The sequence below is a fragment of the Perissodus microlepis genome, chromosome 20 (assembly GCF_051167445.1).
Source record: "Perissodus microlepis isolate ML-2025 ecotype Zambia chromosome 20, ASM5116744v1, whole genome shotgun sequence".
In the NCBI taxonomy this organism is placed as follows: Eukaryota; Metazoa; Chordata; class Actinopteri; order Cichliformes; family Cichlidae; genus Perissodus; species Perissodus microlepis.
This window is the reverse complement of record NC_140480.1, coordinates 3845595-3989773: the sequence shown is the minus strand read 5'-3', so window position 1 is coordinate 3989773 and position 144179 is coordinate 3845595. Positions and strand designations below refer to the sequence as shown.

Here is a 144179-nt window from a genome sequence, read left to right as displayed (position 1 = left end):
CTTATAGTGCAGTTTAATTTTTTATGAGGATGTATTTCAGTGTGCAGCTTTATGCTTTAGTGGAGTCTTGCAGGATGCAGCAATCACAGCTATATTACTGACATGATGTTTAAGTTTCATCACCCTTTTCATTCGCAATGATTTTGTTGCTTATTTAGACATAAAATTATTTTGTGCTTACCCAAAGTGTGCTTTATCCAAACCAAAACTGCTTTTTTAAAATACAGGTTAAGTACAGGTTAAGTGTCTTTACCTCAGCTTAAGTGCCATTTGCATCACATATAGTTCTCATGCACAGTTTTTACAGGAGGCCCTGTCAGCTGCATTTTAGCAAAGTTAAGTTGCATCTACAGATGTTAATACTACTCTTTTGTAACTTGTATCTTTTTTTATCCCCTATATCATGTTTCCTTTAATGCAGACTTTCACTCATTAAACTCTTTCATTTTCATCATGGACAGAGGTTTCTATGAATGAAAGACGAAGCATCATTTGAGAGACAGGGCAATAGATTTGAGCTGTATTGTCTTAATACCAGTCGGTCCCAAGCAATGCATCACAGCCATTGTAGGTCATCAACTAAAAGCAAGAGCCATGCTGTAGGGGGTACTGGCCATCGTATCATAGGGATTGCTTAGCAAAATAGGATGCAGGGTAATAAGACCTCTCTGCTACTGGCTACCACAAAGGGATGACAGGGCAAAATTTTACATAGTACTTTTGACAAGATGCCAGATGATGAGATTTAAAATACTATCATTTTGCACTCAAAGATAAATGTCTTTTAGAAGATACAGCGGACTAGATGTTTTTGCCTTGTCATGCATTTCTTTTGAGCCTTGTCATCTTAAACTATTTGGCCCCTATATTTACTTTGCTCTCTTTTCTTTTTTACATGTGTGCTTAACAAACAACTCCAGGGTCTCCCCCTAATTAAAGTGCAAATTAATATGATGGAACATTGGTGAAAACTCTACATAATAAAATAATAAAATAATCAAGGGGAAAAAACCCCCCATAAAGCCTAAGGCAAACAGACAACACAGAATCTGTTCAGGCACCGAACAATGTGGCTGACTGTGCTTCACACTACATCTGTTCAGTCTCAAGTACTGGTGTTGTTTCAGGGAGGGGCCACAGGACAGTGTCATTGGCTCCTCTGGTGGCCAGCAGAGTCACCCAGTGGTGAAAACCATGTATTACCACTCACTGCAAACATTTATATCAGAGTACATATCCACATTATAATTCTAAAAATGTGCTATGATTTGAGATTACACAATAAAATAAATAAAAAAAGGTTTCACTCTCACACCTCAGATCACAGAAAAAGACATCGAGGTGTAGTTTGTGGTGCTTGTGAAATTATATCTCTATGGAGTGGTCACAATTCGAGGAATGTACAATTCAGTTGGAACATAAAATACCATCCACTCAGGGATGACATATGATTAATCCACAGCACAGCATGGCAGTGAACCTGTTATTCAATGTACAGGTATAACATCAGAAACATATTCTTGAAGGGCATCAACCGTAAAATGTCTCGTCTGTTCAACCGAGCAAACAGCCGTGCAGGTGGAGCAGACAGAGCGAGGTGTCTGCTCTCCTCTTCCTCCTCCACATCACAAGAGGATCTGTATCTATGGTGTGTTGCCACGGCTTCCCCTGGGCAACGCAGCTCTATTTTTAAACAGGCAGGGTCACCAGCAGCTCTCATTCAGTGGTAGACAACACATTTGTGCATGCACAATTACACATGCGCATCTGGACGTGCACACGAAGACGAAACTCACATTTCCAATTCCTCCTCTGCATTCGCTTTTCTGACAATGAGACAGACAAGCATGAAGCTGCCCTCTGATCAAACACACGTCGCCGTGCTTATTCTTGCTCGTGCATTGCCGCTGCTGCCCTTCTAAGGCTTTAATTAAAACAGCATGATTAAAACAGTTGATTAAAATGGAAAAGCTTTGTCTTTGCCATCTAGGTCTGGAGCTGCACAGAGACAGTGGGAAGTGCTTGCTGAGGAGAAGGATCCTTTGAAAGGAAAGTGCTGCTCTGTGTTAAGGCTCAGAGATGCTCTAACGATAGCAGGCGCCTGTGCTTCTGTGTTCATGGCATGAGGAGGCAAAACGCCGCCCCTTGACTTGCACTATTGCAGTGTATATGCACAATTTACGGTGACATCTCAAACTATTGCACGACATATATGTACAGTATTCTACATCAGTGGGGGAAAAACAAGATAGAAGGAGATCCACATTTGAATGAAGACACTATTGTGACTGGTTATTATTGCTGATGTGTGATAGGCACAATAAACTTAAAGATATAATGTGCTTGTAACACTGTTACGCTATTGGAATCAATTGTTAGATACTGTTTTGTTATTGACACATTTTCTAGATAAGAAATCTTCTCATACTGTGATGCAGATCAGGACAAGATGAGTGCTTTTCTTCCATCTCCTTCCATCCTATCCCCACAAATAACAATCCTTTCCAGGTGAACTAAAAGAAGCATGAACTGATGAACACACATTACAGTTCACTACAATGTAAATTATGTTAGCATTACAAAAAACCTTAACCTCAACCAGAGCTCGTTACCCGACAAAGCCTTTGGACTCTTCTATATTTCATTTGGCTCTTTTTCCGCCCCATCTCCTGGCAGATGGAGATGGTTGTCATATCTGTTTGGTCTCACGTTCTCATGAGCTCTTCATCATGGCTGAGACTGACATGCAATTAGCAGCACAAGACGATGAGAAACATAGGTGAAGGGTAATGGAGCAGAATGAGGGGAATAGAGGGATTTTGCTCTGGGGGTTAAGGTGTGATGAATGCTGCAAGTGAATTTTCTCTCCCTTTTTCACTCCCACTGCCTCCCTCTCTGTAAGCAGGGCCGGGGTTTAATGGAGGGACTTTTTACGTCAGTGGATCATAGCTCAGACTCGGGCGAGCCGATGTTTTGGTAGCCCGTCTTGGTGCTGGTGCCGTAGTTGGTGTTGGTCATCTCTTGGGTGCCACCGGGGCCCAGGTAAGCGCGGTGGGCAGGCATGGGAGAGGGAGCCTCGCTGGGGTTCTTGCTGAGGATGAAACGCTGTTCGTCCTGCTCTTCCAGGTTGGAGATGTCCTTCATCATACCTTTACGGTAGGAGACGGAGAGCTTGTTGGAGCCATCTGAGATTAGGCTGAAGTGGCGGGCGATGAAGACGATGGGTAAAGGCAGCATGGCAACGACAATGAGGGCATAGGCCATGGCTAAAGCCCAGGGAGGATAACTTTGGAAACGGTCCGAGCCCTGAAACCAAAAGAATTCAATGAGGATGGCCGACAAAATCAAATGAAACGAAGAGAGAGATGAGAAGAGGTGAGGAGAGAAAATTGCAAGAAGGGAGGATTTGGTCAAATGTTTCTCAGTCAAGAAACTTCAGTGCTTCTGATTACTGACCTCAGCTTCTACCCAGGCATTGTATCCTGCAGGACTAACGGCCATCTCGATAACAGTGGCACAGATGAGCAACACCAAGACAGCAGGGGACACAAACTTCCACATGTAGAAGTAGAAGGAGTATGGCCTGAACCCAAGCATGTCCTCCAGGTCCTGCATAAACCTGTAACAAGGTAGAAAAGATGTCTCAACAAATATACCCTGAGTAAAACGGGGAAAATATTGAGTTTTTTGGTGAATGTTTTCTTGTGAATGAAAGAATGACTGTGCTGTAGTATGAGGGTCTAGTCTTCATTTTGCATATCTGCGCAAATTACCTCTTAGTTCCATAGATCCAGGCTACAGAGATGTTCTCCAGGATCACCACCACAATGAGGGGCAAACCAGCAGAGTAGTCATCAAACATTGCCACAAAGTAATTCCCTGAACGCAGCACGAACAGTAACCCCAACAGGAAGGCTATGATACAACAAACCACTGAGGGAGGCAAGAGGAAATATTGAGTTAGAATCATCAAAGGATAGAAGAAGAATATAAGCAGAATCAGCACCTACCACACAGAATCTCTTTGCGGATCTTGAAGGCATCCAGTATGGGTGTGGTGATGCCGGTCATGGTGCCGATCATGCTTCCCAGGCCCAAGTTGATCAGCATGAAAAAGAACATGACGGACCAAAAGGGACTGGCAGGGAAGTGAGTCATGGCCTCTGTGAAGGCGATGAACGCCAGACCGGTGCCCTGAACTGCCTAGAAGATGGAGAGATATCGCCCACTTAACATTATTTATGCAGTGTAGCCATGAAGGCGATTTATAAAGAGTTCATAAAGATGCACTTTGAGCGGGATAGTGCATTATGCTTAAAATTACAACATAACAGAGACCAACAATCAAATTATGCAAGGCAATTGCTCTTGAAAATATTTCCAGGGGCCACTCAGTGATCTTAACTAGTAAGAGGCACACTGGAAAGCTTTAACAACATTAGAGACTACACAGGGGTAGCCAGGCAGGTTATGAGCATATTAGCATAACACAGAGATGAGTTATCGTCTCTCTGAGAAAGTTATAGCCTCTGGACTCAATCTAACAAGGTCATTTTCAAGCTAGCGTGGAAATCATCTGTAAAGTAAGGAGTAGCAAGATGAATTTGAGGGTTTAAATTAAACCGGTGCAGCTGGGGAGGCAAGGTAACATACTGGTTTGAGCTCAGGGGATCAGGCTAAACATGCTCAAAACCAGTGATTCACAGGTAACCATGTAGTGGCATCAGGGTACTCTCCAGAGTGCAACTCATAGCCTAAACTAACTGCAAAGCAATATTTATTTGTATCCACTTACACCAAATGAATGCCTGTAGAGACCTGAAAACCCACAATGATCCAACAAAACTAAATAATCTGCTGTATTCTGTACGCTTTATCACCCAAGTATCACACAGACTGCCTGGACTTATTTTGTCATTTTTGGCTGTAAAATTACAAAACAATTCTCATATTTAGGGAACCATTTGAAGACAGCAGTACCTTGTGAATGCTTTGAGCTACGATGATACATTGAATATTGCTGCATTTTGTCTCTAGCACAAATGGCAATGGAGTTATGGTCACTTTAAAAGTGCTTGTAAAATGGGTTTGGCACCAAAAAGAGAGTTAATCACAACAGTCACTGATCATGAAATAAAATCACAACCTGAAGGTTATTAAGCAGCTCATAACAACCCAGCTACTTTATACTCATTATATAATAACATAATAAAGTACATTTACTCTCAATGGTAACGCTAACCCAAATTTGTCTCTGGCTAACAACATAAAAGGATTATTTGGTCTCCTTAATAATAATTTACCTTTACCTGCAGCCACCTTTCTCTAATCTCTAAACTATCCTTCGTGTATTTCATTCAGATATACAATCAGATGATCATCTCTGCCTCGAAGATTTATTCCCGCTGACCTTGTTCAGTTCATCCTCCAGGATACAGGGATCCAGGCCCAGCTGGGCAAAGTTCTCCTCCTTCACTGTCTTTATAACTGCGTACATTTCTGCGTAGTCCTGGGAAGACAGGTGGGAGAAGTTGATGTGAGGAGGGATGAGCTCTCTGCTCAGCACACCTGTGTTTAAGTAGCCCAGGATCTTCTCTGCATTCCTGCACATGGGTTGGAGATGTAAAGAAGAAAAACATGTTAGTTTTCTATCTGAGATTGCTGAGGTTGCATTTGCTTCAGTGCGACGCACTTACTCGACGACACACTTCTCGTTCATGACATTGGCCTTGAACCCCAGCACAGCGAACACTACCAAAGTGGCCAGGATGGAGGTAAGAAAGTTGATGATGGAAACCAGTGCTGCATCAAAGTGGCAGTTATTGTCTCGCTTGTTGTAACTAGAGAAAGCGATGACGCCGCCAAAGCCCAGTCCGAGGGCAAAGAAGACCTGCGTAGCTGCTTCTCTCCACACCTGTGGTTCCAACATCTTCTCCAGCTGGAGAGAGAAAAAGAGGAAAAGATTGTAAAGTTTAGATAATATTTTATATTTATTCTAAAAATCTCCAGAATATTATTATTTCATATATTTAACATATCACGTGTTTTCATTGGATGATTTAAATGAACATGTCCAGCTCCATAAGATAAATACATGAACTGACTACACTATCTTTTCCCGGTGCATGTGGTTACCCTGTAATGATGAATATGAAGTCTGCTTGGAATTTTTTATCCCAGATTTTTGACCATGTTATGTGGGATAAAGTCTAAATTGGCCATTCAAAAAGTTAACACAGCAGCCACACTGTACTTGAACACTATGAAACCTCTACAGAGAGTTTTCTTAAATCAGTTGTACGTATCTGTTGCCATAGTTTGAGAAAAGTGGATGTGCTTATGTATGAGGCGGCTATAAGTCAGAAGCAGGTCATCTACTAATTGAAGGTTAGTGGTTTGATCCCTGCTGCATGTCCTCCAGTGAACGAATAAGTGTCCTTGGGAATGATACTTATTTGTTGATTGGAGTATGAACGTGTGTGAATGTCAGATAGAAAGCAGTGAATGTACGTGTATGAATGGGTGAATGCTGCATACATCTCAGCTCTAATGAAGCGTATTCTCTACTACTCTCCTATAATATTCATTTTGGAGCTAATCAGTCCCCAAATTAATGCACATTACGTGATCATACAAAGGACATAATAATGTAAATGCATTTTCTTCCACAATAAGTAAGGATGCTGATCATACTTTTCACTTTTCCTTTTCCACTACCTATTCTGGCTATTTTTGAATAATTTTATCAACACCGAACTGGCGGTACTACAAAGCACTTTGCTGTCATAAACTTTCACCACTAGAGGGAGCCATCAACCCAACACAGAACAAGTGATGGGCATTCGTGACATTTTCCTGTGAGAGGATCTGAGTACGTGATGCTAAAACCATCAGCCACACATGGCTGAACAGCCTGGTGAACCAAATGTCACTTAGAGTGTCACTTGTCAGCAGCTTGAGAGGAGAAAGCTTCAGATTTTAGTCTGTAGTTCAACATAAATACATTCTGAAAATGTTCCCTTTTTTTATGTGGTCAAATGAACTCTGACTGTCCCTCACCTTAGGGGTGAACATGTGAGCGATGCCATCCACTGCTCCCTTCAGCATCAAACCTCGCACCAGAAAACAGAACAGCACCACATATGGGAAAAGAGAGCTGAAGTACATCACCTAAGAGAGAAAGTCAAGTACATTAACACTGTGTTTCCATGGATATGCATTAAGAGGTCTTACACATAGAGGAAGATGTGCAAAGACACACACACACACACACACACACACACACACACACACACACACACACACACACACACACACACACACACACACACACACACACACACACAGTGTTTTGTGTTTGCTTGGCACTGAATCTGTGGACTGAAACATGAAGATGAATTCCTAAAGTAAAATATTTCTCCCTGCAGCATTTCAGGGAATCGCTACAGAACTGGCTATGATAATTAGATCACCAAGTTTAGGGTTTAAAATAGTGTGTCAGAACTTGGCGATCAGCTCTTTGTTGTGCTTTTTCCTACTGAGACGCTGGGCTGGATGCTGCTGTTGCGTATGACTCATTCCCTGGATCAAGATTACAGGATGTTGTTGCAGTTGTTGCCAAACTAAGAATTTTCCATCTGCATCCTGAAACACTTTCTGTTTGGTTCAGTTTAACTTTATTAATGTTGCATGTTCCTTTCTTCCATAATATGGATGAGATCCCAAAATAGACAAGTGCCGACAAGAGGCTTAGCATCTTACCTTCGCCTAAAAAACAACCCCAAACATTCTCTGATGAGGATGAATCACTGAATAAAAATAGAAATTTCAAGTTGTTGTTTTTTTCAAATTATTTGTGGGCTTTATTCTGGGTCTGTGTTGTGTATGACTGAAATCAGAATCCTAATTTCAATAGTTAGCAGGTTTAAGCCTTGTTTTGTTAACTCAGTGGAACCCTGTACCTTTCCAGAGGACTGGATGCCCTTAATGACAGCCAGGCAGACCATGATCCAGGCCACCAGCAGGGACAGGGTCATTTTCCAATTCAGACCTCCAGTGTCGTCGATGCTACTGGTGATGTTAAGAGCCTGGCGGTACCAGAAGTAAGTGGTGGCTGAGCTCTTCTCACATTCTGGCTCCACAACTGTAACAGCAACAAACGGGAAGACGGGGAGGGAGAAGCACACCGATAATTAAATGCATCCAGTGTACTTTTAGAATAGAAAACCTGACAGATTCTTTAATGTTTTATCTTAAATAAAATCATTTGCAAAAGGCCAGAAATGGAAATTTAGTAGCAGTAGCTACAAAAAATAACAGTTATTTCATGGTAAAACTCTTTTAATGAATGAAAACAACTCAAAAAAATAAATTGAAGATGCCGATAACCTGATGGTTTATGTGCACACGCCACATAACTGTGGTGTCTGCAGTTTGATTCCTGGCCAGCTGACCTTTGTTTCATCCCCCCACCCCCAAACCACACAAACACACACACATTCATGCAAAAAGTGACAAAAAGTGTTTTAAAATGGCCTGTTAATTAGGAACAGAAGTGAAAAAAAAAACCTGTAAGGTAATGATTAGTCAGCTGGCATAAATTAATTAGCAACTGCTTAAAGAACAGAAAACATTTACGGGTTCCAGCTGTTCAAAACTATGAAATCCTATTAAAACCTCTTTCTTCACACTTTGAGAACAAAATGGGTCATTTAGAAAATAATAATCAGGAGATTATTTGACAGTGAAAATCATCACTATATGTTTATAATTTTCCTTTTTTACAAAATATTTAAAAAAAAACATACAAATATAGCTATGTTGATACTCTGTTGCAGTAAAATGGAAAATAAAGTAGAAATAAGTTAAATCGCATTTATTTATGTAAACCTGCTTAGTTACAATGCTTTCCACCTTTGGAAATAGTTAACATCACTACATGCCCACTGATTTTACAACCATGAGCAGAGTCAGGATCCTGCCCTCTCATGCTAATGAAAGTTGATGCCTTTTCTTCTGCCAGAACCTGCGTGTGCCCCAAAGACTACCAGCTGCCAGCCATTAGAACTACTGACCCTCAGACGGGTCATGCGGTCTGACAAGTGCCGCAACAGAGCTGCCATGTAGCATTAAGCGCAGGGCCGGCCCAGCAATAGAGACAGCGCAAACACTTATTTGCTAGATGCCTGCCGAAACACTCCTGCTTGACCACAGAGCCACAGCAGAAAGCTGCTTCAATGCAAAGGCATCCTGCTATGTGCAGCGTTTGCATCTCCTGCTATAATTACTGAATATGAAATTACCTCGTTGGAAACTGTAGTATTTATTTATTTTTCTGTACTCTGTGTCATGGGGCATAAAACAAAATAGCATTCATGTGGACATTTGTTTTCTGCTGTGCGTTTATGTTCAACCTTTTGCAGCTGTTTAGTGATTTAGTGGACTGTGCTGTTCACTCACCGGCTTGAGTTCCATTTCTGTGGATGGGGCATTCAGCCCAAGGCAGTGGATACTGAAAAGACTGGAAGAAGTAGAAGATACTCCAGCCAATAATCACGTTATAATAGAGGCCCACAAAACCGCAAACCTGAAGAAAAATAAGAGGAAAACAGCAACACTTAACATTGTGAAAAACAAATCACACAAATCCAGATTGTTTATGCCATGACTCTTTTTCTTGAGTCATGGCGTAGATGCAAAGCACACAGCTTAAATTAGAGTGCATATAAATTATTGAGCTGTTTGCTCTCAGCAGCTAAAGCTCGGGTCCTCTATGAGGAGGTATTTATAGCTCCTGATCTCCCTCTGCCATATCCGAGCTGCCACACGCCTCATTGCCTCGGGCCAGGTCTTTCCATCTCCGCCTTTGCACTGGATGGATGAAATCACTATCAGGAAGAGAGTCAAACAGAAAGACCGACAGACTCATTTGCTGACTGGCTATATTTTAAGCTGGTAGTACTGATGGGTCACTACTTCTGCTGCTGCTGCTGGGAATAGTTTGTGACAGCGATCGGCGCTGATCTTTGCATGTAATATGAGCAGGCAGAGGGAGTCCGGCACAGCATGTCTGTAGTCTTAGAGAACAATGAGCATTTAAAGTGATGAAAATCATTCTTCAACACAGTTGTATAAAGTGGATCTTGGTCTTAAACGCATTTGTATGTCTTCACAGGCTGTTTCAATCATGATGCAAAAGCAGCACAATACTCAATTGCATTTAAATAAAGCAGCCATAAATAAGGCTCACTGCCTTTATTAATCATTGGTTTTTTATGGATGTATAATTGAGTAAAATGAATAATAATTAAAAAAAAAAAAAAAGATCAACTCAGATATCATAAAATGACCATTAGATTGGAATATCATCTGTTATTTATTGTTTTACAGTCTGGTGAGTCACTACGAGGTGAAAAAAATATGTCACCAAATTTTCCACTAACAGTAAAACATCAAATCTTAGTTGCTCATAAATAAATTTGCATTGGTCCAGTGGTTAGGCAGTGAAATGTTTATTTAATTGGGTTAATTTAGAGAGAGAAGCACAAGTATTATCTATTTATATTTATTCATTTTAATAGAGTGGACTTCATGTTGGATACAAGTGTAAGTCTTTCATGGCAGAAAAACTGAGAAAATCATGACCTTGTGAATTTAATAAAAATGAATAATTCATGAAATTTCATACAGGCATTCATGAACTCACCAGAACGGCCCCTCTGATTTTTCTTTTATTGCCACCGTGACAGAGACATTTGTGGCTTGACCTGAAATGTCCACATAATTACTGGATGGATTACCACTGAGTCCCGATTTTGACTTCTGCGGGGTATCTTTGTAAAGCCTACAACGTAACCGATTTCAGTGGCCGACGTCATTGCCCCTGTGCATTATATGTTAATTAGTCTGTGGTCATGTTTTATTTGCAGTGCCAGACATGAAACAAATAAAACGCTGGAATGTTTTTCCACACATCCATTCTGTTTCAGCAACCTTTCTCCAGGAATCTGCTGACATTTCTGAGCCTTTATTTTGCTACTATGATTATTAATCTTTGTAATGAGGCTTTGGTTGTTAGTCTCTCACTGATAAATTCAAAAACTGCAGTGAAAGGGTAAAAGCACAGAAGGAATCGCCAACACACCAATCACAATATTTGTGGCCTGCGTCAACCCTACATGCAGTAACATTTCTAGGGAGGTGTTGTTGACGTCAATATGTCCTCACAGAGCCACTAACATGGTTGCAAGTTAAAAGTGACAGGCATCAGTGAAGTCATTACTTATCACATGTAAACTGAGTGTGAATCGGAGGTCATGTTAAGCAACATAACCCACTTACCATCAGGCTGGAAACCCCGATGCCGCCCAGCCTTGGGTAGACGTAGTTCCACACACCAATGCTGCCACGCCTGATCCTCTGACCCACCGCCAGCTCAAGGAAGAACAGTGGGATGCCAATGAGGATGAGAAGAATCAAGTATGGCACCAGGTATGCACCTGAGAGAGACAGAGAAAGAGCAGGGGGAGGATAATTGACTGCAACATCACAGATTCTTTTGTGTGTTTTTTAAATCTATGCACAGCGAAGGACAAAAGCTCAAAGCAGCAGAGGGGATGTTGTTAAATTTTTCTCTCTTCTTTTCTTGGATCCTATTTTTGGAATCTATTCTTTTCATCTTCAATGCCCCTCACAATTTCTTTTTCTTCCTCTCACTCCTCATTTTTAACTTCCATTCATTCTGTCTGATATCACCATTTCCATTTTCACAAAGGGGGAGCGATGCGGGGAGAGCAGCAGGCACTCACAGAAAACAAGTCACGTCCAGTCATGCTTACGTCAAGAAATAAAGGGGCACCATGGTGACAAAACCATTCAAAGCTGTAGAGGATGGGCAGCGATGGAAAGCTAGAGAGAGCAGCCTGTTTTCAGACTAAAAACAAACGCCGGTGACGTTTGACTCAAATAAAATTTCTGATAACATCAGAAGTGGCTATTAGAGGTAGCAGCAGACAAAGGGAACAAAGACAAGAACACAGTGTCGTGTTACACAGTGGCGTGGAGAAGTGGCTAATGTGCTGAGCTCTTTTTGATGTCTATGTCGGGCAGCAGACACACGGAACAAGGAAAATGTGGCGAGATAAAAAAAAAAAAACAGCCGAGATGACTGCTTTAGCTTTTGTTTTTCCTTACATACATTTCACCTGAGCCAAACCAGTGATAATCCACACTATTTATATGCTTTTGACAAGATATCAAACCACTATATATGAAGAACACACTAGAAACCCCATATTTAGGGATATGGGTCTTCATGAGCAGGTTCTTGGTGCAGGTAATATGGTACCGATTTCTTTCTTAATATAAAAAGAGAAACTGTTTGAAGTAAAAGCTAAATATAAACATCCACAAACACAATGAATGTAAATGCTTCCACACAGTTAAACACTTAACATTCATTCATGCTGGTTTTGTATGACCACCTGTGGGAGACTTTAAACCAACTTGCCAGCCAGCACTTTGCTCCACATCATCACAATGCCAAAGGAGGAAATGTCTTTCGGAAGTGTTTCACGCCTCCTGTAGAGTTCAAGAGACTCTGAGAATCAGTGCCAAGGTACACTAAAGCATAAGTTTTAATACTTTAGTAGTAAAACTTATGCTTTACTGTACCTTTTTTAAATTTGTTACAAATGTATTTTCCTGTATCTCGTATATATTTAAGTGTGTTGGCAAATGGTAGTCCCTATTTGCAAATTTAAAGAACTGAGTGATATTTGCTGAACACTGCGGTGATGATATGAGTTTATCCTGCATTTGATTATAAGAGAAAACAGTTAAATTGTGTTGAAATGAATCCAAGTATGACTACATTCAAAACATTATTTAAAACTTGAGTTGTTTTATTATTTTTTTCTGCAAAGACAAACTCAAGCATATTGCAAATAGTAGGTTTCACCATGAGGCATGAGCTCAACAACACAAATTAATTATGAATATTATTTAGTTCTAGGTGAAATACGTAAGCCTAAAATGTGTCTTTGTCATGAAAGGCTTGACTCAAAATATTAAGAAAGTGATGGAAAACTTGATAAAGGAAAAGAATTAGAGACAGCTTGTCATTATCATGGGGACAAGCCCAGACAAGACAATGCAGCACCTCCCACCAAGTCAAGCGTCAGCGGGGACAGATACTTATTAATGTGCACAAATATGCACACACTCTGATTAATATGAGCAAATGCACGCATACTCAGATTTCGCTTTGTTATCACACGTTTCAAATACCCTCTCTACACACACCTCCCACACAAAGCACTCACGATGTCTGAAAGCCAAGGAAATTAATATTTACTCTTCGACTTCCTCCATTTCAGTCATCGCCACCATCTCATCTCATCATAATACCAGTAAATCACGCTACCTGAGAGACAAGGCTGAGAAATCTGCTACAAAAGCAAACAAAGCCTAAAGTGGAGGATCTCGCAACATTATGCCAGACCTCTCGGAGCTCCCTCGTCTCGGTGAGGAGACGACCTCGTCTTGTAGCTGCTGACAGCACGGATTGGCTAAATCTGAGAAACACTGAAGAGACTGTCCCTCTGACTACAGCAGAGGAACTGGGTTAATGTCGTCTGTGTGTGTGTCAGATGCAACAGGAAACACTGCTGCTGTCTTGTCTGTCCCAAGTCCTGGAAGCTAACCTATAATAAGATAATAGGATGTATCAGTCAGAGCAGCAAAGCTTTACACAATAACTGTTACAACTGCTGCTGTTCACAAGATGAAAAGCAACAATCGTCACAGCAAACGGCTCATTAAAATCACATTTGTCTGTGTGTTCAAACTCTTGCTGCTAATTGTTTTTAATCACTTCCCCAGATGACTTATATGGTGTCCCTCAAAGCTCAATATTAGGCACACTATTTACTCTGTGCAGCAATATTTTTACTGTCCAGCTCAGCTCGACATTACAAGCACATCCTGACCAATAAACGTCTATCCTTCATTTAGTCAATACTTTTTAGGCTGGACTATTACAATTGTTGTCATTAAAGTCTTCTGTTGATCCAGAACACTGCAGCGAGAGTAGTAACTGGGACCAGAGAGAGTGAGTGTATTTCTCCCAATCCAGACTGTCTTTTAAAATCCATCTCCTCACATACAAACTTTTGAATAATCAGGCATCATCATATGTTAAAGACCTCACAATACCATAATTATCCTAATAGAGCACCTTGTTCTTACACTGTAGGTTTTTCCTCGAGTTTCTAAAAGAAGAATGGGAAACAGAGCATTTGACTTTCAGGCCCCTCTTCTTATGAACCATCTCCCAGTTTGGATTCAAGAGACAGACACCCTCTCTACTTTTAAGCTTACTTTCCTTTTTGATAAAGTTTATAGTTTTGACTGTATCAGGTGACCCTGAACCTTCCCCTAGTTATGCTGTGATAGGCTTAGGCTGCCCAGGATGCACTGAGCATGTCTTCTTCACCTTTTCACTCTCTGTGTGCATATGCACCCCCACCACATCCAACCACTAGTTTTCTTTTACATTTTGGCTTTTTAGGGTCTTAACCCTACAACATAAAATGTCATACGGTGACTGTTGTTGTGAATCAGTGCTATAGAAATAACATTGAATTCAATTAAATTCAATAATGATTATATATATATATAAAAATCTGTAAATAATATAAAAATATGATGTTACAAGACCTATCCATGTGCTAAGTTGTCACTCAGCATTAAAATCTTAAAATCTGCTGAAGAGCTGTGGCTTGACCTACATCACTTTATGCTGAATATCTTGCTCAGCAATGATAATTTCTAACTAGGCAGTTAAACCAAAACAAGGCAACCACAACAAATGACTCTGACACCTTCTGCTCTGGACTGAATTCTTGTACTTGTACTATTTCTTGTACCTTATTGCAGGCCTGAGCTGCAGCAAACCTTGAAGTTAGAGACACTCGCTACTCAGAGACACATTAAAGCATTAATAACATTTATAACAGTTTTAATTATTGTGGTTATGTGGATGAATTTTATTGCTGTGATCTTGTGTAATTTTTCTCAGTGCTCTTTATCTTAGACTCAATGATATTTATTGAATGAACAAACTCAACCAATTAAGTGAAAAAACAGGAGATAAATTAGTTGAAATTACACGCATATTTCGTTCTGTGATGTGATGGAAATGAGGGATTTATGACAGCAAATAATGTAGAATTATTATTTATGTCAATCATCAAACGTGAGCATATTTGAGCAAATAGTTTCCAGGCACACACAGGGTTATGGACAGGAGTGAGGAGAGCAAACAAATGCTTAAAGGTTAAAAGAAAATCAGTGAGTGCTGTTAAGTTAACTACTCCCATCTGGCCACTTATTTAATGAAATATTTTACAGAACTAATAAAAAAAATCACTTTAACTGCCTTGGCTTGGCACCTCCTGTTAACATTACTCAGCACCCTGAAGGATAAATGTTCACCATGGGTGGCCTGTTTATAGGAAGTGAAACCCTAACCCAGCAAATATTATTTACTCCAACTTTGGTCACAAAAAATGTTCAGGTTTTTCTGCTTCTATCAGACAGCCAAACCAAATTCATGCACCCATATCCATCCACCTACCCACACTTTTTTCTAGTGCTGAGTACGCAGGATTAAGCTACAACACACCTGAAAGATAGATAGGGACTTCAAAGCTTCAACAATATTTACGAGAGTTTTGATTGTTGTGTTCGTGCGTCTGAATGTGGAGACTGTTTTGAGTGACGGGATTTATTACTGTGATCTTGTGTACATGTAATTTATTCTTAGCTCTCTTGTAATAGAGAGCTTAACCTTAATGAGACTTCTTGAATAAATAAACTTACCTAACTAGGTGGGACTTAAATTAGCTGAAATCACTCACATTTTTCTGTCTGTGATGTGATGGAAATTAACTTTTATGGCAATCACTAAATGTGAACCTTGTTACTCAACTCATATTTGAGCAAATAGTTTCCAGGCAGGACTGTGGAGAGGAAACAAATACCATGCTTAAGGAAAGGACAAAATATAAAAACAGTGAGTGCTGTTAACTGCTCCCATCTGGCCACTTATTCCAGTTCTATGAGACAGCAAACTACAGGGTGGGCCATTTATATGGATACACCATAATAACATGGGAATGGTTGGTGATATTAAAGTCCTGTTTGTGGCACATTAGTATATGTAAGGGGGCAAACTCCTCAAGATGGGTGGTGACCATGGTGGCCATTTAGAAGTCGGCCATCTTGGATACAACTTTTGTTTTTTCAATAGGAAGAGGGCCATGTGACACATCAAACTTATTGGTAATGTCACAGGAAAAACAATGGTGTGCTTGGTTTCAATGTAACTTTATTCTTTCATGAGTTATTTACAAGTTTCTCTTTGTTCACAGCCATTGACATGTCGAAGAGGTTAACACGTGAGGAGCGGATCGAAATTGTGTGGATATCTGGTGAACGCAGTAACCGGGTCATTGCAGCAGATTTCAATGCAAGACACCCTACGAGACCACCCATCTCCCATGCTACAGTTAGCAAACTGCTCGCTAAGTTTCGTGAAACTGGTTCAGTGTTGGATTTGCCAAAATGTGGACGCAAGAAAACTGTCACTAATGAAGAAACATCAGTGGCTGTCCTAGCTTCATTCAGCAAGAGCCCACAGCGTAGCACTCGCCGTATGTCACTGGAGAGTGGCATTAGTCGAACATCCCTTCGGCGGATATTAGCTACTCACAAATGGCACCCTTACAAACTCCAGCTACTGCAGCATCTCAACGAGGATGACCCAGATCGGCACACAGAATTTGCAGAATGGGCAAAACAAAAATTGGAACAGGACCCTCAGTTCACGCAGAAGATTTTGTTCAGTGATGAGGCAAACTTTTATGTGAATGGTGAAGTTAACAAACAAAACCACCGCTATTGGTCTGACACTAACCCACATTGGATGGATCCCTCCAAGACTGTTGGAACAACAAAAGTGATGGTTTGGTGTGGTATATGGGGCACAACGATAGTGGGTCCATTCTTCATCAATGGAAACATCAAGGCCACTGGATATTTGAAATTGCTACATGATGATGTGTTTCCCTCTTTATGCACTGAAGCTGGCACGTTCAATGAGTTTTTCCAGCAAGATGGTGCACCACCACATTATGGGTGCCAGGTCCGAGCATTCCTAGATGAACAGTTTCCTGGAAAGTGGATTGGTCGTTGTGGGTCAGTTGAATGGCCCCCAATGTCTCCCAATCTGACCCCCTTAGACTTTTATCTTTGGGGTCATCTGAAGGCAATTGTCTATGGTGTGAAGAGACGAGATGTGCAGCACCTGAAACTACGGATGTACTGTGCTGGCGAAGGAGAAATTCCTGTAGTGTTGCTATCAGTGTGTGAAGAGTGGGAGAATAATAATAATAATGGATTGGATTTATATAGCGCTTTTAAAGGCACCCAAAGTGCTTTACAACGCCACACTCCACACACAACATTCACACACTGGTGGAGGTTGTAGCCACAGCTGCCCTGCGGCAGACTGACAGAAGCGAGGCTGCCATATCGCGCCATCGGCCCCTCTGGCCAACAATCTGGCCAGTAGGGTAAAGTGTCTTGCCCAAGGACACAACGACCAGGACAGACAGCCCGGGGATCGAACCGGCGACCTTCCGGTTACAGATACGCTTCCCAACCCCCTGAGCCACGGTCGCCCACCAAGAAGAGGGTTGCATTGACAATCCAACACAATGGGCAGCACATTGAACACATTTTATAAGTGGTCAGAAACTTGTAAATAACTCATGAAAGACTAAAGTTACATTGAAACCAAGCACACCATTGTTTTTCTTGTGACATTACCAATAAGTTTGATGTGTCACATGGCCCTCTTCCTATTGAAAAAACAAAAGTTGTATCCAAGATGGCCGACTTCTAAATGGCCACCATGGTCACCGCCCATCTTGAGGAGTTTGCCCCCTTACATATACTAATGTGCCACAAACAGGACTTTAATATCACCAACCATTCCCATGTTATTACGGTGTATCCATATAAATGGCCCACCCTGTAGTTACACAAACCAAATTCATGTATTCATCCACTTACCTCCACCATTTTTCTGGCACAAGTAGGGAAACCTCCAGACGTTCCCCAGACCCACAGAGAAGCCCACCTGGGCCAGGATGTACTCCAACTTGTTGTTCCATGCTGGTCGGCCATCCTCTGCATCTGGGTCAGGAGAAGGCAGCAGGGCCTTTACTGGCGCAGTAGAGCCAGGACTTAGACCCATACTCATCTGACTGCTCTTATAGTCCATGGGGTGCTCCAGAGACAGCAGGTCAGCCACTGACTCAGTGACCGGCTCATTGCTGTGCTCCCGCTGAGTCACCTTGGTATTCTTTGGCATGGCTGCGAGACCGGGGCGTTGACAGAGGCAAGAAGATGAGAGCCAGGAGAGAGAATGGATGGAGGCTGGCAAGTTTCCAGGGGATGAACTTTGTGGTTTAGTAGGTCTGCAAAGAGAAAAAAACCCCAAAGTTTTAATCTAACCTTTCATTATGATTGATATAATGATATTTTATGTACAAAAATCCTTCTGGTAATTGTTCATCCATCATTATTTCTTCTTTTTTTTTAAAGCAATGTTTTTTGTGAATTTTGCACAATGAAGATTTTACAGAAGGAAAATCATACAGTACAGAACTGCAGCCAGAATCAAGCTAAAACTGGCACCATGGTTTTCTTAAAAAAAAAAATGCAATTAATTCAAGAATATAAAGAAGAAAAATTACTGTTAAAAAATAGCTAGTTTCAGGCCTATAAAGCATCACAAGCCCAATTCAGGAGCCACACTAATGGAACGTGACATAAAGCATGTTGCTTCAACTAGTTTCCAGAACTCAAAACGTTTCTAAAAACAGCAGCACTTCAGAGCCATGAGGCATTTCAGTAATCCAATTCATTATGGTGAATGAGGTACAAAGATTGAAACACAATCCATTTCACAGCAGGGCCCATTTTACTAAAGTTGGGTCATGTGAATAGGATGACCAGCAGCATAAAGCCTGTCTGTGTGACTACTGGTTTCAAGAAAAAGCAGTAAAACTAAGGCCTCTGAGCAGATTTCATCAGTTATTAGTGTCTGTATACTTTTCTTCTTATTGCACTACTTCAAAATCTTGTCTACATGTTATTTTAACATTTTTGATGCTGATCGAGCACAGTAATAACTTCTTGTGTTAATTTTTCAGAGGCCCGTTACTTTTTTTCCAGAAGATGTGAGTCTCTTGGAATTGTGCTAATATTAGCCTATCCATCCATTCATACAAGGGTCCTAGCCTATCCCAGCTGTCATATTATTATAAATATTAAGTAATTTAATAACAAACCCAAATTTAGCATTACACTCTCATATGCAACGATGGACATTTATGCACTAAACATCCTGTTTACTTCGTGTTTTGGTTTTCTATGGAAGCAGAAGCAGTATAGAAACACAGCACAGGATCATTAACACTTCAGACACATCCACCAAACAAGAGCACGAATACTTGCCCACTGTTACATATTCCTGCAACACCTTTGCTTGCAGCAGAACTAGTCTGAAATCTAGTGGGGTCATCTTTCCACAGTTAGCCCCACAAAGACACGGTGTAACAGGGCAAGCACTTGTTTTACTGTAATTATGTCCTGAGCTTTTTTGACAATGAAAAACTCAGCTCAAGCAACTCAGCTACATTTGTAATCAACTGAGGGCGAAAGTAAAAAACAAACAAACAAAAAAAACAGCTTGTATGTATGTTATAATAAGTCACTGATGATTCAAGCATCTGAGTATTAGTGGTATGGTACCGGTGTTAGTCTGGTCTTTCCCACAAAAATTTGTTTACCTTCACCTCCGTTCCTAAATTGACCGCAGTTTAGTCAGATATTCAATCAGAAAAATATAAAAATCATGAAAATTAAAAAAAGGGAGTAAAATAAGTGAAGATCTGCCTTAAACTATACCGAATGTGTTGAGTGAAATAGCTGCACTGCACATGACGAGGGGTGGTCTTTGTGTCTGTGATCTACTCCTGCTATAAAACACAGTGGGAAACCCAGTAAACACCAGCAACCTAATTCTTTTAAAATTAAAATGTAAATTTGTGGTTGCAAGCATGAAAGCTCAAACTGACATGCTTGACCTTCAAAGACTGGTGTGAAAATCACGTGAAGACACTGAGAAAGTTACTCTTTGCTGTAAATGTCAAAAGAGCTGCTAAAGGAGTAGTGGATGAATGAAAACAGACCTTGAACGCAAACCCCCTCAACCCGCCCTGTCTCCTACCCCCTCTTTTGCTGTTGTTTCGCTGTGTGGGATGAGTTTTATCTGACTTTTCACTCTGGCAGTTCAAGAACAGAGAATAGAAGCCAGAGGTATTTGATCTGAAGACAAAACTTCTAATCTTAAAAAACAGATGCACTCGACTGAAATCAGAGCCGGTCCTGTACTCACAGCGACTTCTCAAAGAATAGTTGCCAGCCAGACTCTTAAGCCCATCCAAAGTCTGAACCAGTAGCACGCACATCAAATTCCTCAACTGCAGTCACGACACGCAGCAGCTCGGAAGCTGAGTGCTCGAAACAGATCCCAGAACAGCGGTGACCTTTCCCACAGCGGTCTACAACTGCACAATACTGACTCATCATCACACACTCTCTGAATGAGGTGTGAAACAACAGTGTGCATGTTTGCAAAACAAAATTATTTTTTGACTCAGCTGCAGTTTTGGCACTTGCAACCTGGAGCCCTGCAAGAATGTCCACATGATGTTTTTGCCCTATTTTCCAAACGAATGGAAATTTTGGTATAGTTAGTAACAAACTGGCCTAATTTCTACTTATGGGTTGGGATGATGGTGGTCTGTTAGACACAAATGGCAGATAGGATTGCCACTGTGACCTACTAATAGCGTGTGGTGAAAGTTTTCGATGTTGTTGTAGCAGTACACAGCAATTTTCTGGGTTTCACAGTATGTGCTGACACAGATGGTGCATTACAGAGACAGCAGGACTTCACATACAGTGCAAGACACTGTTACAGATTATGACTCAGTTGTCAATCACCATCTGAGGGAAACAAAGTGACAAGAACTGTTTTTGTTTCTTTCAGAATACTTTGAAAAATGATTGTGCTTGCAGAGAAAACAGAACATTCATGCAAAGGATAATGTGCTGCAGACTTTAAAAATGATTGTGTTCCAAAGGAGTGATGGCAATAGACCCCTGTGGTTCGTGTGTGTGGCTGCCTCCTCAGAGGCAGATGCTTGTTCCTGCTTCTTCTTCCTGGAACTGTATTCCCAACTCTCCTCAGACAGTTTTGTGTTGATGATGTAACAGCGCAGGTTCTCTACAAAGATATGCTCCACTTTTATCTAGTGTGGTTGCTAAGCAATGGCTCTTCCTGCAAAATTGAAATCCCATCCCTGCAACATCAGTGGTCGCCTGCCTCTCCTCTCACCATCTCAAATGGACAGACATAATATGCCCTGAAGGACGGCTGCAAATAACACAGAGCTACTGTGACAGAACAGTGGGAAGGAGAGAGTGGGAATACTGAAGGTGACAGTTTGTTGTGGGATCTGTTGCACTGTCAATCAGGCAGCAATCACAAACTGTCTCACTTGCAGATCTTAGATTTGAGTCATTTCTGGATAGAAGATGGTGCCACTGTTGCATTTGGTTAGATGGCACGATGCCATGCAGGGACCACGAAACTGATTCGCTCCTGAACAACAAAGAGGCAGAAGGTGGGATCAGAACATCACCTGTGTGGCCATGTTCAAGCATCCTTCAGGCACGTTTTACACAGGCCCGTGGTCATAAGCACGAGAAGTAACTCTATACGTGGGTATAACCTCTGATACCTTGTCAAGGTCAAACCAATCACCTTATAATAAAAATGCGGAATTGCAAAAGGCACCGATGTAAGTCAGCAGATGATCCGCCTCCCCGCAGAATTTGTTACATTTGAGTCAAATTTGGACACACATGGCGCGACAGCGTCAAGCGCAGGGGATTAATAAACGACGCACACCGTGAATGGCGCGGCGAAGCCACCATTTGTCAGGTGATGTGTTGAAAGCTGTCGCTCTTCTCTGTTAAATGACTTCAAGTAGGATGTTTTTGCAACTGTGCAAGTGCATCGCGACAATACAAAACCATTTACTCGTCTCAGAGCTACACCATGAATGCATTAATAAATAACACAAAAATGGTTACCGGACTGCGTTTCTTACCTTTTGCTGTGTGTAGAATCGGTTAGAACGACTCACTGTGATAATATACATCCAACGTACGATAAACTAGCTTCATTCAGGCACGGTCTCCGTATGCACCATCTCTGCGCGTAAAGAGATGCAAAATCACAGCTTCCAGTCACATAGGGCGCATGGTGCGTAAAGTCTGACGCAGGAGCTCGGCGCCTGCCACAAGTTTGGGCTCCTATAATCACATTAACTTGAGCAGGTAACAATTTATTGCAACCGTTTGTCTCTCTATGTAATGTTCTCTAGATCTGAAAAACACACCCGCTCACGCTTCTGGTTTCCACGTGGTTATGGCTGTGTTGTGGAATAAATCACCCCCCAATAGGATGGAGAAATTACTATGGTAAGTCACGACGGTGTCTGACGCAGGTTTGACTCATCCGCTCGTGCGCACGTCAGCAGTTGATCCGAACATCTGCAGTGGTCCCGGGATGTTAAGATAATAGGGGCGTCACACAGGTAGCCTTTAATCAGATGGATCAAAGGAACTGACTGAATATGCTAATGTGCAAATTGCCTTCGTCTTCGTATTATTATTATTATTATTATTATTATTATTAATGCATAGGGCCAGATTTTTCCCCACACTCTTTAAAGTTAACTGGCACAGTTCACTGCTCAGTTGTCTTTGGTCCTTACCTAACAGGCGTGTCAATGTGTACCCACAATTAAAATAGGTGTGAAACGATGGCAGAGTCATTTTTCTCTCTGACACGAGTAATTTATTCTGCGTGTGGCTCTCCTGCCTCACTGGGTGGCTCGCCCCCCACCACCACATATACAGTAGACAGATCTGCTGCACAACCTTCTAGTTTTCATTCCAGTAGTTTGCTGGATGATGACAACATGGTCGGGTAGATGCTCTTGGTAACATCGTCTGCCTGTGTCTGGGAGTTGTGAGTTAAACAAGGATACAGTCACAGTTTATTAACTATCACAAACCCAAAATATGCCCATAGAGCCAGATATATGTTGGATCTTCACAGTTCAGGTGTTTATTCTCAGCTGCTACTACTTTGCACCATAGTCCACCCTATGATTAGAAACCTTAAAAGGAATAAATGTGGAGGACAGTCTAACCCTTCTGTACGTGCTAACCTCGGGATAATCTCTGCTCCATCACAAGACTCACACAAAACACCCACTTCCCTCTCCTCCCTCTCTCACTCGCAAGTATACCGCATCTAACTGGCAACATGTATGCACAGTATGCTTCCTGTCTCCTTCAATTCACTCATGTGACTCACTTTCCAAGGGCTGGCTGCTGGGATCAGTTGCCATAGCAACAACTGATCATATGATGGTTACTCACCCTGTGAGCATTTTCATTTCTTTTCTCTTTTTTTTCCAGCCTCCTCCTCCTCCTCTCGAGTACCTACTGGCATTCTGCACCACGGCAGTGAATGACCCGCTAAAGTATAGTATAACATCCCTCCACTTTACAAAATAAAAACTTATTGCAGGACTGATTTTCCTGCTTGTGGTTCATTGCTTCTGGTGTGTGACTCGACTCGTAAATATAGAGTTTATCACACCTTTAAATTATACAACAGAAGACACAGTGTCCTCCCGCATCCTGTCGTAGCTGCAATTCTAGTGCAGCATTAATCACCTAAAGCTTCATGAATAACCACAAGCTATAATTCTCAGTGATGGCTTTAAATAACTAGATGAAAATCACATTTCATATGTGACAAATAGTGGCAAAGGAGAAATTTATGTTATGGGCATGAACATGACTTGCCATCACTACAGCTCTGATCTCAAACATCTCAACCCTGTGCCGGGTTATTTTTATGTACAGCACAGACAGTAGGTGAGGGACAAGCTGCGACGAGACCGATGGATACGGCCTTAATATTTCACATGTTGTTAAGTTAGAGCACAGAACAGAGGGGTAATGAGCCACTTGATTGGACTGTGATTTACTGAGCCTTTTAAGATCATTTATAAGGGTTTAGTTCTGTGGAGATGAACTGCTAAACACCCAGAAAATTGAGACACACTGAAGCGGAGACCGACTGCAATTTCATCTCAGTGCTCTTGTACTAAATTACAAAGAGCGCCCCATCAAATATTGATTTTATTCTGAATGTGAATATAGGATTGAGCAAGTGATAGATAACCCGCTTACCCACTTCACTGCTCAATTAGGTGTACTGGTTTTGTTCAGCTTGAACGATAATTGTGAATGAAGGTGATGTTTATATAATAGATAGTATTGTGAGTGGAGCACCAGCCCTTTCCTTTCTTCCACCCTCAGGAGAACCAAGTTGCCAGGTCACAAATTAAACATGCTGACGAGCACCAGCGGGTAAAATGTGATCCACGTCTCCGGGGGTGTTTCTGTGTAGCTCAGCCTCGTCGGGACTTACGATTGAATTTTGTCTCTTTGCTCTCCCCCCTTTTTTTTTGCTATTGATGGTGCAGTCTCAACTCTGCTAGTGTGCTGACACCTTTCCTACTCCCCTTTGGGTGTGAGAGTGCAGACACTGGAAAGAGGTGAGCAAATGAGGAGGGATGGATAATTCAGCCAGTCTGACTGAACTGCTGCCTTTCTGTCTGTGAATAAGGGGAAAGAAGTGTACTGCAGGGCAACTGTACTCTGCAGTAAAGCCTTTTTCGTGCAACATCACCAAGAGGGCAGTACACTGTTGTTGAGGAGAAATAACTCATTTGTATTCCTCACCTGCCTCTGCCTATTTCCCTTTAATCACCTGTCCGTGTTATTCAGGTGACAAGAGGCTCATTAGCACTCTGCTAAAGCTTCACTGCTCTTCCAGAGATAAAGAAAAATACACCAAAGTCATGACCACAAGAGGACAGGCATGAGTATTGATACTTGTGATGAATGTGGGGAGGTAAAATCAATTGCAGTGATTTAGCTGTGAGACAGATTCATTCTGATGTTTCATGATGGTGCATGATCATTTGACAATTTAAGTTTGCTTAAATAGAAGCTTGGATTTGAGGCTCTTTTTCTTTCGCGTATATGAAGAAGCCTCGCTGCTTCCCAGAAGAATACATGATATAAATAGACAATGAAAACAACCTCTTGTCAAGAGAAACCTTCAGCTGTATGGAAAAATCACGCCTGTTCATTTTTCCACTGCTTCATGCTGTTGATGATTGCAGGTCCTTATGTGCTGCCCTTTGCTTGTTTAAAATGCAGCGATAGTTTCATATTTCTTGAATTCTTTCTTTTTTCCCTTCTATCATAAGAACTGCACTCGCTCACAACAGTTACTTCATAGATTATGGCTCTAGTGCATCTACCATGCATGCCTTATTCTCTGTGGTATCCTATAACATAGCATGTCTGTGGGTGTGTGGAAAGCAGGGGTTGCTGAAAATAGATCAAACAGCTTATCATGTCAGCAGGATTACTGCATCAACCCTTGTATTCTCTGTCGAATATGTTATGCAAGTTGTGTGTAGGGTGTTTGAGCCAATCAGCAGTATAGTATTATGGCCTAGGAGCCAAGCAGTGAAGCTGTATGGGCATCTAATGTTTCTACCTTTTCATAGATCACTTTAGTCTTCTATTGGTGCCAATGGCTATACCAAGAACAGTAATACAAAAAAAAAACAAAACGCAGAACATGGCACACCGACTGAGACAAGTCCCCTAAGTCTTTTCACAAGTTTCACGTAAGCTGCTTCAGCATTTAAGCTCCACCAGTGGGCCAAACTTGTTCTTCATTGATGCACTAAACTTTTACAACATACATGTAATTTTGAAAAATGATGTTCCAGTGGATTCCATAAATGAAGTGGAACTCAACCTTTTTAATATAGATTTCATATTTTTTACACCATACAAACTTCCACCAAAGGTGATCTTTAGACCTACTGAGATCACTGGCAAAGCTGTCAAACAGAAAGCAACATCACAGCTCAACAATTGCTTCAAGCACGAAAAAAAGCCCAAGGATCTGAATGAGTTTTGCAAGGGCCTGACTGTGACAGCTAGATGACTCAGAGCATCTCCAAAGATGCAGCTTTCACCTACGTTCACCTGGGACACTAACAGCAACATCCAGGTGGATATTACTTTGCAATGTACCACCAAGCTAAGCATTGTTGCAAACCATGTACACCCTTTAATGGAAACAGTATTCTCTGATAGCTGTAGCCTCTTTCAGCAGCATAACGCGCTCACAGCAACAATTTTATGTAAACACTTATCCTCCTTGTTTGGTTCTCCAATAGACAGTTAGCCTCACTGTTTCAGGCCTTACGCTAAAAGAAATATAAAAACAGGGAAAACATCCAACTTGTACACTGAGCCTTGTCATCAGGAAACCTATTGGCCCTTGTTGATTTTAATACGCATGAGCTTGTTGCCTGGATAGAAACAACAAAACTTTAGGTCCAGGGTTGTTCCTCCTAAGTTTTTAAAAAAACACTACAAACAGAACAGTCTTACTAAAAGGCAAAATATTAACCCATGTTACTTTTGTGATGGTTGCCTATTGCTTTATTATGCAACATCACATAATACAGAACCATTACTACAGCTGCAGCACTATTATATTAACCATTTTAACCAGAGGATCACTGTAAACAGGGACTATGATACGAAAACCATCTTGACCCAGTCAGTGGCCTGTGAAAAGTCCACCTCTGACTGTACTGACACTTCTATGCCACCTCACAACGATTAATCCATGGTGATGTGTGCCAGGAGGGCACTGCAGTACTTAAAGAAGCAGAAAATGCATCGTTTTTGTTTTTTTGTAACAAAAAAGACTGGAGAAAATGTTGGCACCATGTCCACTGCATTCATGTCAAAAAACTATACTCCCTGGGGAGACTGTGAGTGTATGTACATGCACTGTGTTGTGGGTGTGCAGTGTGTCTGGATACTGTTGGAGATGCTTTGTACAGCTGTATTAACTAAACTCCCCATGCTGCTAATGTCTGTCTTGGTTAACCAGCCTAAACCACAGTAAATGCTGTAGGACAATTAAGAATGTAAGCTGCAGGAAGCTCTTTTTTTGTCATTTTTTCAGTGATATACCCAAATGGATTCATGTCATACCAACTGTTTATTCTATCAAGGTTTCATAATCAACTTCCTGTGCTGTCAATATGTCACATCAGTAATATGAATTCAGCTTTTCATGGCATTAATTTACTCAATTCTAGCGTCAAAACCTATGGCTTATTTTGTTCATGAATGAACACCTAATGGACCTGTTTTAAAGGTCACTGCTCACAAACAGATCACCGGGTGATTCATGATTCTCTGCCTCTGGTCTGCATGGCCGACAGTGCTTTAAATGAGCTGTCAAGTAAAGATGTCACAAAAACAGGAAGTTGTTTTACTATTATTACAGATAATAGTGTGTTTCTTTTAAATTCATCAGACATTATTCTTCACGGTGGCACGGTGGTTAGCACTGTTGCCGCACAGCAAGAAGGTCCTGAGTTCAATTCCACCATCAGGCCGGGGTCTTTCTGTGTGGAGTTTGCATGTTCTCCCCGTGTTTGCGTGGGTTCCCTCCGGTACTCCGGCTTCCTCCCACCCTTCCAAAGACATGCAGCTTGTGGGGATTAATTGGGTAATCCAAATTGCCACTAGGTGTGAATGTGAGCGCGAATGGTTGTCTGTCCCTGTGTGTTGGCCCTGCGACAGACTGGCGACCTGTCCAGGGTGTACCCCGCCTCTCGCCCTATGACAGCTGGGATAGGCTCCAGCGCCCCCCGCGACCCTGAAAAGGATAAGCGGAAGCGAATGGATGGATGGATTATTCTTCAAAGTCCTAAAGGATTTTTGGATTGGGTCAATATAAGAAATCCTTATTTTTCTCCTCAGCTTCACAGTCCAGGCTCTTATTTGCGTCAACTGTGGTGGGTAATACTCTAAGCTTATGTAAAGCCAGTGCTGTTTCAGAGTAATGCTTAAAAAAATGCACATTTGTCAGATGATATGTAAATCTCCATTCCATCACATCCCAAACACACTCTGTTGGACTGAGATCTGGTCCTGTGGAGGCAATGGAGGTGATTGTGGGAGGGAAGGGAGGATATCGCACAGTGGCTGCAACACAACATCCGTGGATTCGGCACCCCCACTGACAGAGGAACTGAACTACTGTTTTAGACACTGAGAGAATCACAGCAGCACCCAGTCTCGTTCCTTCAGCCCCTTCCACACTCCAGAGCCCAGACTCTCTATACAATTACAACATTAAATGAGCCAGGTCCTCAGGTTAGGGAACACAAAGAAGACTGGTCCTGACAGGATTACCGAGAAGGTGCTAAAAGTGTGTGCTGACCAACTATCACGTCTTCACCAACAAAAGACTGCAAAAATCATTTCTGTAAAATAAAAAAAAATGACAATGTCAGTGACTAAACCCCAATAGCACTTACATCTCTGGTGATGAAGTGCTTTGAAAGGCTGTATCACTTCTACCTCTTCTTAAAGTCAATAAAGAGTTCTTTTACTGATGGCATGAAGTTGGCTTTAATGTTAGTTGTAAGGTCTTGGGGTTGTTACAGCTTCACCTTGATCACAAACTACGCCACCGTCGAACTAAAACATAACATAAAATCCAATGAAATAGTAAGACGAGTGAAATAAAGACATAAAATGATCTATATAACATACAAACATACCTCGCTGGCTGACCCATGCTTTGAGGCAGAAATGAGCACTTTACAGATACTTTTAAGAAACAACTTTCTCTGAATTAAATTGACTTCTCTTGCTTCAACTTGCCATGCTCACACATCAACATGGGCGTGCATCTCCCTCAGGTGCACCAGTGGAACCAACATGCAGTACAATAGTTCCTACATGACATATAAAATATGCATAGTGCAAAACAAAATACATTAACTGAAAGTAAGGCAGTAAAAGGCTGGTTTCACATCATATCAAACCTCCTATCTTCAACATGCACATTCAACACATATTCCTGAGGATGCCATTGCCATAACTCTCCAATGCACTGAGTGACTTAGAATGCGAGATTGCTCACAGAGATCCTAAAATTGTCAGCTTGGTGTTCAGAGAACAACCTGACACTGAACATCAGGAAAGCAAAGTTAAGGAAGAACGCTGCAGACTGGGACCCAACCAACAAATTCGGGGCTATCTTCATCTCTGCTGGCATATGCTGGACTGCAAACACCTCAGCAGTAACTGAAAAAGCTCAGCAGTGACTTCACTTCCTGAGAGCTCAGGAAGAATAACCTGAGCGAAAAGCTGCTGGTCACCTTTTTCCACTCCTCCATAGAAAGCATGGCTCTCACCTGCTCAACTTGCTGCCCCCTTGTTGCACTACAGGCTCCTAAAATAAAGGACAGCAGACTCAAGTGCCATAACAACAATGAAACCCTCACTTCTTCCTCCTCATCACCACTACCTCCACTTCCTCTTTCTGCAATAATTTCTCTCCGTTGTAATGTTCCAGCCAAGTGCAATATTTACTCAATGGGCAATACCTTAAATTATTAAAATACATTGTGCAGTATTGTCTCTTATCAATTAAGTCATAGTTTTTGTGCCATCATTCTGCTCTCCTTGATTTTAGTTGTGTAATGATAATTTTGAGCTTTGTTACATGGTGCACTATCCTTTTGGAAGCATCAGATGGGTACACTCTGGTCACAAAGGAATAGATATGGTTAGTAAAAATACTAAGCTAGGATGTGACATATAAATGATACTATGATTAGCTGATTCTATGCCCTGAAAATATCATCCACACAGTACAGGATGGAGCCATACTTTCATGTTCTTTACATCAACATTTTACTTGTTACCTGAATGTTGCTGCAGAATTCAAGGGTCATTAACCCATCTAATGTTTTTCCAGACTTCCGTCAAAAGATTGTTGAGCCTTGGTAAATTGGAGCCTCAGTTTTCTGTTCTTAGCTGACAAAAGTTGCACCAGGTGTAATCTTCCCCTGTTGTAGCCCATCTACTTCAAGATTTGACATGTTGTGTATTGAGATATGTTCTTGTGTTGACTTCATATCAGCTCGAAGCAGTTTGATCATACTCCTCCTGACACCTGACATCAACAAGGATTTTCATTTTTGCCACTCACTGGATATTTTCTTCCTTTCATCCTCTGTAAATTCTTGAGATTGCTGTGCGTGAACAATCCCAGTAGAGCAGATCAGCAGTTTCTGAAATACTCCAACCAGCACATCTGGCACCAACAAACAAGCCACCAAAATCACCTTTCTCCCCAACTCGGTTTGAACTTTGGCTATCTGTCTTGACAATGTCTACATACCTAAATGCACTGAATTGCTGCCATGTGATTGGCTGATTAGATATTTGCCTTAACACACAGTTGAGACGTTTTGCTTAATTAAGTGACCAGTGACCAGTGTGTTCTCTATGATTCTGGGAGATCCACTGTGATATTGTTGTGCCCTCTGTTGGTTAAAATTGTGAAAGCACCATGCAATGTGAAAAGATAAACTAGGTAATTAGATAACTACAATACAGCTAGTGTCCTGTTATGTCTGCATTGTTGAATAAATGGGAGGGTGAATTGAGAAATTATTACACATATTAATGCAATATCATCAAGAGATGATTTTAACACTGTTTGATTTAAAGTGGTTTATTGAGTCTGCTGTTCAACAACATCAGAAATGTTCAAATATTGATTGGTGTTTTTCCACAGGTTTGCGCAATTCTCCTCATGTCTCAGAACGATTACCATCGTAATCCTCGCTCCTCCCTCCATCTCCTCTCCGGCTGTCGAGGCAGGCTGGTGAGACCTCTGCTGTGGAGGGAGGGCTTCACTGCCATCTGGGCTGCAGCAGGGAGTGGCAACCAAGACAGCACCAGCAAATGTACCCCAGATATGGGTGAATAAAAGCCTGTTTTTCCAAGTCTGCAGAGCTTAGAACTGAGGATAATCGGATAGGACAAAGAAAAAAACCTAAAGCCATCAAAATAACCAAGATGGCATGTAGGTATGGCCATAGCATAAATCAAAGACATCATCTCTAAAACCATTTGCAGTTACAACAAAACCAGTACTTTAAAAGAAAGCTCTAGATGCCAGGCTTTGCAGAGTATCCAGCTTCAAGGCCTTTTTGCAAACTGTTCTGGGATTATAGCATGTTACAGCTCAAATCAGGGATGTGTTTACTGCCGGAATAGTGACCAAAAAGAGTGCATCTGAAAAAGCTTGGATTAGAGGGGAATTAATATGGTAATATAATCAGAAAACAAGAACCAAAACCAATGATTCTCAAATAGGAGAGAAGGCTACAGCAGAGCGTTGTTCCATGATCTGCTATGACACTAGTGAGCAAATCTGTGTGCACATTGTGCCACACAAATGAGGCATATACAGTTGCAATAGGAAATGAACAAATGTTTTTTGGGTTGTTTTTTTTTACTGGGTGCTTCATCTGAATATTTAGCCAAGAATATGTCTGATGTACCCGCCTCTTCGGCTTGATTCGCTGTCCTTGTTCAGATGCATGTCTTCATCAGTAACAAGGCCAACAGTCACTGTGACAAATACCGCAGTTGTTCAGATGCCCTCATACAAAGCTTGGCCAGCTGCCAGCTCTCTCAGCAGACAGGTTTGTCTATTAGCCGCCTCCTTCTCTCTCTCCCTCTCACAAAGATAAACGACCTCATCGCTGTCATCCCACCGCGGCTGCCATCGATTATGACCGCTCCCGTCTCACTCTCCCTTCACCCCACCCTCTTCTTATACCTCATTTAATTTGTTTTCTTCACCCCTTGTTGCCTTATTGATTGGAATGCAGGGTGGCAAAATCTTGATGTCTCTACTGCAGTCTGGTGTTTCTTTTGTTGTTGGACCTTAAAGTCATTGCAAAGGTTAAAAGCAAAGATAATGGAGCAATGAGAAGTCAATGAGCTCACAGACCACACACACAAGTCTGTGCCAGGTTAAGATGCTTCACATGAAGAGTTACAAGTTACAAATGAGGACATAATTATTAGGCAGACATGAAATTTTCATTTTTAAAAAGTATTTTCAAATTCCAAACATCTGAGTTTGTTTGTTTGTTTGTTTGTTTTATGCTTACATTATTTTATTTTGCACAAAAGCCAGAAACTGCCAGGTTCAGAATATATTAGCCACCCTGACCCTAATCACCAATTGTGTACCCTTTTTCCTGATAACAGGCTACACTTGTAGCAGTTGTACTTTCTTATGAAGTCTTTCACACATCCTGGGCAGTTCAGGTGCATTCTTCTTCAGTCTCTCGAGCTGCTCCAGATCTGAGGGTCTTCTGGCATGAACTTTGGTCTGCAGTTCACACCACAGATTTTTAATGTGATTCAAGTCAGGGCTTTATGCAGGCTGGTCAACAATGTTCACTTTGGTCCTCCGCAGGTAGTTCTTGACCAGAAGCAAAGTATGTTTTGGGTCAAAGGGATAATCCAGACCCAGTTTTGCTGTTGCCTGCTTGAAGTTTTCTTTCAAAATCTTCACCTACCTTTTTTCTTCATCATTCCTTCCACACTGATGAGATTCCCAGTTTCAGCCCCATAGTATAATACTCTTACACCGTAAAAAAAAAAAAATCCTAAAAAAACAGCTGGGGCGCCAAAGTAATACCATAAAATAACAGAAAATAACTTTCCCATGAAAATACGGTTATTTTCAGTAATGACACTACAGTTTGTTGCCCTAATTTTACATGGGATTTTGGCTTTTTCAAGTGCTTTTAAATATTAAATTAGGAACATATTAATGTGATTAAACAATAAAATTACCTATAAACAAGGTCAATGAATGCGGCAATATGAATAATAATACTTAAATGTACAGAAATATACAGTTAACAGTTGGTTTAAATAATAATGGATTGCATTCATATAGCGCTTTACAATTCCACTTTATAATTCCCCTCTGGCCGTCACCAGTAGGTGAAGTGTCTTGCCCAAGGACACAATGACCGAAAGTGTCCAAGCCGGGGCTCGAACCGGCAACCTTCTGATTACAAGGCGACCTGCCAACTCTTGAGCCACGATCGCCCTAAACAACAATAACAATAATAATTATTTGATGTAAAAAAAGTTTATAAGAACAGTTCAATCTTTCAAATAATGGAAAAATATTTGTGAAATTATGATACATTTGTGAATGTATTTTAACAATCTAAATGTGCATATGTACAGACAAATACATTTAAAAAACAAGAAAATTATGTTTTATTACATTTACAGTGATTTTACGTTAATTTACATTTGAAATGTAAAATCACAGTCTATTTATGTAAATTTAATGATATGCTAGAAGAACAGTACAAAACTGTAAAATACACAGTAAAATACTTTTATATTACATTACATTACAGTGTACCACTGTTCTTCACGGTGGGGACGCTGTTGTATGCCTCTCCCATTCTTTTTCTAAACACAAGCAATGTTTCTGTGGCAAAAGAGCTCGAGTTTTAGTTTAGTTTACTCACCAAAGGACATGCTCCCAGTATGCATAATCTTTCTCTATAATCTTAGCATGCTTCAGCTTGGTTATAAGGTGTCTCTTCAGCAGAACTGTTTTTCTTCGTTTGTCATTCATGAGTGTCTTAGCAGTTGTTCCGGGGTCTTTAGATATATCTCTCACCAGTTTTCTTTACAGAGTCTATAAACGTAATCTATGCTTTTTAAAGAAAGCTGGTGTGCTGAGAATTTCACAAGGTGGGGGTGAGTTCACTTTAACGTTCACTCCTTGAAACTCAGTCTTTATTGTGATCTCAACTACAGACCTGAAAATCATTGTGACTGTTGCTGCTGATGCTACATGGTTGCTGCACCATGAAATTGACAAAGTCACACACGCACACACACACACACACACACACACACACACACACACACACACACACACATTAACACCTGACAAATTAATTAAAACCATATTTGCAGTAATTTTCTGCCACAGTAGGTGTCTCTAGAAGCCCATTTTGACATGAAGATACACACACACACACACACACACACACACACACACACACACACACACACACACACACAAGCACACACACACACAAGCACACACATACTGTTATAAAGTGAAGACAAATAGTGCCCTCAATACCAAATGTTAAATAACATAATGGATATGATCGTAAAGAAGAAATAGATTAGAATACCAGTACTCACTGATAAGTGTTCCTCCTATTTAGCATCTTGACCAACAATAAACAAGAAGGTGGATGTGGCTCAGTCAGTAGAGCAGCTTGTCTACCAATCAGATAGTCAGTGGATCGTTCTCCAGTTCCTCCTTTCATCCTTGAGCAAGAACCTGAACCCCATGTTGCCCCTGATGCATGTGTGAATGCTCGATAAAAGTGCTTAGATAAAGATAAAAGCACTGTATGAATGTGTTTGATTGGGTAAATGAGATTTGTGTGAGCTTTGAGTGCTCAAATTGAGTAGAAAGGCACCAAATAAGTACCAGTTCATTTACCAAGCTGAATGCTGGTTATAACTCTGTTATATCCACAAGCTGCTGCTTTGACAGAATGATTCAAGTGATTAAGCAAGAGTGTCATTCCTGCTGTAAAGATGCTTAACTTTGGGGTCAGCAGCACTTTGCCTTTGAGTTAAAATCACCCACTGCAGCCATGAAAGCTGGCAACAGTCTGCCATTAAAACCATAAACAACAGAGTAAAGGGAGAAATGACCTGGCCATAAAATCCTGCTGGTCTCTGAGTTTGATGTACAGTTCTGGGTTCTGTAAGAAAAAAAAAATACTGCCTTTGCTTTGAGCTGCACGACCATTAGTGGGAATGATTATGGCCATATATTTCAACCTGTAGTCGCCTACTGAAGCTTTAGGTAATAGCAACTCCAAGGTCCTGCTTGTGACAGTAGGGAAAACAAATGATTATTATAAGAGAGTAAAGGTAATTGGCCATAATTCACAAAGCCCACGAAAGACTTTCTGGCTATAATCAAAGCTGGTTTCCATACAGTGAAGGTGCCTGTTTGACAGGCCATTTGTCTGGCTGCATGCTTGTTACACTCTCAGCTCTCGATGTATGAGCCAACCTTAAGAGCAAAATAATTTGGAGTTGCAGAATTTTGATGATATAATTTCATCGTTACTTAAGTGTGTAAAGGCACATTCTGTGTTTAACATTTAACACAACTATGTTATACATATTTACTGGATACGAATGTGTAAAAGACACAAAATAAAGATACAGTAGAGTGATTTAAAAAAAAATCACTTCATTACTAGTAACAGGGCTGATCTGAAAACGTAATAAAACAGTATTACCAGTGAAACTAAACATATTTCAGAAAAGAGTCCTTGTGAAGCATTAAGCCATGTAACCTCTTAATATGTAATGTAATGTCTAAGTAAAGCTCCTGAATCAATGCAATAAACTCAAAAGTCCAATGTTTATATTTTAAACTAAGGTAAAGTGCAGTACCTTATGTTAGCCCTCAAGCACAGAATGAATGGTGAAATGAAAAGACATTAAATTATAGTTGACATAACTGTTGATTGCCACTAGATGGTATCATTAATGTCACTGTGGATGATGATCTGATGTAATGAAATTGAAGCTTGAGAGTCCACCCATTTTAAAGTGTCAGCATGTTGCTGCAGGCTCCCAACAGTTGGAGACACAAGCTGTATGCTGCTCCGTGAGATGGACTACCGTGATCCCGCAGTATTTCCATGCACATAAACCCTGTTTTACTTTACTGTGACGTGGCTCTTAATGCTCAGGCTGACTGCGAAGGCTCATTTTGTGTTTCAGAGCATGATGATTAAAATCCACAGCAATATCTAATATCTACAATAGCGCTGAAGCTAGCCAAACAAAACAAACAACACTCCTAGGCTGTCTCTATAGATAGCATAAAATTAATTTAACTAAAAAAAAGTCAAATGGCTTTCATGTGCAAGAAATATTTTCTGACACCATAGTTAAAGAGCGAGGAACTCGACAGAACAAGTAGCAAATTTATACATGAAGTCCTAAAAGTAAGGCAATAAGAATTAATAGTGTCCTAAAAATGTAATGGTTTGTTAAAGCTCGTGGACACACACAGACTTCAGTAAGCACAGTGGCCTGTTTGACTCTCAAAAGCTGGTTCTCTGTAGTCTTTTCCTTAGGGTCAAAGGTAAAGCCCTGACCTGAGACCAACATGCCCTTATTAATAAAACAATAAGCAGCAGTCTTTTCTCAACAAACCTCACCAGCAGGGCTCAAACCAAGGCTTGAATCTCATTACTTTTACCTCAGTTCACAACTAACTATGCAAATGTATACAGTCAGGCACACTTTCACCAACTACAACAATTAAGGAATCCTACTCAAGATACATGCGAAATCCTGTTTGCACGAGTGCTAAAATTGATTTTAATAAGACTTTATTTACTCTTTGCCCACCATATGTGATGTTCCTGAGTGTTTGAAATCTAAGATCAGTCGCAGAAGGGGGCCCTGTGGCTCCCAGGACACCTAATACTCTGCGTGCTCCAGGGCCGGTGAGAAGAAAAAGAGCACAATTGGATTAGATAGCAAAATAGGGTCAGTGTTTGTTTTAATCAGTCTGGTGACACAGGGAGCTCTTGAAAGGACTAAGTGAAGAGAGCCTGGAGAGAGAGAAAATGAGAGAAAGAGGGACTGCAAGAGTGAGAGTGAGGGAGACAGATAGCGAACAAGAAGGAAAAGGGGGAAAGAGAGACAGAGAGGGCAGCCGGGGTGATTGGTCCCCAGGCAATGACTGGATAGTGGAGACTGGAGGCCAGAGGGGAAGCAGTCTGGGGGGTGGTTGACCTTTCCGAGTTCATTGTCAGGTCTCCAAACCGAGAGCATAGTGGCCATTTCCACTAGCCTAGCATTCGTCAAATGACCTTTGACAAATATGTAGTGTAGCGGGTTTGTTTTCCACACTACACCAACAAACCATCAGACTAAAAGTACCACTGAAGACACTGAGGATTAACCAGTCCAAAGTGCAACAACTGTTGCTTTGAGGAGTGAAATTTTTTGAACATTTGAAATTTGAGACTAAATGATGACTGTACATGTCTTTTTGGGGATTATCTGATCAACAAACTTATAAACCTCAGCACATCGGATAATAAATTTAGTGTCGGTGATACATAATTATTCTTGGAGAACAACACTGTCAAACGTAGAAAGGTCTATTGTAAGATTACACTCTCACAGAGGCAGTGACCGGTGGTTCTTGGGGAACAAATTATGGTCACAGCTGACTAGACTTTCCATGGCAGGGCTTAAAATCCTTACTGTGATACACCATTGATTTTTTTTCTGTGCACAGAGTCAATATTTTATGGACTGGACTAAAAAGTACTCATACCTATAATCAGCACTGTCAAATTCCCCTGAATAATGAATGGAGGAAGGGAAAAAGGTCAGATTCTTCACCAAATAGCACTAAACAGTGATAGTTTTTAGTATGTTTCAGACTTCAAAGTCAGTCTTCAATTTATAGACATTAGGGTAGCCCCAGAACACAGATCTAAGTGTTACTAAGTCTTTCTAGGTTTACTTAGTTCTAAATTACTCAGTGAGACACGTTGCATATAAATATGTGCTATTTCCTTTTCAGTGCCACCCACTTACTGAGAATTTAGTTACACATAGTGGGGAAAGTAAGAGCAAGGATATTTAATGGGAAAAATTCAAATCAAATCAAGAGCACACAATATGTTGAGGTGTCATAACCTTTAGACAAGCATGCACTTTTGTGAGCACATATCTGCTTGAGTGAACGTCTCTGTAAATATACAGTGTATTTGTGTGTCAGAAAAAGGCAAAATAACAAGACCAAGACTCCTACGCCCTGCATATCCATCAGCCTTCTCCGTGGTGTTTGGTAATAGTATCCCCTGGTCGGAAGTGCAAATCCAGCTGCTGCGAAGTGGCCATAAATTAGATTTTCTGAAACTTGGTGCAAGCGTAGCCTCCAGTGTGTCATTCACTGGACTGCTCGAGCACCACTCACCCACGGCAGCTTTCATTATCATTACCTAAACCCCTTAAACTTTGCTGCTCCATTGTCACGTAACTCAACTTATCTGAGTTTGCAACCAGCTAGTTTTATTTTATTTTTGTCTGTAGCAGGGCTGTTTCCCTACATTTCAATACAAAAAAACCCCTATTTGAGCATACCTCGGAACACCAGCAGCACAATTTATATGCTTTAAGAATGTGGAGAACATGTTGAAAACATTACGATTCATGCTTTTGCACTTTAAGCCTAGAGGTTAGTGTAATATGCCTGCTGAAAGCTTTTCCAAATCACTGAGAAATCAAGTGAGTAAGTTCAGATTTTTGCAGCTGCTTTCTATTCCTCAATGTGCAGAGTAATTCCAAACAGTTTATTTTCTATCCAGCCACTTCAGCCCCCAAGGTCATTTGCTTTTTCTCTTTATAAACAGGCAGAATTCTCAGATGTCCTTTTTGGTGGAACTCCACTCAGTCTAATTTGCCACGCTGGTCTGTTCTTCCCCAGCAGAGCTGTGACAGTCTTATTCAGATGTGTCACAGTTCTTTTCATTTACGGACTCATCCTTCTCTGGAAGCCATCTGTTGAGAAAAAAACAGGACCACTTTCACCTGCATGAAGCCTTTCGCTCAGGTCACACAGTGATGACTTTGTGCATTGATGGAAAAAGATCCCTTCTTAAGTAATCTTTTCCAGGTTGGAGAAGGGAAAATGTAAAAGTGTGAATCTCTGTGTCCACTGCATGTCATGTATGTTGATCTGCAGCATCTTCTGACACACAATAAAAGCAAATGTGAAGTGTTTGAGTCAGAGCTGATACAAAAAGCTAGAGCCACCATGTTGGCTTCAATGAACTCAGTAGTTGAATGGTGTGTCTGGGTGGCTGTCTTGGGGGTTGTGCACTGTGCCCAGGCCCTCGGGGCACCAGTAGCAGGATGGGCCAGAGCATCCGCTGGGAGGTTGACCTCCGCTATCCCTGTGGAGTTTGACTTGTACAGCTGTATCTGATTGGACAGGAACAAAGGGCTGTGCTGCACCAGGGGGTTTGGAATTCAGCAGATAGGAACTGATTGTTTTCTGATTTGAATCAGAACTATATTTTCATCAATATTTTATCAGTATAATATATATATTTCATCAAGGCAGCAATCTCTGCTCTCTAATCTGATTATTATGAATTGATTAAAAAAAAGGTTACATGGAAAAATTGATAAAAAAATTCTTTTTTTTAAATTTTTCATCAATTTGAATTGTTCACTTGAATGTTTATTATCAGGCAACATTTCCTATCTATCTATCTATCTATCTATCTATCTATCTATCTATCTATCTATCTATCTATCTATCTATCTATCTATCTATCTATCTATCTATCACCTCTTTAAGTATGCTATTATAGTCTATCACAGCAACAGAGAAATATTATCACGTTTAATTGGTTATCATTTTTGCAGCTGTCAACCCTTCCCTTCCCTGAACTCCCCAAACAGGCTGATTTATTGCGAGACACTCCGTGAAAAAAAGTACAAATCAAAAAAAAATCGTGTTCTTCTTCTGGAGACTTTTACAAGTATTTGTCCAGAATATATAGCTGAAAGATTTTGGGCTACCGGAGACCTCCTGTGCGTCAGGAGTTCTCATTTGATGCGTTGGAGACGGAAGCCGCTGCCAAACCCGCAGGTCCTGTCTGGAGCCTCAGGATTACAGACCTGTGTGCGTCTGTTTATCTGTGCCAGTGCCAGACAAAATCATACAGACTGTCACACGGTAAAATGGAAGCTGCGATCTTGAAAAAGAAGAAGATGAGACGAGGAACATTAACTCAACAACACAGCTATTTGACGTTCTCCGTCAAATAGAGCTGCAAATCTGTTATATTGATTTAAATTACAAAAATGATGTAATAAATAATAAGACATGTTTTCGATGTTTTAATCTGCACAGACTTGACCATCAAGTGGTTGCAGAATAACTTCTATTTTCTTTTCGTGCAGTTCATAATTAATGTCACTAAATTTCAGCGTCACTCCAGTGTAAATATCTCCTTTCGTTCGTTGAAATGTATTTGGCATTTTTTACATATATATTATTCTACTTCTTTACAAAAATCGAACTCAATAAACAATTGTATTTGTTTGATTATGTTACAATTCATTATTGCGCAACGAAAATGTGTTTTTTAAAAAGGAAAAAAAAATAAACCCTTTTCTTCTTTCTATTACCGATTTTCTTTTAAAAATACAACTTACCATAAATATTTTTTTAAATATCTAAAGCAGACGTTCGTACACGTGAGAAAATACGTTTTAATGGCTCCTTCAAAGAAATGATGAATATAAAAAACGTCTCTAAAAATCTATTTTGGAGTTCTGTATTAAAGCAGCGATTTTATTTCAATGTCACAGAAGTGGCGATAAACCAATCGGCTTTATGCTTCCGTTTGTCATCGTCAGGTTTTGCATATGCATTTTAAAAACTATTTTATTTAGACCTACATATTTTTGAAACTCATGTTAGAGCCTACTTGACATTGCTTTCTGCGTGCTGTTTATCCATTTCCAGACACCGGTTATCTGGACCTTTTTATTAATCATCTCACCGGAAACCCGCAGTGTCTACAGGACAGGAGAACCTGGGGAGGTTCCTGTTTTCTAGCACTGGATAATGAAAATCCCATGATCTCCGGTCCGTGCGGTTCATTGCTGGTCACCACATCTAATTCAATTCCGAGACTCTGGTCGTGGGTAGATTTAAACCAGCATCAATCAAATTTGGGCTACTCACCTCAAGAGCCAGCGCTTAGGAGCAATTTGTCCAATGTTGGGCCTATATTATATATTTCCCCCAGAAATAAACCATTACCTAAAAAAAAATGCTAACCCAAAAAAACGTGTCCAGTGGTCAAAGCAAACAAATATCAGACGCAAATCTCCTACAGAAAAAATCCATCGACATCAAGGAAACAGCCTTATTGACCATTTCTAATCCAATGCTTATTTAAACCTGCGACGTTGATTGTCTGCTAGTTTATGTTTGACTTCATTCGGGGGAAATGGACCAGCTGAGAGTAGCAAAGTATCCATTTAAATCATAAAAATTGACATGGCTACATAAATTGACACTTGACAAACGACCCAGATTTGTTTTACGGGAAATTGCAGGCTATTTTTCAGTCTCCGTTACGCATGCGTCACCGCCTATCAGAGCCGCTTTGCCAACAGTCCCCAGCCTGCTTTTAAACGCATTTAGGGATTATTTATTTTTGGCTCTGGCGTGTGTCCGCTGTATCGAGGCCTTGCCGATACATCCAGATGGTTTTGCTGAGGTGCATGTTTACGGATTCCTGGAGATTGTGCGGAGTGAGGCTGCACCGGTCTGTCCTTCATTAAGCCACTCAGAGCATGGAGGCTTTTATCACGACAGACTGCGCTTTCATAACGACATGTTGCCGGACACACAGCGTTTCTGTGTCTGCGCTACTGTGCAGAGCGAGCTTCCTCATTCATGGCCGATAGAGAGGATGTTAAATGCTCCTTTTAAAGTGCTGAGACGTTAGAGTTGAAGCTAACGCCTGCAAGGGGCCTTTAGCTTGTTGTATGACTGCACCCTTCAGCTGCAAATGTTTCAGATAACATCAATGATTTTTGGTTAAACTAGGCCTGTTAGAGACTGGTTCCTTTGTGCATTTGCGCCAAAAAGCTAAAAATGTATAACATAAAAGTTCTCATTGTGATTATTATTATTTTAAACTGACAGAACTGACAATTTTCATAAACTTTAGTATTGCTGTGGCCTATATACACCTTTATGGTAGTTCTGCCTTGAATTTTAATCAAGAAATCCCTCATTTCTAAAACACAGAGAGAACTACACTGAGCAGATATTGCAACAAGTCTTTTTATTTTGTTTATTTATGTATTGATTGATTGATAAACTAGTCATATTAATGCCAATTTCCATTCTAATTAGTTCTGAAATGTTGCACTATTTGTCAGTGCAGACTGTCACACGGTGTCTTCTGGTTTGAAAATCATCAGGGGGCTGACTGAGCAGTTTAGTATGAGGTGATCTTTGTAGCGGAGAAGTATGGAAAAATGTTTCTGTTCAGCGATTTATGCTCCTGCAAAGTTCTATGGAAAATAGTTTTGTTTCATGCAATCAAATTTATCAGAAAAACAAAAAACAAAACATCTATAGTTTATTTGTCTGCGTAAGTCTGTGTCCCTTCATCACTGATGTGGACAGGTCTTCTACTGTGTGTTGTGGCTGTGGGTCCTTTTTGCTGCTAACACTCACTGGGTTCCAGTGTGCACTATGACGCCTCGTATGAGGTCAGAGAGAGGACAGCAGTCCTACTTCCCATTTTCCTTCACCCCCCCACTCCCCAAACAAGCACCACTACAGCAGACCAACTTAAGCTTTAGCTTCCCATAATGCACCTCTCTAGCCAACTGACCCCAAGGTCGGCAGCTGTCAATCTTAGCCTCAGCTGGCTCTACAGCTTCTGGACATAGACTGGAGGATGTGAGGGAGGCCTCTGAGAGGAGCCCCGGCTCTGCATATGGGATCATCTCTGTGCATTCATGGTGCCTAATTAAATTAGCAATCCTTCTCCTATTCTAATGCAAACCTCAGGTTGAATCGCCACCCTGAACGTGAGAGGAAAGGCCCCAGGCACTGATACCCGGACAAAGACAGCCAAAGCTGTACTTCATTCTAGCTGGCAGTCTGTGATGGTATCCATGTGGCAGGTGGATCGTAGCAACCCCTCCATCTTCTTGCTTGCTTTTGGGGTGGGATGGGGTGTGTTTGCGTGTGTGTGTGTGTGTGTGTGTCTGGGTGTTGGGGGGCGGGGGGGTTACTGAGAAAGACTAGGTCACATGTGACAAACTGTATTCACCTTCATATTGCACTGATAAATTATTGCATGTATTGCATGTACGTCTTAAAGGCATTAGAGCCTGAATATTTTACACAGCAGACTATTAAAGTGTGTGTGTGTGTGTGTGTGTGTGTGTGTGTGTAAGTGAGAGGATGTAAGGTTTCACAGGTCGCCCTGTAGACGTGGAAGTGACTTTAGCTTGAGGGCTGCACAGTGTGCAGTGAGAGTGCAGGGTCACCTTTATCCTATCTGTCTGTGCCCAGAGCAGGGAAGGCAGTGGAAGGAGGTTGGGGTGGTGGTGTGGTGGTGGTGGGGGGGTTGTAGGACTCCCAACAGGCTGAACTGATTTCCTGTACAGGGTCATGCCCAGGACAGACTTGGAGGACAAGGGTTTAAGACCGCAGGGAGTAGTGAGCGGCGCTGGTCATGTCATATACCAGGAGAGTTGATGCTATTTTCTGCTGTTTCAGTGTTTTTAACCAACACATACTTACATACATACATATCTGTCTGATTTACTCAGATTTGCACATAATGTGCTCGTTTAATAATGGAAAAGTACATTACTTGGTTTAAGGCTGGAATTTCAACATCTATTTTAGTCTAAAAGTAGGAGCTTTAAGTTCTTGAATGAATGGATCCTCCTCAACACCAAGATTGATTAGCCAAGCCACAGCACACATGAATTTATAGACCTAAAGAAGACCTTGATTCCTCAACAAATCTAACATACCCGCACAATCCACTGCATCTTGTGCTCTCTTGATGCAATATTCATATAAACACTGTAACCTGGGGCAGCTCAGAGATCATAGCATGGTCCTTCTTCCTCTTGCCCACATTTCTGGAATGCATTTACTCAGCTGGGTCTGTGAAAGAGTGCTCTGCTGCCTCGGGCCACTGAGGGCATGCTTGTCATGAGATTTGAGGAGCATATATACGTGGCTGCAATGTGTACATCTTAAAACTTGTACACCTCTAACGGTGTTAAGAGGTTTTTAATGGTGGTCAGCCAGACAAGTAGGCAACTACACCTAAGCTTAAATTTATGAGGAGGAACACACTTAGAGTGTGGGAGGATAAAAGGTGGCACTGTGGTTGTGATTAACATGACAACTCGACTGACCCACACATGTTAATCTAAGTCATGTTACTCATAAATGTCATTATGCCTTATATCTAAGGTCACTAATCATTTTAAACTTTAAGGGGCTCTTCTCTTTAATACAAGCAGCATTGTCTTCGAGATTCGAGTCCAGAAAAAGTTTTGTTTTATTCCAGAAACGCACATTTTGTGAGAGAATGGGTAAAGGAGGAAGCTAATTTTTTTTTATCATCTGCTCACTCCATAATGGACAGTGATTGTTATTAATATATTTCTCATTGATTCATTTGGCGGATTTGTTTTTTGTTTTATTTTTTTTCACAGAAAGAATTGCAAATTTTCTCAGATTTCTTTAATTTTCTTTTGTAGCTCACTTTGTGAGCAAATTTCTTTCTGCAGAGAATTCCCCACACTCAGATCTGCCGCATGGAAGGTGGATACGACGATACTGAAGAGCATAAACTGGAATTGTAGGAAGCTCATGTGGCCTCTCTGGCCAAATGGACCCTTGTTTACGCACTTGTCCATCACTGGAGCCGTGTGAGGCCTCAGGTATCCAGAGAGATGTCCCCAAACCCAACAGCACCATGGCAGAACCTGGTAAGTGCACAGTGTTTACATGAGGTTTGTCTAGATCAGAGATAAGGTGTTAATCAAAAAGCCTTTTCAGTTAATGCTGAGTCTGTTTCTGAGGATGTTTTCATCTAAAGGGCAAAAATGAAACATTGATCTAGTGCACAAAATATAATTTTATGACTTTATTTTTGATATCGCTGTTTTATAGTAGAAGACTCTTATTAAAGCCGAAGTCACGTAGTTAACAGGACAAAAAGAAGAAAAAAAAAAGGCACAATTTAAGAATAAAATGGCATAATTAAAACTGTGTGTCAGCAGGGAAATGTTATGAGCCTCATAACTATTGTTTTGTTTTTATTATTTCTTTCACTATTATTTAGCACAGCCGCATGAACTCGGCGTCATAGTTTAGAGGAGAACGACACACTGAAGACACATGACTCATGCACACACACATGCAACAAACTTGGTATTTTGCATTTAATCTGTCTGACTTCTACGGTAACAATTGCCGATATTTCTGGGTTTCAGAGATGGCTACTTATTGAGTTTTTTTTTTTCTTACTCCCATTTAGTAAGTGGATTACAAATGTTCTTGCGGTAAAAAATCTCGTCCTTTACAAACGAGCTCCTGGAAAGGATATGTACTCTTTAATATATATTTATAACATTTTTTAGTCACTGACGGCGTATTTTTAACGAACATAATTTTATAATTTTCATGATCTATTAAAAAAAAAAAGCAAAAACAAAAGAAATCAAAAGAAAACAAACAAAAGAAAAGAAAAGAAAACAAAAAAAGGTTATCACAGTGGAAAAAAACCCCACTTTTAATGTTTTTATCAGTAATTACCTTATTTGATCATTTATAACAATTTTATCGTCCCAGCGATGTCGGAATTCATTTGAATGGACACCGCAGACACCAAGAGCAACACCAGGGGTTTTCCCCATTTGTTAAAAGTCATTTTAATGTCACAAATAAATGTCACAAAACAGCGAATACTATTTTTTCTTTTATTTAAAAAGATATATATGTCACCTTTTCTGGTCACAGGACAAGTTTATATATGTATCATCAATAGGATGTACAAAAAAATAAATAAAAAAATAACGTTGCTACGTATTCAATACTTCATACCTGATTTTCATATAGATCAGAATTATAATATATATAATTTTAATGCATATAACATATATATTAGAATGAAAAAAATTAAGTTCAATGAAATAAAGAACTAACGGGCAGAGTTATGGTATCCGCCATTTTTATCGTTATTATTATTATTATTTTTTTTTATCTTGTCACTTTTCTGTGCGTAAACTGCACCGTCTGATGCCTGCCTCTCCTGTCTCGCTTGATTTCGTGATTAGGATCGAAACAGTATATGAAACAGAAATTAAATGCTTAATTGGAAGGACAGAAACCACACGTGATTGAATTTTTGGCGGATTATGTCAGACTTGTGGAGAAACGCTCTCTCTCCCCCTACCTCGCTCCTTTTCTCTCTCTCTGTCTTGCTCTCTCTCTCTGTCTGTCTGTCTGTCTGTCTGTCTCTCTCTCTCTCTCTCACACACACACACACACACACACGTGCGCGGGCGCGCGATCAGTCCCGGTTTCACGGGTCTTTGTTTCTGATCTGTTAAATCCCACCCACTTGACATGAACATAGAGGAGAAAAAAAAAATCTCTCACTCGGGCGCCCACGTTAACGGCACCCAGTTGCTGTTGTCGACACAGCCTGCTGGACCTGTAAGATGGAGACGGAGAGCTGTTTGCCTTTCTCTTCGCAGACCAGCAGGAGGACGCCAACAAACTCTCCGGGACTCGAGCACGGCGGCTCCAGCTCCTTTCTCCCCTGCGATGAGCTCCAGAAATCGCACCTTCCTCCGCCTTCTCTTCCACACCGTCTCAGCCTGAGAGGGGATCTCTACGCGACCGCAATGGGGAGGTTTGGTGATGCTGCGGTGGACTTTACGCACGGCGCTTCTCCAGCGAACCCGACCGGTTCACCGTCCAAACACAGCAAGTTCTTGGACAGTATCAACCAGGACCAGAAAGGGGTGGCAATAAGCGGCAAACCGTCGTTTTACGAGAACAACACGGACGGTGAGTTAAAGAGTTTTTGAGTTAAGACAGAAAGTGGCAGTAGGAATTACATCCCTACCGCTACTACAATTAAAAGTGAACATTTACTGGAATTAGCCGCGTCTTAACTATCTCAGTTTTAACTAAGACAAAGTGCAGTAGCTTGATAGATCAAATAAGAATAATTAAAAGTACTTTACGTTTGATTTGCCCCACCCCCTTTTTAAATTTTATTTAATTTTTTGTAACTTAGGTTTTTCTAAAGAAAATGCTCGCCATCATTCACTTGGCAACTGGTTGGAAAAAAATAAGTAAATGGGAAAAATCAAATATGGAAATCATTTTACACTTTTTTTTCTGGTTATGGATCCTTTTTACAAATTATTTTTAGTATGCTGCATGTTGTGTACTTTTCATATAGTAATGAAAATAAAACAAAAGTGCATTTATACAAAGAAAAGTGTGGTTGCAATAAAAATGTCACCAAGTTTTCTTTTTTCACTTAACAGTCCTTGATGTGAAGTTACAGAGGTTAAAGGTCAGCCTAACAGCAAGTCGGGTGTGTCATTAGACTACTACTCTTCTTTTCAGGCCAGCACTCAGCTTGGTATCTCTGTATTTTTGCAGACGCTCACGCTTTCAGTTTCTCCTTCTTTTGCAGACTTTTTGGTCACACAAAACAGAACTGACTTTGTTTTGCAAGCACGGAGTTGCACAAATGTCAGACACGATCGCCCACAAATGTCCATCTTGGGAAGGAAAGCAACCGCTGTATATGTTGAACTGAAGCCTGAAGAAATTATGTGGTCTTTCACTTGTTTATTGGTGCTGATGATTCTGCAAAGCAGCAGAGGATATCAGCCCCGATAAGCTTCTCGTTATATCAGTGTCCAGAATAATATACATTAGTTTCATTCAAGTTAATGCCAAAGACAGCGGACACATTCATTAAATTTTCTTTTGCACAATTACTTATGATAACACGATAATATCAGCCGGCTTCTTTCGAAATTAACTTTTATTTTAATTCTTGCTCAAGGAAAATGAGGTGTGCGTGCTTCCCCTTTTCCTTTTCTGTCTTTATCTCGTGCGCACACACAGACGTGCGCACAGACATGCGCAAGATTTCCACTCATAACTATTTAATTAGTTTGATTTATTTTGCAGTTTAATGCTTATTGGTGCGAGTGTGTAAACCAGCGCATGTACGTGCAGAACACGTGCGCGCGTGTGTGTGTTCTTACGTTTTCTCTTTTAAACTTTCAAAAGCAGACGCGTCTTCCTGTTTCGTCTGCAGTGAGAAGAAAGTTTAACGCAAAAAAAAACAACAACCTTTTTACATTGGTTTGCAATATTTTCTAGTTTTTCGCAATCAGCTATATTCTACTATAAAAGTTGAAAAAAAAAATAGAACGGTCAGATTTTAACTCAGTTATGGTGATTAGCCGATCTGTGTCATCGGTTCACAACAAGCTTTATCGTCGGGCACTAAAAGATTAAAATTTTAAAATACTATATAGGAAAAACCCAACGATTCTGAAATGCAAAAGAAGTCCTTTATTTTTGCTTTTCTTTCTTGCATTTGTTATTTGGGAAGATGTAAATTCTTTTGGTGAAAAGAGAAAAATTCAGTTTTAATGATTGCACGTTGTTTTTGCATTTATTAGACTCACCTTCGTTGACCCTCATTTTCTTTACGTCTGTTTGTTTGTGTTTGTGACTGTAGCGTAGCTGCCACAGTTGAGTTTTTTAGATAAACTGCATGCACAGGCTTAATATTTCTTTTATTATTCCTATTTTACTCCTCAGAAATATGCCACGCATACCTTCATTTTTTTGCAATCATGTTTAACCTTCTTATACTCCACAGATACCATGTGCTATAATAACTTAATATTTTAACTGTGCAACTTAATAACTTACTACACAAATCACAGCTAATAAATATTCTTTATTCAGAGCTGAACAAATTCAGAATATTTTAAAACCTCGGAGTAACATTTTGTCCAAATTTAAGACAAATTGAAAACATTAAAATCCATAGCAAGATGCCTGGAAAAATGCCATTTAAATTTCCACAGTCGCAAAACAATAGCTCATCGTGCTCGCAGCATGATATTCCTGCCTTTTCATTTTGAACTTATCTCCTTTTTGCCTTTTCCTGCATTTCATATAGATCTCCAATTACACTTGAGTATAGTCATAGCGGATATGGGTGCTTGACAAGGTAAAACCTCAATGCCCCCTTTTTTTTTCCTGCAGTTGAGTATATTTTCAGCATGTGGTGTAAGGTTGGAACTAATGGACTTGAGGAAATTAATGTTGCAATAAAGAGTGTTCTCTGTTGGGCCCTATATTGAATTAAGAGCACAGCAAAGTAGTGTTTCAGCTGCCCAGAGTGAGTGAGTGCCTCCTGAAAGATGGAAAGTGGTTTTGTTTCGTAGCTCAGGGTTAAACATAATAAACTTGGACAACAACATCCAAACACTGCAGGAGGAGCCCTTTCCATGGTCTGTTAACAGGAAGGAAAGTAACGCTTTGAGATTTTCCCTCACTCCTGAATGTAAATGGCAGAATATATAGAATTAGTCCAAACAATCATGTGCTTTAACAGATAAAAAAATGTGTGTTTCTCTTAGACTTTCTCTGCATGCAATGTAAAGAGCCTGGATGGGACTGTTGCTGTGTATTGCTGCTGTATAAATAACACTTAATTCCTCTCTTCAGATATTTGTGACATATTTCAACAAGTTCCTATCAAGTGCAGGTGACCCTGAAAATGCCCTTTGTTCTGCATATTTAAATCAGCAGGTTAAAGTTTAGCCAGCTTTTTGAGTATTTTCTACCTAAATATGGCTCGTCTGGCTAATCGGAGTAAATCTGAATTTGTGTTGCTTGTGCATATAACTTTTCTCTGGCGGCTCACAGTTTTTAGTATAATTTGGGAATCAAACTGAGAAAATAGTCACATACATCACAAACAAAACTTTTGATGTGATACACAATTTGTGTTTATTTTAACTGCAGTGTGTTGGTTTTAAAATGTGCCCATGTGGGCCAAAGCTGTTTCCAGGTGAGCTGTGCTGGTTTAAAAAGGACTGCTCAGCTCTATTTCTTTGCACAAGGGCCTGACAAACCTTTCAGCAACTTTGTATAAACTATGTGAAAAGAAAAAGGAAAGTACACAAAATCAACTCTTAATGACCAACAGGTCATAAAGGCCAAAATGAGCAGCAGCAAGACAAACAAAACAGATCATTCATTATGTTTGCAGAGATTTGTACTTAAACAATTATAAAATCTAAATCAAATTTGGCATTCCATAAAAAGTCATTTAAGCTGTATCTTCAGGCAATGATAGTCTCAAATGATTAAATTTCAGTGTATATATTGATGCAGATGGACTTAGAAAAAAACTGTTAGAATTTGTATATGATTTTATATTTTTGTTTAGTGGATGTGTAACTTTTCCTTTGCGTTTTCCTGCCTTGCTTCAGTTCGGGACAAAGGCACTCCAAAAACCATGGGCTATCCTGGAATTGTCACGGACTGTTGTGGCAAGCTCAAAGAGCCAGGCAGTGGTTTACAAGGAGATTCTATCGCTGACTCCATTGACTTATCTGGCAAAAACAAGAAGCGACGTAATCGCACGACCTTCAGCACATTTCAACTGGAGGAGCTGGAGAAAGTGTTTCAAAAGACACACTACCCCGACGTGTACGCCCGGGAGCAGCTGGCGCTGCGGACGGAGCTCACTGAGGCTCGGGTTCAGGTATGCCAGGGCAACTCCATCACAGTTGACACCTTTTTTATTTTCTAAATGTAATCAGAAGAAAGTATGATGCCCTAACAAAAAGTTGTCTTCTGGAAATTTACTGTTATACTATTTTGTGTTATAATATATTTTATTTTTAAAAGGTTTGGTTCCAAAATCGCAGAGCCAAATGGAGGAAACGAGAACGCTATGGGAAGATCCAGGAGGTTCGCAACCATTTTGCTGCTACATATGACATTTCTCTTCTTCCTCGCCATGACGCATACCAGGTAGGCCAATGTAGCTCTCACATGGCATGCATGTTGTAGTAGTAAACTTAACATCATAAAACCTGCTGAGAGATTGCTTTTTTTTTCACTGTACAGGACTGAACAATATTAAAACTTTTGCTGATATCATTCTAAATCTCTTCCTATCCAGATGCAGGGCAATCTGTGGCCGGGGGCAGCTTCTGGAGGAGGCGGTGGTTCGGGTGCAGGCTGTGTCCTAGGGGCTGACTCTATCTCCTCATCCTGCATGAGTCCGTACCCTCACCCCCACAGTAATCTGCAGGGCTTCATGGGCATGCCCACATCCTCCAGCCACCCGCACCATCACCATCACCCGCCTCACCATCCAGGCATCAACAGTCTCTATTCTCTCCACGGCTTCCCAGGAGGCCTCGGGTCGCCTTCCATCGAGGGCCCCGAGACCGAATACAAGCCAACAGGCCTGGTGGCACTGAGGATGAAAGCCAAAGAGCCAGGCAGCATCCTCTCCTGGCCAACATGACCATAATAATGCCAGCTCCCCATTATGCACTGACTGAGCCGCAGCATATTACAGTCGTCACCCATACACGATCCCAGATGTACATTTGTGGATTTGACTCGAATATTTCCTCCAAACATTTATATAAATCAACTTAGAGACGTGTTGCTATTCAGAACTGTTGGAACAGGCATTTTGCAAACAATAAGGCCAACTTGAGAATCTTGCACAAAACCCAACTTATTAATACAAACGTTCTTGTTTCCAGTTCTTATTTTGTATCACAGTGCTGAGACCAAAGAGGAGAATTATTTAAGCATGTAAAAAATGTATCATATTAATCCCTTTTAATGTCTGTTGTGTTGTGCGTGAGTAATAAAGGGCTCCATGTAAATTTAACTGTCTTATTCAGCAGCAAACTATTTTGGGGAAGATGGATTTTCTTTTTCTTTTTCTTTCTTTTTTCAAAATGAACAAAAACCATCTCAGTTATAATTATTTTAGCCATGACTCTTTTGCAAAACAATAGCCACGTTTGCGATGCAAATATAACTGGCAATGTGGTTATGAGGTAAAAATACTTTACAGGCTGTGGAGAAAAAAAAAGGTTTCTCCTGTGCGGAAAGTGTACAGAGTGAATGTGCAGCCCGCTAGGCTTCACTTCAAGTTGCACTCCATGCATCAGGGGAAAGTGGCAGGTTCATAATGGAAAAACTAACCTGGTGACCACACTTCACTACTGATAATAAAGTAGATAACCACAGATGATTATGTATTTGTCATGCATGTCCTACCATGTGAGGTGTTTAATCGACTACTGTGGCTCACAGCATATTTTGTATGCTGAGGCCAGGTCAAGGTCAAATGTCTTCTGCATCCATGTGTACAAGCAGAATATAACAGAAATATACTCACATTATCCTGAATGCTGTCCTAATAATCGTTTTCAGAAAAATCTCCCCAAACAATTTATGTTATTGTCAAGGAAACATTGAATTGCACGGTACATCCCATATGGTGTGAATTACTAAATGCCAGTGCATTCATGTCAAACTGGCAAACATTTCAATCTGTGAGACTGAGAACTCAGTGTGAATTGAGAAAAAGAGTTTCACTGCGGGACAAAGGCCCGCCAAGCTGAACTCACTCCCCAGGAGTGTGCATGGCTTTCAGGGGAATATATTGGCTCCCCTTTGTCTTTGCCTGCTTCGGTTTGACGGCGATGCAGGGGCGGATTAGCTGCCTTCCCCTAAGTCTGTGCCGGAGTTTCCTGAGAGCCACTAACATGTGGTTCCAATAGAAGAATGCAGAAAGCCATCAGAAACACTTTCCACACCCACAGCTTCAAATTCCAGCCAGTCCCTGGGAGACGGCAGCTCTCACTGCAGTCACATAGTCCCCCTGATTAATTCCCAGATTAAGAGGAGAAGATAAGAAGACCTGTCAGAAGGGATAAGGGATTGAGGAGATTGCTGTGTTTAGGAAAGCTAGAGAAATAGCAGATGGTGGATCAGAGCTTAATTTTGATATTTATTTTTACAGTGTGAGCAGGTTAGTCAAATCCACCCGTAAACAAAAGAGGAAACTTGGTGGTTTACTGATTTTGATATTTTTATTCCTTAAAAGAGTCAAAACAGCTGTAATAGATTAACTCAGGGGCTCATGATCATAGTTTGGCTTATTCTACTTCAAAAATGTCTCAGAGTGAACATACAGTGATGTCATTTCACTATAGGGGGCCATAGGTTTTCATCAAGCTCTCATTAAAGTTATCATGCTGTTGCATTGGCTTTGATCTGTGTTAAATCAATGTATCAGGATCCAAAGAGCCTCTATGATTTTTTCAGAAAGAAATGAAAAATGATGAGTCATCGCTGCACAATGCTAGAGCTAATCATCACTCAGTATGTCAGGGTTGCTAGCTGTAGACTATCACAAGAGCCTGGAAGCTAGTATACCCTCAGCCTCATTATTTGACTAAAAAAATATGATTTAAGGCTCATTAAAATCTGTAAAGCTGACTGCTGGCCACTGCTCTGAGCTTTGATCTCAACAAGATTGATCTTGGCTTCAAGGTGCAGCTATTGAGACACAACAGATAGGCTACTTTTATTTAACATATCCCACTAAGGTAAACAAAGTAGTGCACTGTGTGATTGGCTCAGTTTCAGCAGTTTGTCAAGGCTGCTTCCAAAATTTTATTGCTAGGAAAAATGTTTTGGCAGTTCATTCGAGAAAATCAAATATTCAGAATATAAAATGTTTGTGCCAAAGTGCAAACAGCAGAGCTTGATTTGAGCCAAAGCATGACTTGTAAAAAAATGGGGAAATACTGTGAGACATTAAAGAGCAGACATTAGTAGGTTGTGATGCTTTCAACTTAAAAACTAACGTGTTTTAATCGTCTCCATGGAAAGGCTGTAATATCTGCTGCTACATGTGGCATACACTGTAGCAGATATTAGTCAATATCAGCAGCTTGATTTGCTCATATAGTTGCCAGGAAAGGCCCTTTCCGCTCAACGCTAAGGGGAGTGGGCTGCTGCACTTTCTGTTCAATACTGCCATCTTGTGGTATTGGATCTAATTGAAGATAAAAGGATTATCTGCTCGCCCCCACACCATAATTAAGTCTCACCTCCCGGGAAAAACGAAATGAATAATATTCTTACAAAACCTGCCCACAGTATTATGCTACAGTTAACAGTGAATGGACAGCAGAAACTGGCGTTGTGATATAAGCAATAAGATTTATCTTAACCCTTAAGGTGCAGCCATTTAGACCTTACAAATAGGCCACTTTTATTTAAATAAGTAGAATGGCATACAGCTCGACAAAATAAAAATATAATATGACAATGCAAGTGTCTTAATAAGGTAAAAGCTTTTCTGAAATTTCAAAGGAATACAAAATACAAATAAAGTAATATGTACGTTTAAATTTAAACAAACACAAACAATTTCGATAACTTATTTATTTGTTTTTTTTTATTTTATACTCAATTTATTAAGAAACTATAAAAATATAGTGCCTGCCGCTGGGTGATTGACATGCGCTTTAAAGTTTCCCACCCACTTTCTAACCAATCAGAACGAAGGGGTGGGTCTTCGAGCTAATCTTTACAAAATGGCGACTGTTGTTGTTTTGCCGCAGGGTCAGTGAATAAACCCGTTTTTCACTTCAGTAAATTTCTGCATTAAGTTGCAGAAAAAATCGCACCAAGGAAGAGCAAGTGTCCCGACGGTCGACACCGAGTGGGCCGAAATGAAAGGTAAAGAGCGGTCGCCGATTAAAAAACGCTCCCGGGCCCTGGACGATATTCGAGACAGGGGAGGATGCCATCCGACCAGCAAGAAAATGGGGGCTCTGTCCGTTTCCAGTGGGAGTAATAATGGAAACAGTTCGTCCAAAAGCGACGGCGGCTCGACAAGACGGAGTCTCCTCGGGGAAAAAAGAGACCGAGATTTCGACGGTCACAGCCGGACTGGAAATAATCACAGTTGTCAGTCTGCAGCTGCCGCCGCCGCTGCAGCGAGCTCCGTGGGCAAAAACCACAACCTGAGCCTGACGCTGGATTTAGCCTCACCAAGGACCACCTCTCGGGGTGAGCCGCGGTTGCAGCCACCCAGCACAGAGAGTGAGTACAAAACGCTCAAAATCAGCGACCTCGGCACTCAGCTTAGCGACGAGGACATCGAGGACGGACTCTTTCACGAATTTAAAAAATTTGGGGATGTGAGCGTCAAGATAGGTCGTAGCAACGACGAGCGGATAGCCTTCGTAAATTTTAGGAAGCCGGAGGACGCCAGAGCGGCTAAGCACGCCAGGGGACGGCTGGTGCTGTACGACCGGCCGCTGAAAATCGAGGCGGTCTACATCAACCGGAGGAGAAGTCGGTCTCCGGTGGAGAGAGACGTGTACGGTGCGGCTCAAAGCCACAGACATTTGCAGAGACCCCTCTCGCCCACCGGGCTGGGATATAGAGACTACCGGCTGCAGCAGCTAGCCTTGGGACGGCTTCCTCCACCCCCACCCCCACCTTTGCCGAGAGAACTGGAGCGGGATAGGGAGTTCGCTCTGTTTGAAGCCAGAGCACGCCCAGCCTTCATTGCAGAACGGGCAGCTTTCCGAGAAGAGGATTTTATTTCTCCAGAAGATGACCAAAGAGCTAATAGGACGTTGTTTTTAGGCAATCTGGATATAACTGTCACAGAAGCAGACCTCAGGAGGGCCTTTGACAGGTTTGGAGTCATAACAGAAGTGGACATTAAGAGACCAACACGGGGGCAAACCAGCACGTATGGATTTCTGAAATTTGAGAATCTTGACATGGCTCATCGTGCTAAGCTTAGCATGTCTGGCAAAATAGTGGGCCGCAATCCCATAAAAATAGGCTATGGGAAAGCAACACCAACCACGCGCCTGTGGGTGGGTGGTCTTGGACCTTGGGTTCCCTTAGCTGCCTTGGCAAGAGAGTTTGATCGCTTTGGCACTATAAGGACCATTGACTACAGAAAAGGGGACACTTGGGCCTATATTCAGTATGAAAGTTTAGATGCTGCACAAGCAGCATGCACACACATGAGAGGCTTCCCACTGGGAGGTCCAGAGAGAAGACTTAGAGTGGACTTTGCAGACACTGAACATCGTTATCAGCAGCAGTTCCTGCAGCCTCTCCCAATACCACCATTTGACATGGTGGCTGAGTCATTTGTCCACCGTGCCACACCTGAACCACTGAGGGTCAGGGAACGAACTCCACCGCCGCTTCACTTCAGGGAGAGAGAGCTGTTTCCTGGAACTGACTGGCCCAATCCTGCTATTCGCGAGCGAGTACGTGCCTCACCTTTTGAGCCTCTGGAGCATTTGGACCGTGAGAGGCGAACTCGTGAGCCCTGGTCTTTGGAAAGAGAGCTGCAGGGGCGAGAGCCTGCGCGAGAGCCTGCTCGAAAGCGGCGCATATTGGAGGACGGACGCCACATAGACCACTCCCCTGACAGCACTGAGAGGACAGTAAGACGCAGACGTGCTTCTCCAGATGGCAGTCCTGGAGGCAGCAGCAGAGATGGGGGGCGCTTTAGTGACTCAGAACGCCCCCTGCGGGGCGAGAGAGCCTCTCCTGCGACAGAACGCCACAGCAGCCTTGAAAGAAGTGTGTCAGACCGAAGGCCCAAAAGCCAGAGTCTGTCTGATAAGGGACTTTCAAGCAACATTATTTCAGCAGTTGGAGAGCGCAAGCGCAAGGCAATCGATGGTGGCAAAGGACCAGCCAAGAGAGAACGTTCTGAGAGCAGCTCAAAGGGAGGCCAGCCATCCAAGCCGGATGGCACAAAACTCAGTTTGGCGTGGCATGGTATGCTATTGTTGAAGAACAGCAACTTTCCAGCCAACATGCACCTGTTAGAGGGAGACCACAACGTCGCCAGCGACCTGCTTGTCGACAGCGCTACAGGAAGGCGAGTGAGCGAGCTAAAGATCACGCAGCGACTCCGGCTGGACCAGCCCAAGCTCGACGAGGTGTCTCGGCGCATCAAGGTGGCAGGTCCGGGCGGCTACGCAATCCTGTTGGCGGTTCCCGGCACCACAGAGGATGCATCTTCATCCGACCCTGCAGCTTCAACTCAGCGGCCGCTTCGCAACCTGGTGTCCTACCTCAACCAAAAACAAGCAGCTGGAGTCATCAGCCTGCCTGTGGGAGGAAGCAGAGATAAAGACAACACAGGGGTTCTTCATGCTTTCCCTCCCTGTGATTTCTCCCAGCAGTTCCTGGATTCCTCTGCCAAAGCTCTGGCAAAAAGTGAAGAGGACTATCTAGTCATGATTGTGGTCCGCGGAGCATCTTAAAGAAACAAAATACACTAAATTCAAATGGAATTAAAAAAAAAAAAAAATCTGCTGTATGTCAGTAACTATTGCATGCTGTGTGTTCTGCATCATGGAGTACACTAGTATGGTTATTGAGTGTTATGTTACCATGTAAACCACTTAAAGGACAAACAGTGCCCCCCTGCAAAGCTAAAAGTATGTGTGTTTCTGAAGTTACTTTTCAGAGGTGTCAGTCACAATCATAAATCTGCAGTAATTTAGCCAAAATTCTGTAAAGCGGTTAAAGTTTAGTAAGCTTAATTTATGAACAGAGAAGTCATGCAGACTATATTTTTCTTTGTAGTTCATTTGCAGATTTAAAATGTTAGCCATCCAGGTCTGCAACAGAAAAAAGAAAAAGCAGGAGAGTTAGAAGTTTAAGAAGGGGACACAATAACAGCTCCATTTAAAATCGAACCACAAACTCTCAGTGTTGAAACCTCACCTTCCACAGGGCGCTAACAGTAACGGAAGAAGCTTAAAAAGACATGTTTCTATTATAATGTCATGCATTAGACAAACAGGTGCTGTTATTGTGTCCTGATATTTGCACCAGGCTTTCAAAAAACACAATTTTTTTTTCAAAGCTTTGAATTACAGTGCAATAATATGTCTACTGTTACCACTTTTTGATGAAGGGAGACAAACGCGATTTGAATTGTTTTTCTTTTCTTTTTTTGTGTTAGAGGGTCGGTGAACTATCTCTGATTACATTTCAAGGTCAAAACATGTTGCACAATTTTTCTCTCACCCACCACATTACAGCGTTGTCCCATCTCTCATATATTTTCATCCTTAACAAAAAGTCAGGCAAATGGAGTGTGGTTCACTGAGGAAGAGTTGTGCAATGCATTTTAAGTGTTACGATGCTCATGCTTGTCTGTCGCTGTGGATTTTGAAAACTGGAAAACATTGTGAAGGTCAGCAGATTCAACTTTCCTAGATACAGCTGATACAGCTCAGTTTAATTGCATTAGAAATTCAGTTTGGAACAAAAGTACAGATTATGTTCAGGCTTGTTGTTTGGGTTTAGGTGTATTTGTCTTGTACTCTGAATTGGAACGCCAAAATTGCAAGATAGACAATGAACTCAGTGCGAGTCCACTGGTAAAGCTAAATGGTCATGTCAACTCTGTATGGAATGCTGAATACTAACAGAATTTATTTTCAAGGGAACAGCCCACTACACATAGTGTAGTTTAAAAAAACAAAACAAAAAAACAGCTACTAACATTTTTTTTCACAAAATATTTTATTTTGTGCATCCCTGTCTTTAGAAATGGTTGTGAAAATGTGAACTATGAAAAAGTATAATAGTAATGGATAAAAAGCTTAGAGGATTTTGTGTTGATTTGACAGACTGCTTCATTTATTTACCCTAAAACCAGTAGGTCCTTCAATAATAATAATATTAAATATGCCAGTACAAACCTAATATTTGTACAGTAAGTAGGTCTGTGCAATTTTATAGTTTTAGAGCTATCTTAACAGTTAATGTTGATTTTATTTTAGCAGTCTAAATTTGACAGTATTTCACTCACGCTTGCCAACATTTATTTATTTTTCCCCAAGGCCTACCCTGTTTTGTTTTGCCATTGTAGTTTTGCCATGTAGTAGTAACCTGCCATGCACTATAATTTGCTGAATTTGGTTTAATATGTATTGAAAACATTTATATGTGGGGGGGAAAAAAAAAAAAGAAAATTGTTGTATATGTGAACATCACACCCACTGCGGCTTTGGACTCTTGAGGAGACGAGCACAGAGCTGAAAACCTCTGCAGAGAAGGCACCCTGGTGGTTGTGAGTCCTCACTGATGAGGCAGCTTTTAAGTTGTGTAGCCCATCTGCACCTGTGATGACTTCTGTTTAAAATGGAAAAATTGAGCAATGTACACTTTGATGTCATGGGGAAGGAAAATCCGTAGAGCCCATGCGAAGCTGTTCACATACCTGCAAGTGCATTTGGGCACTTAATGTGACCGATTATCAATAAATTGTTCATTTGAAGGGAAACATGTTTCTTCGATGGAAGTGAATTGAAGAAACGAGCTGCCCGTACCTTATTGTGTTTCGAAAAAGGAGTTGTCACTTGAAATTTTGTTTCTGCACACGAGAGGGGAGACGATTTGCAGTTTTAGCACCAGTGAAGAGAGACCCCCATTTCAAGTGAGGATTGCTGCTTACTTGCAGGCCAGTTCTGACCTCCTAAGTTGCCTAAATTACTTCCTCCCTCACGATTCCTGCTTATGTCCTCAACTGTTCCTGTTGGCATGCGAATGACCGATCAGGATCGAGGAGCCAGAGTCCAGTTTGCAGTGGCGGCACGTGCCAGTATCCTGTTGTCTCCTGTGGTCGTTACTCTAAAGGTTTCATGTGCAGTGTTCCTGGGTCTGAATACGAGGCGAGGGAAGCTCATCACCTCCGTCGCACACTCCACTCGGGAGATTGTGGGCGACGCCGCTCTGAAATTTCCATAGCATCTACAGTTCATGCTGTCACTCTCACTGCAGAGGCCAAGCTGAACCACTGGGCTGATTGTCTTTATTACACTTTGCCCAGTTATATGAGTTGATTTGACTAAATGTTTGTATCAGGGAAGAGGATTGGGCCAAACCTCAGCTAGGAATATTGTTTGTGTTCTCCTCTGATTGAACTCTCTCCGAGGAGACGAGTGAGGAAGCTCGTTTGCTTTTCTGAAGTCGTATGCCGTCATCACCCGAGGTCTGCTGCTGCTGCATGGAGCTGAAACACAAGCAGGCCTAATCCTTTACCCTTTTTTGCATCGCTGGAAGGAATCTACGATGCACCTCACCACTTCCCCAAATTCATCTAGGAGACTTGTTTATTTTGACAATTCCCTTTTATAAGTTTAAGACCGCTGTAGACAAAAAAGAGGAAAGAAAGCTTCCATTTCCCCCAACAACCTGTTATAGTCATGTTAGTGTGAAAGCAAATGCTGTGTTCTGTGCTGAGGATGAGCCCTTGCTTCACTAGAGAAACATTGCCATCTTGAGGACCACGGAGCACCTGCTTTCCTCTCTCACCATCTACCTGACACCATACAGAGCTGCTATCACTAAAACTGCTGTACAGAGACAGCACGATGGTGAGTAAGGTGACCGAGCGCTGCCTGCCAGGTCTGTATCGTTGGCTTTGGCAGCAGGGGTGAGTATTGAGTGTCAACACCTCACGTTTTCCAATAACAAATGGACAGCAGTACGGTGATTTTCATTACTGGTGTTATTTTTCTTTAATGACAATTGGCATGAATCCCAAAGGGCATGTAGGACAGAATGAGAATACAGTGCTGCGTTGACCGTCGCCAGTTTTAAGATTAAGTTAAATAAACGGTCCCAAATGATCAACAATTGCAAATTAAAATTTAACAAATTATGTGGAAACATTTGCTTGTTAGGCTACTGCAACTGCCACACCTCTAGATCACGTACAAAATCCTGGGTATTGTTTCTGCAGCTTTCAGGTCAATATCATTCTTTCAAAGATCAATCATGTCACTGATTGTCAGGCACTAAAGGCAACACTAATATTGTGCTCTGTGAAGTTACTGGTATAAATTCAGTTATAAGGATCTCATTCTTTTATTGTGTGGCAAAAGATGGCTTAAGCATTGGTGATAAATGAATGCATTATTGAACAAATACTTTAGTATGAAATTTGAGGTGCTTTGAGTATGTATCCATATGCTCATACGAGATTTAGACCTTTTTTTTTTCACTCGACTGCATTTGTAACCTGTAGTTGCTGATTCCTGTGCAGATCTTAATTACTCTTACTAAATTACAAATGAAACAACACTTTATTGATGTGTAGGAGTATAAAATAACTAAATACAAGCCCCACCTTTACCAGTGAGATGCAGACACTAGTGAATGAGTAATTCTAATCTGTATTTTATAATACTTGTTGTTAAATACTTCTTCCAAAACTGTTTCAAATCACTGTAGTTCCTTTTAAGAGTACTTTCTGTCATAGATAATATTATTGATTGTGCATGCAGAAACCTTTAATAGATTATAGTCTCCAGTTAATAAAAACAAGCAAAATTAATTAATTGATTGATTGCAGAGATCTAGTCCCAGATCCTCTAAATCCAACATAGAGCAGCTGAAGCTAATAAAAATAAAAAGTCCAATCTGTGGTCAGAACTTCAGTGCGTGTTTTTGAGGCTGTGTAAATAGAAACAGAAACAGTGAGCTCAGATATTGTCAAATAGGACACTGTTTAATGAAAAGCAGAGTGCAGTAATGTATCTTACAGGTCAGCAGCAAGATCATAGCTGGTAATGTTTTCTTCTGTTGTTGTGTTTTTTTTAATGTTCCCAATTATAGAAAAATCTACACAAATAGAAAGATTATTTAAATCACAGCTGTATAAAGTTTTTAACTTTTTGAGAGAAGGAATTCTGCAGATTCACACATTTCAAAGATTATTTGCTGAAACCGATGCAGCTTATTAGACCACCGCCCAGTGTAAGGTTCATGCCACAACTAAATTAACAGTTTTGGTAATTAACACAATATTTTTTTTAATGTTTCTGTAATGGTTAATCCAGCAGTATGCACAAAATATTTTTAATAGCTAAAATGTACCTGTTATTTTTATCCATGAATTAAAAAAACGAAGCACATGATTTTTTTTTTTTTTTTTTTTTTTTTACTTTTGATTAAGAAAAATTAGTTTTAATGGTTGAATGTTATACTTGATTAATTTCTGACTTCTCAAATTTGGACATAAAAACATGAATTCAGTTTGTTAACAACAAACATAATTTTTAAAAAACTTTTTTTAGACAGATTTCTAAAATATTTGTGTTTTCTCATTTTTTTTTATCACGTGCGGTCAAAAATCTGTTAAGCACTGCATATCATCCAAATATACTGACTCTGGTTATAGTGTCACTACTTACATGATTTTGTGCAATCAATGTTTGCAAACACCCTTTTTGTACATAAGTATTTTTGCAAATAATCTGAAGCGAAGTATGTAGTAGTAGTACGATATGATATCCTTGTTAATACATTATTGTTAAAAGATGATCTGATTTGCTGTTATGGCCACAAAAACCACATATTCATACTTACTTGTAGTATCCATGCTGACTGCAGTGTAGTTCGTTGTAGTGTTAAGCACCAATTTGTATATTAGCATTTTATGCTGGTGAGATTTCCTATTTCTTGATAAGTGTTTCTATTATTACTTTTTTTTTTTTTTTTTACCTGACACACTTTAAAGCGTTAAAGTTTGCAATCATTTTACACCTTTATGAATGAAACCATGTTTGTATTTTTTTTTCCTCTCAGGGTTCAGCTGGACAGCTCTTTGTTCCCAGGATACTTGACGCACCATCAGGTGTCATCTGCAGTAAGTACCCCGTATGTTGTGAGTAGCTGTAGCATGAAATCTGTGACAGCTGTAGATGAATATCTGGTATTTAGGAAAATGAGTGTAATTGTTATTTAGCACATCCTGATAATGTGTCAATAAAACAAGTTTATTTGTTAAAACTTGTGTTTCTTGGCCTGGTGTTAGTTTGTCATCTGAATCACACAATAACAGACTGAGGTACACATCAGTTTATTACAGCTGACCTGCACACTGTTACAACGCTTAAAAATGAACTCTACTGGCTTAGAACCAGAAATCTATGATTGGTTAACCATATCTCCTAAAGTCAATCAGTTAAAAAAAAATCCAGGAGTGAGAGTCAGGAATTAAAAAAAGTACCTCACCAAATAATGTGTTTGCTGCAACAAAAGCATCCAATCAAATGTCATCAAACAGCACATGGATATTGTTTAAGCGTACAGCTTCTTAACATATCCAGATAACTAGCAAGTAAAATGATCTCTAACCCAAATCTACCTTTAAAGCATCAAATACTTTTCATAAAAGATGCATTATAGTACAAAATAGTCAGTGGAACTAAATCACAAAAGCATGCTGATGGTGAATGCAACTCGTGAGCCAAAAGAGCCTTTGTGCATGACTGCTGTTATAGAAACAATACAAAGAACCTCGCTCAGTATTGTGAAAACGAGTTGAGGGGGAATAATTTGGTACTAATTGAGACAGCATTCTTTGAGCTAAAGCCTCATTCAGCCACACGAGGGCAGCAAAACAAAGCACACGATTCAATTAAGACATTGAAAATAACTGAATAGTGGGTGGTCATAGTGGTTTAAAATACGTACATTTTTAACCAGCAATAAGCTTCAAGTTGAAGGTTTTTTTTCTAATGTGATCTTTGGCTGATATCAGAGGAAGTTAGTAAAAGATACATTACCTTGTAAGGCAAACAGTGGTGAAAAACAAGGAATCCACTGAAAACAAATTAACAAAGAACAAAACAAAACCCTCTCTACAATAAAAAAAAAAAAAGATTTAAGACTCCCATGTACAAATACAATATCATTAGAAGTTGCATTGCCATTCACTGGCTGCCTGCAGGCACTGTAAAGACTGGGCAACAGTTTTAAACAGTCCACTTGTGGCACTGTGCATTTACATGGTCAACATTACACCATCAACACAGTTGGTCAGAGACATACAAGGACGTACAAGGATGACAAAATAACAAACAAAACAAGAACAAAATCCTGCTGTTCAGGGGAGCTCGTCGGCTCCATCGCTCCTCAGTCTAACTGCGACAAAGAAAACACTGAAACCTTAACTGAACAACAGGCTTTCGGGAGCTGGTGATAGTTGCAGAGAAGGAAACGTGTGTTTAGATGCGCATTTACCAAAGGAAAATCTCTCTCTCTGTGCATTTGCATAGAACAGCTCATGAGCGTGTGCTGACAAGTTAAAGATAACGTAACTGACATCTGAATCTTTGTCATCATCAGTGACCTAGAAAAGGAGAAAGTTGTTTCCTTATATAACTATAAACTACCTAAGGTTCTAATTTAATACATTTTTAAAAAATCTGAAGAAAATACTTCAGAAGATTGCAGCTGTAATCACTGTGTAAAAGATTAAAATATCCTATGTGATCAAAAAAGATGAAGTAAGTCTGAACTGTATTTGAAGCACCGAAAGGAGGTTAGGCGAACTCAAAGTGTTGCAACTGAATTCTCAGTTTACTGACCAGTAAAACAAGTTACTTCACAGGAGAAAGCAACTGAATAATAATTTGCAGTGTTACATAAGAAAGTTATAAGCAAATAGTGAGTGATTAAACCGGTAAAAAATGAAATAAATTGAGGCACTAAAGATAGCTGAAGAGTACGGTGTGAAAGTGTTAGGTGAGTAATGTCAGCAGCTGAATGTCGGTTAAAATAGTTCAATAGACATTTGAGTAGAATCAGTTAAAGTGTCAACCTGCAGTGCTGAAAGCAGCCTAAATGTCAGTTAAAAATAAGGGACAAACATTTCAGCACATGCATTTACTGCTAAAAGGAGCTGATGTGTAAAAGCTTTAAAAGGGCTACTTTGCATGACAACAGTGAAAGAGCTGGGGTAAGTGAACGCCCCACAAGCAGCTTGCGTTTCATGCAAACGTCCTGCAGCCCTTAAATGCTCAAGCTGGCTGAAGACCCTCCCACGGCACAATGCACACCCATGAAAACTCCTGGGCTCTAAAAAGCATAAAACTTCTCATGTGACTCCAGGAAAGCCATGAAAAACTGAGCTAATGCCACCATTAGCATCTGGGCACAACTGAAAATGAGTATGAATGTGGTAAAAAAAAAAAATCCAGAGGTGACAGGCACAGCAGAACAATTTCTGTGGGGGGAAAAAACCTGAAAGCATGATGCTCAAACATCTGAGAAGAAGGTCAACAAGACTGAATTTTGTGTCATCATAAAAAGATGCTGAAATACTCAACGGACAAAAAAAAAGTGTTTGGAAAAATGAAGAATGCCACTGCGAGTCTCAAAGTGAGTACACCAGTAAAACACACGCTTACAATAATCAGCTTAGCAAAGAGATACATTTTCTCGGTTAAACTGCAGAAGCAATGCAGGCTTTTTGGCTTCGTATCACAGATTATGTATTGTTTCACAGGCACAGGCTGAAATAATACGGCTGCTCGGTATCTCGGCTATCTTGAGAGAATGTCATGCAGCATAATCACAAGCTGGCCCAAAGTGCATATCAGTGAGTAATGTTTACCAGATACAGGTAAAAGCTTCCCAAAGACATCAGGTGAAAAGTACTTTATCATGGATGCGTGCTTCCATGGATCATTACAAAAAAAAAGGAAAGGAAACTCAACAGAAGACAGGATTTCGAGTTCAACTGCAGAGCTTCTTTCCGAGCAGTGTAATAAGCGACAAAACATTTCTGTGGAGTCAGTGCAGTTTTATGTTTCTCTCCCAATAAGTTATGCTTGCATATGTGCGTATAATAAATTGTGGCAGGTGTTGTACGCAAGGATTTTCTCCAGTTTTGAATCGGTGTGCCTCTCATCAGAACACCGGGGGATAAAGTATTTTGAAGAGCACTAACATTTTGGCTTTGAAGGTTCAGAAAAGTCTTTTTTTTTCCTCATCGACATCCCAACTACTGTAAGTTCTTAAACATCGTGTTGCTGTGCAGCCCGCGTTATGCTCCCGCTGAAATGAACGGACAAGGTCACGACTTCAAGCTGGAGTCCAAGGTGGACAGTGGGCAGATCTGTCATCGTGAGCGCGTTGGTTCCAGATTGAACCCTGGAGTTAATTCCTACACAGCGCCGTTCTGCAGGCGTTCAGGGGTGAAACAGCCATTGGTCTTACAGCTGCTTTCTGCTCTTTTGGCCTGGGACAGTTTCCTCTTGGCCTTCCAGCGCTGAGCCAGCGGCTCCATAAACAGAGAGAGGGAGGAGAGTAGATAGCAGAGCCCCGCCAGGTAGAAGGAACAGTCGTAGGTCTGAGTGTAATCATATAAGAACCCTAGAAAGCACAAAGATCACAAGGATGCGTTAAGAGCCTGTGTGTTCATCTGTGAATACAGTTATTATGCTTTCTTCTTCTGGCCACCCCCCCTCCGTTTTTAAAAACAGGGTCATGACTTCACGATAAACTACAAAGCAACTCAACTGTTACTTTCTTCATTCCTGTATTTCTATTTATTTCCTTTACACAAGCCGTGTTGATACAAGCATGCGAATGCAGATGAGACGGAGCAGAAAGGCAGGTGTAAACACATTACACAGCCATCTGAAGTTTGAGCGTTTATCCTGACTGTAATATCTGAAAACATTTTTTTTTAATGCCCTACAGCCCGAGGCAGGGGCCATGGCTTGCCAAACGTTTAAACAGAAGGGATAGTAAACAGAGCCACACGCTATTTCCATACGGCCATAAAGGGGGCCATTACTCACGTTTAAAACTCCCGAAATCCATAAGCTCCTCTGTGGGGATTGCTCAACACAGTGTGAGTGGGTTCAAAGCCTCTCACTTTAATGTGGGCCAAATGTTACCAGATACATTTATTTTTCCTAGAAGTAGCTCACACATATGAAGACGAAAAAATCTAGGGCACTATATCTGTATTATGATTCAGCATTTTGTATATTTAAGGAGACAGCCTGCCAGTTGAGCACACAGGCAGATGTTACTGGTACTTCTGCAACAATCTTACGCTGCAAAATCAGTGTAACAATAATACCATTTACAAAGCAGCTCTCTCAAACCTACCATGGATACATCGCTGTTATTCTAAGGGTTTGACATGAAGAATGCAATCTGACCCAGTAACCTTTGTATACATTTCCTTAAACTGAAATTCCAGTTAGTCTCGATGTCTCCAGGAGAGCTCTGACTGTAGGTTGTTTTTCTCCTGTGTTTCAGTTTTCACACTCCACAGTGACTGCATACACCCAGACAGGCTGACACACATTTGGGAAGCACCACAAGGAATTCAGGGCCCCAGGAAAATATGTACACACACACACATACAAAAATACATGTGTATAATAAGGTCTGTCAACCCATACTGTCCCCCTCCCCACCCCCAAACACACACACACACACACACACACACACATATGTATATGTATATATATATATATATATATATATATATATATATATGTGTGTGTATTTACTTTTTACTTTATGTAAATGAATATATATATATACATATATATACATATACATATATATACATATATATGTATATGTATACATATATATATATACATATATATATATATATATAGACATATATATATATATATATATATACATATATATACATATATATACACACACATTCACTCACTCCCTGTCAGAAATAGCACACAGACACACACAAACACAAAAGTAACATCTTTGCTATCATCACATCACATACAGATGTAGTACATATGGTTACGTGTTACAGTATGGGTTTCTCATTATGTACCTTTGGAAAAGTGAGACAGCACATGCTTGAATGTTTTCCATGATGTGAATCACTCACCTGCCAAAGGAGGCCCTGTGAGGCAGCCGAGGCCGACAAAGAACATTGAGAAGCCCATGGAGTTATTGAGCTTCTCCGACCCCACGAGATCTACCTGCGGGGCAAAAACAACATACCAAGCACTTGTCACTGCCATCTATTTGCATTTTAAACAGTCCATTCTGCAGCACTACAAACCATGAACATTATTACAGGTTTTCCAGCAAACATTTGAGAGCACAACAATTTTAAATAAAGCGAGAAACTGGAAACATTTAGCCTGATAACGATAGAAAAGCCAGTTCAAAATAATGGAATGTGTGTTAAATGTGTTTAAAAAATGCTTCACTTTTATTTCTGCAGTCCCTAATTTCCATGTACAGCAAACATGATTTTCAGTGCTGTGCAAAAGTCTTGAGCCCCCATCTTTTCTTTATATGAAAAAACATAAATGCAAATACAGTACATAAGGCAAAACCAGTTTGTACAGTTCTAACAAGCTTGAAATTCAATATTTGGTAAGAACATATTTTTTTCTTCAGCACAGCCTGAATACACTTGGATAAGCTTTCTTGTAATTTCTTTAGTATTCTTCAGGAATAGTTCTCCAGGCTTCCTAAAGGATATTCAAAGCTCCTCTTTGGATTTTGGATGCCTTTCGTTCTGTTATTTGACAAGATGATCCCACACTAGTTTAATAATGTTGAGATCTGGGAGTCCAAACTCTACCTGTATCATTTTCTATCAAGATATACTTTTGTCGACAGAGCCTCCACCATGTTTCACTGTTGTACCTCTCTCCTGACCTCAAACTGGTGATGTTCTGCACCAGAAATTTCAAATTTGGATTGATCACTCTATAAGACCTCGTGACATTGATTTTCAGTACAGTTCTTGCGTATTTAGTCATATTTCAGCCTTTCCTCCCTCTTTCACTTCCTTAAGAATGGCTTCTTGATAGGCACCATGCCACAGAGATCATTCCTGATGAGGCCTCAGTGAACAGAAGAGCTAGATGCATCTCTCAGGCTGTGTGTCAGGTCTTTCCCATTTTTCTTTCTTATTTCTTAAGGACATGACTATCAGTTACTGTTTATCTGCTGTAGATAATTTTGTTTTCATTTTCTTTTTTGTTACTAAAAGAAATAAAAAAAGATCAAAATGGACTGAAAATGAGTTAAAAACAGCCAATGTCCACGAAGAACTTTGAAAGACCTTCAGAAAGAATGGAAAACTTGCTCAAGACACAGAAATAAATGCTGTTTGAAGACTTTTGCACTCTACTGTAGATGTATAAAGATAAACCTGCATTGTTCCTTTACATCTGTAATAGCCCAGCATGATTCTGCTCCTCAAACATTATTGATCTAAAAAAAAAAAAGCTTTAGCTGCATTTAGTTGTTGTATAGTCCCCGCTGCTGCGCTGATAAACCACTCAGTTTGCTAGTGACAGCATTCTTCACATAAGCACTTTATGTTGGAGAGACTCTTAGTTCATAAATCAATAAATTACAGATTACTGCTATGATCTTCCTTGCTTAGAAAACCTTTGCCTGGAAAATAAGTAATTTCCATCAGCAGGCTGGTTTTATCTGTTTGTCACTATCTGTTGGTTCTTCCAGTCAGATTTTCTAAAAAAAAAGAAGAATCAGACGTCATCCCTTCAGCCCATAGATATGTCCTGACCTTTGAGACCATACCATTGGCAAGTGAGGTCAAACGTGTGTCCTCATGCTTTTGTTTTAAGGGGTGATATAACTATAAGACACTGGATACCCACTGACTTAATGTGTTGATCCACCCATAATAGCAGTTAGGAAACATCTCATACCACCTGCTTCAAAGTTTTTCTTTCCATGTGGGATATAATCTTATTACTAAGCCAGTTCACCTTTACATGGCCCTTAAACTGCCAGACAAATCTGATATTGCTGACTTTGCAAGGTGAATGAACTACAGACTAACAGTATAGTGAGGGTGACAGCGGCAAGTTTGGTAAAAAGTCAAACTACACTAAGAGAGCACCCTGCGTTTCATTCCAAAGATACCACTGAATATATAGCGTTTAACCAACATTATTAGTTTTCATGCATTTTCTTTTAAAAAGAAAAACACTGAGCAATCTTTTCCTGCATGGTGTAACAAAGCAACAATTTTAATCCTATTGCATGGATGAAACATTGTCTAAACCTCGTGACTTGTTCATCGAGGTTGACTAACATTTTAGTTTTCTGGTTCTGTCATTTCCAAGTATTTTTGGAGTATTTTGGAGAATTTTGCTCTGTTCATACTCAAGACTTAAAAACATACACTTGTTAGCATTGCTGTTATCACCGTGGTCATATCAGCATGCTGACATTAGTGTTTAAATGGTATACCTGCACAGCCTTGCAGACTGACCTGTTGTTCACTGACTAAAGGACACTAGAATTGATTATTTGCACATGCACCAACTGAACCTTTTCATCTTAAACATATATTAAATGACACGTCTATTCCAGGGATGGTATTTTGAATTATGTATTTATATATTTCATTTTATTATATACACTGTATATATTTACAAAAAAAACTTATAAAGTGTTGAAACCACGGGGAACAGATAATTGAGGTTGTTTGTTTCCAAAGAGATGCATGCATCCCCCTTACCAAAACAGGCAGCAACAGAGCCATGTAGCCACCACAGAAGATGGCGAAAAAGACTGCGTAGACCATCAGCAGCATGTAAGAAGTTGCCAGTGGGGAAAGCAGGTTGACCAAGCCACACAGGATCAGGTAGGCTTTGTGGAAATGGTACTTGTGGAAAAGATTCCTGTCTGTCACCCAGCCTGAGGCCAACTGGGCGATGGTCTCTGTGATACCTGTAACAGGAAAGGTGGACAGACAACTGGATGAGAAAGATATATATTTATATGACTTAAAATTTTGATATAAATGTGTGTAGGGCCATTTTTGATCTGTGCATTTATACTGATGAATTCATTACAGCAGAGAGTGTTAACAATGAATAAAACGATTCACATTTTAGAATGTTGTGGTTGTAAAATAAAGGTAACACAGAAGTTCTGTGTCTGTTGTTGTGATTTGGCGCTATATAAATAAAATTGAATTGAATTGAAGTTTCTCTGGTTCACAAAGATCCAGTTGAAGATAGTTTTAAAAGCAACTCAGCCTCAAGGCACCCTTATTAAAATTCCTGCCAATTTACACATTTAACTAGTATGCAAACCTTGCATACATACGGATGTGGCCACTTCTCAGGTAACTAAAGTGTTTTTTTCCAATGTTCTAAAAAAACTTTTAAGGTTTTTTTGTAAGTGCATTACTCCCTGTCTTGCTAATTAAATAAGCTTTCAATTCATTTTATATCAAGGTGAAGCACTAATCTAGCTATTTTTGCAGGACTGTGAGCTTCAGTTTAAAACAAAGATGCCAAAAAATCCCACAAAAAACCCAAAAAGATGATGACCAAAAACCAGGATTGTAACAGTCCACAAACCAAATGATCACCAGTTTTATATACAGGCTATTGCACAAAGACATGAAAACAACTATCTGTATAAATATCACTGGAGTAAAGGGATAAAATATTCCACTAGCGGTTACTTACATGCATAACAGCTGCATAAAAATGATGCAACATTTCATTGCAATTTCAGTATTAACGCTATAAGAAGCAGCTTCATGTTGGACTGCATTCCTCCAGTGTGTTTGTTTCGACATCTATGAAACATTTTAGTGTTAAATCATCTACAAGCTCAGCTTTCAAAAGAAAAGGGCCCAGGCAGAACTAGATGATCCTCGAGTCTGTTACACTGACACTTCACTAGATGTGTGCATTAACAGCAGGAATAACACACTGGGTTAACCAAGTGTAGATGGTTGACATGGAGCTAAGATACAGGTTTAGGTTTTTGAGCCATTTAATGATTGGTCATTATCAACACTTTTTCAGATAAATAAATGACGTTTTGAACAGCCCTGTATCTCCTGATTTTTCTTCTATTCCCACAATAAGGTTGTTGTGTTTTTAGTAAAATACCTTGACAACTACTAGATGGATTAACATGAAATTGAGATCTCACATTTCAAATTTAAATCCATCAACTACTACTTTAGAACTTGGTTCGAGGCTAACTCTGGTGTTGAGAATTAGGATTATGGTTACAGGTTGAGCAGTTATTATGTGCTTAACGAAAACAACGCCAGGAGGAACTGTGAGTACATTTCTCAATGTGAAGGGTGTCTGTGTAGATGTGTAAGGAAAGGGTAAAGAAAGACTGTGAGGAGAAGGAAACTGAACTAAATAAAATAGGTCACTATTATCCAACCTAACTTCCCTGTTGCTCCTGTTCTCTTGACACAAGAATGCTGTGTAACCGGCACAGTGGGTGGCAACACACCGACCTGTTAACATCTGTATTACACCAGCAACAATAAGCAAACTACCTATTAAGCATTTCTTCTCATCTGACTGATTGTTTGCTCTACTTGGGTATGATGACTGGGCAGATATGGACTGCTCTGTGCTGAGGTCAACTGGAATGCGATAGGTGATGTGGAAACTGCAGTGGTGTATTGAGTGTCGCAGGAATAGCTACAAGCAGGCAGTGCTGAGCAATTAATCAATGAAACAAACTGGTGCGGTACGGATTCAGAATTATCCATCCTATGCACAGCCTCTGCAGCACAACTCCACAGGCTGTAGGCAACTCTCAACTTCAATGCATGATATAAAAATCCTGCTGAATATGAGCTTACGTACTCTAAATTCCCACTTTATGTTTTACAGTGTCGCTCTTCATAGCAAATTTGAATAAATGTCACATTAATCTACATTAACATGCAGATGTTAAGTAACAACAGTAAATTAGTGAAAGAATAGACTATAAAATGCTTCATCATTGAACATCTGTGCTTTCTTTATATGACAGCATTCTCCATGGAGGTTAGAAAATTGACATGAGGCAGCTGTTCACTGTTTATGTGTCCTCCTCTTGTGATCCAAGACATATCCTGCAGTGTCTCCTGCTTGCATACTGACAAGTTGTGAGTTTGTTTGTGTGTTTTAGCCTCAGCAGGTCGATTCAGCTCTGCAGCTGTCCTTGTTCAAACTCAGCACATTGCTATTTAAATTAGGCTTCACCAAGTAGCACCTTACGCCAAGTTCATGTGGTACACTGGTTTTGACCAGTTCTGTTAGTAGTACTACCAGGTACAGACATTTGTGAATGCCTCTGAGAATTAACAGATCATGAGGGGGGAAGGGGCATGTTGGTTTTCCCAGTTTCTATGAAACTGCTGCCTTCTCGTCTCGTCTCTTCTTCTGCACACACTTCTGCCTCAGAGCTCCTCTGCAAAGTATCAGCTACTTCAGGACTGGGCTCCAAAATTTAAAAAAACCAAACAAAAAAACAACAACAACAACAAAAAACTGGGAGCCCCACTTGTCAACACGCCAACAACTTTACTCCATTAGCTGTTGCTTAGCGACTCCGGTTTGTTCCAGTGCTGGTGACTGAGGGTTGAAGAAAAGACTGACCCGGACGATAGTGGCCTCTCTAACCGAGCCAAGTTAATGGGCCTCAATGACAAGCACTGGGTCAGAGAAAGAGGGACAGCGGGACATTGGGATGGTGGCTTTGTGGTGTGAGCAGCACCCCATCTCTTTAACTTTGTCTCGCTTTCTCCACCATTACAGCACATGAGCAGAGAAAGTGACAGAAAAAACGTGGCTGACAAAAAAGAACCTGTCTTGCTGCTTTCTGGAAGCTCTTCTGAGTAAACCCACAGACTATTATACTCTGGCTTTACAGCTTTAAGAAACAAGAGACAGTTAATCTTCATATATTCTGTAATTGTATGAATCTGGCTCCAGTTCAAATGCTGCTGTTCCATACAAATACTGCCTCGGTCTGTGCCACATCATATCGTCCACAATGATCACCATATAAATTGCGACAAGATTTAAAAGTTATATGAGGAGAACAATACTATAGTAACACCACGTTACTATAGTATTGTAACGTGGTGTTACAATACTATAGTAACGCCACGTTACTATAGTAACTGGCCATTGGGCATACCGGGCATTTGCCCGGTGGGCCGATGGTGATTTTTTTGTTTTTATGGGCCGATGATTTTTTTATTTTATTTTATTTTTTTTATAACAGTATAAACAATGAAAGGTGATGGATTGGCCAGATGCTGGCAGATGTGTAAAAATAACTCAGTTGTTTGGTGGTGGCTATGGCGGAGCTGCCACAAGAGGTCAGGTGGATGAGGGAGAGGGGAGGCAGGAGGAGCAGAGATCCGAGGCGGCTGCCGGTCCGAGCGTCAGGTGAACTGAACTTCAGGTAAGAAGTTATGACCTGCAGTCTATCTGGGTCAGATATAAACTAAGTTTAGGTGCAGTTTATTTTTGTTGTGCTGAGTTTTTACAGTCAGTTACAATAACTTGTACTGCGTACTAGCTAGCATGACGGAGTTTCTATACAGCTGGGTGGGTGCTATGATGTTACTGATAGTGAACTTTATTTTATTCATAAGGTTAGTTCGTAGAGTTGCCAACCGTCCCCTAAAAAACGTAATTGTCCCATATTCAGAGAAAATATTACGCGTTTCGTATTGAGGTGAAAAGGAACACAGTTTGTCCCGGACTTCAGCTAGGATGGAAAAAGACACAAAGCTGGAGTTTTTCTCTGTCTTTACGCTGCAGCTGTCTCTTCTTCTCTCATTCAATCATGAAACTGATCAATGATCAGCTGATCGGCTTTTCTCTCTTGCTTGTTTATCGCCCACTTTGGGCCAGAAAGAGGAAACCAGCCGATGTCGCGCTAAACAACAGCAGCATGTTTAAGCTTGATCAGCTGTTGTTAGAATTTATTTAATATTAATTTCTAGTATCAGCTGATGTTTGCTGCAGCCACAGCTGTAAAAGCTGCTGGTCATGATGTCGGTTTGGATATGTGGTGAGAGGGAAACATGAAGATGAAACCAGGAGATGTTCCTACTGAATCATCAGAGCTGAACAGGTGATGGAGAAACAGGTTTACCTTTTAGGTGACATGAATGAGTTGAAGGGAAGTTATGAACTGTTTCTGAGAGACAAATAACACCAGGATCCTTTTCTAAGTAGCTGACAGCTGGTAACTGTGCAGGGGCGGATCTAGCAAAGTTTTGCCAGGGGGGCCAGGTGGGGCATTAACAGGGAGAGGGGGGCACAAAGAAATACTTTTCTTTCTTATTCTCATTTAAAATATCTAGCTTTTATTAAATAATTATCTGAATCTTACAACCAAAGTTTTTATCTGATGTACAACGTAGAGAAATCATACATATACCAACAAGACAGTACATCACTGTCACAACAGCGTTTGTTTTCATTCAAAGGCTTTATGGTTTTTCCTATAATACCTGGCGGGCCGGTCTCTAGTCAAAATGCCTGGGCCGATTTTTTGTCCCAGTCCAGCCCTGGCCAAGTGTTTACGTTCCTTAGTGTATGCATTATTGAGACAATCCCGGGCATATGTGAGAGCAAGAACGGCTCAGCACAGTCATCTGTAAAGTATGCAAGAAAATTGTTCTTGCTAAATGTGGAAGCAACAAAATTGTTTCACCACTTGAGACAAAAAAGCAGGCTACAAAGTATGAGATGCTATCAACTGATTATGTGCTACTCACGTCTAAGCAAATGACTCCATACTATAGATACCAATGCTAGTATTCGTACTGAACTGATACCAGAAAGATAGGATCAATACTTTGTTTCTGTCCTCTAAGTTGAGTATGCAAATAACAGTGTTAATTTTTTTAATTAAAAATTAGAACTCAAGTATGCACTATGACAAATGTCTGGACCTTTTTGCTCTTTCATATCAATGCTGACTAGAATTGTGCCACATCATTTAATCCACAATGATCACGGTATCAATTTTGATATGAATTAAAAGATATATAGAGTGTCTCAGGCTCCAGTGATGATTTAGTACCTAAAAAGGAGCTACTGCAATAACTCCCAACAAAGCATAGTACTCTGCAAAATGTGCAAGAAAATTGTTCCCACTAAAAAACAAATTAGTTTCACGAAAAGTAGGAGAGGCTAGCAGCTAATTGTGCTAATGCGTGACTTTGATGTAAACAAATGACTCTGAGTGTAAGCGGTGGGCAGATTAATCCAGATATTGACAGTATTGCTACCAGTAATAGTACTGCTATCAGACACACTGCTAGCCCATACATAAGCTGCCTTTATAGGTTAAAAGTATCAGGATCGGTGTCGATATTGGCAATACTGACACTGTATTTACTTGGAACTGGATCAATACCAAAATTTGCAGTATCACTCAGCACTAGTGAGTGTCACTGGACCACTTGCTAGCTGCACTCCATATGACACGAAGAGCAAACGGTAGATGGAAATTACAGATGTGGTTACATGGTGGAAGAGCAGGGCTTTAAGCAGATGGTGAAAAAGTTTGAGCCAAGATAAAAAACTTTTAGATAGAAAATGTTCTGTGGTAATATTATGCAGCTCCTTATGAGTCACAAAGCTACATCACTTTGTATAAACTATGTGCTCAGCAATTATTATTTATACTTTTACTTAAAATATCCAGGAAAAACACAACACTGATATTTCATTAAAGCTGAGTGACTGTTATTGCGCTATATGCTGCTGTTGCATTATTGTTATAGTATAGTCACACTTCGAATTAGGTTATCAGTGACAGCAGCTCACTGATTAAGGATGGAAAATTTACATTTAATGTGATTGCCTGCAAGCTGCAAGCATCACATTTTCTAGATGTCCTGCGATTTAATTCTGAGATCCTTTCTCCCACCCCTAATGCTGACACAGATTGGCTACAGGCAGTTTTACAACAAAAAAGATGGGCTTTTTTCTGAAAGCTCAAAATGCATGATTTTGACACTAATAAAAAAATTACACAAAAAGTTTTGCTTTAATTCAAACAAACAAATGCACTTTTTTTGTGTTATCACATAAGAGCTGTGATATAAAAGAAGTTTGATTTATTGATACCCCCTTTCCTCTCAAACCCCTTATCACTACTACACTAATCAATAACAGATGTACCTATGTGTCATTATTTATAGCTAAAGTATGCCTTTCATTAATATTAATACAGTCTCTATCGGGTAACAGTTATTAATTATCAGTGGACAGATTATAAAACAAAGTGGTTAAAAACAACCACACATGGAGCTTTTCAGTTATTCATAAATCTACAGAATTACATGCATGGTGTGCATAATGTTAATGCTGTTCTCTGTTCATATGGAGTGGCCTCATCAGTGGCACACTGCTGAACCCATCCACCCTGGCCAGTAGACCAAAGTTCAGCTTTTATGTAAGAACATCCATTACATAAGACTGCAGAGTCTGAGCAGCTCACAAATAATTAATGGCTAGAGGTTGACTGAACACTTTTTTGCATCACTCCTCAGACTCAGTCTGAAAAAACAAAACAAAACTAGAACTTCATCTTTATACTTCAAGGTCACTACTAAAGGTTATTTTTATAAGACATAGCTGTTTAATTCTAAATTTGTCACATCTGTGAAAATACTTTGACTCTTATTGTCATAAACTTAAGGATGTCTGAGCACTCTAGTGCTGCAGAATCAAGCCAAAAAAACTTCTACTTTAATCTACATACAGAGATTCTGCATATGAACATGCACAACCTGTAAGCAAATAGCAACATTTTTGGAAACCAAAGCTTTCTTAGTTCTTTTTGTAGTCAGAGTACTACAGAGCAGCTGAGCTGGCACTGGTCACATGTACGTTAAAATCCATGTGGATAACAACAGAAGGGAAACCTTTCCCGAAAAGCCACCTCAAAACTATCAGCAATTTTATTTGTTTTGTTTTAAATGCTTTTGAAACATGGCCAGCGTAGCCTAGATATTGTAACTACACTCTGGAACGCCCTGAAATACTGCCAGTTGTTTCCAGAAGACAACCAGACAATAAGATTCCACATTGATCCAGTTTAAACGAGTTAGAAGTCATGCAACAGTGCAACAGTGTTGCAAATTAAGTGACGCTTGCAAATGTTTCTCTCATTGGCACAAGAGTTAAGTGGATTAGAAACAGTCATTTTTGGTAAAAAGTTACACATAAATATTTATCATTAAGTTGGAAACAAGCTTGATATTGATGACTCTTCTTTAAAAAGGGGGCCACTGGCTGTAGATTACAGATGTGATCTTGTAATCTGCAAGTGACTGTCTGCTTTTATATCTTTAATTCAACAGTGATGTTAAAAAAGGCTTGGACCCCAGAAACCCTATAACATTTGTAGCTTTTGATAAACTTTATAGATGACTTTAGATGGCTTGTATTTATTTAAATTGTGTTTTCATAATAATTTAATTTAATTTTATATTAATTTTATATTATATACTATTGCTAAAATATTTTTAAAAATGTATTTTCAAATAAATGTTTTTGAAACTTATCAAATCTTTGTAATTGTTCTTCACTACATCACAGAAACATGTAAGGAAGCAAAAACAAAGGAAGCAGAAAAGTGTATAAAAACAAAATTTGTCCCACTGCCCAAACTTCTCACCATGACTGCAGACCACATGAAGGCCATAAGCTGTATTGCTCTAGCTAATTATTTACAGCACAGACAAAAAAAACAAAAACAAGAGAGTTCTATTTTCCAAAATATCACACTACTCATTAAACGCTGATTGCAGTAACACAGAGAATCTATTAGCCAACATAAACCTTACCTGCGACAGAGATGATAAAGGAAGCATCCATGGCATCAATGTCCAGGGTTCTGGCCCGGGCAGACAGGTGGAAATAGGGAATAAAGTAGGCAAGCTGACTGAAGACCAAAGACCAAGTGTATATGCAAAAGAAAGGGTCCTTCAGCAAAGAGAAATCCAGTACTTTGGCTTTTGTGACAGTCACCTCACTTGGCGAGCTTGCATGTGAGGAAAATCCAACAATCGTGGACCCATTCATACTACCATTGAGCTCCGCTGAGCAATCTGGAGTTGTGGGTTTACACTGACCCAGGTCATGATGGGGCTCATGGCCATTTACTCCATTCAGGACCAGTCTGGTCAGTTCAGGGTTCACTGACTGGTCCTGGAGTCCCTGAGTACATTGCCCCCCCACGTTCACGGTGTCCCTATGAGAGGGAGGAGGGGATTGAAGACAGTCTGATTTGGAGACGCCATTGGAAACGTGAGTGGACCCATTCAAACAGTTCTTGGAGTACTCCTTCTCTGAGGAGCTCTTGAGAGAAACAGCAGGACTCTTTTGGATGGCAGAGGAGGTAGGGTTTGAAACAGGTGGCTTTACATTGATGGGTCGCAGCAGCATGCCAGAGGCCACCAGATTCAGCATGAGACCACTGAGAATCAACATGGCTCCTAAACATGACAGTGAGAGTTTAGGATCTAAAATATCACTTTTAGATCACTCCATGGCCTGTATTTCTACACTTAGGCACAAAATTTCTCCTTCTTACCTTGCCAAGCATACCGGTCCAGAAGCAGCTGAGTGAAGGGAGCGAGAGCAAAGGTCAAACCCATACCAGAGCGTCCAATAGCATATGCCGTTGCTAACCTTTTTCTGAAGTACAGTGCTGTGACCACTGAGAAGGCCTGATACAGTAGTGCAAACCCCATTCCTGAGAGGAGCAAACAAGGTTATTATCCGACATTGCGTCAGTCACAGGGACACACAGGTTGGTTTTCCGAATTAATAACACGACACAGAAGTCGTCTGGTTACTAGAGTTCGTGTGGAAACAGCAACATTAAGGTACTTTACTGTTTAGCAATTAGTTAAACTCACCAACTATCACGCCCATGCTGATGTAGAGGAATACCACACTGTTGGCGAATATACTCAACAGGAAGCCTCCGCTAACCAGCACTGCACCGGTGATCGAGGTCACTCTGGCTCCCACCTTGGCACATGCCACAGAGGCGAGGGGCGCTACAGAAGTGAGAGGAGAAGAAACACAAAGGCAAAAAGCTAAATGCAGACATACAGACCAGAAAAGGCTATTAAATACATTTTGTGAAGGAGAGACAGTAAGTCACAAGAAAATAAAACTGTGGAAAATGACGATTTAAAGAGGTGATGCAATAGAAGGAAAAGATTTTTTTTCAGTTTGAACCTCCAGACAGACGCAGACTTGACATGATGGAACCGATCCAGCTGATACTTTCTGCTGAGCCACCAAACTCATCTTGGAACGCCACAAAGAAGATCCCAAAGCTCTTTAGGGTGCCCATAACGAGGACATTTACCTGCACAGACACAAATGAGAATATACAGATAATGACAGATATATTTTCTCTGAGAGAAACTTTCCAGTTAATTATATATAAATAAATGGTTCAGTGGGGAAAAAAAAGGAGATTATAGAGAACAGAGGTACGCATACCAGGAAGCAATGTAGCACGACCATCCAGCCCCAGCCTCCATCTGGAGGGTCCTCATACTGGATCTCTTTCTCTTTGTCCTTCTTCGAGGTCATGGCATCCTTCCTGAACAGGTTCATTATGGCCCTGGTTTCACTTGGAGAAGAAAGATAAAATCAATCACCTCAAAGCTGCAGAAAAAGGATATCATATCAGAAGTTATTTTCAGCATAAGACCAAGAAGCCTTTCAGAGTTTTTTCAAGTAAAGACAAACAGACATGAAAAAATAAAACAATAGAACAACAATGTTCTAAATAAAACTGTGACTTTCTGCTTTTTGATTTAACTTTACAGAAACCCACAAGCCAAAACGTTAAATCATTTTGAATCAATAAAAGTAAAGTCTGATGTTATATATGATACTGACATAAAACATCCATCCATTTCCTTCTGCTTATCCAATTCAGCATCATGGGAGGGATGGAGCCCATCCCAGGTAACATAGGGTGAGAGGCGTGGTACACCCAGGACAGGTCTCCAGTCTGTCACAGGGCTAACATAGAGAGACAGACAACCATTCACACTCACATTCACACTTATGGGCAATTTCACATTTAGAATTACCATTTAACATAACCGCACTAACTGCATGTCTTTGGACTGTGGGAGGAAACGGGAGTACACAGAGAGAACCCACACAGACAGATATATTCAAGAGTAATGCTCTATTACTTTTTCATTTCATTGAGCTGTGAAGTGGGGTGATCTCAGTACTACTAGACCTGGTAACATCTCTTTTGCACCCTATTCAGCTATTGGACTGGATATAATGCTAACACTGCTGAGATATTGTCTCTACCAATGTGTAATGTGTAAGTGTTGATTATTGACTGTAGCATCTTCTAAGTCCCTGTTAGAACTAACACTGTGTCCTGTGTGTACCTGGTAGATGATTTCTTGTCTTTGTTATGTAATAAAAAAATGTTTCGTTTGGTTGGGCAGCTAAAAGAGAAATAGTTGTCTTAAACCTGCAGCAAAGTAAACCTACAGCTGCAAAGCAACATTTCAACAATTTTAAACTACACATTCTAAAGCAGGGGTCTCAAACTTGGCCCGGGGGCCACTTGTGGACCACATCACCCCTACTTGCGGCCCGTATATTGACCTGAAGAAAGATAATGCAATTTGGCTTTTTTGTTGGGGAGGATTTGTTTGTTGTTGTTAAAATAAGTTCTTTAAAAAGCAAAAAATGATTTAATATAAAGGCAATATGAGCAGAGAGTACAAACATGTGGAGGGATTGGCTACGTTAGCTCAGTGAGAGAGTTATTTGTTAAAAAAAAACATTTGTCAAACTATCGTTTTTGGCTTGTAGCTTAAACAGAACTGACTTTTATTCCCTGTTTGAATTCAAAGTGATGCACATGATAACCTGGTAATTAAGTAGAAATGTAAAACAGAAATGCAGCATTGATAAAAAAGTTTTTCATTTACTATTATTCCATGGTGATTCTGACCATTACCAGTCATATGGAATAATGCTATGTATCATGTTCTGCAACTGTCTCCTGCATGTAAAGATGCTGCTGCGTGTACAGTATGCACACGGCCTGTTGATGGTCTGCACTTTTCAACAGCAAATTTAGGAAGACAACTGTTAGCGAGCAATGGTTTTTATTAGAATCCAGTATAGGGGAACAAAAGCATTCCAAACAGATCTATGAATCCAAGAATACGCACAAGAGTTTGTGGGATTAGGAATAAATTTAAAGCTAAATCTCTCCCCCAGAGCGTATCTTAAAATAAAATAAAATGAACTTATACTAGTAGTGATGTCCTCACTGGCCGATACCAGAAGAGGTGAAAGAGGATAATAATGGATTACTGAGTGGTTTAATAATGAAACGATTTTTAACATATTGTGCTACACCCATTGCGTGTGTGTGTCTATGTGGTCTATGTGTAACTAAACAAGTTAAGACTTAAGCTGTAAGACTTTGGCTTATTTCAAATGAACCCATGCCTCTGTTGTTAACAGATTCAGAAATGACTTGCTCTTTTGTGAGCCAGCTTCACTGCAGTTTGACTCCCAACGGGCAACATGTGACCTTGAATTACTTCGGGCCCTTGTTGGAACACGTTTTCAAATACGCTGACTTGTATTAGCAAACATATATATATATATATATATATATATATATAATCACCCTTATTCGAAAATACAAGACAAAAAGAATCATCCATGGAGGCGAAAAAAGGCAGAAGTGATTTTAGGTGAAAAGGTAACAGCTAGATAGAGTTAATTTTAAATAAACCAAATGAAAACTTTCTCACAATAAGGAATAATGACAAACTGAGTCAGCAGCTGAATGCAGGCTGTGCCAGGGTCAGCGATAAAACACAAGGGCAAACAGCAGCACAGATTAATGCATCTCAACAACAATGCAGACAGCAGTAAACAAACTCAGCAGTAAGTTTAGAAACTCGTTTAAAGTTAAGCATCTGTGTTGAGATCCAAGACACAGAAGGATGTGCATTTTAGCTTTCGTAGTGATGGTTTATCCTTAACATCCTGTTTTACCTGTAACTGTTGTTTTACTGGTGTAGAGAAACTGTGACAGCTTCCTCTCCAAACTGCGCTCTGGACACTCCTTGACTGATAAACTTCATATCTTTACAGTTGCCATCTCCACCCATAGATCCACCCATAGCTTTGACAGCCACACATGTTATTTAGCAACCAAACAATAAAAGCGCTTAGGTACCCCCAAAATGTTTCTTCTGTTTTTCTTCTGCCATGGAACAATATGGCAGCAGCTGGAGCTGACTGGGGCCAGTCCCTTTTTACAAAGTTTCATGTCTGGGCCTTGGGCACTCTAGCACCACTAATGGGCTGAAGTTGGATTTGCGCCTAACTTCTGAACGATATGCCCAATTTTCAAACAAGAGCTGCGGTGATCTCTTGGATCAGCCTGGATTCAAAGCAATCCATGATGCCATTCTCAAGCACATTGGATTTTTTGAAAAGTTTTACATGTTTGTTCAAAAGCTCCTTTATTTTTTGCAGTCCTTACCATAATCGGCAAAGCTATCCTTTACACGAAGACCTTTTAGACCTCACCAAATGTATCATATGGCGTGTTCATTTTTAAAAGCTTTGAATCATCACAGCCAATGGAAATGTGCAGCGAGGTGCCAAACAACTACCTCATAAATTGGCAAAGACGTGCATTTAGGATCTTACTGAAGGGTTAAATCACAATTTACCTCAGCTTGGGGCGACCGTGGCTCAGGGGGTTGGGAAGCAGATCTGTAACCGGAAGGTTGCCGGTTCGATCCTCAGGCTCTCTGTCCTGGTTGTTGTGTTCTTGTGTTGTGTTCTTGTCTTGGTTCAAGACACTTTACCTTCCCGCCTACTGGTGTTAGCCAGAGGGGCCGATGGCGCAATATGGCAGCCTCGCCTCTGTCAGTCTGCCCCAGGCTACAACTGTAGCCTTCACCAGTGTGTGAATGTGAGAGTGAATGAATAGTGGCATTATAAAGTGCTTTGAGTGCCTTGAAAAGCGCTATATAAATCCAATCCATTACTATTATCTTCAGAAAGTTATCATAATAACTGTGTGTTACAATAAATCAATATTCATTCGTTAACATAACTGTTATTATATCTCAGCAACCGTTGCAAGTTTTACACTATAAAGCCCCCTGTCCATTGTGATTTTAGCAGAATACATGATCGTAAATTATCCCAATAAAATACTAACGTGTCCCTGCTCAGTGTTTGACAGTCAGTTACATAAGATTGCCACGTATTTGTGACCAGAGATATATACGCTGTCGATGAAGGTTTAATAAATAAGTAAGCCATTCGGTTCTGCTGTATCTGCAGAATAAAGGATTGTGACTTTAAATATTAATCGTAAGTTCTGCAGAAAGAGATAATATGTGTATAAGAAGACGGTACTTCAAGAAACGAGCAGAGCTGTAAAAAAGAAATCTGCAAAAACAAAAAAAACAAAACCACGGGGCAAACTCCAAGTTTACCAAAATATTAGCTGTAACTGCCTATCCTGTGCCAGGGGTACTGGACAGTCTAACACAGAGCAGAACTGTCTTTCACGTAGCTCTGAAAAGGAGGATGTGAAAGCAGGATTCCAGTGTGCAATGTAAAGACAATATTTGAACAGAGCTATCCTAAAGTCTAAACAATGCAACTCTAAAGTGATTCCATACTGACCACAGATGGTTTTTGGCTCAGGCTAACAAGGCAGCTGCACCGGCTGGACAGAAGCCAAAGTCATTGCTCCTCAACACTGCCACTGTTGCCTGATGCATCCCATACATTCTTAATGAGCATTTCTCACACTGCAGTAAAGAGCTGATGTTGAGTGGTGACTACAGACAGATAGGGCACAGCACATGCAGCTGACTCTCCAATAACCTTACCTTTTTTTTTTAAAGCTGTTCAGATGATTCGTTTGCTAGTGAGTAACCAAGTTACTGATGTTTCTATGATAACTACAATATGATGAATTCTAATATGAATTATACTGTATTGACACACCATCAAGTTTTGTCATGTAGCAGGTAATCCTAAATTACATTGGCTTAAGAAAATGGATGGATGGATGTAGCAGCTGAGTCAAAGGGGACCTAACACTCGTATTTCAAGTTTCCAAACTTTTTATTGTGGGAGTCAAGTATCCACCAATCTTCTTTGTGATCTTCTTCTTTAATCAGGCTCCATTTCCAGCATCATGTGACTGATATATCCGCTACCTCTGCTCGACACATGTCCAAACCATTTCAGCCTTGCTTCTCTAACTTTGTCTCCAAACTGAGCTGTCCCTCTGACATACTCATGTTTACCCTGTCCACTCTAGTCACTTCTGTAAAAAGTCTTGATATTCGTCTCCAGCCACTCTACCCTGCCTGTGCTCCCTTCTGAACTGTCTATTGTTTTGAATGGTTGAACCCAGGTATTTAAAGGTATCTACCCTCACTACCCCCACTCCTTGCAGTTTTCCTGTTACACCCTTCTCTCTCAGTCACACAGCTGTTTTGCTTCTACTGACCTTCATTCCTCTTCTCTCCATTGCATACCTCCACCTCTCAACACTCTCTTCCACCTGTTCCCTACTCTCACTACAAAACACGATGTTGTGTCTGAACATCTTAGCCCATGTAGACTTCTGTCTGACCATATCTGTAAACCTGTCATTTAACACTGCATTGCTGGATAAAACCTACAGAGCACACAAGTTTATATGGTAAAGAAGCATATGAGATTAATAATGTTATGAACAACTAATGAACAAAATCCATGTTTGACTTTTTTTTTTTAAAGTTAACAGTAGGTGAAGTTGTGTTTGGTGTTCACAGCTGTTCCCCGCTTGGTTTACTAAAAACCAACAGCTTCAAAGGGCCACCCAAAACCAGTTGAACCATATGAGCATCACAACAACTTTAAACCTTTGCTGCATTTAAACAAATGGCACAACAACAGTGACTTCATTCATTATCTATAACTATCGATTACTACTGACATAAAGGCAGTTATTCGAAACTGTTTGCTGTCAGAAAGCAGTCCACCTGTTTATCCTAAGTCTTTTGTAGCCAGCATTGCTAACTCAGTCTGACTTAGAAATGTATAAAAAGCCAGGACCAAACTAGAGAGAGAGAGCACACAGAGCGGATTAAATGGGAATGAATTGGGCCAGTGTAGTGCAAGAAAAGTATTTCCCCCTATGTGCGGTTAACAAGTTGTCCTTAGAGAGTGCTTGAGCGCATGTTTGTGAATGTGCCGAGTTTCAGGGTTTGAGCGACAGGGGACTGGAGTCCAGCACTTTGTAGTGTGGTGTTCACACTGTGTTACCGCAGATCTTTCATGCAAACCTTCTCTTTGCAAGACTTCATATGTGCATCTGGTCGAATACTGCATTTCATTGAGGTTACTGTGTGTGTAATGTTCTCCAAAACCTGTTCCTAACCTACATTTCCTTCATACTGCTACCAATGAAACTACTGCCAAAACCAAAACACAATGACAACAAATATTTTGCAGCTCCACCCACTGAGTGCAAGACTTTACATGACATCCACACTGAGCAAACTTGTGCACTTTCCCATGAAACACTTGCAATTATATTTTTTAAGTATGGCAAATCCAGTATTTATGACATCCATCTAACAATTCAGCACATCCATATATACTGAATTACAGTCTCCCACTTCCTAACTGGCAAATCACCATAAATATTTGCATGTAACCTCCACATTGCATAACATGACCTTGTTTGTGAAACCTTTCACAGAGTAACAGCTATAGACCTGCTAGACCTGCTAGAGCAGGTCTATATTTGAGTCGAGTCCTAGAGCACCTTTTAAGGTCAAACCAGGCAGACACACCTAGCCTGGCTTTGTACTATTCAAAATAAACCCACTTATTATCAGCCAGTTGTTGTGAGGCAATAACAAAGTTTTCATGCTAACTCAGCATGCAAGCCTCTCTCTAACCTGAGAGCAAACTGGAGCTATAAAATCAAAATTCAAAGATCCAACATTAATGTTAAGTCACCGTGTCTTGAACACACTCAAGCACTCTGCTTTAGGTTTAGCTGGCTACAATTAGCCTAAACAGGGGTCTAAACCAGTGAGATAATTCAAACTCTGAAGTATAGAATAAAAAATATCCAAAGGCCTTTATGCAAATTATCCAACCATGACAGTACACCTATTAGACCAGTTTATTGCTCACTAGAGAGACATTTTTTGTTCATTCTGAAGGGAGAGCTAATTGAATAAATAAAATAACGTGCTTTATTTCCTTTACTACCAGGATGAACTTCTGAGAAGAGGTATGAGGTTTTCAGGGATCTAATGGAAGAATGTGTCGACTTTAATTCACCTGATTCTAAAGACAAATGTTTTTGAGTACAAGGGAGACACTTAACCCCCTTTTGTGCTCAATTAACTCATTTCAACAGTTTCTTTTCTCCACTATGCAGTATCTATGGCAACCTGATCTGTGGGATAATATTTCAGGTTTATGAATTGGACTGAATTTTTTTATACTGTGAACAGGACAATGGCAATCACTGGTGACTGGACTAACCTTATTTGAGATGAAAATGCAAAAAAGGCAATCACATTCAAGAGTTTGCATTTCCAATTTGCAATCTAGACAGCACTTGATTTTGAGTATTGACATTTTTTTCTCTATTAATACGTTGCTTAGAAATGACGGCAAAAATAAAAGGTCTTTTAACTCTTCAGCATTCTAAGTTTCTTTTTATTTCTCCTTTTCCTTTACAGAAGTGGACTAGTTTGTCGAAACCTGCAGATAAACTCAGGCTAAGAAAAACAACCCAAACTAGAGAAAAAAGAAAATAACTTATGAAGTTAAATATGACAAATTGCCAACTAAATATAACAAAAGACAAAAACAACTTCATTTCAGGGCGGCCCCTGAAGTACATCCACTGTTTGACACCATTGTCTGACCCTTACAAGAAGCTAAACTCGTCTCTATGTATCCTCAAGTTCACTCCAGGAAATATTTCATAACTGTGTTTCATCTGTTATCCAAAAGAAAATTGTAAATAGGTAAACAGTGTTTAACAAAAAGCATATTAATGAACATAATCTCAGACTGTTTAAAATCAACACATCACCCAACACTTTCCCAAATGTGCCCCTCCTTTGTACTGCAGTTGGCACATTACTTCGGGATCTTGATTATAAAAGCAGCCTGGTTTGGCAGCTACTGGATCCAAACCCGAGGAAAGCCAAATACAGTTTGAAGGAGAGGTGAGAAACAGATTAATTAAGTACACATCTTAAAATGTGATATGTTTCATTGTTTTAGAATCGTACATGCAGGTTTATTCTGCTCTGGTTGGAACTTTTTGCCCACAGAGGCTTGAGTTTTCTGCTTAAGGTAGAGTTTCCCAAAAATGTTGTGTCAAATTTTAAAAAATAACAAAAAAAAAAGTGCTCCATTAACACACTTAAAAAAAAATTATTAGTGTTAAAAATATCATTATAATAACACCCACAAAATCTTTCACCTGGTTATTTGTGTCCCAATCGATGTAGCTCTGCACCCCACTTATGGGGCCCGGCTCATGGTTTTAGAACCACGTGCTAAGAGTAATATGAGACTTTAGCAGCTGGAGGGTTGGAATCAGGAGGTTCCTATAGCATAACAGTATGAATTTCTTCCAGCTTGAGCTGAAGTTCTGATGGCACCAAAAAAAACCAGGCACCGTGGTTTTCAAACTCCCAACTCATACAAGTTCTTGTCTTTTGGACTCGTACACAGTAAACTCAAAGACTGTTTGTCTCTAGAAATTAAGTCAGACTCTAACTGAAAGTTGTGTTTCCTCTTAATAGCATTTTCTGTGACCCCAATACTGCCCCCCCCCCCCCCCCACACACACACACACACACACACACACACACACTAGTTCTAGAACCACATGGCACTAAAGAGATCAAGGAAACCTTTGCAGATATCAGATCTCTTCAGTGAGGTCTTATATTCAGAGGTTGCAGAAAAAGAATATTCAAAAAGCATCAACGTTATACAAAAAAAACAGTTCTCTTTTCACCTGCTGTGAATGACTATTTAATTCGAATTACATTTTAAGATGTTTAAATCGATTTCTTATTCAGATGAAAATCTTCCTTTAGTAGAGCTTACCTGTTATGTTTTGTAGGTAGAATCCCTGAAGGCACTGTAGGTGAAGAGAAATCTAAGAAGTCCTAGTTTCTGAGTACCACCCTCAGAATGATTGAAGGGCACTTGGAACTACAGCTGCACCAAGATCAGCTTCATAACCTACAAATATAAGTGATATAAAAACAGAAGAAATCATTGTGTTGAAGCATATGTTTTAGCACCTGTCAATGAGGCACCATTTAGAAAGAAGAAAGATAAATAAAACCACAGAGCCTGTAGGGAAATCCATTACATTAGAATACAAGCAAACTAGTTGCATTATTGTTCATCAGTCGTAAAGAAGACCCATCAAGATGTAGTCATAAATGTAGAACAGCGTAAAATAAATAAATAAATGTGTCTATTTTAAGAGTTAACTATGTGTAGCCTGTGGTGAATAACTACAGGCTAAACAGCGAATAATAACTTTCTTACTTAAGTGGGCTGTATCTAAAGGCTTAGGGCTAATACAGGAAAACCAGCTTCACGGTGCAACAATTGTACAAAAAGTGGGTCAAACAAAGATCACACTTCCAAAATAGTAACACACTTTACTCAGATATGGCAAAACATTCGATTGGGTAGGAGTCTGAAAAACAGGGTAGTTTGAGAACATACTCTATCACTGTAATATTTATAGTACCATGATTTGAAATTGGTGAAATGATCTCCCTGTGCTGCATTACTACTGTCAGATAGAGCCTGTAAAATGGGTTTCATTTGACCACAAGATCCAAAATAAACTGAATCCAAAAAGTACTCTAAAAAAAATAAAGATTTTGATAAAAAAAAATCAAAGGATGTTTCTATTGAACTGGGTAGCACCGAGCTCCATATGTAGGCCATAATGAAAGAGGGATGGAGTATAAATGAAAAGCAGGTTAGCGCAGAATTCATGTTAAAAAGGGCAAATGTCTTAAAAGGAGGAGGTATGTTACTTATAACTACACATTAACTGATTAATAAATGGTAGTTTAAGGCACATCAAGTGTGGGAAAAACAACAGCTGGCTTCTTTAATAGTGCCTTCATTTAAAACTTGCTGAACTGGAGCACTTTCCTCTCTTCTGTCAGAGACGAGAGGAATTGTTTTGATAATATATCAAAAAACTAAAAACCTGTTTCTCAAAAAACTTAACCAAACTTTTCATTCTTGACCAAGGTTCTAAAGTTCCTTCACCAAACACACTTTTTAACCACATTTTTAACACTTTTATCATTTAAAGTTATGCGCTTAAATAATTATTGAATGGTTCTACAGTTTCAATGTTAATGCCATGCTTTTAAAAATATTTTAAATTGAGAGCCTACCAATTCAAATTCCCAGCCACGGCTGGCCTCAGCTGCTGTGTCAGGTGTCTCTGTGCACGAAGAAAGGCTCACGTGATCTCTGTGCCCCTCATTATAGTGGGTGCCTGCCTGACACCTACTCCTCGTCCCCTACCTGTGTGACTTTGCCTTCTTCCACCCTTAGCTGGGTAATTACCTTGCCCAAATGCCGTTAATTGTGGCCCCTAATAAACAGCGATACTTGATCAAAAAAGGTCAACCTGTATTTATTTTAGCATTGACTAATGAAATTGATCTTTTTTCATCATTTTTCCATTAGGTTTACCCAAAACCCATGAGGATGCAACCTATGTATGTATGACGTATGTTCAAACCTTCGGTTGTACAGTTCTCTAAGGACCTGTTTACAGAAAACAGGGGCACAATCGAGATATCCGTTATCAGTGCTGACTGACAGCAGGGCTATTCAACTTCTATAGCAACAGGTAGGAAAATTACTGAGGGTCCATACAATAATGTATACAGTATAACTTTAATAGCTATTTTACTAGGTGGCATCAAGTAGTCACGCGCATTCCTTTTCCTTTGTGGTATCATTTTAAGTGCTTCTAGACAGCAGCCAATCCATATAAAAAAGTAGGACAGTCTTCATTATGATGCACAAAGAGCTATATGTAAAAGAAAAAAAAACAGGACAAGAATAATTTGCTGGCAGGCACAACAAATGTAGCTGGTTGGATACTGTATAACTGTATACATCAGACTAACGTTAAGCTTACATTAATTCGGGGCCTGTTCATAATAAGAAAAACGCATCTAATTATATACATTAAGTCTTTAAACCAGGTGTATAAGTGTAAAATGCTCACAGTAAGACAACACAGTTATCAAAGTAATTATAAACTGGCATGTCCATGGCAGAATCACAACCTATTCCAAGCAGTCACAAGTGGCTTGCAGCAGGTTCATACCCATATTTGTTTAAGGTGAAGTCACTAAAACAGTATCCAGAGTAGCAGGGCTGTTTGCACAATCACAACAATAGAAAAATAGATGGCAGTCTTTGTAGTGTCACTAATACAGCATTACATGCTTTAGTAACATTGTAGACTAACCATACATACGAAAAAATGGGTAATTTAAAGTTGTTTCAGCCAATGAGAAAAGCTGGGCTGCCATTTCTTTGCTTGCAGCATTATGCAACCACCCCTGCATCCAATTTCATGAAACTGGAGGGGCGGGGGGGGGGGGGGGGGGGGGGGGGGGGGAAGGGGTGGGGATAAAGGGGAGAGGGGACATGAGCAAATGAGAACCCAATGAATTTTGGGGCAGTTCTTTAGAGGTGGAGTGAATAGGGCATAGGTGGGTTTGGTTTGACGGAAGACGTGTCCCTCTAACTCGCCAGGGAACAGCATGCTCTCGTTGGGGATTGAAAACATTTTCATGATGGAAAGGGACGCTTTGTGCAGTGGGGTGCAGTGGACTTTTTAGCTTTACAGGCCAACACTGTAAAGCCAAAAGTCAAAAGTCCACTGCACTCTCACTGGAAATGCTGTTTGTAGCAAAGATAGAGTGCATTTGACCAATTCAATGTGAAAGATGCACTCATCAATACATTGCTTTTACACAGATGTTTGCCTTCTTCGCTTGCAACCTATTTGATGGAAAATAGGTAACAAGAACACAGCGCTAACCTCAGTAAGAACATCCTCTGAATGTGTCTGTTATGACGGGCGTCCTATCCGACCAAGATTCTGTCCTCTTGCCACACAGAGGTGTGGCACACAGAGGTGTGGCAAGAGCAGACGTTTTGCTTTTAGTTGATAAGTAACATACCTGATTTGACTTTCCGTGTCCTGCACTTTAAGTTTCACAGTTTCCCTTCTGTCATTAACAGGCTTATCCAACACGCACTGCATAGATTTGATTGTTCATTATTTGTGTTTCCTCAGGCTGGTAAAGATGCATTTTCCAGGCGGAGGTCACATAAAAAGTCAAGAATTATTTCAGGTTTTTTCAGGTATGGATGAGGTATTTACTAGATTAATGATGTTGTAGACTCAAGATTAAATGAATGAATGATTAAATTAGTGATCTTTGCGCACAGCATAATGTCAAAACCTGCGATTAGTGAGCCTCGGCATCTGATCTTTCACTCCAATGATCCTAGCTACAGTCACCATCAGTAACTAAGAGAACACCGTTCTGTGAATGCAGACTTAGTAAATAACAATATTTAGTTATAGAAGACCTTAAAGTACTAGGTTAGTTTCAAGCTGGCTTTACAATCTTTGACAAATTGACAGGAAAACTAGTGATCTGCATTGTTCAGGAAAACTACTGGGTGTGTCTTAGTCTTAATACAGTTAATGGGTGCTTTTTTCTCATGCAACTGTAAAGAAATTGCATGCTGTGTACTTCTGTGTGTGTTATAGTCTACTTGCCATCTACCGTGCTCTGTTAACATGCCAGAGAAAAGAAAAAAAAAACCAGTCATCCGGTCCAAAAGTGTTCTATAGCTGCATTAGTAAGAAAGACAACTCAGATTATTTAAAATTTTTAAACATGCTAGATCAACCTTTAACCTTGTTCCCTATTAATTATCTCGCATTAAGTTTCTTCTTATGGATTTATCACCTCGTGTGCAGCTTGGAACTGAGACTTGCTTGTTGATAATTCCACTTAAAAGTAAAAGGCATGCCCTTGCATGCAAAACCTGTGAAAATAAAAAATAGTGATGGACATAGTTGTGGTCACCTGTGCCACTTTTCATATGCACACAGGGCTTTGGAACCACACTGGAATCGCCCCAAGACCGGAGATGCAAAGTCCTATTCATAGTCTCCAGGTGATCAGCAGAGGAACAAGTCAACCATTTCATCATAACATGTTTTATTTGGAGTACTCCAGTCAACATAAAGTGTTAACAAAGCACAAGTATTAGTAATTAGGCCTGTTCACTGCCAGTGACATACTTTTGTGTGGATTATGCATCGATAGCTGAACTTTTTTTTCTCCTGGGAGATTAAATGGGAGTTTACATCTCCTAGGAGATTACATAAACTACGACTTTGCTAAAACTCACAAAAAAATTAATTTAATTATACTTCGTTTATTATTGCTTGGTGACACTGTCTTTATGACTTTTGGTCCCATCAATCAAAATAACCCATATCTTCCAGCAGTCTTGCTTCTACATCAGGAATAGTGAGATTATGGAGCAAGCCTTTGACTTGCAGTCGTATTATAGTGGGGAAAAAACAGGGTGGTCTTACCTTGTGTAGCTGCAAGCCAGTCCTTATCTTCACTTCGCAGGCCGGTTGCATTGCGCCCCTCACTTCAACTCAGCACCGCTGCGAAGTGAAGAGAAGGGTCGCTCAAACAGATGTGAAAATTCAGGCAGACATGGGATGGCACTGACACGAGATTATATCTCTTATCCACCAGACCAAAAAAAGAGGCCCGAACCTGGACTGACGCAATCTAGGTGAAACTCTCTTAACCCCGAAATAACTTTCATGGGTCAACGAGGATACCGGTCTGTTTTTGGACAGTTATATTTCTATCCGTGTCTGAGCTTTGTGTGTGGGAGAACATAGATCTTTACCAATAAAAGAAAAATCCGGTTAAAATTTAATCCGAACATTTCGTTTACTCATCTGAGGAATAAGTAAGTTGAAACGTGTTTGCAGTTAAAGAAGAAGCTGCTCGTACCTTTGATTTCCCCCTACCGTCGACTTGCTTCTGTCCCGCTTTGAACTAGTTTGTTTTGACGCGTAATTTGGGGTTTTCTCGCTCAGAGCTTCTGCGCCCATGAAAGACGTGCGCGTCACCATTGAGGGACTTCTCGTCACAGAGAGACTGCTGCGGGACGTTTTTCTCCGGGGATGATCGTGCCATAACTTTGCCTCTATGCGCGGGACCCTCTGAGTTGCATCTCACATCTCAGCCTCAGCATCGCTCTCTGTGCCGAGGAGCTGCAGAGGGCAAAGCCTTCGCGGAGGAGAACCACGTGACTGTAGCACCAATGAGCCCCAATCTGAAAGCTCGGAGACTAGGAAGGAAAAAAAAATCCCCTCTGCGGTCAGAACCTTAGAGCGAGGCAGACTTTACTCACATTACACGGTCTAGTATGTGAATAGGAGACCATGTGCTATAGAAAGCAAGATAGGCGGGAACTATATCTAAAAATAGGCCATCTGCAAGCAATATTACAAAATCAGTGCAAGTTCTTACAGAGGAGAGCACCCGGATGATACCTGTTCCCACCTGCACCTACTCTCAAAACGACTGGGCCTTTATAGCAGCTCCGTTTAATGATTGCAAACTCTGAAACCAGTTTTTTCTCACCTCTGCAGCGAATATCATCCAGCTTCCAAGAAAATGCCTCAACCATGTAAGACTGAGCAAAGGAGAAAACAATGAATACTTAACACACATTAGGCAATCTCAAAGTCAAGTTAAAGTTTATTAGGGGTTGTTACTCTGTGCACGACAGCCTTGAAATCAAAAAGACACAGGAACAGAGAGCGTTGATATAACAAAGCACGGAGCTGGTTTTGGAAATGATATCAAAGTAACAGTATTACTTTCAGATCAGTGTTTACCATTCAATTTAAAGAACAAGCATCTTCTTATTTAAATATGGAGTCTGAATATACAGAAACAGCAAATCAGTTTTTGGATTGCGTGAATAAATTTAATGTGCACACTTGTGCATACACTTCTTTACAAAAAGAGAGAAAAAAAAATCCTCAGCGAGTCGGTTGTCTTCAAGATGCAATCTTATGAACTGCTACTGTGATGGTCCCGTGACTCCTCACCAGAATGTTTCTAAAGAACAAATAAAGATAAAAAAAAAATGTAGAAACTCTGAGCTGATAAACAAAAACTGTACTGACAAACAGGGATTAGTCAAAGGTGACAAAGTTCAGGAAATGCTCTGTTTTTCTCTATGACATGTTTTCACCTTTGACTGATAAATCTTTTTCAACCTGTCAGTCGTACACTGCTAATATGATGATCAGTATGAGCAATCAATCAATGATTATTACTCAAAAAAAATTTTTTTGTCGTCATCATTACCACAAATTTCAGTAAACGAGGTAAACTAGCACAGAAAGAAAGCACCACTTCCTAGATTTCATCACAAAACCACAAATTTGTTCTTATCAAGCGGTTACAAATGATCAAACTCTAGAAATAATCAGAACAAAATAAATATCCACCTTTAAAAAGGAAACAGTCAAAAAACAATAACAACAAAAAACAGGCTTATCCATTGTCTCTATCCTATCACTTTAAAGTATTTTTAATAACTTCTCCTTTATGGTCACAAGTATTTCGAGAGCTGATGTTAATGGTGCACCAGAAGGGGGCAGCAGAGCTGCAAAAATAAAGTCTTTTTGTCAAGCCTGTGATCAGTTAAAGAAATTAATCATTTGATTTTGGCCTGTTTTCAGATGTTTTTCGGAGGTACTGAAGATATGTTTAGCCTATTTTAGAGTTCAGAAATGTAGAATTATTGTAGAGACACTGACACTGCCCTCGATGTAATAAAGGCCTGAGTGTGTCATAAACTTAGGAGTAGATTTCTAGGAAACCTTCCCCCACTTGAGCTGTGAAAGTAAGACAAAGAGAAGTTAATGTTGAGTGGAAATTCCCCAGGTGAGACCTGGGTGGAGGTCTCAGTGTTTGTAATATGTTAACTCTGTTTTCTCTGTTGTGTAGAGGAATTTGGTGTAGCTTAGGTGAGGAGATTACTTTTATGACCGGCAGGAAGTCACGTACACAGAGACACACACACACACACAGTGCTTTGACTGTTATGACGCACCCACACCTACATGCACAGTCACTCACGTGCACTCACATAGACACACAGGTACACGCACACACAGGCACTCACGTGCTCGTGCATACACACACAGACACAGATTTTGCAGCACACCATGGTGGTTTTATGATAGGGTCGCTTCTACAAAACTGGAGTGAAGATCTGCAGAGGGACACCGGCCTTGCACGTCTTCCCTTCTAGAAGATGGATGCTTAAATGAAGATGAATAAAGGTTTTGTGAAAATGATTACTGAGTTCCGGTGCCGTCTCTGGATGCCCAAGGAATAAAAAGAACCGGGGTGAAACTGATTTCGTAACAGTACTCGTCTCCCTGCATATTAATCAGTGCAAGCACAGACATGCTTGAATTCACTGAGATGGAGAAAAAAAAGGAGAGATGAAAGTCAGTCAAACAAAAACCAAAAAGACAAAAGTCGTGTCAGTGCTCACCCCGACTCGGACTCCAGGCATACGGTTGGAGTATCTGTTGGGTCTTTTGTGAGAGCTGCAGCTTGTTTGGCCAAAACGGACACAACACCGCCATGTTCATCAGACAGGGACCCGCGGCCTGGAAATAAAAGACTTCTTTTTACAAAAAACACTCAAACCAGTGTTGATTAATTTCCCTTTAAGGTCATCGTGCATCTAACAAACTCATGTTGTCTAGCTTCTAGCTGAGGAGCCAAACCAACATTTTTTGATTTTAACACATTTCTTTGTTGATAAGGAAAACCAGGCTACACCTGAAGGAACAAATCCACGGTTTCGAACAAGCACACTAACTTCAGTGCATTTCCAGGCCTACTCTTAGCAACAATCCAAAAAGTTTGTGCATCTGGTCAAGAAGTCAGATCAAGACACACAAAACCCTGGAAAACACAATTTGCTGTTTCTGCACTTCAGTTTTTGTAAGATGAACAAAAATGAACATTTTACAGCATTATGTGGATAATTAGTTGGATTTGTCTGTAGATTTTGTTACGTTAGGACAGACAGTCTGTATGTAAGTTAAGTGGCTGCTGGCTCTAGGTTCATATTTACTACGCGGACATGAGAGTGCTGTGAATCTACTGAACTAAAATGTAGGAAGAAGTCAAATAAATACAGAAAGCTGTCAGAGAGTCAGACAGCAAAATTGTTTGGCCAGTAAGATTTTATTCATAATATTTTAATGAAGTTTTTTTGTTTGTTTTGAAGCACATACTTCAAATACACACAACTATCACACAGTGGACATTCCATCGCAGTGAAAAGTGAGCCTGTGAGTAGAGAGTCTACTTGTATTTCAAAGTCTGATGGTGAAATGTAATAAAATCCACAAATGCTGATAAAGCAGCACATAATCTGGTGTAAGTGATAACCCTTCCAGCTGAGTTATACCACTATCAATATGCTAATTATGTTTTTGAATGAAACATACACGACACACAATTTGTTATTAAAGAGCAGCAATTTTTTGTATCAGAGGAAACCTAGTAAAACTTTTACATTTACAGTGGTCCCTCGCTATAACGCGGTTCACCTTTTGCGGCTTTGCTGTTTCGCAGATTTTTTTTGTGCAATTTTGCATGATTTTTATTTTATTTATTTATTTATTTTTACAGGGCGTTGTATTCTGCGTCCTGATTGGCTGTAGACCATTGTCAATCAATCTCCTCCGTGCCGTGTCTCCTGTACAGTACAGAATGCGTTCAGCTTGTCAAATTTACATAAATCTTCAATCGCTAGCAGTGTGACTCGGAAGTGCTGTACTGTATGTTTGTACGTTTTCTCCCCAACAAACACAACAATGTCAACGAAACGTTTTGCACCGTCAAGGGCAACCGCGGGTGCCTTTGGTTTCATTCTATAATACTGGAGATCATCTATAATAATTATAAAAAATAAAGTTGGCTACTTCGCGGATTTCACCTATCGCGTGTTATTTTTAGAACGTAACCCCCATGATAAACGAGGGACCACTGTACATTTGAAAAATACCGTCTGTAACATTTATACCCAAGTTTGGATGATTTTTACAGGAACTACATCAAAGTTAATCAAGGGATCACTAAAACATTTATTAATCCTTGATAGAGCAAGCATAGGAGCAGGCTGCGCATGACTCTCAGTCATGTAAAAAAAGAATGTTTTCACGGGACTCGGTGGAGCACACTGCAGCCATCTTGTTCATGATGTTTAACATTTAACACATTTACCATGAGACATCCACTCATGGGAAGATTGTGGCATTGTGTGTTAACACACACCCAAAATTTCAGCTTTCATAATTAATTGTCTTTCATTCTCACTTGACTTATATGCAGAATGAAAATGAATTCTCCATCAACATAGTTAAAGTTTTTTAATTATTGTATTTTATTATTGTATTAGAATAATGTATTAGTAGTGGATGGTTTAAAAACAACTTCGAACTTATTATTCCAAAACTAATGATTACATTTGACTACAAATACAGTATGTACAATGCTAATACTCAGATCAGTATACAATATAGTTTTACTACAATTTTAAGTTGAGAAGCTTCTATTCTTTTTGAATAGTTTTTCCCTTCATAGTGATGTGTGTCTTTCTGTTTCATGCAGTGACAAATGTCACTAACCCATTATGATGAATGCTTTAGGTAGAAATTTTAGTATGGCCGTTGAGCTTCAACAATTAACAGATTGCAGGTAAAAAAAAAAATTCCCCACATTTCCAAAGAAATGCCCACAACCTTTTTATTATGAAGGAGCTTGACGTGGATTTTTTTAAATTAATACTTGTGTTTTTACTTTGTTTATTAGAATTATTCTTTTGCTCTTGAATCTGTTTTATATTGTCTTATGTATTACATTAAATGCTTATTTGTAGCCCTGTATTGATCAATAAGAACTTAATGTTTTCGTGAAAACAACACCACTCGGTACTCTCTCTCCCATCCAAAGCGTAATGACTTATGGCTAAATAACCCATAACTTTGAGCATCTGAGCAGTGACACCAGTGCACTTTGACAAGTAAAAGGCCAGTTAACGTGAACTAGTTTGGGGTTTCCTCACTTACAGCCCAGGTTGTGTCCTTGTTGATCCGTGCAGAGCACACCAACCACTGCTGGATTCTTCATGCTGCCACAAACAAACACACAGAAGGAGCGAAAGTCGCTTTAAAGGTCACAAAAACGTAAAACATATACTCAGTGCTAGAGTGGTTTTAACTTACGTATCATCGAGATGCTGTTCGAGGGTCGACTCCATTGTTACCAATCGGGAATAACTTAAATCGAAGTTTGCTCAATGAAGCTGTATTTTTGTTGTTGTCTGCAATCCTCAACGTTTCCGGGTAGAGTCAGCTGACTGTCACATGAACTAAGGGTCCTTATGAGGACCAAAATATGCCAAGCGCGGAAATATACAATAGTATGTAGGACCAAGTGAGTCATGCGCATTGAAATAAAGCGTTTCGTGATTTAATGATGAATGATGCATTAAAATACATTCCCTCATTCATTCATTTATTGGACATTCAGGCATTAATGAAGTCAATAATTATTTGATAATTCAATCGAAAATAAAAGGACTAATCATAAATAAATATTTCTAAATGAACTATAAATCCATTAATTTAATAAATTAATGGATTTATAGTTCATTTATAGTTCATGAATGTCATTTTATTTTAAATATTTATTATAATAAATATTTTAAATAAAATGGCATTAAACTAACAAATAAAAACTTAATAAAAAAAACATTTTTTTAATGCCAAATTTAAAAACTATTTTTTCAAAATCTTTTAAAAAAAATGCAATTTATAAAAGAGACATCGCTAAATGGATTTAAAAAATCAATTACAAATACAAATTTATTTCTGACATTTAAAATGAGGATTCCCACTCCCCAGTTTAAAATCTATTGCCTGCTTGCATTCACCTTTTCTGTTTTCTATGGGGTTAACTTCTATATTATCTAATTCATAATATATTGGCCGTTCTTACGTTCATATAAAGCACAGAGTTTGTGACTAGATAGATCGATATTTGCTAATACATTTTTGTAACTTCCATATTAATTAATTGTGCTGGAAAATCCCCGTAGATCAGTAGTTTCTGAAAAACTCAGAACAGTTCTTCTGGCACCAAAAACTATGCTACATTCAAAGTCACTTTAATCACCTTTGTTCTCCATTCTGATACTCAGTTTGAATTTCTTTTTTCTTTTTTTTCTCCTTCTTCTTTTTTTTTATTCTTTATTATTCATTCATTTTCTACTTTCTGTGCTATAAATAGACACACAGTCTCTAAGCACCAAAATCCTTTATTGCATAGAAACATGGTGGTCTATTTTTATCATTACTAAAGCACTGAAATTCAGAGTGTGGTAAAATCAGCGTTTGGATGTTGCAAACTTAAACTAAATCAGATATTTCCTCGCATTTTAGCAAAGCTGCATCTCAGGCAGCTCAAGATATGAACTCAAAGAAATATACTCCTCCATCACAAGGTCAGTATGTGCATACAAGGGAGTAACAATAAATATGTTTGCTTTTTTATTCATAATAACTGTGGAACGTTTGGGTTTTTTTTTCATTCTGCACAAGGAGCCAATCAGCAGGTGAAAAAGAAGCCGGTAAGTGATGAAAGTGTTTACACTCTGTTTACATCTTCTTTCAGCCCATCGATCCTCATTATAAAGAACACTGCTTTCTAGAAACACACCAACTTATTTTATCTTATTCATGTTTTCTTTTCTTTTTTTCTTTCTTTTTGCCTGTCCCATTTAGTTCTTTAGCCATCAGAATTGTTGTCTGAAGACCAACAAGGATACCCAATGGATTTACTTTGCCAAATGGATCATCACAGCCTTGCCATATTGGTCCATTTGATCAACCTTTGTTGTTATTATTATTATTATTTTTTTTTCAGTTGTTACAGACGGGACAGACATGACTGAGGGATAGGAAAGGGAGAAAGAAAGATGAAGGAAAAGAAAAACAGAAGGGAAGAGGGACAGTGAGAAAGGGCACTTAAAAAGAGAAAGAAGAAAAAAAAATCTCCTGGATCTCTCAGTTTGAATTTCAAAATGTCATCTCGACTGTCTCAATGCCTAAATAAAGAGTCATCAAACTTGCATATTTAATGAAGTGGCCAGTGAGTGTATGTCACAGTTTTGTGTGCAATGAAGCCAGAATGCAGGACACAACACAGAGGAGTCAATAGAAAGCTGATAATAAGTCCAAAAGCACAAAGAATACAAGGAGACCTGAAGACAACACAAGCACATGCACAGGGAACAAAACACCAACATGACAAAGATGAAAGTAATCAAGACAATTCAACAGACAGAAAATAAGATTCAAAAACAGGAAATCAGAGAGAAATAAATCACACTAAAGCAGGAAACAATCCAAAGGCTACAAATAAACACAGAGACAGGAAAGCTCATATTAAAAATGAAGGGAACACTGGAGAAGGGAACACTGGAGGACACAGAAAGATAAGATGAAGGGAATAACAGAGGCAAGCACAGAAGGAACTTAACGCATGAGAAATGACTCAAACTAGGAACTGAAGCTAAATAAAGATCATGGATCCAAAACAAGCAGTAGGTTTGTTACCCATCTGAAAAGGCATCCAAAACACTATGAAAACTAAACAGGAGCCAGAACTAAAAAAAAACCAAAAAAACACCCCAACTTTGCATAACATGAATAAACAAACAAACAACAAACAAAAACCCTCGAGAATTACAGTTAAAAATAAGATTCCAGACTCAAATATAAAAAGGAAAAATTCAAAACCCAAACACTGAACAAAAAACAAACAATGGACAAAACACAGGACCATAACATTTATATCATGGTTCATATTCCCCACTCTGCGAAAAGTGTTTGATTCATGAGTATAATATTCAGTACAGTCTTCTGTGTCCCGAGGTCCTCATTCACTGAAGTAACTGTCTACACTAGATAGGTTATGTAATGAAACCTTGCTGCTCTATATTTCATCATTCATCTGTTACTCTCTTCATACCCACCTCCACTAGAAATTGATTTTGGTTCTCAGAGGTGTATAAATATAAAATCAGATTAGTTTAGTTTTTCTTCTGAATATATTTATTGATTATTCACTTCCCAATGTATTCCTATGGAGCAGTCACTCGACACCCACAAATAAGCTGAGGTTGCCTAAAACAACTCCAATGTCGAAGGTGCTCCTCGGTACTGAGAAGCAAAATCACCCCTTCAAACACAATCTTCTCCACCATCCATGTAACATAACAGAATGACTCAGCATAATAAATACAAGGACGGTAACAATGGCTTTTATTGCATGTAAAATATAGCAATAATACTTTGGGTTTAAAACAGAAATCTTGTTTCTTGTACCCTCTTGATGGCAGATTTTGTTAATGTAATTTCTTTAGAAGTTAGTGTGAGGCCTCTGGGCACACCTCCACATGATTTCTGCTGCCTGTCCCAGGATGGCTTGGCTTCAGTGCTCCTGCTGACAGGGCAAAAATGGGTGAATGTAATTATATGGCCACTGCATTGGAGGAATCCATCACCTGTGCAGCAGCAGGGTAATGTCCTGCTGAGTAACCCAAGGGGTGCTCTCCCCCTCCCTCCTTCACTCTAATTTTTTTCTGTCTTTGGCTCTCGTCTTCTCTCGCTCATATTTCTCTTTTCGCAACTTAAATCACAGTCTGCCCGTTTTCTCTGACAACCAGCTGCTCATCACTGTCCAAGCAGTCACGTACTCACAGACGCATGTAAAAGTATAAGTCTGTGCATAAGGAACAATTTTCAGCCTGCTTTTTATGCCATACATGCATGCTTATGTATCACGTACACATCACATACACACAGTAACTCCTGCTATCTTCATGAGGACAGCCAATAAAATACTAAATCCATAAGCCCATTGCTGTAACCTTAGCCGTCACAGCAAAGCCAGTCACTCTGACCTTACTGAATTCTCAATGAAACCCTAAATCTAAGTCTTTTCCCTAATTTCAAATTAAAATTTGTCCTCCAAAGATAGCAGAACAGGCCTGCACACACACACACACACACACACACACACACACACACACACACACACACACACACACAGAGGAAATCTTTAATCTTGTACAACCAGAGGTTGGTATAAATCCAGTTATTTGTGACCTATACATTAGAGCTGCAGTAAATCTGCAAATGAGCTGGATCTGAAATAGAGACCTGACTCAGAGTCGATGTATCACTGCGATCATCACTACCATAATTCAGAGACATTAAGACTCATTATTCCTATTCTCATATCACTTTAGTGGCACTGTAGCTTCGACGTCTCAGTGAGGAGTGGTGCGAGGTTTTAATCATTCATTTAAACCTCTTTAAAACACATAGCATCATGACACACACCATACAGCAGGGGTCAGCAACCCTAGGCACGCGTGCCACAGTTGGCACGCGAAAGGGTTAACTGACGGCACGAGTATTCTCATTGTGCTGACTTTTTACAATCAGTTACAATAACTCGTACTGCGTACTAGCTAGCATGACGGAGTTTCTATACAGCTGGGTGGGTGCTATGATGTTACTGATAGTGAACTTTATTTTATTCATAAGGTTAGTTAGTAGAGTTGCCAACCGTCTCGTAAAAAGACGGAATCGTCCGTATTCAGAGAAATTATTACGCGTTTCGTATTGAGCTGAGAAGGGACACAGTTTGTCCCGGACTTCAGCTACAATGAAAAAGACACAAAGCTGGATTTATTCTGTGTCTTTACGCTGCAGCTGTTTCTTCTTCTCTCATTCTCACCCCTCTCTCTCCTGTTGCTACTTCAATCATGAAACTGATCAATGATCAGCTGATCGGCTTTTCTCTCTTGTTCTTTTATCTCCCTCTTTGCGCCAGAAAGAGGAAACCGCCGGATGTCGCGCTAAACAACAGCAGCACGTTTAAGCTTGATCAGCTGTTGTTAGAATTTATTTAATATTACTTTCTAGTATCAGCTGATGTTTACTGGAGCCACAGCTGTAAAGCTGCTGGTCATGATGTCAGTTTGGTTATCTGGTGAGAGGGAAACATGAAGATGAAACCAGGAGATGTCCTTACTGAATCATCAGAGCTGAACAGGTGATGGAGAAACAGGTTTACCTTTTAGGTGACATGACTGAGTTGAAGGGAAGTTATGAACTGTTTCTGAGAGATAAATAACACCAGGATCCTTTTCTAAGTAGCTGACAGCTGGTAACTGTGCAGGGGCGGGTCTAGCAAAGTTTTGCCAGGGGGCCAGTTGGGGCATTAACAGGGAAAGGGGGGCACAAAGAAATACTTATTGTTTCTTATTCTCATTTAAAATGTCTGGCTGTTATTAAATAATTATCTGAAGCTTACAACCAAAGTTTTTATCTGATGTAAAATGTATAGAAATCATACATATACCAACAAGACTGTACATCACTGTCACAACAGCGTTTGTTTTCATTCAAAGGCTTTATGGCTTTAATACCTCGTGGGCCAATCTGTAGTCAAAATGCCCGGGCCGATTTTTTTGTCCCAGTCCAGCCCTGGGCACGACACACAGTGAATTAATCTGAGAAGGTGCATTAAAAAATAAATGGTGCACATCGCAAATTAGCTCTCATAGACACATTAGTTGTGCCGCTTCTTAATGACGGTATCTTAGCTAACAACCCCAAGTACCAGATTCAACTTGTAATTGGCTAAAAATAACTTGCAACAATGCTGCTTCAATGCAACATCGAAGCAGCTGGAATCCACAGCTGTGTGTGTTCATGGAGCTGCATTTTCACCTGCTGGACATCACTACCTGACAAGTTTAACTGTCCTCAGAACATTGCAGAGGCCTTATTGACAGTATTTGGCTCTACATATCTGTGTGAGCGGATTTTCTCTCACATGAGTCCTCAGACAGCCGTCTGAATGCTGGACACTCGGAGACCTGTGTCTCTGAGTGGGAGACCAGAGATCACATTAACATGTGTGTCTCTGTATTAACAAACATGTCATATTGGCCAAGTTTATTTATCTTATCATTGTTGTGAGGAGACCATAAATAGCATTTGTATTTTCTGTTGTACAGTTCATTTGCTGTTATGGATAAAAAGTCTTTTTTTTTGTTTCAAAATAGCTGATAACTATTCGCTGATAGCTGCCAACATCTGCGAACAAATATAATTCTATAAAGTGGTTCTAGTGTGTAACTGTTCATATAGAACGTTATTACATTTATTGCTAATGCAATCATATGGCACATTGACTTCTGAGGAAATTTTAAATGGCACTCGTCATCAGAAAGGTTGCCTACTCCTGCCATACAGTAATGTGATAAATAAGAAATATCGCATTCTCGTTTCTGTTTTACCAGAAGACCAACCCACAAGTCAGTAATGTGGTAATGTCAGTAAACTCATTAGATGGCTTTGATTTTTATTTGTTTTGTCTTGATCACTTCTGATTGACAAATAGCTCAGGACTTGTGCCCTTTCTTCCACAGACATGTCAGATTTATTTTAGTTTGTATAAATGTCATCAACTCCTGAATTGGTTCTTTTGTTTTTGTTAGCTTGGTGGAAACTCTTACAGCTCCGGTCCAGAGACGATGTAGTCGAACCCTAAAGTGAGTCTTCATAAGCCATCATCTGGATAGGTGAGATGACAGAGCTTCTGAGTGGACAGGCAGAAGGGGTGTAAGGGGGATTTTTCTGGCATGAGGAGGGAGGAAAGAAGAGAGGGAGGGGAGAGTGTTGGGTGGGGGGGTCACAGGTGGATAAAGAGAAGGAGAAAGGGAGGCTGCCTTCTCTAAGGAGTTGTGTAAACGTTGAGGAGTGGCTGAAGAGTCGGGGAACCAGCTTGACGTGCCACAGAGACAGTTCACAGTTGTTGTGTGGTGCTGGGGGTGCTGAGAGAGTCCAGTTCTCTTGTTGCTGTCATGGGTTTCAGGGAGGTGCTGCTGTCCTTCCTCCTGTTGTCTGTTGGGAGCTGGTGCAGAGGAGCTGTTATCACAGGGGTAAGATGGAAATTTCTAATGGAGCAACTCAATGTTAAGGTTTTTGATTTATCAGACTAGAGCAATATTTTAATCAACTCATCAATCTGTGTGTTGTCATATTGAAAGTGCATTTTACATTGTGTCTATCATAACTGTAACTGTTGCTTCAGTTCAGTGCCCCATTCCAAGTGGAATGGGGCACTAGTATATTCAAATAATTTTTTAAAAAAATCAAGAAAAATATTTAAAATGTCTGTTTCTATCATTATAACTTATGTTTTTGTGTGTGGATGAAAACTGAACACATCACTTCTCTGGATAATATTGTTAAATTTCATTACAAATGACTAATGACAGATCATATCCTCCCCCGCTTGAAGTTAACTGGAAAAATCAGAGGAAATTATCTCAGCCCCCTGAATGCTATTCATTTGTAAATGGGTTAGGGAGAGGACAGGGAATAAATCAAATGGATTTCACCGTCCAAACATGGGAGGGTATCTCTATTACAATAAGTAAAAGTTATATATATGAAAAAGATAAACTCTATATCTATTACCATATATGAAGATGAAACAGATTTACTGGCAACAATAGAATTGCTTTTATTACTTTTTGTCTAGACCTCTGCCACCTTGTCTTTCTATCTTTCCTGCAGGCTTGTGAGAGAGATGTGCAGTGTGGTTTTGGCCTTTGCTGTGCTGTCAGTCTATGGCTGAGGGGTCTGAGGATGTGTGTCCCAAGAGGTGTGGAAGGGGATGAGTGCCACCCCTTTAGCCACAAGGTGGGGATAAATGTGATGTCAGTTATAATAATCTTCCAGTGTTACACACACATACGCACACATAGGCACACACACACTTTTATCCTTCTTTCCTGTTTTAAGAAATTCTGATTGCATCAAGTGCTGTCAAGCTGGCTGAAGCCTTAGAAAAGCTGCTGATAAGTGCAGGGGGTATTGATTGCTCTCAGCAGATCTGAGCCATATATCTCTTTGATTATCTGGAACAGGCGACGATTACTTCTACTAACACCACATCCATCTCTGAAACTCAGACCGATTAAGAGAAGCTTTAGGGCCTGCAGTTCCAGTTGTCAGCTCATAAAGGATTTAAGCTGTCAGATTACCCCAAAGCTACTTTCCTTTTTCCCTTTTTCACGCTTCCAGGTACCCTATCCAGGGAAAAGGCAACATCACACCTGCCCCTGTCTCCCCCACTTGGTGTGCACCAGGTATGCTGACAGCAAGTACAGGTGTACTGAGGACTTCAAAAACATGGACTTTTAACGGACGAGAGAACACCCAGAATGATGCAAGCACAACAGCAAACAGAGTGGAAATCCGAACGGCCTGCGGATCAAAATCTTCTTCAGTGACTTTATTCTTCATTTGTGTACTCTATGCACTAAAATGTATGGGTTCTACTGATGCACACAACAAGCACATAAAAAGAAACAGGGAAGTGTAACCAACAAGATCTACAATAAACATGAGACAGCTTTAATTTAACAAGCCAAATGTTACCCCGAGAGTTATTTGTGAACCTTTAGCACATCTGCTGTTTCTTTCATGCTCATTTTATATTAATTTATCATGAGACGTGTTCGAGTATTACTGTCAATAAACATATACATAAAGTTGTGTTTTATAGAGGGCTCAGTTAATATTGTTACATAAAACATTATGTTCCGTATGGAATGGAAATGTCAACTGGTTTTAATCACGGTGTGATAACGGTCATAAACAGAATCTTAGTGCAAATACTTTCACAAGCAAACTGACCTTGTATAATATATTTGATTAGTGCATACGTGAGTCAAGGTGAAATTCCCTCATGTTAAATCGTTAGTAGTTCTTTTTTTCTTCTGTCTTAAATTGAAATGTTCCGTGTCCAGTGTGAAATCATGACCTGACATGTGGACTTCAAAAGCTTTAACTAATAAAAAATTAATAACAGGAAAACATTAAGGGAAAAAGTAGTATAGATCACCAGAGATGTTATGAACTGGGAGTACCGGTATTACCCTGCAGCTGTGAGGTACTTGTGCTGTCCTTTACTTACTCTACTTGTTCTTTATATTTATACTCCACTGCATCTGTGTAAAATATTGTCCTTTGTACTTATATTTATTTGACATCTGCAGTAACTACTTACTTTTTAGGTCGAGTTATCATGTAGAAAACATTTATAATGCTCATCAAATACAGCCCACCGTTACAGTATATAAAGAGCTGCAACCTTAGCTACAGCATAAAACACCACTTATACATAAATGCACAGCAAATAATAATAAACCAGAATAAATTCAAATACTAGCCACTTACATCATTTGTTTAATGTAGGATTACATTTTGCTAACTGTAATTGAGTATGTTTTGATTGGAGTACTATAATTGCTACTTCTAATGGGTGTGAATACTTTATGCTACCAATTTGTTAAATGTTACTGCAGCGTAGTACAGAAAAACAGCTATTGTTTTTCAGTGAACTTGTGAAAATTGAGAAAAAGTGTTTGTCTAAATCTTAAACCTAACCCTAATTTCAGTTTATTAAGTCAAAATTTTGAGATAATAATGAGAAATTTTGACTTATGGATGGCAAAATAAGCAAATAAATACAGTGGTGGAAACAAGTTTCTGTAATTTACGGGTCACACTTTCACATGATTACATCTTTGCTTGTCCTACCTTTGTTTTATTGTTATCAGATAAACCTTTCCAAGTAATCCAAGCTCATATCTTTGGAAACCTTGAGGAAAGTTTACATACTGGTATTAAGTAGAAGGTCTGGACATCATATCTCCTGAACTGCACACCAACACACTGGTGCACCTGTTTAACACTTACAGTGTATTTAAATGATGTGACGAATAATAAAGTCAATCCTTTGGAAGTTAGTTGTCATTTTCAGTAGATACCCTGTAAATACAAGTTTGACTTTTAGAGTTACAACTTTTAAGTTGATACAAAACATTTTTTTTACAATCTTCCTAAACACTTTCAGTGTTCACAAGCTTAATGGGATATTTGTCCCCAGATAAGAGTCTGTTTTCCAAATCATATGCTTCTTATCACCATCTTTCATATCAGCTTATAGGAAAGGGCATTTCAGATAAACAACCTTGATTAGTTGTATATAAGGGCTGGCCTCAGCAACTGGACGTTCACTCATCTGAGTCTACCTGTAAAGACAGCAACATGGTGAAGTGGCTCGTCGTTTTGGCTGCCCTCGTGGCTTTCGCTGAATGTCTCCATAAGTAAGTCTGACTTGGTTGGTTGTTTCTTTATTTGTTTTATGTATTTGACATTAAATACATAAAAAATTGTGAAACTCTCCGTGTTCCTATGAGGAAATCTAAAGGTCCTCCTGCTCACCTGAATATCGCACAGACATTTCTCCAGCTGTAAAATTCAGGCTTGCCTTGCTCATTGCATGATTTTCTGCTCACGCTGCTACATGTAGGATGCCCCTGATTAAGGGAAAATCTGCCAGGCAAACCCTCAAAGAGAAAGGGTTGTGGGAGGAGTACAGGAAGAGTCACCCATACAACCCAACAGCCAAGTTCTACGGCAGTGGCACCGAGTCCATGACCAATGACGCTGACGTAAGCCCAGATTAGTAAAAAGCTTTAGATTTTGTTCATGTCGTTGAAAATATACCTTGCTTTACTTTTTCAAAATTGTCTTTTTAAATCTGTATCTGCATCTGTGTACATGTGCCTTCTTTATCTGTCCCTCTAGTTGTCCTACTATGGTACGATCTCCATTGGAACCCCTCCTCAGTCCTTCTCTGTCATTTTTGACACCGGTTCCTCCAACTTGTGGGTCCCATCAGTGTATTGCAACAGTTCAGCCTGTGGTGAGTGCCACTATGATGACTACCGAAGCCCAGACAACATGGTACAACCTGGCCAGTATGGTTTGAACATACAGAAATGTGTACCTCTGCTATTAGATACTGTTCAAAAATATCCCTTTTTCATTTTAGGCTCTTTTTCATTCATGAATTTTATCCATAATGTAACTTTTTTCCAACAGAAAATATGCTCTTAACTCGTGAGGCAAAATCAATATACAAGCCTAGATGAACTTGACCACTAGCAACACTGGAATCCTTCGAGCATTAGTAGAAGTCATTTAGCAATAATAACAGAGCAGCACAGTTTGACTATCACAGTGACTTGAGATTTCTGCAGTATTTGCACTTGCAACTCTGATTCTCCACATAATGAATTGGTTTACTTTGGTAGCACATTCTTTCTAGCTTGTTCTAGTTGTAACTTTACCAGCAGAACAACACTCATTGCCATCACTGAAATGCTAGACATCCAAGTTGTATAAAATTGCAAAACTTAAAAATGCATTCCTCTGCAGAGAACCACAATCAATTCAACCCATCACAGTCATCCACCTTCCAGTGGGGTGACCAGTCTCTGTCCATCCAGTACGGGACTGGCAGCATGACTGGGTTACTGGGCAGCGACACTGTTGAGGTAACCAAAACCCGTGGAACAAAAAATTTAGTCTATTTAGACTTCAGATGGGCATCTCTCTGTGGTTTGCTGAACTGTGAGTGACAGCTGTTTTGCATGTCCAGGTGGGCGGCATCTCTGTGGCCCAGCAGGTGTTTGGAGTGAGTGAGACAGAGGCTTCTTACATGACTTACATGCAGGCCGATGGGATCTTAGGACTGGCCTTCCAGAGCATCTCCTCTGACGATGTTGTACCAGTTTTTAACAACATGATCACTCAGGGGCTGGTGTCAGAGCCCATTTTCTCAGTCTACCTGAGCGGGTACTGAAATAAAATGGAATTCAGTTGGCTGGAAAATCTTTATTGGGTTTTTCTTTTTGAGTATATTTTGTGAATTTATGATGTGATTTTCTCTCTCTCTCTCTCTCTCTCTGTGTTTGTTTGTGTGTGTGTGTGTGTGTGTGTGTGTGTGTGTGTGTGTGTGTGTGTGTGTGTAATATCTTAGCAATAGTGAACAGGGCAGCGAGGTGGTCTTTGGTGGTACTGACAGCACCCACTACACTGGAACAATCACCTGGATCCCTCTGTCTTCTGCCACCTACTGGCAGATCAACATGGACAGGTGCCAATAAGTCATCCAAAAGCTGTTTACTTCATAGCCAACATCTTTGCTTATAGCTTCATATCAGACACAAAAAATCACAAGGTTATAAAACTTCTTGGCTTGACTGTAATTCAACTTTCCTCTTCACAGTGTTACCATCAACGGGCAGACTGTAGCCTGCTCTGGCGGGTGCCAGGCCATCATCGACACTGGCACCTCCCTGATTGTTGGTCCAACCACTGACATCAACTATCTGAATAGCTGGGTTGGAGCCTCAACCGACCAGTCAGGAGATGTGAGTCATACCGTCGTGACACAAATTTTCCCCTTTTTCTGAACCCAGAGTAAACAGACATTTAAGACTCTGACGTCAGAACTTTGAAATAAAAATAATTAAGTGGGATTCGGATAGCTGCTTCAGTTGGAAAACTGTAAAATACCAATAAACAGATTTTCTTCTGCCTCATGGCCTCTGACTTTGTTCTGCTGACAGGCTACAGTGAACTGCCAGAACATCCCGAGCATGCCCGATGTCACCTTCACTCTCAATGGAAACGCCTTCACAGTCCCTGCATCTGCCTATGTTTCTCAGGTCAGTAAGACCATCCTGCCAACCACAGCACCAAATAATACAATACAATAATGAAGATTTGAAGAAATATATCTTTTCTTTCTCCCCTGTCCACAGAGCTACTATGGTTGTATGACTGGCTTTGGTCAGGGTGGCAACATGCAGCTCTGGATCTTGGGAGATGTTTTCATCCGGGAATACTATGCCGTCTTTAATGCCCAGTCCCAGAACATTGGTCTGGCCAAGTCAGTGTAATGACATCAGTAATCTCATAAATACTCATGTATTTTAATGGCATGGGAGAGTTTATGCAAATGAGAGTTTGTGGAAAACGTGCATGTGAACATGTTGTAGCTGCCTTTACATTAAACAGATTATAGCAACGCATAGCATTTCTGTGTGTGTGTGTATCTGTGTCGACTGGACTTGCATGGCTATCTACTATTATCGCACATCAGTAGAATAAAGCGTTTCTGTGTTGTGCTGAAATGTCACAGGAACAAGAATCAGTCCACGTGTTCTTTTATACACTCGACCTTTTACAAAGGATCTAAAAGTTTTCACTTTTTTATGGTAAGGACAACAGGCTAAGAAAAAAATGACCGAACAGCTCTCAGAAGAAAAAAGGGCAGGTTGCCACTGACATCGAAGAAGCTGATAAGGACAAACATTGATAGAACAGATGATAACCTGATGACATGCTTTCACAACTCTGCTGCTATCTCAACCTGTGAACATGAGAATGGGGAAGTCTCAAACACAGACAAAGCACACATTCACTGCAGAGACAGAGTTAACTGTTTTAATTTCATTTCTTATGCTGTCAATATTTCTCCATTAATAGCTCATTATTATAAACATCATCAGATATCAGATTTTACAGTCCATTCAAGGTTTGGGATACAAAATAATCAAAATAAAGTAGAAGTGATCAGTCTCTGCTTGATCATTAAACATCTTTTAGTATTTAAGCAGTTAACTGACATATACATAAAAACTTTCCAACAAAACACTGACAAAAGAATTAAAGTGGATCAGACATTAAAATCTGTAACTCAAATTCACGGTTGGATTGCCAGTATGGAGTATTCCACCATCCCAGCATGCTCTTCGTCGGCAGCTCCTGTTGGTGCTTTGTGCATCCTCACATTTGCATACACTTCTTCCGGCTTCTGCAGAGCCCTGAAGTCCACCATTGTGTAGACTATGCCGCTCGTTTCCTAGTAGAGACACATTTTGCCAAGAGACAGTGTTTTAGAGGAAGTTTAGATCATAAACATGTCTCCAATTTAACATGATAGTGAGTCACAGCGACTGCTTGTTCCCTGTTTAGCACGTACCGAAGCTTCTTGGTTCAGTGAGTCACAGTGAGTTTCTCCATATTTGTCTACAAAGAAAAACAACAGAACTTCACATCATTTACCCATTTTATAAGAGGAAAAAAAGAATATATTTTATCATAAACTTGGCAGACAGTCTGAGCTTTGCGACAGCAGTTTTCAGGGAACTGCTTACCTAGTGGTTTGGATTTTGTCCTGACTCTGCAGCAAACAACACCAATCACTGAACTGATGAACATCATCACTGTAATTGCCACAATGACAGCCAGCGGCAAACTAAAACTCCAGGAGACTCTGAAGAGGAGCAGAGCACAAAAATGAAAAAAACTATTCATGTTTCAGACACAGGAACAATTTGACCAGTGAGCAACAACAAAAATGAGCAATGTGCAGAGTGACCACCTGTTGCTGTCACCGTGGTCCTCTGCTAAAGCAGGTCTAGTGGACTCTGAGAGTGCTGTGGATGTGCCGGGGGCTTTGGTGGTCCCTGTGATTGGAGGCTGTGAATGGCTGAAGTGATCTGAAACTTCTGCAAATTTCAGAAATAACAAAGTCAAATAAAAATCATGCTTAAATACAGCTAATAAACAATGACAGTAACGACAGCTGTTGCATGAAATGCATTTAGAGCATCCTGTCAAAAGTTTTATAAGAATACTCACCAGACACTTCTACATAATAGTCCCTGTAGATGTGATTTGGGGTTCCCAGCACGACACACCTGTAAAAGCCTCCATCTACAAATTGCACATTTGCTATTCTAAATTCAATCCAGCCATCATTTTCTATTTTGGTCACTCTTCCTTTCAAAAGTTCACAGGTATATCCTGAACTGTCCATCAGCCTGTAGCAGCCTCCCGGATACAGTTTACAGCAAGCCTTGTTGTAACTGTTGTAAAATGAAGGAAAGGAGAGTCTCAGGAAAATGTGCTCGAACTCTTTAATCCTCTCCTGGCCTTTTAGATGACAGATATCTGGAAAACAAACAGCTGTCAATACAACTTCTCAAACACTGGAAAAAATGGAATAGCCTTTTTTTCATACCTATTAAAAGAATAAAAACAATGGAAAACTTCATCTTCATTGTGATGCTTGCTAATTCTCAGCACTTTGGGATAGTTTTAGTTTTGAACTCTTGCTGCAGGATTGAAGGCTCCTCCTAAAGAGGAAAGAAGAGGAAGTTGTCTGTGCAACAGCTGGAAGGCACAAAGACGTGCTCCTCACGAGGCTTTGGGAACTGTTGCTGGACACGTCTGTGGCACAGCAGTTCTGTGGCTGATTCTTTTTTTGACTGTGTTATGTGTCTGCATATTGGAAATGGACACAAATGGAAATGGACAATGGAGAGTCGAGGTATAACACTGGAAAAGAAATATGAAAATGCTTTCACCTCATATCCAACAGCGAACATTTGTCTCATAGTTTTGCATTTACACAAGAATGTGATCGCTTTAGGAGCTCATTAAGTTGCATGACTAAAATCTGGATTATAATTATAATGGGAGACATGCAAAACACAAAATGTACTATTGCTTTTTTATATGGTTACAATTATAAAATAAAACCAACTACATGAAACATATGCTGGTAGCTTTATTTTATTTTACTGCACAGACAAAGACACAAGGAGATTAACCGAACTGGTTCACTTCTGATGCAACATTTGTGTTTATTACATCGTATGTGTGTGTGTGTGTGTGTGTGTGTGTGTGTGTGTGTGTGTGTGTGTGTGTGTGTGTGTGTGTGTGTGTGTGTGAGTGATTCAGCCTCCAATACTATTAAAATTTTTTACCATATACTGTGATTTCCATTAACACGTTATACTGTCATAAACTACAACTATGCCTGCCAGTGATTTTGTGAGGTCATTAGACTTACTTAGAGCTTTTTATTGTCATTGTGCAGTTTCTTGCACAGCGAAATTGGGTAGCTGGACCACAAAGGTAAAGTAAGAAGAAGAGAAACCAATATACAACGAAGGCGGAAAAAAAATAAATAAATAAATAATTAAATAAATATAATAAAATAAAAAACAGTGTATATGTATACATATGTGAGTGGAACTATATACATGGTGTATGTGTAGGAAACATTGAAACAGACTGGGACCAAAATAATTGCACATGAGCCAAAAATATTGCACATTAAAACAAATATTTACCAAAGCTGGAAAACAGAGTATTGAGAAAACATATTTCGATTTCTGCTGAGACATTTGGATGGTACAGTCAAAATTTAAGGATACTTGCTGAAGTTTAAACCAAGCATTTACTTTGAATGTGGCGTGGTTGTTGGTTTCAGTATTTCAGAAAGCACTGATCCACTGGCATTTCCCACACAGTCATCTGTAAGAGAAAATATCCAGTAAACGGAGGTTCTTCAGAAGAAAATGTGTTGCTGACATCAAAGGTCAGAGGAAGAAGGCCAGACTGCTTCAAGGTGAAAAGAAAGAAACAGTAACTCCAATAACCATGTGTTACAACCAAGATATGAAGAAAAGCACCTCTGAATGCACAAGACATCGAACCTTGAAGCCGACTCTTTACAGCAGAAGAAAACCACATCGGATGCAACTTCTGTTAACTGAAGTATATATATACATATATTATTCCCCGCTCGCCCCTGCGGGCAGTCAATCCTTCAAGCTCGGGTCCTCTACCAGAGGCCTGGGAGCTTGAGGGTATCTTAGATGTTCCTAGGACTGCGCTCTTCTGGACAGAGATCTCCGATGTTGTTCCCAGGATCTGCTGGAGCCACTAGCCTAGCTTGGGAGTCACTGCAAATGACTCCCAAGCTATATATACATATACATATGTATATATATTATATGTATGTATATACACATACATATATATATATATATACATATCAGTTGGTGGCATGCAGTCTGACTACATCACATTTTAGTACCTGCTCAGATCACTTCGAAGCCCGGCCAAGCAGGCACCATTTAGTACCAAGTACCAGGTACTGTGACATAATGGAAAACCCTGAAAACTGTGGCAAACTGTGGTGAGTCGATCTGATTAATTACTAATGTAAAAGGGGCTTTTTGAGACAGTGGTCTTGGTGCAGTTACAAATGAATTTCAGAGCAGTTCATTTATGGTATAGACTAACCATGACAGAGACACACAACCATTAACCTCTTTATGAATTAGAAAAAAGAGATGCTAAATCTTGTCATATTATGATTTTTTTTCAAATGCATTAGATTAGTGCTATCACTACAGGGGACAATGCTGCAGCCTTATTTGGTCTTGAGCTGCACGTTTACAAGGAAAGAGGATGATGCTTTTCCTTCTTTTACTTTAAACAAAACATCTCAGTTCAGTTCTATTCTCTGACACACTGTGGACATTTTCAGATTTGGTAGAAACTCTATCAAGATTTTATTCACAGCAAAAAAAAGTGTACAGTACCTATTTCATCTACTGGCATCCATAAGCTCCTCATACAATGTAATATTTTTTGTTATCCACAAATTTTCACATTTACTATTTGACAAAAAAGGGAAAAAATATTAAAGAAGTTATTTAATTTGCGTTAGAAAAAAATAGTTTTAGTGATTGAATGTTATGTCTGATTAATTTCTGAATTCTCAGACTGGTCCAGTGTGCAGGCGAAAATATGGGTATAAAAAGATGAATTCGGTTCCATGACTTTTAGTTTTAAACAAGTTTTTGCCAGATTTAAAAACATTTATATTTATATTTATATATAAAAATATTTGTGCTTTCCTGTTATTAACGACTGCTGGTCTAATAAATGTTTTAAGCATTGTATCAGTATGATATGTATTCATTCTAATACACAAAACTATTTATACAATTTTTTGCACAATTTGTTGGTTTGATAAATTAATCTTGGAACACTCCTGTGAGTAAAGCTGGCATACAAACATGAAATCACTTAAAATACAAGAAAAGGATCTTTTATAAAGCCCACTGAGCCTGGACATAAACCCAAAGCTACATGAGAGTTTCTTAAAAACAGGTATATGAGATGAATAAATTCATAGAGAGAAAAATGAAACAAAGTTTGATTTACCAAATCTGCTTATGAACTAAACAATAGTAGTAAAGCACTCCCGAATCTCCCGAGTGATCACTGAACAAGCTTTTCTTCTTTTCATCGTGGAAACATTCACGTGATCTTTTTTTGTTTGTTTTGTTTTTGCATTTGTTTTGCTGTAGTCTGATGTGACTATGTGTTTCACATTCATTCACATTGCTTTTTCTGTAATCGGGTGTCATTACACTAACTACAGTACTAGTGATGCTGTGATAAAACCCTGTGAATATGTCGAATCTGTCCGGCCAATTGCTTCGCCAAAACACACACAAAGCCCCATTCAACAGCTCATTTGGAAATACTGACATCTGCTGGTCATTCACTCTACAACAACCCTGCTGTGATATATCAGTGAGTATGTGAACGTAATCATGGTTCACAAATAACTGGATTTATACCAACCTCTGGTTGTACAAGATTAAAGATTTCCTCTGTGTGTGTGTGTGTGTGTGTGTGTGTGTGTGTGTGTGTGTGTGTGTGTGTGTGTGTGTGTGTGTGTGTGTTTATGAAATGACCCCTTTTGCGAAGATGTCACATGCTCACAAAATGCTGATAATTTTAACATTTTTAGTGGCTCCATAATGTGCTTGCATTCTCCTCGGAATCACCTCAGACCCAGATCACGTAAAACACTGCCTGGAATTCTGTAATGTGTTTTCAAACGCTTGAATCACATAACGCGGGAGTAACGTTGTTTAAGAGAAAGGGGGCTTCAGTTGTATTTCTGAAGAACGACAAAAGCCTCGACACAGACGTAACTTCCCTAACTAAACAAGTTAGAACGAAAGAAGCCCCCTGCTTACTTACATTATGATGAGTGTAGAATGGATGTTTTCACAGCAGGTATGGACAAGCATATGATCACAGCTACCGACATTTTCCCAGTATTACTATAGTATTGGAGTATTAGCTTTAAAAATGCTGTTTTAAAACAGACTTTAAACAAAGTGATTTTAAGCATTCCACATGAGCTTTTCAAGAATTTGCGTCACTTAAAGCACATTATGTCAGTTTGTTTAAGAAGCAGGGTTGTAGCCATTTCATTATGATGTCACTCTCAAAGATCACAGAGCAGATCACATAGCATTTGTAGAATCAAGAGATCTGGTACAAAGACGTGCATGTGGTGTCTTATTGCACCCCAAAATGATATGTGGCGGGATCTTTTAGTGGTTTTTGTACAGCGGATCGGTTAATTTGTGCGCGCATACCACCCCAAATGTACCTTGCATTCAAGAAAGACCTCAACTGTTACTGGAACATATGGCTCAGTTAAACTGCAGGTCCAGGTTTACAGGTCAGCTGTATTTCTGCTACATGCACATGGAATTGACACTTCATTGCATATACATCTGCCTCCCGTTCCTTTTGTTGTTTTAGGTTAATACTTTAAAAGGCAATTTAAAAAATGAAATAACGTGAGAGTTATGTCAGGTGGCATTGTATGTGTGTGAAAGCTGTACATTTCTCCTCAAATCAATGTTTTGATTCAGTGTGTCAACCCATGTGGTACTTTAAATTACACAAATGAAGGTTTAGAGTACTGCAGTCTAGTAGGTATTGACTCAAGCATGATTTAAAAAGCATTACAATTTGATCATGACCCTAATTCAGAAAGCATTAATTTTTTCCTGCAAAAGAACACAACCTCCAGGCTTTTTCAGCATTGTCAGTTTGTGCAAAGAATCATTTTCCACTACATGTACAACAGGTGAAAAACAAATTAAAATAAACAAATTAAACCTCCCAAGTGTTTTTTTTTTATTACTATTATTTTTCATTTCCTAAAGATTAATTGAAAGGTCCATGGAGTTTGGAGGGTGAGGACCCAGGAAACCGCAACAAGGAGGAGAGGGACAGAAAATGGCAAGTCACAAAGGAGGCCTTGGAGACCATGATGAAAATGTCCACCTCACTCAGGCTTTTTGCTTTAGACTTTCCATTCTGGACCAATCTATGTGCAGAAATGTGCCTAAAACCCTGAAAACTGTTAAACTTACCACAGATATTCACTTAGTGTCTATAATAACAACATTTAATAGTTTCATGAATTGTGTTCATCTCATACCCAAACCACCTTTATCAAATTCTACTCTAAATTCTGCTCTAATACAATACCAGTACTCATGACCAGAGTGCACAAATGCAACATTGTTTTTTCATACTTGACAACACAATAAAACACAAGAAAAATCAGAATATGTTTGAGATTAGGATTTTTATTTGATGGTAAATCTATTTTTTTATGTCAGGTTTTTTTTTTTAATTTCATTTTGTTTTACTTTGATGCTATAATGGATGATTTTAAAATTCAGTTAAATCTAAGATTATATAGCATCACAGCAAAACAAGAGTCTCCTCAAGGTGCTTTATAATGTAAGGTGAAAACCCTACAGTATTAGCAGGAAAATACCCAACAATCAAAAGATCCCCTTTGAGCAAGCACTAGGCGACAGTGGGGAGGAAAAACTCCTTTGATAAGGAGAAACCTCCAGCAGAACCAGGCTCAAGAAGGGGCGGCCATCTGCTGCGACCAGTTGGGGGTGATGGAGAAACAATATAGGGAGACAAGATGAAATATACTTCTGTTGGCCAATTACATTGTTTTTGAATAAATTATTAAATGCTTCGAGATCTTTAAAGAAGCATTGTAGTGTGTGTGTGTGTGTGTGTGTGTGTGTGGGGGGGGGGTGAAGCTGGTCTTTTAGTCATCGCTGCTGCCCTCAAAGCAGCCCCTAAACGGCTTCATTAAAGCTTTTCCCACTGCTTGAAAGAACCTTGTAATTTTAGACTTCAGTGGGGGATTGAGTACAACCTCAATAGTCATGTCCAGGAGATCCAGAAAAAGTTCATCAAAAGTGTAATCATCTGGTGTAAGAGCCGAATGTACAAACTGATCTGCAGAGTCAAGCTCCTTTATAAGGGCCTTACTCATTTTCTTTAGCATCCGCCGTTTGTTATTTTTAAGAGCACTCAGATATCCTGGGACTCTGACCTTATCTAGAAGCAGATCTGTAAGACGCCTGGTGATCGCTTCGTATTTTTCTATATTCAGAGTGCTTGTGTCGAAACTACATTTCTCCAGGAGCTTATCTAACAGACAGTTACTGAAGTCTCTGACAATTTTCTCAGACTCCTCCTGTAAGTTTTCAGAGGTTGATGGCTGACTTTGAGCTTCTGTAAGCCCAGCTTCAGTGATTGGTTCAGGCTCAGGGCTGTTTTCTGGGGGTGGGCCCTGCTCTAGTACACTCACGCAGGAGACTGTTTCATTTTTGGGAGGACAATCTGGACGTGACTCTGGTTCAGACAGTCTGTCATTTTCTTTTTGCTCTGTTGGAGTCAGTGCTCTTAAAATCACATCCTGGATGTCTCCCACGGCACCAGAAATCGTGTCACTTTGGACAGTTTGATCCAAAGCATCATTCTCTAACCACAGAAGAGTGTTTTGCAAAAACTTTTGCACTGAGTCTTCTACAGTCACATAGAGGACCTCGGGCGAAAAGGGTAACTCATCTGTTGGCTCTGCAGACCTAGAGATCACAGAGTCTGAAAGACATTTTCCTGATAGCATCACAGGGAGTACATATCTTTCAGTTGACTGGAGATAGTCATACACTTTATCTGTCAACTCCCTGGAAAACATCTCAGTTTCCTTTATCTTTTCCAGGGGGTTCCAGATACGGTTAAAATGTTCTGGCCCGTTTAATTTATCAAACATTTGTTCAAGAATGGGTTTGATGGTGTTATAATCAACTGGGGAAGAACTTTTAAACATGCTTTCCATCACTGGTGTGTTTACATAGCTACAAAAAGAACTGTAGTTGTCCAAACAATCTGCTGTCTGATCATCAAGAGACTTGACCGGTTCGTGGAGACAGACGAAGAACCTTTTGTTTTTCTTCACCAGGTGTTTTATCTCTCTGATCATTTTGTAAAACTGCTTTTTGGCAAAAGCGCAGAAGCAGTCTTTGTGCAGCTTTTGGTCATTGCTTTTTCTGGATGGGATGCATGACGCGAAAAAGTTTTTCACCTTTTGGATAATTGCCTGCACATTAAAAGCAGGTTCGCGTGAGTCACATTTCTCACTAGATGTGACATCTTCACCATCAAAAGACTGCAGATGATCAATTATTGTGTTTACAATGTCAGCTGCAGCTATTTCTGCTGGCGTGCTGGGACGCTGGAGACTTTCAGCTGTCTCAGCATCTGTGCACTTCTCGATTTCTGTGTCATCTTCGGCATTGGAATACTTCAGAGTGTCAAGTATTGCATTGACAACATCAGCCACGATCACTTCACCTGGGGTGCTGGAACGACTTTCCGCCATCTCTCCAGTTTCACTTTCTTTTTTCTCTACAGGCGTCATGTCATTTTCATCCTTATTGTCCTCTGTGATTCCTGTGTCTGTGCTCCATTTGGTGAGAGCGCTGCTCACCTCCTCAACAACCATTGCCTTCTCAGAGATCTTTGATTCAGTACTCTCTGCTCTTGAATTAGACGGGCTAGGGGAACTAGCTGCGCCGCCCTTTGACATGCACTGGCTGCTTAGCTTACCTGCACATTTTTCCAAACATGAGGCTGCGTGAGAGACCATGCGTCGAAGGTTTTTTGTGGTTGTCATTTTTCCACTGACATAAACGGCAGGATCTGACCGTAAATCCGGGTTGTTTAAGAGTAGAGTCAGAGCTGAGTTGACCTTTTCTGAGATCTCCAATTCAATCAGTTTTGTCAGCTTCTTACTGGACTGACAGTTTTCATGGGGGATGTTAAGAGCGATGCCAAAGCTGGTTGAAAGAGAGTCTCCCAGCGACGGAGCTATTTTTGCCACAGGTATGCTGATATCTGTTTGGGACAATTCGTCTGTCATTAACTCCTGAAGTGTGGGAAGTGCAGATTTCAGGATGCCGGTAGAAACTATCTGAATGATTTCGATTATCATATCAGCCAGTAATGCTTGGAGATCAGAGTCCCAGATTCCCTGTTCAATCATTCCCCATTGTACCTGGGAGAACTGATCGAAACACTTGGTTATAGCAGGTAAAATATGCTCGGGAATAATGGGGATAGCGCCTGTAGTCTGAAATTCAGCCATTGTGGACGTTTGTGTGTCAGTAAAATTATTTGAAGGACTTTGAAAATCTAAGTTTCTAGAGTGTGAAGATCGCGGTCTGTACATCTCATTTACTTAACGTTAAGTAGTAGAATGTGAGTCCTGGCGGGGTCTATATAAGGGCTCAGTTGACTGTGACGTCACGGGTACGTCAAAGCGTTCGCTTCTTCACATCAGGAGATCAAAGCGTTCGCTTCTTCACGTCGCACGCATGCGCACTGTCTGTGTTTTGAACTCCCACGCACAGGCTTCCCGACTTAAACCGCTAATAAATTCTTACATACACATCGTGTTGGTGTAAAATACAGTATCTGGAAGCGAAAGGACATTTAGCCTCGTTATTTACTCTCTTAAAATGCACAACACCCATATATAAAGTAAACGGACGGACACTGCAGCGAAACGGAGCTCTAATCTCCGAGTGTACAACCTCTGGACCCAGCGTGATCATCACCTGTTAATATGCTAACATGACTAACGCCAGCATCACTGCACGTAGCTCCGCTTATTTAAGCTCGTGTTAGCCTAAATACGTTCCAGCAGTACTAGCCAGCAGCCGATTTTAATAAGTTAACGTGCTCTTGACAAATAAACCCTGCAGAAGCTCATACTGAACCAGCACTGAGCGCAGTTACCTGCTTGTACTTACAAGCACTGAGTAAGGCTGAATAAAATGAAGGCTGTCCAGTCACTGTGCTATGCCAAAGTTGAACAAATGTCTGATATCGTCTGAATATTTCTTAATGAGGTATTGTTCACAAAGTTACCCGTGCAGTGCTCTATACAGCTTACATCCTTTGAGAGAAATCATTTCAAGTATTAATATTTGTTGTCCAATACTCAGGAGCTGCCCTCAGATTCAGACCTCAGCACCACTCAGTGACAACAGAAAACTCATCCTTTTTCTTCACTCTTTGTAGCAACTCCAAAATTAACCGATGAAAATAGTACATAGGTTAAAGTACCACATGATGTACTGTCAGTGAAAGCTGCACTTGTTTTATTGATAAAGTTAAAGAAAAAAGTCAAAGGGATTAATCATCCATGTAACTGTGTCACTATAAAACACTTTAAAACAGGCTTTAAACAAAGTGATTTTAAGCATTCCACATGAGCTTTTCAAGAATTTGCGTCACTTAAAGCACATTATGTCAGTTTGTTTAAGAAGCAGGGTTGTAGCCATTTCATTATGATGTCACTCTCAAAGATCACAGAGCAGATCACATAGCATTTGTAGAATCAAGAGATCTGGTACAAAGACGTGCATGTGGTGTCTTATTGCACCCCAAAATGATATGTGGCGGGATCTTTTAGTGGTTTTTGTACAGCGGATCGGTTAATTTGTGCGCGCATACCACCCCAAATGTACCTTGCATTCAAGAAAGACCTCAACTGTTACTGGAACATATGGCTCAGCTAAACTGCAGGTCCAGGTTTACAGGTCAGCTGTATTTCTGCTACATGCACATGGAATTGACACTTCATTGCATATACATCTGCCTCCCGTTCCTTTTGTTGTTTTAGGTTAATACTTTAAAAGGCAATTTAAAAAATGAAATAACGTGAGAGTTATGTCAGGTGGCATTGTATGTGTGTGAAAGCTGTACATTTCTCCTCAAATCAATGTTTTGATTCAGTGTGTCAACCCATGTGGTACTTTAAATTACACAAATGAAGGTTTAGAGTACTGCAGTCTAGTAGGTATTGACTCAAGCAAGATTTAAAAAGCATTACAATTTGATCATGACCCTAATTCAGAAAGCATTAATTTTTTCCTGCAAAAGAACACAACCTCCAGGCTTTTTCAGCATTGTCAGTTTGTGCAAAGAATCATTTTCCACTACATGTACAACAGGTGAAAAACAAATTAAAATAAACAAATTAAACCTCCCAAGTGTTTTTTTTTTATTACTATTATTTTTCATTTCCTAAAGATTAATTGAAAGGTCCATGGAGTTTGGAGGGTGAGGACCCAGGAAACCGCAACAAGGAGGAGAGGGACAGAAAATGGCAAGTCACAAAGGAGGCCTTGGAGACCATGATGAAAATGTCCACCTCACTCAGGCTTTTTGCTTTAGACTTTCCATTCTGGACCAATCTATGTGCAGAAATGTGCCTAAAACCCTGAAAACTGTTAAACTTACCACAGATATTCACTTAGTGTCTATAATAACAACATTTAATAGTTTCATGAATTGTGTTCATCTCATACCCAAACCACCTTTATCAAATTCTACTCTAAATTCTGCTCTAATACAATACCAGTACTCATGACCAGAGTGCACAAATGCAACATTGTTTTTTCATACTTGACAACACAATAAAACACAAGAAAAATCAGAATATGTTTGAGATTAGGATTTTTATTTGATGGTAAATCTATTTTTTTATGTCAGGTTTTTTTTTTTAATTTCATTTTGTTTTACTTTGATGCTATAATGGATGATTTTAAAATTCAGTTAAATCTAAGATTATATAGCATCACAGCAAAACAAGAGTCTCCTCAAGGTGCTTTATAATGTAAGGTGAAAACCCTACAGTATTAGCAGGAAAATACCCAACAATCAAAAGATCCCCTTTGAGCAAGCACTAGGCGACAGTGGGGAGGAAAAACTCCTTTGATAAGGAGAAACCTCCAGCAGAACCAGGCTCAAGAAGGGGCGGCCATCTGCTGCGACCAGTTGGGGGTGATGGAGAAACAATATAGGGAGACAAGATGAAATATACTTCTGTTGGCCAATTACATTGTTTTTGAATAAATTATTAAATGCTTCGAGATCTTTAAAGAAGCATTGTAGTGTGTGTGTGTGTGTGTGTGTGTGTGTGGGGGGGGGGTGAAGCTGGTCTTTTAGTCATCGCTGCTGCCCTCAAAGCAGCCCCTAAACGGCTTCATTAAAGCTTTTCCCACTGCTTGAAAGAACCTTGTAATTTTAGACTTCAGTGGGGGATTGAGTACAACCTCAATAGTCATGTCCAGGAGATCCAGAAAAAGTTCATCAAAAGTGTAATCATCTGGTGTAAGAGCCGAATGTACAAACTGATCTGCAGAGTCAAGCTCCTTTATAAGGGCCTTACTCATTTTCTTTAGCATCCGCCGTTTGTTATTTTTAAGAGCACTCAGATATCCTGGGACTCTGACCTTATCTAGAAGCAGATCTGTAAGACGCCTGGTGATCGCTTCGTATTTTTCTATATTCAGAGTGCTTGTGTCGAAACTACATTTCTCCAGGAGCTTATCTAACAGACAGTTACTGAAGTCTCTGACAATTTTCTCAGACTCCTCCTGTAAGTTTTCAGAGGTTGATGGCTGACTTTGAGCTTCTGTAAGCCCAGCTTCAGTGATTGGTTCAGGCTCAGGGCTGTTTTCTGGGGGTGGGCCCTGCTCTAGTACACTCACGCAGGAGACTGTTTCATTTTTGGGAGGACAATCTGGACGTGACTCTGGTTCAGACAGTCTGTCATTTTCTTTTTGCTCTGTTGGAGTCAGTGCTCTTAAAATCACATCCTGGATGTCTCCCACGGCACCAGAAATCGTGTCACTTTGGACAGTTTGATCCAAAGCATCATTCTCTAACCACAGAAGAGTGTTTTGCAAAAACTTTTGCACTGAGTCTTCTACAGTCACATAGAGGACCTCGGGCGAAAAGGGTAACTCATCTGTTGGCTCTGCAGACCTAGAGATCACAGAGTCTGAAAGACATTTTCCTGATAGCATCACAGGGAGTACATATCTTTCAGTTGACTGGAGATAGTCATACACTTTATCTGTCAACTCCCTGGAAAACATCTCAGTTTCCTTTATCTTTTCCAGGGGGTTCCAGATACGGTTAAAATGTTCTGGCCCGTTTAATTTATTAAACATTTGTTCAAGAATGGGTTTGATGGTGTTATAATCAACTGGGGAAGAACTTTTAAACATGCTTTCCATCACTGGTGTGTTTACATAGCTACAAAAAGAACTGTAGTTGTCCAAACAATCTGCTGTCTGATCATCAAGAGACTTGACCGGTTCGTGGAGACAGACGAAGAACCTTTTGTTTTTCTTCACCAGGTGTTTTATCTCTCTGATCATTTTGTAAAACTGCTTTTTGGCAAAAGCGCAGAAGCAGTCTTTGTGCAGCTTTTGGTCATTGCTTTTTCTGGATGGGATGCATGACGCGAAAAAGTTTTTCACCTTTTGGATAATTGCCTGCACATTAAAAGCAGGTTCGCGTGAGTCACATTTCTCACTAGATGTGACATCTTCACCATCAAAAGACTGCAGATGATCAATTATTGTGTTTACAATGTCAGCTGCAGCTATTTCTGCTGGCGTGCTGGGACGCTGGAGACTTTCAGCTGTCTCAGCATCTGTGCACTTCTCGATTTCTGTGTCATCTTCTGCATTGGAATACTTCAGAGTGTCAAGTATTGCATTGACAACATCAGCCACGATCACTTCACCTGGGGTGCTGGAACGACTTTCCGCCATCTCTCCAGTTTCACTTTCTTTTTTCTCTACAGGCGTCATGTCATTTTCATCCTTATTGTCCTCTGTGATTCCTGTGTCTGTGCTCCATTTGGTGAGAGCGCTGCTCACCTCCTCAACAACCATTGCCTTCTCAGAGATCTTTGATTCAGTACTCTCTGCTCTTGAATTAGACGGGCTAGGGGAACTAGCTGCGCCGCCCTTTGACATGCACTGGCTGCTTAGCTTACCTGCACATTTTTCCAAACATGAGGCTGCGTGAGAGACCATGCGTCGAAGGTTTTTTGTGGTTGTCATTTTTCCACTGACATAAACGGCAGGATCTGACCGTAAATCCGGGTTGTTTAAGAGTAGAGTCAGAGCTGAGTTGACCTTTTCTGAGATCTCCAATTCAATCAGTTTTGTCAGCTTCTTACTGGACTGACAGTTTTCATGGGGGATGTTAAGAGCGATGCCAAAGCTGGTTGAAAGAGAGTCTCCCAGCGACGGAGCTATTTTTGCCACAGGTATGCTGATATCTGTTTGGGACAATTCGTCTGTCATTAACTCCTGAAGTGTGGGAAGTGCAGATTTCAGGATGCCGGTAGAAACTATCTGAATGATTTCGATTATCATATCAGCCAGTAATGCTTGGAGATCAGAGTCCCAGATTCCCTGTTCAATCATTCCCCATTGTACCTGGGAGAACTGATCGAAACACTTGGTTATAGCAGGTAAAATATGCTCGGGAATAATGGGGATAGCGCCTGTAGTCTGAAATTCAGCCATTGTGGACGTTTGTGTGTCAGTAAAATTATTTGAAGGACTTTGAAAATCTAAGTTTCTAGAGTGTGAAGATCGCGGTCTGTACATCTCATTTACTTAACGTTAAGTAGTAGAATGTGAGTCCTGGCGGGGTCTATATAAGGGCTCAGTTGACTGTGACGTCACGGGTACGTCAAAGCGTTCGCTTCTTCACATCAGGAGATCAAAGCGTTCGCTTCTTCACGTCGCACGCATGCGCACTGTCTGTGTTTTGAACTCCCACGCACAGGCTTCCCGACTTAAACCGCTAATAAATTCTTACATACACATCGTGTTGGTGTAAAATACAGTATCTGGAAGCGAAAGGACATTTAGCCTCGTTATTTACTCTCTTAAAATGCACAACACCCATATATAAAGTAAACGGACGGACACTGCAGCGAAACGGAGCTCTAATCTCCGAGTGTACAACCTCTGGACCCAGCGTGATCATCACCTGTTAATATGCTAACATGACTAACGCCAGCATCACTGCACGTAGCTCCGCTTATTTAAGCTCGTGTTAGCCTAAATACGTTCCAGCAGTACTAGCCAGCAGCCGTTTTTAATAAGTTAACGTGCTCTTGACAAATAAACCCTGCAGAAGCTCATACTGAACCAGCACTGAGCGCAGTTACCTGCTTGTACTTACAAGCACTGAGTAAGGCTGAATAAAATGAAGGCTGTCCAGTCACTGTGCTATGCCAAAGTTGAACAAATGTCTGATATCGTCTGAATATTTCTTAATGAGGTATTGTTCACAAAGTTACCCGTGCAGTGCTCTATACAGCTTACATCCTTTGAGAGAAATCATTTCAAGTATTAATATTTGTTGTCCAATACTCAGGAGCTGCCCTCAGATTCAGACCTCAGCACCACTCAGTGACAACAGAAAACTCATCCTTTTTCTTCACTCTTTGTAGCAACTCCAAAATTAACCGATGAAAATAGTACATAGGTTAAAGTACCACATGATGTACTGTCAGTGAAAGCTGCACTTGTTTTATTGATAAAGTTAAAGAAAAAAGTCAAAGGGATTAATCATCCATGTAACTGTGTCACTATAAAACACTTTAAAACAGGCTTTAAACAAAGTGATTTTAAGCATTCCACATGAGCTTTTCAAGAATTTGCGTCACTTAAAGCACATTATGTCAGTTTGTTTAAGAAGCAGGGTTGTAGCCATTTCATTATGATGTCACTCTCAAAGATCACAGAGCAGATCACATAGCATTTGTAGAATCAAGAGATCTGGTACAAAGACGTGCATGTGGTGTCTTATTGCACCCCAAAATGATATGTGGCGGGATCTTTTAGTGGTTTTTGTACAGCGGATCGGTTAATTTGTGCGCGCATACCACCCCAAATGTACCTTGCATTCAAGAAAGACCTCAACTGTTACTGGAACATATGGCTCAGCTAAACTGCAGGTCCAGGTTTACAGGTCAGCTGTATTTCTGCTACATGCACATGGAATTGACACTTCATTGCATATACATCTGCCTCCCGTTCCTTTTGTTGTTTTAGGTTAATACTTTAAAAGGCAATTTAAAAAATGAAATAACGTGAGAGTTATGTCAGGTGGCATTGTATGTGTGTGAAAGCTGTACATTTCTCCTCAAATCAATGTTTTGATTCAGTGTGTCAACCCATGTGGTACTTTAAATTACACAAATGAAGGTTTAGAGTACTGCAGTCTAGTAGGTATTGACTCAAGCAAGATTTAAAAAGCATTACAATTTGATCATGACCCTAATTCAGAAAGCATTAATTTTTTCCTGCAAAAGAACACAACCTCCAGGCTTTTTCAGCATTGTCAGTTTGTGCAAAGAATCATTTTCCACTACATGTACAACAGGTGAAAAACAAATTAAAATAAACAAATTAAACCTCCCAAGTGTTTTTTTTTTATTACTATTATTTTTCATTTCCTAAAGATTAATTGAAAGGTCCATGGAGTTTGGAGGGTGAGGACCCAGGAAACCGCAACAAGGAGGAGAGGGACAGAAAATGGCAAGTCACAAAGGAGGCCTTGGAGACCATGATGAAAATGTCCACCTCACTCAGGCTTTTTGCTTTAGACTTTCCATTCTGGACCAATCTATGTGCAGAAATGTGCCTAAAACCCTGAAAACTGTTAAACTTACCACAGATATTCACTTAGTGTCTATAATAACAACATTTAATAGTTTCATGAATTGTGTTCATCTCATACCCAAACCACCTTTATCAAATTCTACTCTAAATTCTGCTCTAATACAATACCAGTACTCATGACCAGAGTGCACAAATGCAACATTGTTTTTTCATACTTGACAACACAATAAAACACAAGAAAAATCAGAATATGTTTGAGATTAGGATTTTTATTTGATGGTAAATCTATTTTTTTATGTCAGGTTTTTTTTTTTAATTTCATTTTGTTTTACTTTGATGCTATAATGGATGATTTTAAAATTCAGTTAAATCTAAGATTATATAGCATCACAGCAAAACAAGAGTCTCCTCAAGGTGCTTTATAATGTAAGGTGAAAACCCTACAGTATTAGCAGGAAAATACCCAACAATCAAAAGATCCCCTTTGAGCAAGCACTAGGCGACAGTGGGGAGGAAAAACTCCTTTGATAAGGAGAAACCTCCAGCAGAACCAGGCTCAAGAAGGGGCGGCCATCTGCTGCGACCGGTTGGGGGTGATGGAGAGACAATATAGGGAGACAAGATGAAATATACTTCTGTTGGCCAATTACATTGTTTTTGAATAAATTATTAAATGCTTCGAGATCTTTAAAGAAGCATTGTAGTGTGTGTGTGTGCGTGTGGGGGGGGGGGGGGGGGGTGAAGCTGGTCTTTTAGTCATCGCTGCTGCCCTCAAAGCAGCCCCTAAACGGCTTCATTAAAGCTTTTCCCACTGCTTGAAAGAACCTTGTAATTTTAGACTTCAGTGGGGGATTGAGTACAACCTCAATAGTCATGTCCAGGAGATCCAGAAAAAGTTCATCAAAAGTGTAATCATCTGGTGTAAGAGCCGAATGTACAAACTGATCTGCAGAGTCAAGCTCCTTTATAAGGGCCTTACTCATTTTCTTTAGCATCCGCCGTTTGTTATTTTTAAGAGCACTCAGATATCCTGGGACTCTGACCTTATCTAGAAGCAGATCTGTAAGACGCCTGGTGATCGCTTCGTATTCTTCTATATTCAGAGTGCTTGTGTCGAAACTACATTTCTCCAGGAGCTTATCTAACAGACAGTTACTGAAGTCTCTGACAATTTTCTCAGACTCCTCCTGTAAGTTTTCAGAGGTTGATGGCTGACTTTGAGCTTCTGTAAGCCCAGCTTCAGTGATTGGTTCAGGCTCAGGGCTGTTTTCTGGGGGTGGGCCCTGCTCTAGTACACTCACGCAGGAGACTGTTTCATTTTTGGGAGGACAATCTGGACGTGACTCTGGTTCAGACAGTCTGTCATTTTCTTTTTGCTCTGTTGGAGTCAGTGCTCTTAAAATCACATCCTGGATGTCTCCCACGGCACCAGAAATCTTGTCACTTTGGACAGTTTGATCCAAAGCATCATTCTCTAACCACAGAAGAGTGTTTTGCAAAAACTTTTGCACTGAGTCTTCTACAGTCACATAGAGGACCTCGGGCGAAAAGGGTAACTCATCTGTTGGCTCTGCAGACCTAGAGATCACAGAGTCTGAAAGACATTTTCCTGATAGCATCACAGGGAGTACATATCTTTCAGTTGACTGGAGATAGTCATACACTTTATCTGTCAACTCCCTGGAAAACATCTCAGTTTCCTTTATCTTTTCCAGGGGGTTCCAGATACGGTTAAAATGTTCTGGCCCGTTTAATTTATTAAACATTTGTTCAAGAATGGGTTTGATGGTGTTATAATCAACTGGGGAAGAACTTTTAAACATGCTTTCCATCACTGGTGTGTTTACATAGCTACAAAAAGAACTGTAGTTGTCCAAACAATCTGCTGTCTGATCATCAAGAGACTTGACCGGTTCGTGGAGACAGACGAAGAACCTTTTGTTTTTCTTCACCAGGTGTTTTATCTCTCTGATCATTTTGTAAAACTGCTTTTTGGCAAAAGCGCAGAAGCAGTCTTTGTGCAGCTTTTGGTCATTGCTTTTTCTGGATGGGATGCATGACGCGAAAAAGTTTTTCACCTTTTGGATAATTGCCTGCACATTAAAAGCAGGTTCGCGTGAGTCACATTTCTCACTAGATGTGACATCTTCACCATCAAAAGACTGCAGATGATCAATTATTGTGTTTACAATGTCAGCTGCAGCTATTTCTGCTGGCGTGCTGGGACGCTGGAGACTTTCAGCTGTCTCAGCATCTGTGCACTTCTCGATTTCTGTGTCATCTTCTGCATTGGAATACTTCAGAGTGTCAAGTATTGCATTGACAACATCAGCCACGATCACTTCACCTGGGGTGCTGGAACGACTTTCCGCCATCTCTCCAGTTTCACTTTCTTTTTTCTCTACAGGCGTCGTGTCATTTTCATCCTTATTGTCCTCTGTGATTCCTGTGTCTGTGCTCCATTTGGTGAGAGCGCTGCTCACCTCCTCAACAACCATTGCCTTCTCAGAGATCTTTGATTCAGTACTCTCTGCTCTTGAATTAGACGGGCTAGGGGAACTAGCTGCGCCGCCCTTTGACATGCACTGGCTGCTTAGCTTACCTGCACATTTTTCCAAACATGAGGCTGCGTGAGAGACCATGCGTCGAAGGTTTTTTGTGGTTGTCATTTTTCCACTGACATAAACGGCAGGATCTGACCGTAAATCCGGGTTGTTTAAGAGTAGAGTCAGAGCTGAGTTGACCTTTTCTGAGATCTCCAATTCAATCAGTTTTGTCAGCTTCTTACTGGACTGACAGTTTTCATGGGGGATGTTAAGAGCGATGCCAAAGCTGGTTGAAAGAGAGTCTCCCAGCGACGGAGCTATTTTTGCCACAGGTATGCTGATATCTGTTTGGGACAATTCGTCTGTCATTAACTCCTGAAGTGTGGGAAGTGCAGATTTCAGGATGCCGGTAGAAACTATCTGAATGATTTCGATTATCATATCAGCCAGTAATGCTTGGAGATCAGAGTCCCAGATTCCCTGTTCAATCATTCCCCATTGTACCTGGGAGAACTGATCGAAACACATGGTTATAGCAGGTAAAATATGCTCGGGAATAATGGGGATAGCGCCTGTAGTCTGAAATTCAGCCATTGTGGACGTTTGTGTGTCAGTAAAATTATTTGAAGGACTTTGAAAATCTAACTTTCTAGAGTGTGAAGATCGCGGTCTGTACATCTCATTTACTTAACGTTAAGTAGTAGAATGTGAGTCCTGGCGGGGTCTATATAAGGGCTCAGTTGACTGTGACGTCACGGGTACGTCAAAGCGTTCGCTTCTTCACATCAGGCGATCAAAGCGTTCGCTTCTTCACGTCGCACGCATGCGCACTGTCTGTGTTTTGAACTCCCACGCACAGGCTTCCCGACTTAAACCGCTAATAAATTCTTACATACACATCGTGTTGGTGTAAAATACAGTATCTGGAAGCGAAAGGACATTTAGCCTCGTTATTTACTCTCTTAAAATGCACAACACCCATATATAAAGTAAACGGACGGACACTGCAGCGAAACGGAGCTCTAATCTCCGAGTGTACAACCTCTGGACCCAGCGTGATCATCACCTGTTAATATGCTAACATGACTAACGCCAGCATCACTGCACGTAGCTCCGCTTATTTAAGCTCGTGTTAGCCTAAATACGTTCCAGCAGTACTAGCCAGCAGCCGATTTTAATAAGTTAACGTGCTCTTGACAAATAAACCCTGCAGAAGCTCATACTGAACCAGCACTGAGCGCAGTTACCTGCTTGTACTTACAAGCACTGAGTAAGGCTGAATAAAATGAAGGCTGTCCAGTCACTGTGCTATGCCAAAGTTGAACAAATGTCTGATATCGTCTGAATATTTCTTAATGAGGTATTGTTCACAAAGTTACCCGTGCAGTGCTCTATACAGCTTACATCCTTTGAGAGAAATCATTTCAAGTATTAATATTTGTTGTCCAATACTCAGGAGCTGCCCTCAGATTCAGACCTCAGCACCACTCAGTGACAACAGAAAACTCATCCTTTTTCTTCACTCTTTGTAGCAACTCCAAAATTAACCGATGAAAATAGTACATAGGTTAAAGTACCACATGATGTACTGTCAGTGAAAGCTGCACTTGTTTTATTGATAAAGTTAAAGAAAAAAGTCAAAGGGATTAATCATCCATGTAACTGTGTCACTATAAAACACTTTAAAACAGGCTTTAAACAAAGTGATTTTAAGCATTCCACATGAGCTTTTCAAGAATTTGCGTCACTTAAAGCACATTATGTCAGTTTGTTTAAGAAGCAGGGTTGTAGCCATTTCATTATGATGTCACTCTCAAAGATCACAGAGCAGATCACATAGCATTTGTAGAATCAAGAGATCTGGTACAAAGACGTGCATGTGGTGTCTTATTGCACCCCAAAATGATATGTGGCGGGATCTTTTAGTGGTTTTTGTACAGCGGATCGGTTAATTTGTGCGCGCATACCACCCCAAATGTACCTTGCATTCAAGAAAGACCTCAACTGTTACTGGAACATATGGCTCAGCTAAACTGCAGGTCCAGGTTTACAGGTCAGCTGTATTTCTGCTACATGCACATGGAATTGACACTTCATTGCATATACATCTGCCTCCCGTTCCTTTTGTTGTTTTAGGTTAATACTTTAAAAGGCAATTTAAAAAATGAAATAACGTGAGAGTTATGTCAGGTGGCATTGTATGTGTGTGAAAGCTGTACATTTCTCCTCAAATCAATGTTTTGATTCAGTGTGTCAACCCATGTGGTACTTTAAATTACACAAATGAAGGTTTAGAGTACTGCAGTCTAGTAGGTATTGACTCAAGCAAGATTTAAAAAGCATTACAATTTGATCATGACCCTAATTCAGAAAGCATTAATTTTTTCCTGCAAAAGAACACAACCTCCAGGCTTTTTCAGCATTGTCAGTTTGTGCAAAGAATCATTTTCCACTACATGTACAACAGGTGAAAAACAAATTAAAATAAACAAATTAAACCTCCCAAGTGTTTTTTTTTATTACTATTATTTTTCATTTCCTAAAGATTAATTGAAAGGTCCATGGAGTTTGGAGGGTGAGGACCCAGGAAACCGCAACAAGGAGGAGAGGGACAGAAAATGGCAAGTCACAAAGGAGGCCTTGGAGACCATGATGAAAATGTCCACCTCACTCAGGCTTTTTGCTTTAGACTTTCCATTCTGGACCAATCTATGTGCAGAAATGTGCCTAAAACCCTGAAAACTGTTAAACTTACCACAGATATTCACTTAGTGTCTATAATAACAACATTTAATAGTTTCATGAATTGTGTTCATCTCATACCCAAACCACCTTTATCAAATTCTACTCTAAATTCTGCTCTAATACAATACCAGTACTCATGACCAGAGTGCACAAATGCAACATTGTTTTTTCATACTTGACAACACAATAAAACACAAGAAAAATCAGAATATGTTTGAGATTAGGATTTTTATTTGATGGTAAATCTATTTTTTTATGTCAGGTTTTTTTTTTTAAATTTCATTTTGTTTTACTTTGATGCTATAATGGATGATTTTAAAATTCAGTTAAATCTAAGATTATATAGCATCACAGCAAAACAAGAGTCTCCTCAAGGTGCTTTATATTGTAAGGTGAAAACCCTACAGTATTAGCAGGAAAATACCCAACAATCAAAAGATCCCCTTTGAGCAAGCACTAGGCGACAGTGGGGAGGAAAAACTCCTTTGATAAGGAGAAACCTCCAGCAGAACCAGGCTCAAGAAGGGGCGGCCATCTGCTGCGACCGGTTGGGGGTGATGGAGAGACAATATAGGGAGACAAGATGAAATATACTTCTGTTGGCCAATTACATTGTTTTTGAATAAATTATTAAATGCTTCGAGATCTTTAAAGAAGCATTGTAGTGTGTGTGTGTGTGTGTGTGTGTGTGTGTGTGTGGGGGGGGGGGGGGGGGGGGGGGTGAAGATGGTCTTTTAGTCATCGCTGCTGCCCTCAAAGCAGCCCCTAAACGGCTTCATTAAAGCTTTTCCCACTGCTTGAAAGAACCTTGTAATTTTAGACTTCAGTGGGGGATTGAGTACAACCTCAATAGTCATGTCCAGGAGATCCAGAAAAAGTTCATCAAAAGTGTAATCATCTGGTGTAAGAGCCGAATGTACAAACTGATCTGCAGAGTCAAGCTCCTTTATAAGGGCCTTACTCATTTTCTTTAGCATCCGCCGTTTGTTATTTTTAAGAGCACTCAGATATCCTGGGACTCTGACCTTATCTAGAAGCAGATCTGTAAGACGCCTGGTGATCGCTTCGTATTCTTCTATATTCAGAGTGCTTGTGTCGAAACTACATTTCTCCAGGAGCTTATCTAACAGACAGTTACTGAAGTCTCTGACAATTTTCTCAGACTCCTCCTGTAAGTTTTCAGAGGTTGATGGCTGACTTTGAGCTTCTGTAAGCCCAGCTTCAGTGATTGGTTCAGGCTCAGGGCTGTTTTCTGGGGGTGGGCCCTGCTCTAGTACACTCACGCAGGAGACTGTTTCATTTTTGGGAGGACAATCTGGACGTGACTCTGGTTCAGACAGTCTGTCATTTTCTTTTTGCTCTGTTGGAGTCAGTGCTCTTAAAATCACATCCTGGATGTCTCCCATGGCACCAGAAATCTTGTCACTTTGGACAGTTTGATCCAAAGCATCATTCTCTAACCACAGAAGAGTGTTTTGCAAAAACTTTTGCACTGAGTCTTCTACAGTCACATAGAGGACCTCGGGCGAAAAGGGTAACTCATCTGTTGGCTCTGCAGACCTAGAGATCACAGAGTCTGAAAGACATTTTCCTGATAGCATCACAGGGAGTACATATCTTTCAGTTGACTGGAGATAGTCATACACTTTATCTGTCAACTCCCTGGAAAACATGTCAGTTTCCTTTATCTTTTCCAGGGGGTTCCAGATACGGTTAAAATGTTCTGGCCCGTTTAATTTATTAAACATTTGTTCAAGAATGGGTTTGATGGTGTTATAATCAACTGGGGAAGAACTTTTAAACATGCTTTCCATCACTGGTGTGTTTACATAGCTACAAAAAGAACTGTAGTTGTCCAAACAATCTGCTGTCTGATCATCAAGAGACTTGACCGGTTCGTGGAGACAGACGAAGAACCTTTTGTTTTTCTTCACCAGGTGTTTTATCTCTCTGATCATTTTGTAAAACTGCTTTTTGGCAAAAGCGCAGAAGCAGTCTTTGTGCAGCTTTTGGTCATTGCTTTTTCTGGATGGGATGCATGACGCGAAAAAGTTTTTCACCTTTTGGATAATTGCCTGCACATTAAAAGCAGGTTCGCGTGAGTCACATTTCTCACTAGATGTGACATCTTCACCATCAAAAGACTGCAGATGATCAATTATTGTGTTAACAATGTCAGCTGCAGCTATTTCTGCTGGCGTGCTGGGACGCTGGAGACTTTCAGCTGTCTCAGCATCTGTGCACTTCTCGATTTCTGTGTCATCTTCGGCATTGGAATACTTCAGAGTGTCAAGTATTGCATTGACAACATCAGCCACGATCACTTCACCTGGGGTGCTGGAACGACTTTCCGCCATCTCTCCAGTTTCACTTTCTTTTTTCTCTACAGGCGTCGTGTCATTTTCATCCTTATTGTCCTCTGTGATTCCTGTGTCTGTGCTCCATTTGGTGAGAGCGCTGCTCACCTCCTCAACAACCATTGCCTTCTCAGAGATCTTTAATTCAGTACTCTCTGCTCTTGAATTAGACGGGCTAGGGGAACTAGCTGCGCCGCCCTTTGACATGCACTGGCTGCTTAGCTTACCTGCACATTTTTCCAAACATGAGGCTGCGTGAGAGACCATGCGTCGAAGGTTTTTTGTGGTTGTCATTTTTCCACTGACATAAATGGCAGGATCTGACCGTAAATCCGGGTTGTTTAAGAGTAGAGTCAGAGCTGAGTTGACCTTTTCTGAGATCTCCAATTCAATCAGTTTTGTCAGCTTCTTACTGGACTGACAGTTTTCATGGGGGATGTTAAGAGCGATGCCAAAGCTGGTTGAAAGAGAGTCTCCCAGCGACGGAGCTATTTTTGCCACAGGTATGCTGATATCTGTTTGGGACAATTCGTCTGTCATTAACTCCTGAAGTGTGGGAAGTGCAGATTTCAGGATGCCGGTAGAAACTATCTGAATGATTTCGATTATCATATCAGCCAGTAATGCTTGGAGATCAGAGTCCCAGATTCCCTGTTCAATCATTCCCCATTGTACCTGGGAGAACTGATCGAAACACATGGTTATAGCAGGTAAAATATGCTCGGGAATAATGGGGATAGAGCCTGTAGTCTGAAATTCAGCCATTGTGGACGTTTGTGTGTCAGTAAAATTATTTGAAGGACTTTGAAAATCTAACTTTCTAGAGTGTGAAGATCGCGGTCTGTACATCTCATTTACTTAACGTTAAGTAGTAGAATGTGAGTCCTGGCGGGGTCTATATAAGGGCTCAGTTGACTGTGACGTCACGGGTACGTCAAAGCGTTCGCTTCTTCACATCAGGAGATCAAAGCGTTCGCTACGTCACATCAGGCGATCAAAGCGTTCGCTTCTTCACATCAGGCGATCAAAGCGTTCGCTTCTTCACGTCGCACGCATGCGCACTGTCTGTGTTTTGAACTCCCACGCACAGGCTTCCCGACTTAAACCGCTAATAAATTCTTACATACACATCGTGTTGGTGTAAAATACAGTATCTGGAAGCGAAAGGACATTTAGCCTCGTTATTTACTCTCTTAAAATGCACAACACCCATATATAAAGTAAACGGACGGACACTGCAGCGAAACGGAGCTCTAATCTCCGAGTGTACAACCTCTGGACCCAGCGTGATCATCACCTGTTAATATGCTAACATGACTAACGCCAGCATCACTGCACGTAGCTCCGCTTATTTAAGCTCGTGTTAGCCTAAATACGTTCCAGCAGTACTAGCCAGCAGCCGTTTTTAATAAGTTAACGTGCTCTTGACAAATAAACCCTGCAGAAGCTCATACTGAACCAGCACTGAGCGCAGTTACCTGCTTGTACTTACAAGCACTGAGTAAGGCTGAATAAAATGAAGGCTGTCCAGTCACTGTGCTATGCCAAAGTTGAACAAATGTCTGATATCGTCTGAATATTTCTTAATGAGGTATTGTTCACAAAGTTACCCGTGCAGTGCTCTATACAGCTTACATCCTTTGAGAGAAATCATTTCAAGTATTAATATTTGTTGTCCAATACTCAGGAGCTGCCCTCAGATTCAGACCTCAGCACCACTCAGTGACAACAGAAAACTCATCCTTTTTCTTCACTCTTTGTAGCAACTCCAAAATTAACCGATGAAAATAGTACATAGGTTAAAGTACCACATGATGTACTGTCAGTGAAAGCTGCACTTGTTTTATTGATAAAGTTAAAGAAAAAAGTCAAAGGGATTAATCATCCATGTAACTGTGTCACTATAAAACACTTTAAAACAGGCTTTAAACAAAGTGATTTTAAGCATTCCACATGAGCTTTTCAAGAATTTGCGTCACTTAAAGCACATTATGTCAGTTTGTTTAAGAAGCAGGGTTGTAGCCATTTCATTATGATGTCACTCTCAAAGATCACAGAGCAGATCACATAGCATTTGTAGAATCAAGAGATCTGGTACAAAGACGTGCATGTGGTGTCTTATTGCACCCCAAAATGATATGTGGCGGGATCTTTTAGTGGTTTTTGTACAGCGGATCGGTTAATTTGTGCGCACATACCACCCCAAATGTACCTTGCATTCAAGAAAGACCTCAACTGTTACTGGAACATATGGCTCAGCTAAACTGCAGGTCCAGGTTTACAGGTCAGCTGTATTTCTGCTACATGCACATGGAATTGACACTTCATTGCATATACATCTGCCTCCCGTTCCTTTTGTTGTTTTAGGTTAATACTTTAAAAGGCAATTTAAAAAATGAAATAACGTGAGAGTTATGTCAGGTGGCATTGTATGTGTGTGAAAGCTGTACATTTCTCCTCAAATCAATGTTTTGATTCAGTGTGTCAACCCATGTGGTACTTTAAATTACACAAATGAAGGTTTAGAGTACTGCAGTCTAGTAGGTATTGACTCAAGCAAGATTTAAAAAGCATTACAATTTGATCATGACCCTAATTCAGAAAGCATTAATTTTTTCCTGCAAAAGAACACAACCTCCAGGCTTTTTCAGCATTGTCAGTTTGTGCAAAGAATCATTTTCCACTACATGTACAACAGGTGAAAAACAAATTAAAATAAACAAATTAAACCTCCCAAGTGTTTTTTTTTTATTACTATTATTTTTCATTTCCTAAAGATTAATTGAAAGGTCCATGGAGTTTGGAGGGTGAGGACCCAGGAAACCGCAACAAGGAGGAGAGGGACAGAAAATGGCAAGTCACAAAGGAGGCCTTGGAGACCATGATGAAAATGTCCACCTCACTCAGGCTTTTTGCTTTAGACTTTCCATTCTGGACCAATCTATGTGCAGAAATGTGCCTAAAACCCTGAAAACTGTTAAACTTACCACAGATATTCACTTAGTGTCTATAATAACAACATTTAATAGTTTCATGAATTGTGTTCATCTCATACCCAAACCACCTTTATCAAATTCTACTCTAAATTCTGCTCTAATACAATACCAGTACTCATGACCAGAGTGCACAAATGCAACATTGTTTTTTCATACTTGACAACACAATAAAACACAAGAAAAATCAGAATATGTTTGAGATTAGGATTTTTATTTGATGGTAAATCTATTTTTTTATGTCAGGTTTTTTTTTTTAATTTCATTTTGTTTTACTTTGATGCTATAATGGATGATTTTAAAATTCAGTTAAATCTAAGATTATATAGCATCACAGCAAAACAAGAGTCTCCTCAAGGTGCTTTATAATGTAAGGTGAAAACCCTACAGTATTAGCAGGAAAATACCCAACAATCAAAAGATCCCCTTTGAGCAAGCACTAGGCGACAGTGGGGAGGAAAAACTCCTTTGATAAGGAGAAACCTCCAGCAGAACCAGGCTCAAGAAGGGGCGGCCATCTGCTGCGACCGGTTGGGGGTGATGGAGAGACAATATAGGGAGACAAGATGAAATATACTTCTGTTGGCCAATTACATTGTTTTTGAATAAATTATTAAATGCTTCGAGATCTTTAAAGAAGCATTGTAGTGTGTGTGTGTGTGTGTGTGTGTGGGGGGGGGGTGAAGCTGGTCTTTTAGTCATCGCTGCTGCCCTCAAAGCAGCCCCTAAACGGCTTCATTAAAGCTTTTCCCACTGCTTGAAAGAACCTTGTAATTTTAGACTTCAGTGGGGGATTGAGTACAACCTCAATAGTCATGTCCAGGAGATCCAGAAAAAGTTCATCAAAAGTGTAATCATCTGGTGTAAGAGCCGAATGTACAAACTGATCTGCAGAGTCAAGCTCCTTTATAAGGGCCTTACTCATTTTCTTTAGCATCCGCCGTTTGTTATTTTTAAGAGCACTCAGATATCCTGGGACTCTGACCTTATCTAGAAGCAGATCTGTAAGACGCCTGGTGATCGCTTCGTATTCTTCTATATTCAGAGTGCTTGTGTCGAAACTACATTTCTCCAGGAGCTTATCTAACAGACAGTTACTGAAGTCTCTGACAATTTTCTCAGACTCCTCCTGTAAGTTTTCAGAGGTTGATGGCTGACTTTGAGCTTCTGTAAGCCCAGCTTCAGTGATTGGTTCAGGCTCAGGGCTGTTTTCTGGGGGTGGGCCCTGCTCTAGTACACTCACGCAGGAGACTGTTTCATTTTTGGGAGGACAATCTGGACGTGACTCTGGTTCAGACAGTCTGTCATTTTCTTTTTGCTCTGTTGGAGTCAGTGCTCTTAAAATCACATCCTGGATGTCTCCCACGGCACCAGAAATCGTGTCACTTTGGACAGTTTGATCCAAAGCATCATTCTCTAACCACAGAAGAGTGTTTTGCAAAAACTTTTGCACTGAGTCTTCTACAGTCACATAGAGGACCTCGGGCGAAAAGGGTAACTCATCTGTTGGCTCTGCAGACCTAGAGATCACAGAGTCTGAAAGACATTTTCCTGATAGCATCACAGGGAGTACATATCTTTCAGTTGACTGGAGATAGTCATACACTTTATCTGTCAACTCCCTGGAAAACATGTCAGTTTCCTTTATCTTTTCCAGGGGGTTCCAGATACGGTTAAAATGTTCTGGCCCGTTTAATTTATCAAACATTTGTTCAAGAATGGGTTTGATGGTGTTATAATCAACTGGGGAAGAACTTTTAAACATGCTTTCCATCACTGGTGTGTTTACATAGCTACAAAAAGAACTGTAGTTGTCCAAACAATCTGCTGTCTGATCATCAAGAGACTTGACCGGTTCGTGGAGACAGACGAAGAACCTTTTGTTTTTCTTCACCAGGTGTTTTATCTCTCTGATCATTTTGTAAAACTGCTTTTTGGCAAAAGCGCAGAAGCAGTCTTTGTGCAGCTTTTGGTCATTGCTTTTTCTGGATGGGATGCATGACGCGAAAAAGTTTTTCACCTTTTGGATAATTGCCTGCACATTAAAAGCAGGTTCGCGTGAGTCACATTTCTCACTAGATGTGACATCTTCACCATCAAAAGACTGCAGATGATCAATTATTGTGTTTACAATGTCAGCTGCAGCTATTTCTGCTGGCGTGCTGGGACGCTGGAGACTTTCAGCTGTCTCAGCATCTGTGCACTTCTCGATTTCTGTGTCATCTTCTGCATTGGAATACTTCAGAGTGTCAAGTATTGCATTGACAACATCAGCCACGATCACTTCACCTGGGGTGCTGGAACGACTTTCCGCCATCTCTCCAGTTTCACTTTCTTTTTTCTCTACAGGCGTCGTGTCATTTTCATCCTTATTGTCCTCTGTGATTCCTGTGTCTGTGCTCCATTTGGTGAGAGCGCTGCTCACCTCCTCAACAACCATTGCCTTCTCAGAGATCTTTGATTCAGTACTCTCTGCTCTTGAATTAGACGGGCTAGGGGAACTAGCTGCGCCGCCCTTTGACATGCACTGGCTGCTTAGCTTACCTGCACATTTTTCCAAACATGAGGCTGCGTGAGAGACCATGCGTCGAAGGTTTTTTGTGGTTGTCATTTTTCCACTGACATAAACGGCAGGATCTGACCGTAAATCCGGGTTGTTTAAGAGTAGAGTCAGAGCTGAGTTGACCTTTTCTGAGATCTCCAATTCAATCAGTTTTGTCAGCTTCTTACTGGACTGACAGTTTTCATGGGGGATGTTAAGAGCGATGCCAAAGCTGGTTGAAAGAGAGTCTCCCAGCGACGGAGCTATTTTTGCCACAGGTATGCTGATATCTGTTTGGGACAATTCGTCTGTCATTAACTCCTGAAGTGTGGGAAGTGCAGATTTCAGGATGCCGGTAGAAACTATCTGAATGATTTCGATTATCATATCAGCCAGTAATGCTTGGAGATCAGAGTCCCAGATTCCCTGTTCAATCATTCCCCATTGTACCTGGGAGAACTGATCGAAACACATGGTTATAGCAGGTAAAATATGCTCGGGAATAATGGGGATAGCGCCTGTAGTCTGAAATTCAGCCATTGTGGACGTTTGTGTGTCAGTAAAATTATTTGAAGGACTTTGAAAATCTAACTTTCTAGAGTGTGAAGATCGCGGTCTGTACATCTCATTTACTTAACGTTAAGTAGTAGAATGTGAGTCCTGGCGGGGTCTATATAAGGGCTCAGTTGACTGTGACGTCACGGGTACGTCAAAGCGTTCGCTTCTTCACATCAGGCGATCAAAGCGTTCGCTTCTTCACGTCGCACGCATGCGCACTGTCTGTGTTTTGAACTCCCACGCACAGGCTTCCCGACTTAAACCGCTAATAAATTCTTACATACACATCGTGTTGGTGTAAAATACAGTATCTGGAAGCGAAAGGACATTTAGCCTCGTTATTTACTCTCTTAAAATGCACAACACCCATATATAAAGTAAACGGACGGACACTGCAGCGAAACGGAGCTCTAATCTCCGAGTGTACAACCTCTGGACCCAGCGTGATCATCACCTGTTAATATGCTAACATGACTAACGCCAGCATCACTGCACGTAGCTCCGCTTATTTAAGCTCGTGTTAGCCTAAATACGTTCCAGCAGTACTAGCCAGCAGCCGATTTTAATAAGTTAACGTGCTCTTGACAAATAAACCCTGCAGAAGCTCATACTGAACCAGCACTGAGCGCAGTTACCTGCTTGTACTTACAAGCACTGAGTAAGGCTGAATAAAATGAAGGCTGTCCAGTCACTGTGCTATGCCAAAGTTGAACAAATGTCTGATATCGTCTGAATATTTCTTAATGAGGTATTGTTCACAAAGTTACCCGTGCAGTGCTCTATACAGCTTACATCCTTTGAGAGAAATCATTTCAAGTATTAATATTTGTTGTCCAATACTCAGGAGCTGCCCTCAGATTCAGACCTCAGCACCACTCAGTGACAACAGAAAACTCATCCTTTTTCTTCACTCTTT

The 144179-nt window shown here is 40.2% G+C and overlaps 8 protein-coding genes across 9 annotated transcripts in view; 4 read left to right on the top strand and 4 right to left on the bottom strand.

Annotated features, from left to right (window-relative positions):
* slc6a17 (solute carrier family 6 member 17) overlaps window positions 1-22622 on the bottom strand; it is a 23680-nt gene extending 1058 nt beyond the window's left edge. Inside the window, exons 1-12 of the mRNA XM_084916819.1 lie at window positions 22314-22622; window positions 18139-18545; window positions 11341-11498; window positions 9460-9586; window positions 7962-8143; window positions 7060-7170; window positions 5697-5938; window positions 5411-5603; window positions 4011-4203; window positions 3774-3933; window positions 3457-3619; window positions 1-3306 (exon numbers count right to left, since the gene is read on the bottom strand). The exon at window positions 1-3306 is cut by the window's left edge and continues 1058 nt beyond it. Of these exons, the coding sequence (XP_084772945.1) occupies window positions 2944-3306; window positions 3457-3619; window positions 3774-3933; window positions 4011-4203; window positions 5411-5603; window positions 5697-5938; window positions 7060-7170; window positions 7962-8143; window positions 9460-9586; window positions 11341-11498; window positions 18139-18439 (2193 nt within the window). The 5' untranslated portion in view covers window positions 18440-18545; window positions 22314-22622 and the 3' untranslated portion in view covers window positions 1-2943. The remainder of the gene's footprint in view (window positions 3307-3456; window positions 3620-3773; window positions 3934-4010; window positions 4204-5410; window positions 5604-5696; window positions 5939-7059; window positions 7171-7961; window positions 8144-9459; window positions 9587-11340; window positions 11499-18138; window positions 18546-22313) is intronic.
* A 23990-nt stretch (window positions 22623-46612) lies between these two features.
* Window positions 46613-51859, top strand: alx3 (ALX homeobox 3). Its single transcript, XM_084917893.1, has 4 exons — window positions 46613-46993; window positions 50470-50744; window positions 50891-51016; window positions 51168-51859. Exons 1-4 carry the CDS (start codon window positions 46642-46644, stop codon window positions 51516-51518), a joined length of 1104 nt encoding a protein of 367 aa, XP_084774019.1. The 5' UTR covers window positions 46613-46641; the 3' UTR covers window positions 51519-51859.
* A 2723-nt stretch (window positions 51860-54582) lies between these two features.
* rbm15 (RNA binding motif protein 15) lies at window positions 54583-62894 on the top strand. The gene has a single exon (XM_084916522.1). The coding sequence runs from the start codon at window positions 54763-54765 to the stop codon at window positions 57340-57342; it is 2580 nt and encodes an 859-aa protein (XP_084772648.1). The 5' UTR covers window positions 54583-54762; the 3' UTR covers window positions 57343-62894.
* A 50-nt stretch (window positions 62895-62944) lies between these two features.
* On the bottom strand, window positions 62945-94538 carry slc16a4 (solute carrier family 16 member 4). Of its 2 annotated transcripts, XM_084916525.1 has the most exons (11): window positions 93900-94538; window positions 93461-93538; window positions 88879-89016; window positions 80197-80329; window positions 79927-80059; window positions 79599-79742; window positions 79271-79432; window positions 78522-79172; window positions 70404-70615; window positions 67776-67869; window positions 62945-66262 (listed from the first exon to the last, which is right to left on the bottom strand). In XM_084916525.1, exons 4-11 carry the CDS (start codon window positions 80311-80313, stop codon window positions 66054-66056), a joined length of 1722 nt encoding a protein of 573 aa, XP_084772651.1. In that variant the 5' UTR covers window positions 80314-80329; window positions 88879-89016; window positions 93461-93538; window positions 93900-94538; the 3' UTR covers window positions 62945-66053. The 2 variants fall into 2 exon arrangements, with proteins under 2 accessions (XP_084772651.1, XP_084772652.1); XM_084916526.1 differs by lacking the exon at window positions 93461-93538.
* Window positions 94539-94634: 96 nt separating this feature from the next.
* lamtor5 (late endosomal/lysosomal adaptor, MAPK and MTOR activator 5) lies at window positions 94635-99365 on the bottom strand. Its single transcript, XM_084916527.1, has 4 exons — window positions 99221-99365; window positions 99065-99126; window positions 96472-96589; window positions 94635-95018 (listed from the first exon to the last, which is right to left on the bottom strand). Exons 1-4 carry the CDS (start codon window positions 99253-99255, stop codon window positions 94958-94960), a joined length of 276 nt encoding a protein of 91 aa, XP_084772653.1. The 5' UTR covers window positions 99256-99365; the 3' UTR covers window positions 94635-94957.
* A 6465-nt stretch (window positions 99366-105830) lies between these two features.
* prok1 (prokineticin 1) lies at window positions 105831-107805 on the top strand. Its single transcript, XM_084917975.1, has 3 exons — window positions 105831-106020; window positions 106661-106786; window positions 107171-107805. Exons 1-3 carry the CDS (start codon window positions 105943-105945, stop codon window positions 107288-107290), a joined length of 324 nt encoding a protein of 107 aa, XP_084774101.1. The 5' UTR covers window positions 105831-105942; the 3' UTR covers window positions 107291-107805.
* A 1386-nt stretch (window positions 107806-109191) lies between these two features.
* LOC146363846 (pepsin A-like) lies at window positions 109192-112029 on the top strand. The gene is made up of 9 exons (XM_084916663.1): window positions 109192-109260; window positions 109467-109608; window positions 109745-109862; window positions 110378-110496; window positions 110601-110797; window positions 110982-111098; window positions 111231-111375; window positions 111574-111672; window positions 111769-112029. Exons 1-9 carry the CDS (start codon window positions 109202-109204, stop codon window positions 111904-111906), a joined length of 1134 nt encoding a protein of 377 aa, XP_084772789.1. The 5' UTR covers window positions 109192-109201; the 3' UTR covers window positions 111907-112029.
* Window positions 112030-112492: 463 nt separating this feature from the next.
* On the bottom strand, window positions 112493-114075 carry LOC146363845 (uncharacterized). The gene is made up of 6 exons (XM_084915959.1): window positions 114036-114075; window positions 113654-113965; window positions 113394-113520; window positions 113167-113285; window positions 112992-113038; window positions 112493-112871 (listed from the first exon to the last, which is right to left on the bottom strand). The coding sequence occupies exons 1-6, from the start codon at window positions 114073-114075 to the stop codon at window positions 112713-112715; spliced, it is 804 nt and encodes a 267-aa protein (XP_084772085.1). The 3' UTR covers window positions 112493-112712.
* Between the last annotated feature and the right edge of the window lie 30104 nt (window positions 114076-144179).

Bases quoted from the DNA above. Each gene is read 5' to 3' on its own strand.
- alx3 (XM_084917893.1), top strand. From the start codon at position 46,642: ATGGAGACGGAGAGCTGTTTGCCTTTCTCTTCGCAGACCAGCAGGAGG. The intron at 46,994-50,469 runs GTGAGTTAAAGA...GCCTTGCTTCAG, and splicing joins TTACGAGAACAACACGGACG to TTCGGGACAAAGGCACTCCA. The intron at 50,745-50,890 runs GTATGCCAGGGC...TATTTTTAAAAG, and splicing joins TCACTGAGGCTCGGGTTCAG to GTTTGGTTCCAAAATCGCAG.
- rbm15 (XM_084916522.1), top strand. From the start codon at position 54,763: ATGAAAGGTAAAGAGCGGTCGCCGATTAAAAAACGCTCCCGGGCCCTG.
- slc16a4 (XM_084916525.1), bottom strand. From the start codon at position 80,313: ATGAACCTGTTCAGGAAGGATGCCATGACCTCGAAGAAGGACAAAGAG. The intron at 79,173-79,270 runs GTAAGAAGGAGA...TGTCATGTTTAG, and splicing joins GGACCGGTATGCTTGGCAAG to GAGCCATGTTGATTCTCAGT. The intron at 66,263-67,775 runs GTGAGTGATTCA...TGTGCTTTCTAG, and splicing joins CACAGGGCCTCCTTTGGCAG to GGTTCTTATATGATTACACT.
- lamtor5 (XM_084916527.1), bottom strand. From the start codon at position 99,255: ATGGAGTCGACCCTCGAACAGCATCTCGATGATAC. The intron at 99,127-99,220 runs GTAAGTTAAAAC...TGTTTGTGGCAG, and splicing joins GAACAGCATCTCGATGATAC to CATGAAGAATCCAGCAGTGG. The intron at 95,019-96,471 runs GTGAGCACTGAC...TTTGTTCTTTAG, and splicing joins TGCCTGGAGTCCGAGTCGGG to AAACATTCTGGTGAGGAGTC.
- prok1 (XM_084917975.1), top strand. From the start codon at position 105,943: ATGGGTTTCAGGGAGGTGCTGCTGTCCTTCCTCCTGTTGTCTGTTGGG. The intron at 106,021-106,660 runs GTAAGATGGAAA...TCTTTCCTGCAG, and splicing joins GAGGAGCTGTTATCACAGGG to GCTTGTGAGAGAGATGTGCA. The intron at 106,787-107,170 runs GTGGGGATAAAT...TCACGCTTCCAG, and splicing joins GCCACCCCTTTAGCCACAAG to GTACCCTATCCAGGGAAAAG.
- LOC146363846 (XM_084916663.1), top strand. From the start codon at position 109,202: ATGGTGAAGTGGCTCGTCGTTTTGGCTGCCCTCGTGGCTTTCGCTGAA. The intron at 109,261-109,466 runs GTAAGTCTGACT...TGCTACATGTAG, and splicing joins TTCGCTGAATGTCTCCATAA to GATGCCCCTGATTAAGGGAA. The intron at 111,376-111,573 runs GTGAGTCATACC...TTCTGCTGACAG, and splicing joins CAACCGACCAGTCAGGAGAT to GCTACAGTGAACTGCCAGAA.
- LOC146363845 (XM_084915959.1), bottom strand. From the start codon at position 114,075: ATGAAGATGAAGTTTTCCATTGTTTTTATTCTTTTAATAG. The intron at 113,966-114,035 runs GTATGAAAAAAA...TTTGTTTTCCAG, and splicing joins TGTTTTTATTCTTTTAATAG to ATATCTGTCATCTAAAAGGC. The intron at 113,286-113,393 runs GTGGTCACTCTG...GCTCCTCTTCAG, and splicing joins GACCACGGTGACAGCAACAG to AGTCTCCTGGAGTTTTAGTT.